The sequence below is a fragment of the Somniosus microcephalus genome, chromosome 8 (assembly GCF_052327205.1).
Source record: "Somniosus microcephalus isolate GS21.2 chromosome 8, FLI_Smic_1.0, whole genome shotgun sequence".
Taxonomy (NCBI): Eukaryota; Metazoa; Chordata; class Chondrichthyes; order Squaliformes; family Somniosidae; genus Somniosus; species Somniosus microcephalus.
The window spans coordinates 21,966,359-22,097,814 of record NC_140994.1 but is presented as its reverse complement, the minus strand read 5'-3'; the positions used below and the strand labels follow the sequence as shown (position 1 = coordinate 22,097,814).

The following is a 131,456-nucleotide window of genomic DNA, read 5'->3' as shown; positions in this document are numbered from 1 at the left end:
CAAATTGGGCATGGCAGCATTGAGGAAGAGTTCATAGAGTGTATTAGGGATGGGTTCCTTGAGCAGTATGTAACTGAACCAACCAGGGGGCAGGCAATCTTAGATCTGGTCCTGTGTAATGAGACAGGATTAATAAAAAATGTCCTAGTAAAGGATCCCCTTGGAATGAGTGACCATAATATGGTTGAATTCCAAATTCAGTTTGAGGGTGAGAGAGTTGGATCTCAAACCAGCGTACTAAGCTTAAATAAAGGAGACTATGAAGGTATGAGAGTAGAATTGACTAAAGTGGACTGGGAAAACAGATTAAAGTGTAAGACGGTACAAGAGCAGTGGTCTACATTCAAAGAGATATTTCACATCTTTCAAGATAAATATATTCCACTGAGGAAAAAGGGGAATAAAAGAAAAGACAGCCATCCGTGGCTTAGTAAAGTAATAAAGGATAGTATTCGACTGAAAACAAGGGCATATAAATTAGCCAAATCTAGTGGGAGGATAGAAGATTGGGAAGCATTTAAAAGCCAGCAAACAATAACTAAAAGATTAATTAAGAAAGGGAAGATAGATTATGAAAGTAAACTAGCAAAAAATATAAAAACAGATAGCAAGAGTTTCTACAGCTATATAAAAAGAAAAAGGGTGGCTAAAGTGAACGTTGGTCCCTTAGAGGATGGGACTGGGAAACTAGTGGTGGGGAACATGGAGATGGCAAAGATGCTGAACAAATATTTTGTATCAGTCTTTACAGTAGAGGACACTAAAAATATCCCAACACTGGACAAACAGGGGGCAATGGGGGGGGGAGGAGCTAAACACAATTAAAATCACTAAGGAGATGGTACTCAGTAAAATAATGGGACTTAAGGCGGATAAATCCCCCGGACCTGATGGCCTACATCCTAGGGTCTTGAGAGAAGTGGTGGTAGGGATTGTGGATGCATTGGTGATCATTTTCCAGAACTCCCTGGACTCAGGAAAGGTCCCGGCAGATTGGAAAACTACTAATGTAACACCCTTATTTAAGAAGGGAAGTAGACAAAAAGCTGAAACTATAGACCAGTTAGCCTAACATCTGTGGTTGGCAAAATGTTGGAGTCCATTATTAAGGATACAGTAACAGAGCATTTGGATAAACATAATTTAATAGGACAGAGTCAGCATGGTTTTATGAAGGGGAAGTCATGTTTGACAAATTTGCTCGAATTCTTTGAGGATGTAACATACAGGGTGGATAAAGGGGAACCAGTGGATGTAGTGTATTTGGACTTCCAAAAGGCATTTGACAAGGTTCCACACAAAAGATTACTGATCAAGATAAAAAAATCACGGGATTGGGGGTAATGTACTGGCATGGGTGGAAGATTGGCTATCTAACAGAAAACAAAGAGTTGGGATAAATGGTTCGTTCTCGGGCTGGCAATCAGTAACTAGTGGTGTTCCGCAGGGGTCAGTGCTGGGACCCCAACTCTTTACAATCTATATTAACGATTTGGAGGAAGGGACCGAGTGCAACATATCCAAGTTTGCCGCTGATACAAAGATGGGAGGGAAAGCAGTGAGTGAGGAGGACATAAAAAACCTGCAAAAGGACATAGACAGGCTAAGTGAGTAGGCAGAGATTTGGCAGATGCAATATAATGTTGGAAAGTGTGAGGTTATGCACTTTGGCAGAAAAAGCAAAGAGCAAGTTATTATCTAAATGGAGAGAAACTGCAAAGTGTTACAGTACAAAGGGATCTGGGGGTCCTGGTGCATGAAACACAAAACGTTAGTATGCAGGTGCAGCAGGTGATCGGGAAGGCCAATGGAATCTTGGCTTTTATTGCAAGGGGGATGGAGTATAAAAACAGGGAAGTCTTGCTGCAGTTATACAGGGTATTGGTGAGGCCACACCTGGAATACTGCGTGCAGTTTTGGTTTCCATATTTAAGAAAATATATACTTGCTCTCGAGGCGGTTCAGAGAAAGTTCACTCGGTTGATTCCAGAGATGAGGGGGTTGACGTATGAGGAAAGGTTGAGTAGGTTGGGCCTCTACTCATTGGAGTTCAGAAGAATGAGAGGCAATCTTATTGAAACATATAAGATTGTGAGGGGGCTTGATCGGGTGGATGCGGGGAGGATGTTTCCACTGATGGGTGAGACTAGAACTAGGGGGCATAATCTTAGAATAAGGGGCAGCCCTTTCAAAACTGAGATGAGGAGAAACTGCTTCACTCAGAGGGTAGTAAATCTATGGAATTTGCTACCCCAGAGAGCTGTGGAAGCTGCAACATTAAATAAATTTAAAATGGAGATAGACATTTTCCTAGCAGATAAGGGAATTAGGGATTACGGGGAGAGGGCAGGGAAGTGGACGTGAGTCTAGATTCGGATCAACCATGATCCTATTGAATGGCGGAGCAGGCCCGAAGGGCCGTATGACCTGCTCCTGCTCCTACTTCTTATGTTCTTATGTTCTTAAGAGCAACATCCCTTTCCAACACTACAATGTCTTCCTTAATCAGCACTGCCACCCACAACCCTTTTTTCCTTCCCTATCTTTTCTGAACACCTTGTACCCTTGAATATTAAGTGCCCAGTCCTCACCATTTTTAAGCCACATTTCTGTTATTGCCACTACATCATATTGCCACACGGCTAATTGTGCTTGTAGCTCACCAACCTTATTCACCACACTTTGCATTTACATACATGCATTCTAAACCCATTTTTGAATTTTTCGTAGACTTTCTTAGTCTGCTCCTATCTAATATGGTGCTACTTCCGCTTCTAGTTCTACTTTCTTCTCTAGTAATATCCAACACACTCACTCTTTTATGCACCTTATTCCTCTTTTCTACTCCTATATGCTGGTTCCCATCCCACTGCCAAGCTAGTTTAAACCCTCCCCAACAGCACTAGCAAACTTCCCCATGAGAATGTTGGTCCCGGCTCTGTTGAGCCGTAACCCGTCCGGCTTGTACAGGCCCCACCATCCCCAGATATGGTCCCAATGCCTCAGGAATCTAAAGCCCTCCCTCCTGCACCATCTCTCCAGCCACACATTCATCTGTTCCATCCTCCTATTCCTGTACTCACTAGCACGTGGCACCGGGAGTAATCCGGAGATTACTACCTTTGAGGTCCTGCTTTTTAATCTCTTTCCTAGCTCCCTATAGTCTGCCTGCAGGACCTCATCCCTCTTCCTATGTCGTTGGTACCGATATGAACAACAACCTCTGGCTGTTCACCCTCCCCCCTCAGCGTGTCCTGCAGCCGCTCAGTGACATCCTTGACCCTGGCACCAGGGAGGCAACATACCATCTTGGAGTCACGTCTGCGTCCACAGAAACGCCTATCTGTTCCCCATACCAATTAATTCCCTATCACTACTGCTCTTCCACTCTTCTTCCTCCCCCCCCTGTGCAGCTGAGCCACCCGTGGTGCCGTGGCCTTGGCTCTGGCTGCTCGCCTCGGAGGAACCATCACCCCCACCAGATTCCAGAACTGTGAACCGGTTAGCGAGCGAGATGCACTCTGGGGATTCATGCCCTACCTGCTTCTCTGTCTGGCGGTTACCCATTCCTTATCTGCCTGCACATTCTGAGGCTGCGGGGTGACCACTTCTAAAAACGTGCTTTCCAAGTATTTCTCAGCCTCGTGGATGCACTGTAGTGACTCCAGCTGCCGTTCAAGCTCTGAAACCCAGAGCTCGAGTTGCTGCAGTTGACACTTCCTGCACATGTGGTCGTCTAGGCCGCAAGAAACATCCAGGATTTCCCACATGGCACAGGATGTGCAAATCACGGGACTGGGCTGCCCTGCCATGCCTCTATTTACCAGACTATGGAGGTAATTTTGCAGAAATAAACTTAAAACTTAACAAGAAACAGTCAACAGCTACCCACCAATTAGCACTACCCTCTATTAGATAGGTGATGATCTACTTAGCAGAAATATACTCAAAACAGAATAAAAAGAACTTACCACAAATACTCACCCTATACTCACCTCTCAGCTCCTTTGTGCCAGCGACACCTTTGAATTCTGACGTCGCTCCTTCGTTGTGTCGCTTGCCGACTGTCTCCCTCGCAGGTAGTGTGCTCACTCAGACTCCCAGGCCTCTGCTCCGTGCTGCCTTTAACCCCGGTCTCCGACTCTGTACCTGCCACAGGTTCGCTCACTCAGACTCAAGGACTTGCCATCCATTCTGTCATCTGACGAAGGAGCAGCGCTCCGGAAGCTTGTGATTTCAAATAAAGCTGTTGGACTATAACCTGGTGTTGTGTGACTTCTTACATGCATTGAAAGAAATTACCTTTTTTACCAATTTTGTTAGGAGCTGCATTGCGCAATTATTTCCATGTTAAAAAGCTCTGCTCTGGGCCTTAAGTTATGGAATTCCCTCCCTAAACCTCTCCACTTCTCTACGCCTCCTCCTTTAAGACGCTCCTTAAAACCTACCTCTTTGACCAAACTTTTGGTCACCTGTCCTAATATCACTTTATGTGGCTCAGTGTCAAATTTTGTGTGTGAAGCGCCTTGGGACTTTTCACTATGTTAAAGACGCTATATAAATGCAAGTTGTTGTTGTTGCTGCTTGCTGTGACATAATTCAATATAAATATCCCCATTTGCCATCAAGTACAAAGTGCGGTATTGAGGATGAGCTTGTCTCGCAGCTTAATGCATCTTTAAAATTGGGCCTATATATGGACTAGGTTTAGAGGACGGTTAGTTACAAAGCTAAACATTGATATACGACTGCTCAATGTTAAGTGCCTATAAATGTTGTAAATATTTCAATTTCATTAAATGTTCATAAATAGATAATGTAATTCAACATGTATTGCTTTGTGTGGTAGATAATATTGTCAGAATGGCTCTTGTCTCCTATTTTGTTTCGCTTTTGCTTATATCGTGTAGCTCGTGGTCCAAATTAAAAAACAGGAATTATCATAATCAACTTTATTGTCATTGTTAGTGCACAAGTGCAGTACAACGAAATGTAGGCTTGCGGCTCCCGAGAGTGTACATTTAGATTAAGACATTTAAACATTCAACATTAATTTGGCTTGTAATACATTAACATAAACATAATAAAGTGCATTGGCAGATGTGCAGGCTTTAGAGTTTATTTGTGGAGTTCAGTAGGATGACAGCCCTGGGAAAGAAGCTGTTCCTAAATCTGGTCGTTCGGTGATGGACCTATATTATTGCTGGTGTTGACTACAGTCGTAATAGGTCTTAACAGAAGATGCCACCACCTTGGTCAAACAGGCATCATGTGCCAACATTCCACTGTTATGAAGCATAACTCTCGACTCCACAGGTTCACTTGACATAACACAGTTAACAGCAGCGCTATGAATTTAAATCAGAGTGATAAATGCCTATAGAAACCATGCATGTTGCTCTAGTTTCCAATTAATTATGTACGCTGATGCAATTTCCTGGTTAAAAAATAACATCCGTAGTGAACATCTTGAGATGTTTGAGTCTGTTTTCTTTACTTCTTTTCCAATTTTCCACCCTCTTGAAGATGCCGATTCATGCTGCAGCAAGGGTGAATGTGTGGAGGGGGGAAGGAAGAGGAACAGCATCCAGTTACCCTCCCAAGTGTCCAGTTCCCATGTGTACGATCAGTATCATTGGGCTATTCAACTATAGCGAAAAGGAGCAGGATTTTCTACGCCCTGGTCTGCAGACACGGGCCAATTTTGTAGCTGAGAGTAGCTTGCTCCTCATAGATCATACCTGGGGCTTTTGCATTGACATTTATTGACTGAATATAACGTCAATGGAAATAAAAAGGGGGAGAGATGTAAAACCGATTCTCTTGCACCCGTTTTACACTATTTTACATAATTCTGCACAAAGTCAAAATTACCCCCTGCTTGTTTAGGTTACACTTACTTTTCTTTCATATTTAATATACCTTCAAATGTTCTCTCTTTTTGCTTGACTGACTCTTTTCTTGGTGGTACACTTAATTTATTTTAGTCTGTCCACTATTCTGCTGAAGATTGTTTTCTTGAAATCATATATTTCTGCCCTGGTTCTTGCTGACACCAAATAGAACAGGAGGAGGCCATTCAGCCCCTCGAGCCTGTTCCGCCATTCAATGAGATCATGGCTGATCTGCGATCTAACTCCATATACCCGCCTTTTGTCCATATCCCTTAATATCCTTGGTTAATACAAAGCTATCAATCTCAGATTTAAAATTAACAACTGATCCAGCATCAATTGCCGTTTGCAGAAGAGAGTTCCAAACTTCTACCACCCTTTGTGTGTAAAAGTGTTTCCTATTTTCACTCCTGAAAGGCCTGGCTCTAATTTTTAGACTCTGCCCCCTAGTCCTAGAATCCCCAACCAGCGGAAATAGTTTCTCTCTACCCTATCCTGAAAACTTCGATCAGATCACCCCTTAACCGTCTAAATTCTAGGGAATACAACCCTAATTTGTGTAACTCTCCTCATAACTCAACCCTTGAAATGATCTCAAATTTGGTCATATTTTGATGAATTGTTCTCTCAGATTCCATCACTTCTAAATTGTGGATGGCATTCTGATTGCTAGGAAGAACCAAGGGTGGATGTGAGGTCCTTTGGTGGCACATGTCGGTAGAAATTACTAGTTGGTGATGTATTCATACAAATACTTTTTGTGCTCATATCAAATTTCTCTCTGGCACCATTTTAAATGTGTTTTATTTTAAACAGGTTAATGCCCCTGTTAAAATATGGACAGGAATTTAATAGAAATGTGTTTACTGTAATCAGTCGTGTGTCATGTTCCCTGGTTCAAATTCTGTCGCCACACTTCCACTTGGATGTTCCCTGTGTAATGGGACGATCTTAGTCCATATCTAATAATATTTGTAAATATGCTGCTGGACATAGTTATTTCAAAGTTTGAGACTGCACAATAGTTGTGAAAATAAAATAAAAATTGTAATTGCATAAACAGTAATAAAACAGATTTCCTTTCAAGCCTCTCTTGTAAATTTGGTGAACAGAGTATGCTTGATTGGCACCACTGCCACTGAAAGCCACCTCTTTGAACAAGATTTTTGGTTACCCCATCTAATATCTCCTCCTTAGTAGCTGAGTCCATTTTTGGCATTAATCCTCTGTGAAGCACTTTGGGACATTTTTCTATGTTAAAGTTGTTCTTCTATCCACCGCCCCCCCCCCTCCCCCCTCCCCATCATTGGTGTACTGAGCTACGGTATGTATGATCTACAGGAGGCACTGCAGCAACTCATCAAAACACCTTCCTCCCTTGCAATGTCTACCACTAAGAAGGACAAGAGTAGCAATGTTGTGGGAGCACCAACACCGCCACATTTCCCTCCAAGTTGCACACTATCCTGACTTGGATATATGTCGCTGTTCCTTCAACACCGCTGGGTCACTATCCTGCAATTCCTTAACCAACATCATTGTTAGAGCACCATCATCACAAGAACTACAGCAGTTCAAGGATAAGGTCCATCACCACCTTCCCAGGGTAACCAGGGATGGACAATAAATGCAGCTTTGCCACATCCCAAAGACAAATAAAAATAAAATGTAAAAAGTGTAATAGGGAGTATTAATAATTAAAGGAAGCAAGAGTGACATCATTTCTATGTCAATTGATTTCATAGAAACATAAAAGATAGGAGCAGGAGTAGGCCATTCGGCCCCTCGAGCCTGCTCTGCCATTTAATGAGATCATGGTTGATCATCCAAATTCAGTACCCTGTCCCTGCTTTCTCCCCATATCCCTTGATCCCTTTAGCCTTAAGAAATATATCTAACTCCTTCTTGAATATATTTAATGAATTGGCCTCAACTGCCTTCTGTGGTAGAGAATTCCACAGGTTCACCACTCTCTGGGTGAAGAAATTCCTCCTCATCTCTGTCCTAAGTGGCTTACCCCTTATCTTTAGACTGTGACCCCTGGTTCTGGACTCCCCCGCCATCGGGAACATCCTTCCTGCATCTAGTCTGTCTAGTCCTGTTAGAATTTTATAAGTTTCAATGAGATCCCCTCTCATTCTTCTAAACTCCAGCGAATATTTCAAAGGTTCCAGATAGTAGTAGGCCTTGGCTAAGAGGAATACTGGGGAGGACGGTCTCTTGTCCAAAGTAATGAATCTACCTGTTTCTAAGGGGTATTGAAGTAATAATGAAAAGCTTCTTCAGTACATGGGGTACGAAATGTCAACACTCCCTTGTTAAAGTGGGGATATTCCCTTAAAGGGGAACGTGGGCTGGATGCGTGCATCTTGCTGGTGGAGATTACTGCTAAATAGCATGCTGGTCGTGTGCACTTTTAATAGAATAACTGATGAACTGGGTGAGTCAACCTCCTTAAAAGGAGTCCTGGTGGTCTGACTGTCTATTCAAACATTTCAAATGTGCAGCGTGGTTAACCTCAGAAGGAAATAGAAGCAGAACGGCTACAAATGAAACTATTGTAAATGAACAGGAATTGAAAATAAACTTTGCTTTTTACCACCTGCATGTGAGTCTGATTTTTAAACTGGGTATTTACAGAAATGTTAGTTCTCACTCGGAGAGAGAGAGTTTCAATTAAATACAGCTTTTTTCAACCAAAGAGTCTGGGAAATTTTATCCCATTGTTCCTGGTTTAAACTTTTCGGTGAAGCTCTCCCTTCATATTTTAAACATACACAAGTTTAAAGGTACGTGGAAACACTGCGGAATGCTGCAAATCACAATCGACATGAATACTCTGGGTAAATTGTCACTACTGGTGTGAAGGCTCTACTTCAGAAATCCCTAAGTGAGCTTTGGAGGTTGATATATTCAGCTGCATCAGTGTGAAATCTTCTGCCTGGTAAATAGCTTTGCTTACTAATTTACAAAAACAATATAATTCAAAATGACCAAATTTCATTTTTAAGTATCTACTGTTTGATCCCGACGATAATTTGAGTAACAAATACAATACGATGGGCAACAATCACCTCTTGCACGTTATTTCGTCGGGTTTACTCGCTATTTAAAAATAACATTCAGTGGGGAACCTCGGAGCACCTTCAATATCACACTTCCCCAAAGCATGAACTGAACGGTTGCTGCATCCTGCTTGTTTGTTTTAACTCTTATGAGTTACGTTCCAAGAACGCATGTGATCAATTCCTACCGACAATTAAATTCCTGAAATTCTTAAGCAGTGCAAGGAATACATTTACTTAAAGGAACCCTGTCTTCGGGGGAAAATGTTTGGCCAGCCTTTTACTGCTCGGGGTAGGAGAAGGGCTGGAACAGCTGTGTGGCATACTCGTCATGGCAAGAGGATGTGCACACGAGGGCGGGGGCAATGTGTTTTTGTACAATTTGGACCGTTGTGCCACCTTTGTAAACATATTTGAATGAAGAGAGTCCCTTTAAGGTAGTGTTCCACTCCTCGTTTTAATGTTTTTGTGAGCGTTGTGCTCATTAAAGCATTCCATTGCAAGCCAGTATAAGTTGGTGAAGTGTAAAGCTTCCTCTCGCCTGCCACAAAAACTTGTCAGATAACAAAGGACCATTGCCCAGCACACGTCATTCCACACAATAGTAAGTCTGCTAATTTGGTGCTAATTAGGGTCTGTTTTGTGCTGTTATTCCAGGGTGTGTCTTGTCCTCCAAGGGGACCAACCAGAAATTTGGTCTTGTCCTCCAAGGGGGCCAACCAGAAATCTGGTGTTGCGAATAAACACGACCTACATTAGGAACAGGATTGAGGCTGCTCAATCTATTTCATGCAGGAGTTCTGCAGCCAACAGAGAGAGCATTCTCTCGTCACATCAGTCTGACCTGGATCTGAACCGAGGTCCAAAAGGTGAAAGTACAGTGAGCTAATCCTCTGTGCCAATCAGTAATCACACCCCACCCCACTCAAAGCTGAAGTGCAGACAATTCTGGAGTCAGTTGCTACCAGTCCTGGTAGAGGTGATGGTCAGATTTTTAAACCAGGATCTGCCTTTCCTGTTTAGACACTACATTTTATGCCCTTATCACAGATTTTCTTCTTCAAGCCCTGTTGAAGACTGATGAAAGTTATTCAAATGAAGTAACTGAGTTAGGGCGACATGAAGCTGGGTACTTGAACTCTTAAACTTGTGATTACAAGTCACATACTCCACTGCTTCAGGTACGAAAGCATGGTCATTTTTGGGGGGGATGGACTTATGATAACTTAACTCAAAAATAATAACAATATAGGATAAACATAATTGCAATCTGGGACAATGTTTCAAAATCAATTATTTATTCAAATAGTTAAATAAAAGCTGTAATTCTTTGATTCACTAAGATTGAAATATTTTGCACACAGGATTGCTGAATTTCTGATGCTGAAATAATTATTACGACAACTTTATTGGTTAATGTTTTGTGGTTTTTCAACATTCTTTTTTCTGAGCTGACAGAAATTGATCACATTTCCACATCGCTCCAACGCAAGAGGAACATTACACCAATTCTTCAATAACAGCAGTTAGGGACAGCTCCTATTCTATTCAGGCCTGGAAAAACAATCTCCCTCCACGTCGCACTTTAGTGTATTCATTAACATTCAATGTAGCCATGTCATTTATTATGCATGCACACCGAAGGCTCTCCAGTACTGCTCACGGTATTATCTTTACTATTAATAGCTGTGTAACTGTTGTCAAACTGTGTTCCGAACAATGATACTGACTTTTGTCATTATTTTTCTTTTGTGAAGTTTGTGCTCATCAAGGTGAGCTGTGCTGATGTTTGGGTAACGGGACACTTTCATGTCCCTGATCCCTAGCATCAAATGACTGAGTTATGGAGAAAATTGGACTCTTTAGCCCTGAAAGGCTATAAAATGTTTCCAGTGGCAGGAGGGTTGGTAACCAGAGGCAACAGATTTAAGGTAACTGGCAAAAGAACCAGAGGCAACATGAGGAAAAAAATTTCACGCAGCGAGTTGTTGTGACCTGGAATTCACTGCCTGAAAGGGCGGTGGAAGCAGATTCAATGATAACTTTCAAAAGGGAATTGGATAAATACTTGAAGTGGAAAACATTTGCAGGGCTATGGGGAAAGAGCAGGGAAGTGGGACTGTAACTGGATTGCTCTTTCAAAGAGCCGGCACAGGCACGATGGGCCGAATGGCCTCCTTCTGTGCTGTATCATTCTTTGATTTTTAACTGAGAAGAGACCTTATAGATGTATCTCAGGTAGTAAAAGGCATATTTCAACTTAAACCATGGCATTGGGACAATTTGGCACAAATTACAATTGGTGAAAGGCAAATTTAGGACTAATGTCAGGAGGTTCTTTATGTAGAACTAGCTGGGGGGGGCCCGGCGTTGCCTAGGTTTTTTTGTGGAATGGCAGTTTACAGGGCCGCGCGGTTGATGGCCGGCCGCTGCCGCTCCCCCGCTCTGTGTCTCGGGCCGAGCGGTTGTCAGGCCCGGCCCGGCCCGAGTGAGGCGAACTCACCTCCTGCTCCGGCGGGCCGGGAGCGGGATACTGTGCCGGAGCCGCAATGTGGGGGTTTGTTGTGCTGGTGCTGTCGCTGTCGGTATGAAAAAAATGTCGGCGACGTTTCGGGAGGCTGCAGGATTAGGCCCGCCACACACGGAATGAAAGGCCCCCCGTGACACACCGATTGGTCAACCATCAGGTCAAAACTGTAGGATTGGTCAACCATCACGTCACTCAAAGCTAATGAGCGGTAGGATTGGTCAACCGCTAATGAGCGGATTTTTGAACGTTTTTTGTATACTGTCCAAACAATTTTTGTCTGACCAAAAAGTAAATATGCCTATGACACTCCCCTGATCATAACCTTTCCTTTGATATAACATATGTGTAGGTACGCTCTATAACTTTTGAGTGTATAGCGGACAGACAGACAGACAGAGAGACAGACAGACTCTGTATAGATGATCAATACTTGGAATGTACTTCCAGATAGGATGACGAAGACAAAAACCCGGAATCATTTAAGAGGAAAAGGTTTAACAGAGAGAATTGGATGCTGCATTGGAGGCACTGTGGGATTTTCTATCTGGCGGTGTTGTGATTATGCCAAGTTTTGCTATTTTTTAGCCTTTTTATTTTCCTAATTTATGACAGTGGGACACCTAGTGGCCAAAAACATTTCAGCACCGACTCCACACACTTTTATGAAAGCAAAATACTGCGGATGCTGGAAATCTGAAATAAAAACAGAAAATGCTGGGAATACTCAGCAGGTCAGGCAGCATCTTAACAGAGTTAACGTTTCCTCGGCCTCCTACACTCTTCCAATGAAGCTCAATCTAAACTCAAGGAACAGCACCTCATCTTTCAATGAGGCACGTTACAGCTTTCTGGACTCAACATTGAGTTCAACAATTTCAGATTTTAGCCTCTGCCCCCATTTTTTTGGACAGCAGCTGTTGCTGCTGATTTTGCTATTTCCATTTACACCTCCTCTAGACCCCTCTTTAGTTTCTTTACTTGTCCTATTACCATCTCCTTTCGCCTTGCACCATCATCCCCATTGTCATTTAATCTCTCCTGCCTTCCACCCTATTGTAGACCTTCCCTTTTGTTCAAAAAAAGAGTTCTGACGAAGGGTCATCGACCTGAAACGTTAACTCTGTTTCTCTTTCCACAGATGCTGCCTGACCTATTGAGTATTCCCAGCATTTTCTGTTTTTACTCCAGACACTCTTGTTGGACCCCCGTGGCGTTCAACAAATCACTACTACTGCACTTATACTTCAGAGGCTTTCGGCTATGTAGATTTTAAGGTGACAATTTGTTACGGCAATGTTGCTCTAATAAACAACAGTAGGTTTCACTGCTTTTGTATGCAAGAAAATTAGAATCTGACTGAAGCATATTGGCCTAGAAATTGGGTTGGTAGCGCCGGTGCTGAGCGCCTAAAGAGACCTAGAATTGGGGCGAAGCCCTATGTTGGGGCGAGCGCTATGAAGATAGCGCCAACTCAGATATTGACTATACATTTAGCGCCTGCGCTAAGTGTTTGCGCGCGCCCGCGAGCGCAAGCAGCTCATGACGTCATTTCAGTGTGCAACGCCTTTTAGGAGCGCCTGAGCGCATATTGGGTGGCGCCAGGAGCCTTAGCGCCCAGCGCTATTAGTGACAGTTCGAGGGAGGGCTAACAGGCCCTTCTCGGAGTAGGGCGGCGCTATTTAAAGGGGACAGCTCCAGTGCAGAATCTTCTGCCACTTGGCCTGCTCATTGCGATCGCTGCTAGAGAGAGTTGGCGAGCTAATGTGGAGCGGAGTTCTGGGAATTTAGCTTTACAGTACTTGGGACCTTCAACCCTGTCCGAAGCACTTGCAGCACTACACCTAAAAGCCTTTTGACCAACTGGCATCGGAATGGGAGCTTGTTTGGAGGGCGACGGCCTCATCGCCCAACACTGTGAAGGGGCAGAGAGACGGCGGGAGAGAGGGTCGGGATTGGCCAGAATGAGGAGGGGCAATGGAGGTCGGCCAATCCGACGGGATGCTGCGAGGGTCTTTAGGCAGCAGGTGACAAACCTTGACATGTCGGAGGAGCAGTGTTTGCGAAGGCTCCGAATCTGGAGGGACATTGTTACTGATCTGTGCCACCTGCTTGGTCAGGATCTGCAGCCGCGTGAACGCTGCAGAACCTCTCTGTCCGTGATCGTTAAACTGACTGATGGCCTCCATTTTTATGCCAACGGATCCTTTCAGTCAGCCATTGGGGACAATGCGACTGTTGCTCAGGCTGCAGTCCGCTGTTGCATCCGGCAAGTGACAGATGCCCTTTATAGGCGAACGCGTCAATTCATTACCTTCCCTCGGACCCTGCACAAGCAGGCGGAGGAGGAGGAGGAGGAGGAGGAAGAGCAGGCCGAGGAGGAGGAGGAGGAGGAGGAAGATGGAAGGGCTGCTGAAAGTGGAAGGTCCATACGTCAGAGACTCCTCTGGACTCGTGTCGACACCCCTGTGGTGGAATGATGAGAGTCTTAACTCATGCGCACTTTGGATGTTTGAGGGCCTCTGAATGCCAGCATCACTGAAAGTAGTCACATGCACCATGCAACATTGAAACTTCTGTTTATTGACACAAAAGTCTTTCATTACAGCTAAACAACGTAATGTGAGCAGAAACCATAACTTTCAACATAACTGTGAACTGTTCGGCAAAGCCGCAAAACTCAACAAACCTTCTGCAAATATAACAGCAGGTGAGGGTGTCCTTGAATTTGGACAAACAAACATCTCAGCACCTCCCTCTACAACTGGCCCCTTGAGGGAGAACGACTTCTCTTCTGCGCCCAGCCCCTTCCCTCCCTGCTGTTCCTACGTAATTGGACACTAGTGGCGGGCTCAAGGCTGGGGGGCGCCTGCTGACTGTCTGGAAGCGCAGAAGCCCCTGAGGGACGGCCTGGCTGACCTCTGGGCTTGGAGGGTGCGGACGCAGGATGCTTGCTGTGACCATGGCTGGAAGCAGTGTGGCCTGCAGGTGGTGGCAGCTGCAATGCAGGCGTCCCAGCGCTGGCATGTGCAATGCTCTCCTGCCGAGAGAGGACACCTGCACCATGGTCGGACGACACACTGGCTATCTGAGGGGAGCGGCTCGGCTCATCCGCCACAATTGCATGCTCCACTGATTCCTGGCCTTGTACGGGAGTGGAAGGGCCCGGAGTGATCCTATCTGATGCAGAGAGGGTGGCTGCAGTGAGAGATCGCGTTGCGTCAATCTGGCTGTGGAGGAGCCCAGTAAGTGACTGCGTGGCAACAGTGAGGACCTGTGTGCCAGGTGCCAGTGCTTCGGAGAAGGCCTGGACAGTTCTTCCCATGGCTTCGGACAAGGCAGGTGCCGACCGCTCCACTGCCTCGGACAAGCCCTGCACAGACCTTTCCAGGGATTGTCCGAAGCCCTGGACAGTCCTTTCCATTGCTGACTCAAAGCCGTGGACAGTCCTCTCCATTGTTGGGCCGAAGCCCTGGATAGTCCTGTCCATTGTGGCCCCGAAGCCCTGGATAGACCTGTCCATTGTTTCCCCGAACACCTGGAGAGTCCTCTCCATTGTTGCCCCAAAGCCCTGCAGAGTCCTCTCCATTGTTGCCCCGAAGTCCAACATACTCCTAGCCAATGAATCTATTGACTCAGGCATCTTCTCCACTGCAGCCATCAGCTCCGTGTGTCTGACCTGGGCCTGTTTGCTCATCTCAGTCAGGCGACGGACCTCATCTGCACTCTGTGCAGCAGTCATGACGACCTGCCTTGCCCTGTGGGGAGACGGTGGCCGAACTTGCCTATCCCCTGTGCGTTGCTGCATGCCGCTTGGTCCGGCAACTGGTTCATCCTCAGAGCCACACCCCTCCCCTCCAGGGGACTACTATCCCCAGTCTGCAGATGTCTCAGCTCCCCGGATTCTGCAGCGGCTGGTCCGGATTCCTCCTGGTCCTCGCCTCCGGTGGCACTGGCACTGGCAGCTTCAGCGCGTTGAGCCCGAGTTGGTGCTGCTTCATCTGAAAGTGGGAGGTGGAAGAGTGGCTTTAGCAAAAGGACAGCTTTGCTGAAAGGCATGCCAGATTGCGGCAAGGCTCTGACATGGCTGCACACTGAGGATGCATGCTGGCGGGGGGACCAAGTGGAAGGCAACAGGTGAAAAAGGTGAGAGTCTTACCCTCGCTGTCGGTAATGGGGTCGGCAGATGCAGTGGTCACAGGACCAGACAGACGTCCTCCAAGTATCTGGTGCACTCTCTCCTCCAGATCCGTCAGAGTGACCACTTGTGCAGGTCCGCCACCGGTTCGACGCTGCTCCTTTCGAATCATCGCCAGCTTGGACTGCAGGGGAAAGAAGGGGAGGTTCTGTTACACGATGCCTTGAGACCTCACCGCATGCCCCCCATGGTGCAAGAGCCCTTACATGAGGCCTTGAGACCTCATCGCATGCTCCCCATGGTGCAAGAGCCCTTACATGAGGCCTTGAGACCTCATCGCATGCCCCCCATGGTGCAAGAGCCCTTACATGAGGCCTTGAGACCTCATCGCATGCCCCCCATGGTGCAAGAGCCCTTACATGAGGCCTTGAGACCTCATCTCATGCCCCCCATGGTGCAAGAGCCCTTACATGAGGCCGTAAGACATCTGTCCATGTGTGTGCCCAGAAAGGGCCATGGGTGCACGCTGACAGATGGCCATTAGCGCATCATTGCAGCAGGGTGCCCGAAGTCAGCTGCAGATGGAGGGAAGCACAAGTTTGGTAAACCATCACTCACCCTAACGATCCGTGTGAGGTCGTTGAATTTCTTCCTGCACTGAACAGGGGTCCTGGTCGCCATGCTGCTGGAGTTCACCCTTACAGCAACCTCCCTCCAAGATCGTCGATAAGCCTTCTGATTCGGCTTCTTTCCATTATCCGGATACAGGACCTCCCGACGGTGTTCAACTGCAGCCACCAAGTGGTCCAGAGCCTCAGTGCTGAAGCGCTCTGCTCTCTGCCTAACCTTCTCCATGATGAACAAGTTTGTACCGCCAGACAAGGGCGAGCGCCGAATCTGAGGCCTACAGGGCGTTGGGTGTTGAAGCTCAGGCTGACTGACCCACCCCTTTAAGAGCCGGCCGGCGCCTGGAGGTCTCGTGCTTTCCCGTAATTGAGTTCACCTGCGCTGCGCCCGTCCGCGTCAAAATTGAGTAGCGCCTGACCTTTTGCACCTTAAGAGCACCGTGCAACGGCTGATTTAGCGCCTCAATCCCCTTTGGGGGCGATGGAACCCAATATCGCGCCAGGCGGCGATAGGTTTCGTCTGGCTATAAACTTTGCGCATCGCCAGTTCTAACGCCTCAAGCGGGGCTATACCCAATTTCTGGGCCATTGAGTTCAAAACAAATTCTGCCCTCTTGTGGCAAACAGTAGGCCATTCAGGCAGATAATAGCTTTATGCACTTTTGATTTTTATCACTATTAGGAGCAGCAATTTTGCAAAAGCAAGATGGAAAATTGCAGGATAGCAAAATACTGCAGATGCTGGAAATCCGAAATAACAACAGAAAATGCTGGAAAAACTCTGCAGGCCAGGTAACATCCGTGGAGAGAAAATAGAGTCGACGTTTCGGGTCGAAACCCTTTTTCAAAACTGGAAAGGAAATGAAATAGATCGAAAGGCAGGGCTGGGAGAGAACAAGAGAAGTGAAGAGACATTAAGAGGTATTCAAAACCAGACGAGATGATGATAGGACTAGTGGAGACAAAAGACGGCTCAGAATAGGTGTGAAATGCGCTGGCAGAATGGGAGACTGTTGCCATGTGGGAGAGAGAAAAAAAAGGGGGGGAGGGCCAAAACAAAGATGTGGATAAAATATAAGCAAAAATGTAATGGGGGCCGAGGTAATGATCTGAAATTGTTGAACTCGATGTTGAGTCCGGAAGGCTGTAAAGGGCCTGTTGAGTTTTTCCAGCATTTTCTGTTGTTATTGTGGAAAATTACAGTTTTGGAAAAACCGATGCAGATTTTTCCTTTGCAACGGTTCTCGGACGGCCAGCAGCCCACCTGATAGTGCCAGAGGAAGGCTCAACCCTTTTATGAGGGCTGCGCCTCATTTAACATTTGGCCAGCAATATAGGAAGGAACATAGGAACAGGAGTAGGCCATTCAGCCCCTCGAGCCTGTTCCATTCTATTAGATCACGGCCGATCTGCACCTCAACTCCATTTACCCGCCTTTGCTCTGCGACCCTTGATACCCTTATCCAGCGAAAACTTGCCGATCTCAGTCTTGAAACATTTTCAATTGATCCACAGCCTGTTAAGGGGAAGAGACTTCCAGTTGAGCAGGCTTGGGAAAAGGGTAGGTCTGGGGAGGGAGAGGGGCTGGGGAGAGAGGTGGTGACGGGGGGGTGGTGGAGGGGTCCATACTCACGACCCAGTGTGGCAGCTGCCCAACTTGTTCCTGTTGAGTCCAGAAGAGAACACTGGCTCCTTCCCAGACGCTCAAATATAAATTGAAATATTCCATTCTGGGACTCCTCTTCGGCTGGACCGCAAGCTGAAGCTGGGTACACAGAGCACGTTCCACTCAGTTGACTTCAACAATTGCAATCGGAGTCCTGTGAAAGCCACAGGATCCCAATTTGCACATTAAAAAAAAGCCAACCGTTTGACTCAGGCGAGCGCTCCGGCTGCCCATGATTGGGTCCTTGGGAAGATTGTTGGCAGGAATGGGGCGGTAAGTCAGTACCTATCATCGTCAGGGCACCACCACCACCCCATTCCCGCGCAGCAAGCGGCCTGATAACCCCCCCCCCCCCCAACATGTCAAATCACTGTGGAACAGCAATAAACAATGTTAACTGAATGCTGAATGCTTAATCATATTGCTAGGTCAGTTTAGGACCAAAGATATCATGTCAAAAAAGCTAAGAGGTCCCCTGGTCAGGCTCCACCTTGAGTAGTGTTTAGCTTTGATTTTGAAGCCAAAGTGGAAATATTGAGTCCATGGAGAGGAGCCAAGAGGCTGAATCTTGGCATCAAAGCATTGAGTCACAAGGAATGATTACAGAAACTGGAGCTCTTTAGCTTTGAAAGGAGGCATCTGAGTCGGGACTTTATAATAGTGTACAAGACGTTAAACAGCATAGATAAGGCTAATCAGAGTACAACTTCAACATGTGCCAGGGTGCAAGAACTCGAGTGCTGTCTGTCACAGTCTGGCTCTGCTCTGTTCTGTCAGTCTGGCTGAGTGCTGTCACAGTCTGGCCGTGTTCTGTCTGTCACAGTTTGGCTGTTTTCTGTCTGTCACAGTCTGGCCGTGTTCTGTCTGTCACAGTCTGGCTGAGTGCTGTCTGTCACAGTCTGGCTGTGTTCTGTCTGTCACAGTCTGGTTGAGTGCTGTCTGTCACAGTCTAGCCGTGTTCTGTCTGTCACAGTTTGGCTGTTTTCTGTCTGTCACAGTCTGGCTGTGTTCTGTCTGTCACAGTTTGGCTGTTTTCTGTCTGTCACAGACTGGCCATGTTCTGTCTGTCACAGTTTGGCTGTTTTCTGTCTGTCACAGACTGGCCGTGTTCTGTCTGTCACAGTTTGTCTGTTTTCTGTCTGTTACAGTCTGGCCGTGTTCTGTCTGTCACAGTTTGGCTGAGTGCTGTCTGTCACAGTCTGGCTGTGTTCTGTCTGTCACAGTCTGGCTGAGTGCTGTCTGTCACAGTCTGGCTGTGTTCTGTTCTGTCAGTCTGGCTGAGTGCTATCACAGCTTGGTTGTGTTCTGTCTGTCACAGTTTGGCTGTTTTCTGTCTGTCACAGTCTGGCTGAATGTTGTCTGTCATAGTCTGGCTGAGTGCTGTCACAGTCTGGCCGTGTTCTTTCTGTCACAGTCTGGCTGAGTGCTGTCTGTCACAGTCTGGCTGAGTGCTGTCTGTCACAGTCTGGCTGAGTGCTGTCACAGTCTGGCTGAGTGCTGTCACAGTCTGGCTGAGTGCTGTCTGTCACAGTCTGGCTGAGTGCTGTCACAGTGCTGTTGTTGTTGAACACATGGGAGTACGATATTGTTGCTATCACGGAGACATGGTTGAGGGAGGGTCAGGACTGGCAGCTCAATATTCCGGGGTATAGAATCTTCAGGCGAGACAGAGGGGGGTGTAAAAGGGGAGGGGGTGTTGCAATATTAATTAAGGAGTCAATTACTGCTGTAAGGAGGGATGATATATTAGCGGGTTCCTCTAATGAGGCCATATGGGTAGAACTTAAAAACAAAAAGGGGGCAAGCACTTTGCTGGGAGTGTACTATAGGCCCCCAAACAGTCAGGGGGAGATAGAGGAACAGATATGTAGGCAAATCTCAGAAAAGTGCGAAAATAATAGGGTAATAATAGTGGGGGATTTCAACTTCCCCAATATAAATTGGGATAGTCAGAGTGTGAAAGGCTTAGAGGGTGCAGAATTCTTAAAGTGCATCCAGGAGAGCTTTTTGAGCCAACATGTAGAAAGTCCTACAAGAGAGGGGGCGGTACTGGACCTAATTCTGGGGAATGCAGCCGGGCAAGTGGTGGAAGTGTCAGTAGGAGAGCATTTTGGCGACAGTGACCACAATTCGGTGAGATTTAAGGTGGTCATGCAAAAAGACAAAGACGGCCCGGAAATAAGGGTTCTAAATTGGGGGAAGGCCGATTTTAATATGATAAGGCAGGATCTGGCCAAATTGGACTGGGAGCAGCTACTTATAGGAAAATCCGCATCAAAACAGTGGGAGACTTTCAGAAGGGAAATAGAGAGAGTACAACGCCAACATGTTCCTGTAAAGGTCAAGGGTGGGACCAACAAGCAAAGGGAACCTTGGATGACAAGGGATATACAAAAATGCATTAGAAATAAAAGGGGGGCTTTTGGCAGTTACAAAAGACTAAAGACGGAAGAAGCCCTAGAGGAGTATAAAAAATGCAGGGGCATACTTAAAAAAGAAATTAGGAGGGCGAGGAGGGGCCATGAAATAACACTGGCGAGCAAAATAAAGGAAAATCCTAAGATGTTTTATAAGTATATTAAGGGCAAGAGGATAACCAGGGAAAGGGTAGGGCCCATTAGGGACCAAAGTGGCAATCTGTGTGTAGAGCCAGATGATGTAGGCGGGGTTTTAAATGAATTTTTTGCATCTGTGTTCACTATGGAGAAAGACGATGCAGACATAGAAATCGGGCAAGGGGGCTGTGACATACTTGAACATATTAGCATCGAGAGGGAGGAGGTGCTAGCGGTTTTAGCAGGCCAAAAAGTGGATAAATCCCCAGGCCCAGACGAGATGTATCCCAGGCTGCTGTGGGAGGCAAAGGAGGAGATTGCAGGGGCTCTGACACAAATTTTCAGAACCTCTCTGGCCACAGGGGATGTACCAGAGGACTGGAGAACAGCTAACGTAGTACCATTATTCAAGAAGGGTAGCAGGGATAAACCAGGGAATTACAGGCCAGTGAGCCTAACATCTGTGGTAGGGAAATTATTGGAAAAAATTCTGAGGGACAAAATTAGTCTCCACTTGGAGAGGCAAGGATTAATCGGGGATAGTCAGCATGGCTTTGTCAAGGGTAAATCATGTCTGACAAATCTGATTGAATTTTTCGAGGGGGTGACTAGGGGGGTGGATGAGGGAAATGCTGTGGATGTGGTTTACATGGACTTCAGTAAAGCTTTTGACAAAGTCCCGCATAGGAGACTGGTCAAGAAGGTAAGAGCCCATGGGATCCAGGGTGCCTTGGCGCGTTGGATCATAAACTGGCTGAGTGGCAGGAGGCAGAGGGTGATGGTCGAAGGTTGCTTTTGTGACTGGAAGCCTGTGTCCAGTGGGGTACCTCAGGGATCGGTGCTGGGTCCCTTGTTGTTTGTGATCTACATAAATGATTTGGATGAGAATGTAAAAGGTATGATCAGTAAGTTCGCAGATGACACGAAAATTGGTGGGGTGGTAAATTGTGAGGAGGAAAGCCTCAGGCTACAGGACGATATAAACGGGTTGGTCAGATGGGCGGAAAAGTGGCAAATGGAATTTAACCCTGAAAAGTGCGAGGTGATGCATTTTGGACGGACAAATAAGGCAAGGGAATACACAATGAGTGGTAGGACCCTAGGAAGTACAGAGGGTCAGAGGGACCTTGGTGTACATGTACATAGATCCCTGAAGGCAGCGGAACAGGTAGATAAGGTGGTTAAAAAGGCATATGGGATACTTGCCTTCATTAGCCGAGGCATAGAATATAAGAGTAGGGAGGTTATGATGGAGCTGTACAAAACGCTGGTGAGGCCACAGCTGGAGTACTGTGTGCAGTTCTGGTCGCCTCACTATAGGAAGGATGTGATTGCTTTGGAGAGGGTGCAGAGAAGATTCACCAGGATGTTACCTGGGATGGAGCGCCTCAGCTATGAAGAGAGACTGGACAGGCTGGGGTTGTTTTCCTTGGAGCAAAGAAGGCTGAGGGGGGACCTGATTGAGGTGTACAAAATGATGAGGGGCATAGATAGGGTAGACAAAGAGGAACTTTTCCCCTTAGTAGGGGGGTCAATAACAAGGGGGCATAGATTCAGGGTAAGGGGCAGGAGATTTAGAGGGGATTTGAGGAGGAACTTTTTCACCCAGAGGGTGGTTGGAATGTGGAACTCAATGCCTGAAAGGGTGGTAGAGGCAGGAACCCTCACAACATTCAAGAAGCATTTGGATGAGCACTTGAAATGCCATTGCATACAAGGCTATGGACCAAATGCTGGAAAATGGGATTAGACTGGACAGGGATTGATGGTCGGCGCAGACACGATGTGCCGAAGGGCCTCTTTCTGTGCTGTAAAACTCTATGACTCTATGACTCTATGACAGTCTGGCTGAGTGCTGTCTGTCACAGTCTGGCTGAGTGCTGTCACAGTCTGGCTGAGTGCTGTCTGTCACAGTCTGGCTGAGTGCTGTCTGTCACAGTCTGGCTGAGTGCTGTCACAGTCTGGCTGAGTGCTGTCTGTCACAGTCTGGCTGAGTGCTGTTACAGTCTGGCTGAGTGCTGTCACAGTCTGGCTGAGTGCTGTCACAGTCTGGCTGAGTGCTGTCTGTCACAGTCTGGCTGAGTGCTGTCACAGTCTGGCTGAGTGCTGTCTGTCACAGTCTGGCTGAGTGCTATCACAGTCTGGCTGAGTGCTGTCACAGTCTGGCTGTGTTCTTTCTGTCACAGTCTTACTGAGCATAGCACAGACTCCGGGGACATACGCGGCTCCGACACCAGAACATGAGGGCGCACAATGAGGATTCCAGTGACACTCCTCGGTGTCAGATTTGGCTCAGTGGCAGCAAACTTGCCTCTGAATCATTAAGATTGTGTGTTCAAGCCCCACTCTAGAGAATTAAGCACATTATCTAGGCTAACACAAGTGCAGATCTGAGGTAGTGCTGCACCGTGGGAGATGCTGTCTTTTGGATGAGACATTAAACCAAGGCCCCCTGTGCCATCTCAGGTAGATACAAAACATTCCATGGCACGTTTCGAAGGAGTTGCCCTGGCCAACATTTATCCCTTAACCAGTAGCACTAAAAACATTATCTAATCATTTATCTCATTTCTGTCTGTGGGACTTTGCTTTTTTTAATTCGTTCATTGGATGTGGGCGTCGCAGGCAAGGCCAGCATTTATTACCCATCCCTAATTGCCCTTGAGAAGGTGGTAGTGAGCCGCCTTCTTAAAACATTGCAGTCCGTGTGGTGAAGGTGCTCCCACAGTGCTGTTAGGGAGGGAGTTCCAGGATTTTGACCCAGTGGCGATGAAGGATCGGCGATATATTTTCAAGTCAGGCGGGTGTGTGACTTAAGAACATAAGAAATAGGAGCAGGAGCAGGCCATATGGCCCCTCAAGCCTACTCCGCCATTCAATGAGATCATGGCTGATCATTGAACACAATTCCACTTTCCCGCCCGATCTCCATATCCCTTGATTCCCCTAGAGTCCAAAAATCTATCGATCTCAGCCTTGAATATACTCAAAGACTCAGCATCCACAGCCCTCTGGGGCAGAGAATTCCAAAGATTCACAACCCTCTGAGTGAAGAAATTCTTCCTCATCTCAGTCTTAAATGGCCGATCCCTTATCCTGAGACTCTGCCCCCTAGTTCTAGACTCTCCAGCCAGGGGAAACAACCTCTCAGCATCTACCCTGTCAAATCCCTTTTAATGAGATCACCTCTCATTCTTCTAAACTCCAGAGAGTATAGGCCCATTCTACACAATCTCTCATCATAGGACAGCCCTCTCATCGCAGGAATCAATCTAGTGAACCTTCGTTGCACCGCCTCCAAGGCAAGTATATGCTTCCTTAAATAAGGAAACCAAAACTGTGCACAGTACTCCAGGTGTGGTCTCACCAAGGCCCTGTATAATTGTAGCAAGACTTCCTTACTCTTATACTCCAACCCCTTGCAATAAAGGCCAACTTTCTTATTGCTTTCTTATTTGCTTTCTTATTACTTGCTGTACCTGCATGCTAGCTTTCTGTGTTTCTTGCATGAGGACACCCAAATCTCTCTGAACACCAACACTTGAAAGTTTCTCACCATTTAAAAAATATTCTGTTTTTCTATTCTTCCTACCAAAGTGAATAACCTCACATTTCCCTACATTATACTCCATTTGCCACCTTACTGCCCACTCACTTAATCTGTCTATATCCCTTTGCAGACTCATGGCCTAGAAATTCAGTGGGCTGCGCCACCCGTTAGCGCCTTAAGAGGGCGCTAAGTGGGTCGGAAGCCACTGGCCATGCCTCCCGCTAAATTTAATATAGATTGTAAATAGCTGAGGCCCCAGCACTGATCCTCGTGGCATCCAAATATACTACATCCACTGGTTCCCCTTTATCTATCCTGCTAGTTACATGCTCAAGAAATAAATTTGTCAAACACAATTTTCCTTTCATAAAACCATGTTGACTCTACCTAATCAAGTTATGATTTTCTAAATGCCCTGATACCACTTCCTTAACAATGGATTCCAGCATTTTCCTGACAACTGATGTCAGGCTAACCGGCCTGCAGTTCCCTATTTTTTCTCTCCCTCCTTTCTTGAATAGCGGTGTTACATTTGCTATCTTCTAATCCGCTGGGACCGTTATAGAGTCTAGGTAATTTTGGACGATCAAAACCAATGCATTCACTATCTCTGCAGCCACCTCTTTTAGAACCCCAGGATGTAGGCCGTCAGGTCCAGGGGATTTGTCGGCTTTTAGTCCCATTAGTTTCTCTAGTATTTTTTCTCTACTTATATTAATTACGTTAAGTTCCTCGCCCTCATTAGACCATTGGTTCCCCACCATTTTTGGTATGCTTTTTGTGTCTTCTACTGTGAAGACAGATACAAAATATTTTTTAACGTTTCTGCCATTTCCTTATTCCCCATAATAATGTCTCCTGTCTCAGCCTCTAAGGGACCAATGTTTACTTTTGCTACTCTCTTCCTTTTTACATACTTGTAGAAGCTCTTACAATCTGTGTTTATATTTCTTGCTAGTTTTCTCTCATTCTATTTTTTCCCTTTTTATCAATTTTTAATCTATTTTTCTAATCTACCTGAGCCAACTCGCCCCTCATACCTATGTAATTGTCTTTATTTAAGTTTAAGACTCTAGTTTTGGATTTAGGCAAGCCACTCTTAAACTTAATGTGAAATTCTATCATATTATGATAGTGTCAGCTGTGGCTTAGTTTGTAGCACACTCGCCTCTGAGTCAGAAGGTTGTGGGTTCAAATGCCCACTCCAGGGACTTGAGCACATAAAGCTAGGCTGACACTCCAGTGCAGTGCTGAGGGAGTGCTGCACTGTCGGAGGTGCCGTCTTTTGGATGAGACCTTAAACCGAGGCCCCGTCTGCTCTCTCAGGTGGCCGTAAAAGATCCCATGGCACTATTTCGAAGAAGAGCAGGGGAGTTATCTCCGGTGTCCTGGCCAATATTTATCCCTCAACCAACATGACAAAATATAAATTATCTGGTCATTATCACATTGCTGTTTGTGGGACCTTGCTGTGCGCAAATTGGCTGCCGCGTTTCCCACATTACAACAATGACTCCACTTCAAAAGTACTTCATCCGCTGTAAAGTGCTTTGAGACGTCCGGTGGTCGTGAAAGGCGCTATATAAATGCAAGTCTTTCTTTCTTTCTTTATGATCACTCTGCCCCAGAGGATCCTTTACTATGAGATTGCTAATTAACCCTGTCTCATTACACAATACAAGATCTAAAATAGCCTGTTCCCTGGTTGGTTCCATGACGTATTGTTTTAGGAAACTGTCCCGAATGCACTCCATGAACTTGTCGTCCAGACAACCTTTGCCAACTTGGAGGGGAACTTGGAGGTGGTGGTGTTCCCATGTGCCAGCAGCCCTTGTCCTCCTAGGTGTTAGAGGTCGCGGGTTTGGGAGGTGCTGCCGAAGAAGCCTTGGCGAGTTGCTGCAATGCAACTTGTAGATGGTACACACTGCAGTCACGGTGCGCCAGTGGTGGAGGGAGTGAATGTTTAAGGTGGTGGAAAGGGTGACAATCAAGCTGGCTGCTTTGTCCTGGATGGTGTCGAGCTTCTTGAGTGTTGTTGGAGCTGCACTCATCCAGGCAAGTGGAAAGTATTCATTAACACTCCTGACTTGTGACTTGTAGATGATGAAAGGCTTTGGGGAGTCAGGAGGTGAAACACTCGCCGCAGAATACCCAGCCTCTGACCTGCACTTGTAGCCACAGTATTTATGCGGCTGGTCAATGGTGAGCCGCAGGATGTTGATGGTGGGGGATTCGGTGATGGTAATGCTGTTGAATGTCAAGGGGTGGTGGTTAGACTCTCTCTTGTGTGGTGTGAATGTTACTTGCCACTTATCAGCTGTGCACATATTGTCCGCTGTGTTTCCCTACATTACAACAATGACAGTAAATCATTAACCATCAGGCACTTTGGGACATTCTGAGGTCTTGAAAGGTGTTATATCAATGCAAATTGTTTATTTCTCTCTCCTCAGTGTCCTTGAACTTTGTATGACCTCCCTCTCCTTAATGCTGAATCACAGTGCAATTCAAAATTCCTAGAAGGCATGCCCCGCAAGCCACAGGAAGTAAATTTTACACAGCCAATGCTCTCTATCCCCTGCAAAATTTACTCTTCTGTGCATTTCAGTCCTTTTCCCTACAAAATACAACTGACGAAAAAGTGGATACAGCTGCTGACACGACAAGTTCATTTCCCGCCACACTCCCATTATAACTGCTTCTTTTCATAGGGTTTCATAGGTTGTATAAGCTTTGACCACGTTCGATCAGCTCCGATGGATGGGTCACATTGTCCGCATGCCCGATACGAGACTCCCAAAACAAGCGCTCTACTCGGAGCTCCGGCACGGCAAGAGAGCCCCAGGTGGGCAGAGGAAACGCTTCAAGGACACCCTCAAAGCCTCCTTGAAAAAGTGTAACATCCCCACCGACACCTGGGAATCCCTGGCCCAAGACCTCACAAAGTGGAGGAGAAGCATCTGGGAAGGCGCCGAACACCTCGAGTCTCTTCGTCGGAAGCAAGCGGAAGCCAAGCGGAAGGAGCGCACGTCAACCGAAGCACCCCACCCACCCGCCCCTTCAACCACCGTCTGCTCCACCTGTGACAGAGACTGTAGGTCCCGCATTGGCCTCATCAGTCACCTGAGAACTCATTTTTAGTGTGGAAGCGAGTCATCCTCGGTTCCGAGGGACTGCCTAAGAAGAAGAGAAGAAGAAGTATAAGAACGGAAGAACTAGGCGCAGGAGTAAGCCATACGGCCCCTCGAGCCTGCTCCACCATTCAATAAGATCATGGAAGCAGCTGCTGCCAGCGAAGTTGAGGTAACTGCGCACGTGCAGTTTCAGTGTTTTTTTTTGGTTGTTCGCGTTTTGATTATAAAAAAATAATTCTGGGGAAGGGCAGCACCGAAGGTTTTTTTTTTTTTGACGGTTGTTTAAAACAGTGGTTTGGGCTTCACTCCGTAAACATCTTTCCCCTCTTGCTAGAGATTTAGCCCCTCGGAAGCAGTGAAAGATTACATTAGCAGTTATTGGGGGTGGAAAAAAAAAGTTTTTTTGGTCATCATGTATTAAAAAAAATATTTTTGTTTGCCATGGCAACATGCAAGGCCGAGCAAGTCAACATAACCTATTGGTGTGGCGAAGTCAGGCCACCGATCGTTTTGGAGCCGCTATAGGTTGTTTCCGATGACAATCGTTGGATCTTGACAGTTGATTAAGTAGTTGCGGGTTCTGCACAGCTTCCGGTTGTTGGCACCAGCTTCTGGTTCATTGGCAGCTGTCACTCTGTAAGATCATGCCATATCTTCGACCTCAACTCCACTTTCCCGCCTGATCCCCATATCCCTTGACGCCCCTAGAATCCAAAAATCTATCCATCTCAGCCTTGAATATTCTTCCTCTTCTTAGGCAGTCCCTCGGGAACCGAGGATGACTTGCTTCCACACTAAAAATGAGTTCTCAGGTGACTGATGAGTCCAATGCGGGACCTACAGTCTCTGTCACAGGTGGGGCAGACGGTGGTTGAAGGGGCGGGTGGGTGGGGTGCTTGGGTTGACTTGCGCTCCTTCCGCTGTTTGTGCTTGGCTTCCGCTTGCTCCTGGCGAAGAGACTCAAGGTGTTTGGCGCTTTCCCGGATGCTTCTCCTCCACTTTGTGCGGTCTTGGGCCAGGGATTCCCAGGTGTCGGTGGGGATGTTGCACTTTTTCAAGGAGGCTTTGAGGGAGTCCTTGAAGCATTTCCTCTGCCCACCTGGGGCTCTCTTGCCGTGTCGGAGCTCCGAGTAGAGTGCTTGTTTTGGGAGTCTCGTATTGGGCATGCAGACGATGTGGCCCGTCCATCAGAGCTGATCGAGCGTGGTCAAAGCTTCAATGCTGGGGATGTTGGCCTGAGCAAGAACACTGACTTTGGTGCGCCTATCCTGCCAATAGATTTGCAGGATCTTGCGGAGGCAGCATTGGTGGTACCTCTCCAGTGCTTTTGGTGCCTGCTGTACATGGTCCATGTCTCTGAGGCATACAGCAGGGCGGGTATCACTGCTGCTCTGTAGACCATGAGCTTAGTGCCGGGTTTGAGGTCCTGGTCTTCAAACACTCTCTTCCTCAGGCGACCGAAGGCTGCACTGGCACACCGAAGGCGGTGTTGGACTTCGTCATCAACGTCTGCCTTTGTTGACAGTAGGCTCCCGAGGTATGGAAAGTGGTCCACGTTGTCAAAGGCCTCGTCATGCATTTTGATAATCAGGGAGCAGTACTGTGTGGCGGAGGGTGTTAGAGGACCTTTGTCTTACGGATGATTAGTGTAAGACCCATGCTCTCGTATGCTTCAGTGAAGGCGTTGACGATGGTTTGGAGTTCGACCTCAGAGTGTGCGCAGACGCAAGTGTCATCTGCATACTTTAATTAGACGACAGAGGATGGGACGACCTTGGATCTGGACTAGAGGCGACGGAGGTTGAACACTTTCCCGTTTGTTCTGTAAATTAGCTCCACTCCAGCGGGGAGCTTACTGAGGGTGGGATGGAGCATTGCAGCCAGGAAGATCGAGAAGAGCGTTGGTGCGATGACACAGCCTTGCTTGACCCCGGTCCGTACATGAATTGGGTCTGTGGTGGATCTGTTGGTCAGGATCACGGCTTGCATGTCGTAGTGAATCAGGTGGAGGATGGTGACAAACTTTTGAGGGCAGCCGAATTTGAGGACACTCCATAATCCCTCACGGTTGACAATGTCGAAGGCCTTTGTGAGGTCAAAGAAGGCCATGTACAGCGGTTGGTGCTGTTCCCTGCATTTCTCTTGTAGTTGACGCGCGGTGAAGATCATGTCCATTGTGTCCCTTAGTGGGCAGAATCCGCATTGTGACTCTGGGAGGAGCTCTTCAGCCACTGGGAGAAGGCGATTGAGGAGGATTCTTGCGATGACTTTCCCTGTGGCAGACAGCAGGGAGACTCCTCTGTAATTACCGCAATCGGACTTGTCACCTTTCTTGAAGATGGTCACGATTACGGTGTCTCTGAGATCCCCTGGCATGCTCTCCTCCTTCCAGATAAGAGAAATTAGTTCATGTATTTGCGCCAGTAGTGCTTCTCCACCATGTTTTAGTGCCTCGGCGGGGATTTCATCTCAGCCTTGAATATACTCAGCGACTGAGCATCCACAGCCCTCTGGGGTAGAGAATTCCAAAGATTCACCACCCTCTGAGTGAAGAAATTTCTCATCATCTCAGTCTTAAATGGCCGACCCCTTATCCTGAGATTATGCCCCCTAGTTCTAGACTCTCCAGCCAGGGGAAACAACCTCTCAGCATCTACCCTGTCAATCCCACTCAGAATCTTAATGTGTATGTGAGGCCGTTGGGTTTCAGTTTGCACAGAAAACCAACCTGAAATATAGAACGTGATCCCAAAACCTTGATAAAAATCCCCAAAACCCAGGAATTTAACAGATTCAGTCAGCCTGAGGCAGTGGCCTTGATTCAGAGCTGCTCTTCAGTTGAATTTTGTTTATTTTGAAGCTGTTTGTTAAGTTTTTCCAAGATTTTGAGGTTGATGAGGGAGTAGGATTGGTTGAATGGCTTGCCTCGTCTATTTTTATCTTGTGATCATGTGAACTCCAAATACATGAATAATATTTTAAATAAATTGTGAGAATGTTCCAAGACTCTAACCACACAGGCAGACATTCAAAAACATCTTTCAGCGCGCATGCGCTTGCTTCGCCTCCCTCCCCAGCTGCGCCTGCGCAGATCCAGGCGCCAAGTCCCGGCAGAGTTTGGTTTAATACGCATGCGCCACCGCTCACACGCCACAAATCGGACGCATGCGCAGTGCAGGAGGCCGGCCGGTGACGTCATTTACAAATGGCGGCCCCCAGTCGGTGAATAAATCAGAGGAGGAGAAAAGGAATCGGAATCAGGCGAGTAACGGAGCAGAGTCAGAGCGGGGCAAGGGGCAGAGTGGGGGGCAAGGGGCAGAGTGGGGGTAAGAGGCAGAGCGGGGCAAGGGGCAGAGTGAAGGCAGAGCAGAGTAAGGGAAGAGTGGGGCGTGGGGCAGAGTGGCGTTGGGGGCAGAGTGGGGCGAGGGGCAGAGCGGGGCGAGGGGCAGGGGGGCGGCGAGGGGCAGAGCGGGGCGAGGGGCGAGTGAGGGCAGAGTGGGGCGAGGGGCAGAGTGGGGCGTGGGGCGAGGGGCAGAGTGGGGCAGAGTGGGGCGAGGGGCAGAGTGGGGCAGTGGGGCGCGAGGGGCAGAGTGGGGCAGTGGGGCAGAGTGGGGCAATGGGCAGAGTGGGGCAATGGGCAGAGTGGGGCGAGGGGCAGAGGGAGGTTCGAGCAGGGTAAATGATGAGGGTGGAGGGAGGGGTGTGGGGCATGGGACAGGGTCGTGCAAGCACTGGGCAAGTGACAGAGAAAGAGAGGGTTGGGAGATCGAGACCGCGCGGGGCAGGAGCAGCACCGCATCGCCTACCCAGACTGAGATGTCAGAAGCCTGACAGTGAGTGAGTCTCCCAACCGGTTGCAAGCTCAGTCATTATCCCTCTTGGTTGCCATTTCTGCTGTGTTTAAAAGGGTTTCTAATCCGTCCCAATCTGACTATTGCCTCACTCCTAACTTTCCTCTTCAGAGCGATTCTCCCAGTCAGAGGCAGATCTGTCTGGCATATGTTACTCATCAGCAGTGAAGGTCACTCATATTATCAAAGCAGATGGAGAAGACACGATTCAGTCTACCTTAGCTCACCCAGCCATGCAAAACAAAAACAGCAGTCTTAGTCATATCATACATTTTGGATGAATGAGAGGTATTTGCCTCCACTACCATAGCTGTAAGACTAATGTGAATGTTAATAACTTTTTGCCGAAATTTTTTTTTGATGCCTGCCCTCAATTAATCTCAATACAAAAAGAAAATACTGCAGATACTGGAAATCTGAAATAAAAACAGAAAATGCTGGGGATACTCAGCAGGTCAGGCAGCATCTGTGAAGAGAGAAACAGAGTTAACGTTTCAGGTCGATGACCTTTCGTCAGAACTGGAAAAAAGCAGGAAATGGAACAGATTTTTAAGCAAGTGTAGGGGCTGGGAAAGGAGGGAGGGGATGAAAGAACAAAGGGAAGGCCAGTGTCAGAGCCTACAGTTCCGCCCAAGTCCACAGTGTTACGCGAGTGTGTTAACACGGTGTAAAAAATGTTAGATTTCCAATTATATCGAATGCATCGTGGGTAAATAGGTAAAAATTAAAAACCAAGTGTGGAAAGCATTTAAAAATCACATTACGTGGGACTGGAGAAAGGAAGAGCCTGCATTTATATTGTGCCTTTTATATCCTGAGGACATACCGGGGCACGTCATACCGAAATGAATTACTTTTTGAAGCATAGTCGCCGCTATTTTGTTGGCTAGCATGGCTGTCAAAATATGCACACAGCAAGATCCCACAAGCAGAAATGAGTAGTTAATGTTTTGGATGGTGTTGGCTGAGAGAGAAATGTTAGCCAGGACACCGGGAGAACTCACTGCTGTTCTTCAAAATAAAAGAGTGCCACGGCATCTTTTGCATCCACCCGAGAGAGCAGACGCAGCCTCGCTTCAACGTCCCATCCGAACGACGGCACCCCCAACAGTGCGGCCCTCCCTCGGAACTGCACTGCAGTGTCAGCCTGGATTGTGTGCTCAAGTCTCTGGAGTGGGACTCGAACCAAAATGCTCTGACTGTTAGGCTGAGCCAACGTGAGAATACTTGGTTCCAATATTCTCACCTTGGTAATCAAAAGAAGAAAAAAAAGAATGATTTGAACGAATTTTGCAGAATATTTAGCAGGGTGTAGTAGAATAACTCAGTTGATTCAGCCGTGCTTCAGTTTTGAGAATTGTGAATCCAGTTGATCAAACTAATTTAATAATTTACTTCAAATACTGTGCAGAATGTCTGAGTTGATTATAGTCATAAGTTGTGCTGGGTTTGCTGGCCAGTTTTAGCAATGATTTTATTTGTGATAAAATTCTGGGTGGCCTCTACACTAGACTGCACAGTACCCAGCGCAGTCAACCTGGCTGAGTAAGCAAGGGACTTGCTTGGGAGTTTAAACCTGAAGTTCCGACCTGGTAGTTCCACAATAAAATTGTGCGTGTTTTAAAAAAATTACCTGACAGTGCTTCCTTTACTGGCATCCAAAGTCTACAGCTTTACAATGATATAAATTATAATCATCCCCACCCTCCCTCCCTCGCTTACTACATTAAGCTGACAGTAAAATAACATTTCACAATAATGGCCCTTGAGCAAGTTTATTGTAGCTGAGGTTTAATGTGTTGCAGGTTTAAGTGCCGTTTTATGCTCTATAAGAAAAAAAAATACTGATAACGGATTGGCACATGACCGTTGGATTATAAAGGGCAAGGGCATATCAGGTTGTTCCTAGCATTGCACTTCTGACATCTCAAGGCACTCGCAGTGTACCCACAAAACATGGATATCAGAGGTGAGGGATCTGTGTTATATGCCTTAAGATTTTTTTCATGAACAAAATTTTGAAGAGTTGTGCAGTAAATCTGTTGGCATGGTTGCCGTAAGGTGTTATCGAGGAATGTTCAGAAATAACACCTGTTGGAAGCAATATTCCGGTTAAGCTGTGCGGCCGCGCAGCGGTCTGGAGGTCCCGCGCAGCTGGCTCACAGGCTTTTAACTGGAAAAACCGCGCCAGCGCGGAAATTTGAATGGGCCGCGCAGCCAAAAAAAAATTAGAGGCAACATTGGTCGGAAGGATTGTGGCCCCGGTTGTGTCTGGGTGGTTTTAAGGTATTATGGTAACTCCTGCCTGGGTCCCAAACGACACACTTTTTGTATTGGGTTATTTATACTGCGCAGAAAGCGTCGTATAAATCGGGAGGGAAGTCACTGAGATCGAGTTCTAAAGTGGCACATTTGTGCCCTCAGAAGGCTAGTCACAGCGCTCCCCTCCACATTGGGTGCAGTACGTAGTTAGGAAAGGCAAGTTGTGCTTTAAGTTCCATCATGACAAGGAGACCTGGGTGCAAACCATTGAAAGGCAAGTGTGATTTCAGGAAGTACTTCTTCACGATAAGAGTAATCCATATCTGGAATGGTGTTTGGGTAAGGTGTTGGAGGCCAAAGCTTTGGGGGTATGTGGAATCATAGATTGCTGTGGAAGGATGAGCTCGTTGGCCTTCCTTATCTGTTCTTCTCCTTGTGATCTTTGTGAGCCTTATGGCCAAGGTCCAACTACCTGTTTGCTAACACTAAACATTAACTTTATTTGAAATCACAAGCTTTCGGAGCGCTGCTCCTTCGTCAGGTGAAGCAGCGCTCCGAAAGCTTGTGATTTCAAATAAAGCTGTTGGACTATAACCTGGTGTTGTGTGACTTCTCACATTTGTCCACCCCAGTCCACATCATGACTAAACATTAAACCAGCGTTCGGATGCCGGTGAGAGGACCTGTACACATCTAAGTATAATTGTGTAGAGACGCCCATGAGTGTTGCGGAGTTGGCAGTAGAAGTCCTTACTGTCCACCCATGCTCATTCAGCCACTGTCCTCTGAACTCCCAGCCCAGTTCCCCTTCTACTTCCTTCAGCCGTGCTTCTGACACCACATCCTAACCCTCCATTTTTCTATCTTCCCTATCTTCCCCCCTCATACTTGGCACCTGCTGTTTGTTATAGAAAAAAGAAAAAGACTTGCACTTATATCACGCTTTTCACGACCACCAGACGTCCCAAAGCACTTTACAGCCAATGGAGTATTTTTTGTAGTCCTTGTTGTAATGTAGAAAACGCAGCAGCCAATTTGCGCACAGCAAGCTCCCACAAACAGCAATGTGATAATGACCAGATAATCTGTTTTAGTGATATTGATTGAGGGATAAATATTGGCCAGGACATCTTATCATGTCTTCAGTGTGTCCTAAAGCACTTTATAGTCAAGGAGCATCTTTTCAGGTGCAGGCACTGTTATATTCGTAACTTGGGCACATCAAGTTCTTGCTTGGGGGCGGAATGTTGACCAAGATATTCAGAGAACTCCTTGCTCTTTGGGATCTTTTATGCCCACCTGAGAGGCATTTTAAATTCTCATCTGAAAGGTGGCATTTCTGATGATGCAGAATCTCTGAGTACTGTGGTGAAGTGTTAGCCTAGATTTTGTGCTCAAGTTGGAGTGGGCCTTGAACCAACAATCGCCTGTCTCAGATGTGAAAGTATTACTAACTGATCCAAGCTGACACTTGAGAGAGTACTGTGTTTTGGGCAATTCTTGATCCCATTGTGCAACATTTGTTGTTTGGTCTTAACAGCTTCAAGGAAACGGACCAGCATTCAAGCACAATTAATCACATATTGACCAGTACATCCTTGGGAGTGTTTACAAAGTTGTATTTCAACTTGTCTTTCGGATGAGACGTTAAACCGAGGCCCTGTCTACCCTCTCAGGTGGACGTAAAAGATCCCACGGCACTATTTTGGAGAAGAGCAGGGGAGTTATCCCCGGTGTCCTGGACAATATTTATCCATCAACCAACATCACTGACACCGATGATCTGGTCATTATCACATTGCTGTTTGTGGGAGCTTGCTGTGCGCTAACTGGCTGCAGCGTTTCCTACAGCTCAAGAGTGACGACACTTCGAAAGTGCTTCATTGGCTGTAAAGCGCTTTGGGACGGCCTGAGCTTTTGAAAGGCGCTATATAAATGCGAGTCTTGCTTTCCTTTAGCAGTTTCAGATGACCATAGAAATGGTGACATTGCAACTTGAGTTTGTGCGAGTCACCTGCTGGCTCAGCACATCTTACAAGACGGAGGTGGAGAGGCTTTGGGGCAAAGGTATTACCATTGCAGTTACTTTGGACCTGAGGATTACCACATGATGTAATTAATAATGCAGTATTCTGAGGTTATTTCAGGTAATAGTGTACTGGTTAATAAACTGTGCAGTCGTATATAATGTATGCCAGCTAATGAGCTTTAATTTCAAAGTAGTCTTTGGTATTGTGGTCACCTGTGTCATGTATCATAGAATCAGAGAAATTTATGGCACAGAAGGAGCCCATTTGACCCATTGTGTCTGTGCCAACCGAAAAAGAGCTCTCCAGCCTAATCCCTCTTTCCAGCTCTTGGTCCGTAGCCTTGCAGGTTACGGCACTTCAAGCTCATATTCAAGTACTTTTTAAATGTAATGAGGGTTTCTGCCTCTACCACCCTTTCAGGCAGTGAGTTCCAGACCCCCACCACCCCCTGGGTGAAAAAAGTTCTCCTCTACTCCCCTCTAATCCTTCTGCCAATTACTTTAAATCTGTGCCCCCTGGTTATTGACCTCTCTGCTAAGGGAAATAGGTCCTTCCTATCCACTCTATCTAGGCCCTTCATAATTTTATAGAATCATAGAATGGTTACAGCACAGAAGGAGGCCATTTGGCCCATTGAGCTCATGCTGGCCTTCTGCAAGAGCACTTCAACTAGTCCCACTCCCCCGCCCTTTCTCCATAGCCCTGAAAATGTTTTTCCTTCAGGTACTTATCCAATTCTCTTTTGAAAGCCACGATTGAATCCGCCTCCACCCCCCTTTCAGGCAGTGCATTCCAGATCCTAACCACTTGCTGTGTAAAAAAGCTTTTCCTCATGTCGCCTTTGGTTCTTCTGCCAATCACCGTAAATCAATGTCCTCTGTTTCTTGACCCTTCCGCCAATGGGAACAGTTTCTCTCTATCTACTCTGTCTAGTCCTCATGATTTTGAACACCTCTATCAAATCTCCTCTCAACTTTCTCTGCTTTAAGGAGAACAACCCCAGCTTCTCTAGTCTATCAATGTAACTGAAGTCCCTCATCCCTGGAACTATTCTCGTAAATCTTTTCTGCACCCTCTCTAAAGCCTTCACATCCTTCCTAGTGTGCGGTGTCCAGAATTGGGCACAATACTCCAGTTGAGGCCAAACCAGTGTTTTATAAAAATTCATCATAACTTCCTTGCTTTTGTACTCTATGGGCTGGATTTTCATTGAGGAGTCGGATAGGAGGCGGGACTACAATGTTCGGGGTTGTAGTCCCGCCTCTATCGAGTTCTAGCCAATCCACGCGATTTTCACTTGATTGACCTTGTTGAGCCCGCCCAGTGGGCTCAGCAGGCCAATTAAGGGCCACCCGGCAACAGGTGACGTCACAGATTGATATTTCATCTGTCAAGACCTTTTGAAATATCAGCGTTTCACAGCTCTTTGAAGCTGTCAAACACAGACAATCTGTACTCCAGGTTAATTCCTTCCTCTCAGGATGATTTAGAGATCTCCCCGGAACAGAAAGCTGAATGATGCAATTTTTGACAGCTCGCAGCCATTCTGCTTTCTTTGCCGGTGAGATGAGGGACTCCCGAGACCGGAAGGAAGGAAGGCTGTAAAGGTAAGTAAAGGTATGTGAAACTTTGTGCTTTGAAACTTAATATTTAACAAGTAACTTTTTTTCCCCAAATTCTTTCTGTAGAAAAATGGTCAAACATATCCTGAAATGTGATGAGGCGCATCTGGTCTTTAGCCTTTCCTGAGCCACTGCAATCCTGCTCCTGGTCCTTGCCCCCTTTTTCTCATGGTCATACAGCTCCATTGCAAATCCCTTAAAGCAGTTTGAAAGCAAAATTTTCTTCTTCCTGTCGCACAATTCTGCAAAGAACATTTTCACTCGTTTATGGGATGTGGGCGTCGCTGGCAAGGCCAGCATTTATTGCCCATCCCTAATTGCCCTCGAGAAGGTGGTGGTGAGCCACCTTCTTGAACCGCTGCAGTCCGTGTGGTGAAGGTGCTCCCACAGTGCTGTTAGGGAGGGAGTTCCAGGATTTTGACCCAGCAACGATGAAGGAACGGTGATATATTTCCAAGTCAGGATGGTGCGTGACTTGGAGGTGGTGGTGTTCCCATGCAGCTGCTGCCCTTGTCCTTCTAGGTGGTAGAGGTCACGGGTCAAGGTCTTTTGTCATCCCAAAGCTCACCATTGAAGCCTTGCACTTCTGTGTTGATTTTGACGTTGGTCTTCATCACTATATTAAATCTAACTATTGATCTGCTTTCAGATTACTAATCAATTGTTGTGGACCGTTAAATAGTCTAATCTAGTATAGTCCCTATTATCTTGATTCACGTACTGTGTTAAGCAGCACTCACTACCTCGAAGAAATTCCTTGCACGATCGCTTTCCCTTTGGTGGTTCCTCGCCTGCTCATTTTATGTCTGGCTTGTTGAAATCCCTCTTGATTTTCATATAAAGAGAGATTTTCCTTTTTTTTTTCTTTTCTCCTCTCTTCTGAAAGCAATAACTTTTTATTCATTCACGGGATGCGGGGGCATCGCCGGCAAGGCCAGCATTTATTGCCCATCCCTAGTTGCCCTCGAGAAGGTGGTGGTGAGCCGCCTTCTTGAATGGCTTGCCAGGCCATTTCAGAGGGCAGTTAAGAGTTGACCACATTGCTGGAGTCACATGTAGGCCAGACCGGGTAAGGACGGCAGATTTCCTTCCCAAAATTAGTGAACCAGATGGGTTTTTACGACAATCCGGTAGTTTCATGGTCACCATTACTGATACTATACTAGCTTTTTGATTCCAGGTTTATTTAATCGAATTTAAATTCCCCAGCTTCCGTGGTGGGGTTTGAACTTGCAACTCCGGATCATTAGTCCAGACCTCTGGATTACTAGTCCAGTAACGTAATCACTATGCTACCGTACCCCTATTTTTCTTGTTGGGGTACAGATCTACAAGCCCTGGTTGCCCTTTGCTACCTAGCCCAAGTGGCCAGTGTTCATGGCTGAGGCTGAACATTGAATGTTGCCCGCAGGTGATTCGAATCCTGTCCTATCCATGCACACTTCCAACAAGGTTTGCTGGATAGTGATCAGGAGTGGGAACTCTGGCTAATTGTCGCCTCCGTAACCCAGGGATACCGAGTCCCTACCCCCTACCTTGGCTGAAATCAGTTGATTGAACGCAGACTGGGGGTTAAATCTGCAGGGTCTTGTATTTGTTCCAAATGTCCTATCTACATATTCGCTTTGAGCTGCTGATTACATAGGATTACATAGGATATACAGCGCAGAAACAGGCCATTCATCCCAACCAGTCCATGTCAGTGTTTATGCTCCACTCGAGCCTCCTCCCGTCTTTCCTCATCTAACTCCAGCAGCATATCCTTCTATTCCCTTCTCCCTCACATGCTTGTTTAGCCGCCCCTTAAATGCATCCATACGATTTGCTTCAATCACTCCCTGTGGTGGCGAGTTCCACATTCTCACCACTCTCTGGGTAAAGAAGTTTCTTCTGAATCCCCTGTTTGATTTCTTGGTGACTATCTTATATTGTCGGCCGTGTAACCATACACGCACCCAAACAAAAAGAGAGGGAACCTTGATGAGGTTCCCTTTTGGAAGTGACTGGTGACTCTGAACCCAAGAAAATATCTAGTGTACCAACCCAAAAAATGTGACTGTGCCCTGTGCTGTTTATCCCCAAGTTTCTCGGTGCTGCTGCTAACTTTCCTCTCGTCATCGCGTTCGTGTGGGTACACGGCCGATATGAAATAGAACGCCGTTGGAGCTGAACTGAGCTTGGAGACCGGTGGGAATCCACCATCCAAGGCTATCCTCATTCGAACTCTGCTGCCTGCAAGACTCGCCGAGCGTGTTTCAAGTTCCTTACAGGTGAGCCCTCTGGCATAATGCCCAGGGTGTACAAGGTAACAGTAGCTGAGCCGGACCTGGAGGCCAATGGAAATCCACCCTCTGCTATCCTCATTTGAATTTTGCTCCTTCCAACCTTAATTAATTATGCAAAAGTTCAGAGGTAACACGATGGAAATGAGGATAAAGAGGTCACTGTGGCGTACCAACCACAGAAAGGACACAATCCGCTTTTCGGCCTGTAGACTATAAATCAGGCGTCACGCCTTTAAGAAGGATCACACCTTTAAGAAACTCGATCTGCAACATAGTTAAGCCCAGAGTGGGGGAGGAGCAGTCGAAGCTGTGGACTGATGAATGGCAGTCGGACTTGGTGTAGGCTCTGACGCCATTTTGTGTTCAACATGCAATCTCAAGAATTAAACCTTTTCTGTTGAACCTCTCCGAGTTCAGTATTTTTTGCGAGGAGTACGTAGACTCCTACATTGGTGACCCCGACGCTCAGGACGACTCCTAAGCGTAACCATGGCTGACACAAACGCAGTTTCTGTGAAGCTGCCGGAGTTCTGGGAGAACCTAGCCACCGCCTGGTTCCTTCAAGCCGAATCGCAATTCCGACTCCGCGGCATCACCGCCGACGCAACGATGTACGACTACCTCCTCGCCTCCCTGGGCAGCTCCACAATCACGAAAGTCTGGACAACACTACAAAACCCTTCGGAGGAAGGCAAGTACGCACATCTCAAGGCCGCGCTCCTTAAAAAAATTCACAGCCTCCCAATTTTTGCGCAACTGCCACCTCCTCGACCTCCCGGGCCTCGGTGACTCCACGCCGTCAGACTTGCTCTCACACATGCTTGCTCTGACCGACGAGAAACCGCCCGGCTCCCTCTTCCGCACGCTCTTTATCCGCCAACTACCTCCCAGCATCCGCCCGGCGATCATGGTGTCCAGCCTCACGGACCTCGAGGTCCTGGCCGACGAAGCCGATAAGCTCCTGTCCGCCGGCTCCAACCACGCCGTCACCCCCGACCTGGCCTCCGCAGCGTCGGCGCGCGCTCCACCCTCTATCGCGCGGCCACACAGCTCGGCCACGAGGCCCCCCAGGCCCCCACGTCCCCCAAGCCCTCCGACCCAGGGCTACTGCTACTTCCATACCCGGTTCGGCGCACGGGCACGCCGCTGCAGCCATCCCTGCACGTTTCCAACCGCCCCCACACCGGCCTACACGATGGCCGTGGGGCAAGCAGGCGCGCTGCAGTACGTTACGGACAGCGCCTCCGGATGCCGTTTCCTATGCGACACGGGCGCGCAGCGCAGCATCATCCCCGCGTCCGCCCTCGAGATCCAGCGAGGTGGCCGCGGCCCTGCGCTGGCTGCCGCCAACGGCACCGACATCCGGACGTACGGCACCTGCACCGTCACCATCGACCTCGCAGGCCGCTGCTACCACTGGGAGTTTATCACCGCCAAGGTGCTCTCCCCGCTCCTCGGTGCGGATTTCCTGTGCGCCCACGGCCTGTTGGTCGACATGCCTCGGTGCCGCCTCGTGGACATGAACACCATGTCACCTATCCCGGGCGCCATGCCCCCCCCCCCAACCCGCCGAAATGGCGTGGCAGTGCCACGCCCGCTCAACGGACGACTACTCAGCACTCCTGGCTGAATTCCCAGCCCTCACCAACCCGACCTCCTCCGCGAAAGTTGCTAAGCACGGGGTAGAACACTTCATCCTCACCACAGGCCCACCGGTGTATGCCCACGCCCGCAGGCTGGACCCGGCCAAGCTGGAGATCGCGCGGGCCGAGTTCGCCACAATGGAACAGCTCGGCATCATCCGCCACTCCAACAGCCCCTGGGCCTCCCCACTCCACATCGTCACCAAACCCGACGGGGGATGGCGCCCCTGCGGGGACTACCGGCGCCTAAACGACGCCACCACGCCGGATCGGTACCCCATACCGCACATTCAAGACTTCTTGGCTAGACTGGCTGGCCGCTCAGTCTTCTCCAAAGTCGACTTGGTGCGCGGTTACCATCAGGTGCCAGTCCACCCCACGGATGTCCCCAAGACGGCCATAATCACCCCTTTTGGGCTATTCGAGTTCCTCCGAATGCCCTTCGGCCTCAAAAACGCGGCCCAGGCCTTCCAGCGGCTCATGGACTCGGTCCTCCGGGACCTGAAGTTCCTCTTTGTCTACCTGGATGACATCCTGGTAGCTAGTTCCTCCAAGCAGGAACACATCGAGCACCTCCGCACCCTGTTCCAGCGGCTCAGTGAGCACGGGCTCATCATCAGCCCAGCCAAGTGCCAATTCGGCCTCAGCAGGATCGAATTCCTCAGCCACCACATCACGCAGGACGGAGCCATTCCCCTGCCCGCCAAGGTGCAAGCCGTCCAGCAGTTCCCCCGGCCTACCACCATCAAAGGCCTCCAGGAGTTCTTGGGGATGATCAACTTTTACAACCGCTTCATTCCCGGAGCGGCCTCTCTCATGCGGCCCCTATACGAAGCCCTCCGGGGTAAGAAAGACAGAATGGCGATCGAGTGGTCGGCGGACATGTTGACCGCTTTCGACTCGACCAAAAAGGCGCTCGCCGACGCCACCATGCTCGCTCACCCACAGCCCAACGCCAGGGTGGCCCTCACCATGGACGCCTCCGACCACGCGGTCGGCGCCATGTACGAACAGTGGGTCGACGGGGCCTGGCAACCGCTGGCCTTTTTCAGCCGCCAACTGTGCCCCCCCGGAGGCCAAATACAGCGCCTTTGACCGCGAGCTCCTCGCACTGTACCTGGCAGTCCGCCATTTTAGATTTCTTCTGGAGGGCCGCCCCTTCACCGCGTTTGTCGACCACAAACCCCTGACATTCGTGATGGCGAAATCTGCGGACCTGTGGTCAGCCAGGCAACAACGCCAGCTCGCCGCGGTGTCCGAATTCACCACGGACATCCGGCACGTCTCCGGTCGAGACAACGTGGTGGCCGACTGCCTATCCCGCCCCGCCGTCCACGGCGCCCACTTGGCAGTGGACTATGCTCAACTGGCAGCGGAGCAACGCACCGACCCCGATCTGCTCTCCGCGCCCACAACCCTCCCAGGGCTGCGACTGACCGACGTCGCCTGCGGCCCATCTGCCGTCACAGTCAAATGTGACACCTCTTTGGCGCAACCCCGCCCCGTAGTCCCGGCATCCTGGCGAAAACGGGTGTTCGACATCGTCCACGGCCTCTCACACCCCGGCACCCGCGCGTCCATTAGACTGGTGGCCAACCGATTTGTCTGGCGCGGCCTGCGCAAAGATGTGCGCGTCTGGTCCAGATCCTGCATAGCTTGCCAGCGTACCAAAATCCACCAGCACGTCAAAGCCCCACTCGAGGAGTTCACCGTGCCAGAAAGAAGGTTTGACCACGTCCGCATCGACCTCGTCGGCCCCCTGCCGCCATCACAAGGTCACACGCACCTGCTGACAATCGTGGACCGTACCACCCGCTGGCCCGAGGCCATTCCACTGACGTCCACCACCACCGCCGACATCGCGAGGGCGTTCATCGGTACCTGGGTCGCTCGGTTCGGCGTCCCCTCCGACATGACGTCGGATAGAGGCCCGCAGTTCACCTCTGATCTGTGGGCCGCCATCGCCCGAAACCTCGGGGTGGCCGTTCACCACACCATGGCTTACCACCGCCAAGCCAACGGACTGTGCGAGCGATTCCACAGGTCCATGAAGGCGTCCCTCCGCGCCAGCCTCGAGGACGAGGCTTGGATCGACCGCCTCCCGTGGGTGCTACTTGGCCTACGCTCCGCGGTCAAGGAAGACCTGCAAGCCTCGGCGGCGGAACTCGTGTACGGCCAGCCGCTGCGCGTACCCGGAGAGTTCATGCCCACCGCCACGACCCCCTGGTCGGCTGACCAGCAACGCCGCGCTTTCGCCAACCGAGCACAACAGTTCGCTCTGGTACCCACCGGCCGGCACGGCGAACCAGCAACCCGCGTACCACCTAGCCTGCACATGGCCAAATTTGTTTTCGTGCACCATGACGCCCACCGAGGACCTCTACGGCCCCCATACGACGGACCCTACAAGGTACTCCAGACGGGGAACAAGTTCTTCCTCCTCGAAGTGGGCGGCAGAACTGACAAGGTGTCGGTCGACCGGCTCAAGCTGGCGCACCTAGAGCCCGACGAACCTGTTCAAGTGGGCCAACCCCCACCGCGGGGCAGACCGCCTAAGAGCCCGACGCGTCCGACCGCCCCGCTCCCGACACCAACCGCCAAGAGCCGTTCCGGCCGTGCCATCAAGCCGCCACGCCGGTTCGTACACTCCCTACTAGCGGATTCTGGGGGGAGCTGTGTGGCGTACCGACCACAGAAAGGACACAATCCGCTTTTCGGTCCGTAGACTATAAATCAGGCGCCATGCCTTTAAGAAGGATCACACCTTTAAGAAACTCGATCTGCAACATAGTTAAGCCCAGAGCGGGGGAGGAGCAGTCGAAGCTGTGGACCGATGAAAGGCAGTCGGACTTGGTGTAGGCTCTGATGCCATTTTGTGTTCAACATGCAGTCTCAAGAATTAAACCTTTTCTGTTGAACCTCTCCGAGTTCAGTATTTTTTGCTAGGAGTACGTAGACTCCTACATCACATTACTACTGGCTTCCAGACTCAGTCCAGTTGCATCAAAGGTGTGTTTAATGTTGTGTCTCTCAGCGCACCTGGAGACCTGTATGTAGCGTGGCCTTTCACCTTTTCAACCAGTCCTACAAAAAGCCCAGCTCAGTAGGAGTTTCCCATACCAGTGCATTCAAAAGGAAAGGTTTACAGTGCAGCTCCCTTCACTAGCTGCTACCAGCGCAGGTATTGTTTTGTTTTAAACTTTACTGCTTGTTTGATCTTGTTAACTTGCATTAAAAAAAAACGCTGCAGTTCAGAAACATTTGACGATTCTGTTCTTGGTTTGTGCCGTCAGGTTGGTGTAGTTCGTAGCACTCGCCCCTTGAGTCCAAAGGCCATGGGTTCAAGGCTGACTCCAGGATTTACATAGAAACATAGAAGATAGGAGCAGGAGCAGGCCATTCGGCCCCTCGAGCCTGCTCCGCCATTCAATGAGATCATGGCTGATCATCCAAGTTCAGTACCCTGTCCCTGCCTTCTCCACATATCCCTTGATCCCTTTAGCCTTAAGAAATATACCTAACTCCTTCTTGAATATATTTAATGAATTGGCCTCAACTGCCTTCTGTGGTAGAGAATGCCACAGGTTCACCACTCTCTGGGTGAAGAAATTCCTCCTCATCTCTGTCCTAAATGGCTTACCCCTTGTCCTTAGACTGTGACCCCTGGTTCTGGACTCCCCAGCCATCGGGAACACCCTTCCTGCATCTAGTCTGTCTAGTCCTGTTAGAATTTTATAAGTTTCAATGAGGATTTGAGCGTGTCGTCGTTTGCGCTGACACACCTATGGTGTACTGAGGGAGTGCTGCGTTGCCAGAGATGCCGTGCTTCGGATGAGTTGTTAAACTGAGGCCCTCCCTCTCTGCTTGCTTAGGTGGCCCTGTTTGAAGGATAGGTCGAGAATCTATCTGGTGTCCTGGCCAATACTCCGACACGACCAAGACCGTCAAAAACAGACCTGATTATTCAGCTTGAAAGAGAAAGCATCTTGCTGCTCTTTGTGGGATCTTGCTGTGCACACAAATAGCTGTTAAGTACTTTGGGACATTTCGGAGGGATATGATAAGGTATTAATGCAAGTCTTTCTGTCTTCATTTGTTAGACAGTACAGTAAAAATACTCAAAACGAAACCTTGCCCCATATTTTTAAGGGCTTTGGCTCAGACTGCCCGGGCTAGAGGTCTAACTTTAGGGATAATAAAACGAAACAGGCAGTGTGAAACAGAAAGTGTTTGGCATACCGATTGGGTTGGGACAACTGAACGAGAAAGACTGGTTAATTTTATGGGTTCCACCCAAAAATGTTCAGGTGTTGACCAGTCTGCTTTCCTGTTTCTAATGCAACTCATTTTCTTTTCTTTTTAATATTTAATTCTGCTGGTGTTTGCTAGTCGGAGTCACCAACACATCGGAAAATACTGCGGGTGCTGGAACTCGGAAATAAAACCAGAAAATGCTGGGAACACTCAGCAGGTCAGGCAGCATCTGTGGAGAGAGAGAGAAACAGAGTTCACGTTTCAGGTGGATGGCCTTTCGTCAGAACTGGAAGATGTTAAGCAAGGGAAAAGAGGTGGGGGGGGGGGGAGGGGCGGTGTGGTGGCAGGGAAAGAACAAAAAGGAAAGTTCTGTGATCGGCTGGAGGCTCTGCTCATATATTCTAGTTACTGTATGGCAATCATTGACAAATCTGCTGCCTCTTCAATGTGAACGAGCTGACTTAGGTTTCACTGGATCAGTAAAATGTTTATTTGGTGCAAAGGTAACAAACGATTGGCTTACACGCAAAGGTAACCTGACGATGCAGTTGGCTTACAGCATACATCTGTCCTCTGTAACATTAAGGTTATCTTTTCCCTGAGAAATGGGGGGAGAAATTCAGTATCGCCCCGCTTGGGGCGCCATTATCAGCCGTGCGCAAAGTTTAGCGCCTGGCGCTAATTATCGCCTCCGACGGCAAACTTGGCTTTTATCACCCCTGGAGGTGATTGGAGCGCTAAATCAGGCGCTTCACACCTGTCTTAAGGCGCAAAGGCCGAGGAGCGAGGCGCTACCTCAGAGCGCTGGCGAAGTAAGGAAGGGCAAATCAAAATAAACCTGCAAAGTGCTGCTCAGTACTCAAAACTCCTTCACACAGCGTTGAATCTCTCCAGAAGTCTCTCTCTCGCTCTCTCAGAATGCGTGGTGCACAAATGTCACCACCAAAAAAAGGCAGGAAGCGGTCGCCTTTAAATAGCGCTCCCCCAGTCCCTTCCTGACTGCAAAATGCTCCCCTCAACCTGTCGTTGCTAGCGGCAGGTGGTAAGGCAGGGGGCGCCACTCAATATCCGGTCCGGGGCGTTGCGCACTTGACTGACGTCACGATCTGCTGGCGCAAGAGATCGTGGCGGCAGTGTTTAGCGCCACCGCAAAATGTCTAGTTAATTTCGCGAGCGGCGCAAACATCACCGCGCCCGGGCGCTAGTTGCTTTGCGCCCCATTAGTGCCCTCTTAAGGCGCAAACAACTGAATTTTTCCCCCATAGAATTCTAATCTTTGGATTACTTTTTAAAAACATTTTTTAATTCCATATGTTGTGTGAATTTCGAGCTTGGGATGTTGGGGACATTGATACCCGGTAGTGGAACACTCTGCTTTAGGCACCCAGTGCCAGCATCAAGCGCTCCCAGTCAGGCACACTATGGTTAGATGCAGAGCCAAGCTCCCTCTTTTCAGTCCCAGACTCCGATGAGCACCTCTTATGGAGCTGGTGTGATGGTTTCCAATTCCGAAACCATCTACAAGATGCACTGCAGCAACTCGCCAAGGCTTGTTCGGCAGCACCTCCCAAACCCGCGACCTCTACCACCTAGAAGGACAAGGGCAGCAGGCGTATGGGAACACCATACGTTCCCCTCCAAGTCGCACACCATCCTGACTTGGAAATATATCGCCGTTCCTTCATCGTCGCTGGGTCAAAATCCTGGAACTCGCTCCCCAACAGAAACTTCACCACACAGGCTGCAGCGGTTCAAGGTGGCTCACCGCCACCTTCTCAAGGGCAACTAGGAATGGGCAATAAATGCTGGCCTTGCCAGCGACGCCCATATCCCGTGAACGAATAAAAAAGAACAGCCTACCTTGTAACCTCTGAGATTACTGATTTTGGGATAGTTTTGTGCTGTGCTTTCTCAGCCACTAGGAACGCAATTGGGACTACTCAGGTTCATCTGGCACAGGACAGGACCTTTACAGCCAATAGAAATTGCTGTGAGTTTGGGGAACTGTTTTGATAAGAAACTACACTGCGTGATACTGTCGGAACGATTCATGCATTTGTATCAAATTCATTTTAATGAAGGCATTCATTCATTTAAAATACATGTGTTAACTCCTGGACAGAGGAATTTGAAACGGGCATATCGAACTGTTTCTCTGATATCGCAGAGTAATTTTCAGGATAATGTGCTTTAAAGAAAGAAGGTACTTGGATCTATAATGTGCCTTTCACAGCCTCGGGATATCCCGATGCACTTCATAAATGAAATAATTTTGAAATATAATTGCTTGTTTTGCAGACAAATGCAACAGCCAATTAGCACAGAGGAAGGTCCTACAAAAAGCAATGAGATGAATGAGCAGTGTATTCTGAATTTTGGTTGGGAGACCGGGTAAACTCCCCGCTCACCTTTGGAAAAAGTGCCACGTGCTTTTACATCCGCGCGATCAGGCAGAGTGGGTCGCGGTTTAACGTCTCCTCCAGAATGCAGCACTCCTTCAGTGTGGCACAGCCCAGGTTTTATGCGTTCAAGTGCTGGAGTGTGACTTGAACCCCTAACCTCCTGATTCAGTGGGTGATCGTTCTACCACCGAGCCAAGCTGACACTTCAGCTTTTTTCTGCATGCATTTCTTCCACTCATCATTTTTGTTGCGGGTAGATTGCGGGAACTAAATATCACTGGCCCCCTGCAGTTTTGGTGGGTTTTTGCCTGCGGTGTCTGACACAGGGAAATGACCAATCACTGTACCTAACCTACAGCCCATGCAAGGTGGTGGGACCTGTTTGCTTAAGGGTGTTTGCTGGTGCCAGCTTTGTGGAAAAGGGAAAAAAATCCCCAAGGGAAGAGATTTTGATTTTAAAATGACCAACCCTTTAAGTAATACTGTATTTGGTGCCACTGGTTTGATTGAGGAAAGCAAATCCTGCTTTTATTATGTGGAATTCTGGAATTTCTAGCCAGTATTGTGGGGATTACATTCTGCAGTTTCACATCTGTTTCTTCCACCGCCCCCCCCCCCCCCCCCCGAAAACCAGTGCCTTTTTTTCAACTTGCCTATTAGTAAGGAGTGATTGTTGCAGTCGCTGACACTACATTCATTGCCTGATTTCTACAGGAAAAGGGATGTCCCCGAAAGTCACAACGGAGCTGCTGAAGCAGCTGAGGCAGGCGATGAAGAACACCATGTACATGACTGAACCAATCCAAGCCCTGATTGTGCCATCGGGAGACAATCATCAGGTATCCGGACCAGCCTCTTAATCATCATCTCGCTACAATTACTCGATTACAGCTTCAATTTTGTATATATATCCTTAACGATGCTTGATTAGATTTTGGAAGCCTCGTAGAATGGGATCGCTGGTTTTCCTAGTTTAATTTATCTCGTGATAAGGTCTTATCTGTGAAAGGTTAAAGAACTCGGAACAAGACTTATGTTTTGTGTTCACCGCAGAATCTTTAGAATGTATTCCATGTTTCTCATTATATTATGCTTTCTCTCAACATTTTTCCCCTTTTCATTCTCCCCCTAACTTCCCACGTGAGTGTCGCCATTCCCTACTGTATGTGTCAGTTGGGATGGTGGTTTACGACCTTCTCGACAATTTCAAAACCGATGCAGCCCGTGTTTGCTGTTGTGTTGGGCTGTGTCCTTGCACTGTGCTGATTCTTCTCTCACTCTTCCTCTCCAACCCCAATCTCACCAACCCCAACCATGACATGGGAGACTTTGGTAAACAGTGAAACCATTCACTGATTACGTATGGGTCCGGATAATGGACAGCACCCTCGGCCTCAAAGCCGCAGGTTTTATTACAAACCATTATGATGCTATGTTGCAAATCATTCTTCAAGAAAGTGGATGCGGTATTAACACCCTTGCAGATGTTCATGTTAGAGCTTCAGTCTTTGCAACATCATGTTTGTGATGATGTTTTTGCTTCCCATACTATGGAGCCTTAAGGCCATATATAACATTTAAATCCACGTCCCTTCCTAAATTTCCAGGCCCGCAACATTCAAACAGGGCAAACCAATAACCGAGAAATTGAAGCACAAGAAAGGACCGAGTTGCCTGGGTTTTGAGCGGCCGGATTGCCAGGGACTGTGTGTGGCCGTTTTGTTACCTTTGGTCACATCTCACTAGGACAGGCTATTCTTTTCTAGTTTCTAAAACTGCTCTCCCACTATAGAATTTGTTTTTCTTATACGACAAGGTGTGTGCTTATATAAAGGCCTGTGTGCGTTGTATTGTAATGAAAAGGAATAAGCAAATGTTCTGGGCAAAGCTAGTTAACTGGTCGGCAATATTCCTTTTTAAATTGACCTTAACCAGGAACTTAGGAGGTTAAGGGGTGATCTGATCGAAGTTTTCAAGATATTAAGCGGAGCAGATAGGGTAGATAGAGAAACTATTTCCGCTGGTTAGGGATTCTAGGACCAGGGGGCAGAGTCTAAAAATTAGAGCCAGACCTTTCAGCAGTGAAATTAGGAAACCCTTCTACACACAAAGGGTGGTAGAAGTTTGGCACTCTCTTCCGCAAACGGCAATTGATGCTAGATCAGTTGTTAATTTTAAATCTGAGTTTGAGAGATTTTTGTTAACCAAAGGTATTAAAGGATATGGGGAAAAGGCGGGTATATAGAGTTAGGTCGTAGATCTCTTTAAATGGCGGGACAGGCTCAAGAGGCTAAATGGCCAGCTCCTGTTCCTATGACAGTAGATGTTATATTTGTGATTGGTGTGGTTTCCGAATAGCTCCATTCTTCCAGCTTGCTGTTAATAAATGTAATTTTTTTTTTGCACCTGCCAGCCCATTTGTTCTCGTAATCAGAATTGGCCTTTTGCGACCTTATGAGCATCATCTGACATTTACATTAACGAGACTAATAACTGTGCTTCTCTGCTCACAGAGACATCTGCTTTGCTAATTAACCTGAAGTAGTTAATCTGCGTTGTCTAATGGCGTGCCTTGGTTTCTGTGCCTAATTAAGGGGCTTTTGTGCTTTTCAGAGTGAATACATTGCTCCGTGCGACTGTAGACGAGAGTTTCTTTCGGGCTTCGATGGCTCTGCAGGTCAGTGATAATAAAGGAAAAGCATGGATATGAAAGAATACACTAAATGCTGATAAAATAGAATAGATTAATGTGGCTGCTGCATTTTTTAAATGATTAAGTAACTTGAATATTTTGTGCAAATGTACACTTCCATTTAGATCAGTACCCAGAACATTGGCGTGTAATGACATTAAACGTTAGCATGTATTTTTTTCCCCCTCCAATAGAAACCGCCACACTGTGTAATATCACCCGTCTCCGCCCCTGCCTCAGCCCACCTGCTGCTGAAACCCTCATCCATGCCCTTGTTACCTCCAGACTCGACTATTCCAACGCTCTCCCGGCCGGCCTCCCATCTCCCACCTCCCACCCTCCGTAAACTTGAGCTCATCCAAAACTCTGCTGCCCCCTGTCCTAACTCGCACCAAGTCCCGTTCACCCATCGCCCCCCTGTGCTCGCTGACCTACATTGGCTCCCGGACCAGCAATGCCTCAAGTTTTAATATCCTCATCCTTGTGTTCAAATCCCTCCGTGGCATCGCACCTCCCTGTCTCTGTGATCTCCTCCAGAAAAGCGTTCGAAAAAGTTCTTCTGTGGGTTAGTAAGAAAGAAAAAAGAAAGACTTGCATTTATATAGCGCCTTTCACGACCACCGGACGTCCCAAAGCACTTTACAGCCGATGATTACGTAATTTGAAGGGTAGTCACTGTTGTAATGTAAGAAATGCGGCAGCCTATTTGCGCACAGCAAGCTCCCACAAACAGCAATGACCAGATAATCTGCCTAAGTGCTGTTGTTTGAGGGATAAATATTGGCCAGGGCACCAGGGATAACTCTCCTGCTCTTCTTTGATATAATGCCATGGGATATTTTACGTCCACCTGAAAGGGCAGTTGGGGGCTCGGTTTAACAAATCATCTGAAAGACGGAAGGAAGGATGAGGCTCATGAAATAGATGACAAATTGCCTAGATGACAAAGAGTTTGACTCGAAACTTTCAATCTATTTCATTTCCTGTGCCTTTCCAGTCTTGACAAAGAGTTTGACTCGAAACGTTGACTATTTTCTCTCCACGGATGTTGCCTGGCCTGCTGAGTTTTTCCAGCATTTTCTGTTGTTATTTCGGATTTCCAGCATCCACAGTATTTTGCTATCGTACTAGATGAACTGAGGATTGGCTTAGCAACAGAAAACTGAGGGTGTTGATAAATTAAAAGTACTCGTGTGTGCTTACGCGAGCATGTGTGTGCACAAGCGTGTGCGTATGTGTGTTGGAGGTAGGTGGCAGCAACCAGTGGTGTTTCACAGGGATCTTTTCTGAAACAGATTATTAGAGTAATTGCAGCACAGAAACAGGCCACTCAGCCCGACACGTCCATGCTGGTGTTTATGCTCCACACGAGCCTCCTCCCACCCACCTTCATCTTACCACATCAACATATCCTTTCTCCCTCATGTACTTAGAAAGCTTCCTCTTGAATGCATCTATGCTATTTGCCTCAGCTACACCCTGTGGCAGCGAGTTCCACATTCTAACCACTCTCTGGGTAAAGAAGTTTCTCCTGAACTCCCTATTGGATTTATTAGTGACTATCTTATATTTATGGCCCCGAGTTCTGGTCTCGCCCACAAGTGGAAACGTGGATCAGAAATAAAGCAGAATAAGTTTACATTTAGCTCCGAGTTAAGCAGCGAGGTAAAGAATATTATTCCCAATGTGCCTTTCTCCCCTCGTCACATGCAGACTGAACGCCACTTGCACAGCATCAACTCCGTGGCTAGCCTGGGTTACACAAAAAACATAAAAATCCAGAGTGAGAGAAGGCCATTCAACCACTATCCACTTTAAGCTACGCGGCTGTGCAGCGCTCTGCAGCTCCCGCGCAGCCGGCTCACTGGATTTTACAATTACAATTACAATTTTATTGGTCACATAACTAAATACAAGAAGTGTAATCTAGTCAGTGAAATGCTTTTTTCTTGACGAACCGAGAGCACCAAGCAGCAAGAACACTGAGCTGCCTGGTACGCACGGAGCTCGCAAGGACGGCAGCCATCTTCATCGGCGCCATCACAAAAAAACACATACCGACATATACACGCATACATACTTTAAATATAAATAAAGCAGACATAAAATAAATAAAAGACATAAAAAGACAGCACATAAAATGATCAAGCAATAATGTAAAAAAAGTAATTTCTACAGTAATTACATTGATATTTCTACCCAGGCTTCTAGAATAATCTCTGGTTACAGGGTGGCCGCACTGGGAGAGCATCGTGAGGAACTCACAACTTATAATTAAATAAATTTAATTAATTAATTAATAAATTAATAAAATTAAATAAATAAAGTGCCCCCTCAGTTTTTCTCGATGTTTCCATCTTGGTCTCTCTCGAAGTTTCCCCTCTCTCTCGATGTTTCCTCTGTCTTTCTCGATGTTTCCTCTCAGTTTTTCTCGATGTTTCCCCTCGGTTTCTTCCACACACCTGGCCTGCACATTACCCCTGGCTGTCCAACTTGGCGACCTGGTAACCGGGTTCCGCTCCAGCTCTCATCCTTCAAACTGTCTCTCCAGCTCTCGACCTTCAAACTGTCTCTCCAGCTCTTGACCTTCAAACTGTCTCTCCAGCTCTTGACCTTCAAACTGTCTCTCCAGCTCTCGACCTTCAAACTGTCTGCTCCAGCTCTCATCCTTCAAACTGTCTCTCCAGCTCTCGACCTTCAAACTGTCTCTCCAGCTCTCATCCTTCAAACTATCTCTCCAGCTCTCGACCTTCAAACTGTCTCTCCAGCTCTCGACCTTTTAAATAGGAGAAACCGTGCATGCGCTGTATTTTGAACGGGCCGCGCACCCATTAAAGGGAACATTGCATTCAACCCGGCAAACTTGCTCCATTCAGCGCCCATGTTTATTCTGCCGTGACTTTCATCCTTTCCTCACACTACCACCTGTTGGGCTTGCATATCAAGAAATGGAGCGTGAATATCCCACAATTTTCTGTCCATTCATTTCAATGGAAGTAAAATGGTGGGCTGCGTTGAGTGATTTCCCTACACCTGCTCCCGGCGGGTGAGAGCCGCGATAGGAACATAAGAAATAGGAGCAGGAGTAGGCCATTCGGCCCTTGAGCCTGCTCCGCCATTCAATAAGATCAGGCTGATCGTCTACCTCATCTCCACTTTCCTGCACTATCCCCATATCCCTTGATTCCCTTAGTGTCCAAAAATCTATCGATCTCTGTCTTGAGTATACTCAACGACTGAGCCTCCACAGCCCTCTGGGGTGGAGAATTCCAAAGATTCACCAACCTCTGAGTGAAGGAATTTCTCCACATCTTAGTCCTAAATGGCCGACCCCTTATTCTGAGACTGTGACCCCTGGTTCTAGACTCTCCAGCCAGGGGAAACATCCTCCCTGCATCTACCCTGTCAAGCCCTGTAAGAATTGTGTATGTTTCAATGAGATCACCTCTCATTCTTCTAAACTCCAGAGAATATAGGCCTAGTCTACTCAATCTCTCCTCATAGGACAATCCCCCCATCCCAGGAATCAGTCTGGTGAACCTTAGTTGCACTCCCTCTATGGCAAGTATATCCTTCCTTAGGTAAGGAGACCAAAACTGTACACAATACTCTGGGTGTGGTCTCACCAGGGCCCTATATAATTGCAGTAAGACGTCTTTACTCTTATACTCAAATCCTCTTGTAATAAAGGCCAACATACTATTTGCTTTCCTAATTGCTTGCTGTACCTGCATGTTAACTTTCAGTGATTCGTGCACAAGGACACCCAGGTCCCTCTGAACACCAACATTTCCCAACCTTTCACCATTTAAAAAATACTCTGCTTTTCTATTTTTCCCACCAAAGTGGACAAATTCACATTTCTCCATATTATATTCCATTTGCCATGTTCTTGCCCACTCACTTAGTCTGTCTATATCCCCTTGAAGCCTCCTTGCATCCTCCTTACAACTTACATTCCCACCCAGCTTTGTATCATCAGCAAACTTGGATAGATTACATTTGGTCCCCTCATCCAAATCATTGATATAGATTGTAAATAGCTGAGGCCCAAGCACTGATCCTTGCGGTACCCCACTAGTTACAGCCTGCCAACCCGAAAATGACCCGTTTATTCCTACTCTGTTTTCTGTCCGTTAACCAATCCTCAATCCCTGCTAGTATATTACCCCCAATCCCATAAGCCCTAATTTTGTTTAATAACCTCTTGTGAGGCACCTTACCAAATGCCTTCTGAAAATCCAAATACACCACATCCACTGGTTCCCCCTCATCTATTCTGCTAGTTACAACAACAACTTGCATTTATATAGCACACCTAAAAAAACGAACAGATTCGTCAAACACGATTTTCCTTTCATAAATCTGTGCTGACTGAGTTGTAAGCAATAAGAAATGTGCTGAGAGCTTGTAGAATCATAGAAATGTACGGCACAGTAGGAGGCCATTCAGCCCATCGCGTCTGTGCCGGCCGAAAAAGAGCTATCCAGCCTAATCCCACTTTCCAGCTCTTGGTCCGTAGCCTTGTAGGTTACGACACTTCAAGTATATATCCAAGTACTTTTTAAATGCGATGAGAGTTTCTGCCTCTACCACCCTTTCAGGCAGTGAGTTCCAGACCCCCACCACCCTCTGGGTGAAAAGATTTCGACTCAACTCCCCTCTAATGCTTCTATCAATTACTTCAAATCTATGCCCCCTGGTTATTGACCCCTCTGCTAAGGGAAATAGGTCCTTCCTATCCACTCTATCTAGGCCCCATATAATTTTATACACCTCAATCAAGTCTCCCCTCAGCCTCCTCTGATGCAAAGAAAACAACCCAGCCTATCCAATCTTTCCTAGAGTCATAGAGTTATACAGCACAGAAAGAGGCCCTTCGGCCCATCGTGTCCGCGCCGTCCATCAAGCCCTGTCCAATCTAATCCCATTTTCCAGCACTTGGTCCGTAGCCTTGTATGCCATGGCATTTCAAGTGCTCATCTAAATGCTTCTTGAATGTTGTGAGGGTTCCTGCCTCTACCACCCTTTCAGGCAGTGAGTTCCAGATTCCAACCACCCTCTGGGTGAAAAAGCTTTTCCTCAAATCCCCTCTAAACCTCCTGCTCCTTACCTTGAAGCTATGCCCCCTGGTTATTGACCCTCTACTAAGGGGAAAAGTTCCTTTCTATCTACCCTATCTATGCCCCTCATAATTTTGTACACCTCAATCAGGTCCCCCCTGAGCCTTCTCTGCTCTAAGGAAAATAACCCAGCCTGTCCAGTCTCTCTTCATAGCTGAAGTGCTCTAGCCCAGGTAACATCCTGGTGAATCGCCTCTGCACCCTCTCCAATGCAATCACAGCCCTCCTATAGTGTGGTGACCAGAACTGCACACAGTATTCCAGCTGTGGCCTAACTAGTGTTTTGTACAGCTCCATCATAACCTCCCTGCTCTTGCCTTCATTAGCCAAGGCATAGAATATAAGTATTCCATATGCCTTTTTAACCACCTTATCTACCTGTCCTGCTGCCTTCAGGGATCTATGTACATGCACACCAAGGTTCCTCTGTCCTTCCTAGGGTCCTACCATTCATTGTGTATTCCCTTGCCTTGTTTGTCCTCCCAAAATGCATCACCTCACACTTTTCAGGGTTAAATTCCATTTGCCACTGTTCTGCCCATCTAACCATCCCATCTATATCGTCCTGTAGCCTGAGGTTTCCCTCCTCGCTATTTACCACTCCACCAATTTTCGTGTCATCTGCGAACTTACTGATCATACCTTCTACATTCATATCTACATCATTAATGTACACTACAAACAGCAAAGGACCCAGCACCGATCCCTGTGGTACACCACTAGACACAGGCTTCCAGTCGCAAAAACAATCTTCGACCATCACCCTCTGCCTCCTGCCACTAAGCCAATTTTGGATCCAATGTGCCAAATTGCTCTGGATTCCATGGGCTCTTACCTTCTTGACCAACCTCCCATGTGGGACTTTGTCAAATGCCTTACTGAAGTCCATGTAGACTACATCAACTGCACTACCCTCATCCACACACCTCGTCACCCCCTTGAAAAATTCAATCAAATTGGTCAGACATGATCTCCCCCTGACAAAGCCATGCTGATTATCCCTGCCTCTCCAAGTGGAGACTAATTCTGTCCCTCAGAATTTTTTCCAATAATTTCCCTACCACTGATGTTAGGCTACCTGGCCTGTAATTCCCTGGTTTATCCCTACTACCTTTCTTGAACAATGGTACTACGTTAGCTGTTCTCCAGTCCTCTGGCACATCCCCAGTGGCTAGAGAGGTTCTGAAAATTTGTGTCAGAGCCCCTGCAATCTCCTCCCTTGCCTTACACAGCAGCCTGGGATACATCCCGTCAGGGCCTGGGGATTTATCTACTCTTAAGCCCGCTAAAACCGCTAGTACCTCCTCCCTCTCAATATTAATTTGTTCAATTATATCACAATCCCCCTGCCTGATTTCTATGCCTACATCACCCTTCTCCATAGTGAACACAGATGCAAAATATTCATTTAAAACCTCACCTACATCTTCCGGCTCTGCACACAGATTGCCACTTTGGTCCCTAATGGGCCCTACTCTTTCCCTGGTTATCCTTTTGCCCTTAATATACTTATAAAACACCATGGGATTTTCCTTTATTTTGCCCACCAGTGTTTTTTCATGCCCCCTCTTCGCTCTCCTAATTTCTTTTTTAAGTACCCCCTGCACTTTCTATACTCCTCTAGGGCTTCCACTGTTTTTAGTCCTTTGTATCTGCCAAAAGTCTCCCTTTTTTTCCTAATCCATTCTTGTATATCCTCATAGCTAAAATTCTCCAGTCCTGGCAACATTCTCGTAAATCTCCTCTGTACCCTCTCTAGTGCAATCACATCTTTCCTGTAATGTGGTGACCAGAACTGCACACAGTACTCTAGCTGTGGCCTAACTAGTGTTTTATGCAGTTGAAGCATAACCCACCCTGCTCTTATAATCTATGCTTCGGCTAATAAAGGAAAATATCCGTACACCTTCTTAAAATTTGGTTTGCCTGTAGGTACTGCGATTGTAACAGAGGAACATGCCGCATTGTGGACAGATGGCCGTTACTTCCTTCAGGCTGCCCAGCAAATGGATAACAACTGGACCCTGATGAAATTGGGTGAGTGGATACCTACAGCAATGTTTAGGTGTGTGCATTTAATAATACTTGCTGTATCATTGAAGAGGGCACAGGAATTCCAGTGTAGCAAGTTCAGGATAAAATCAGATTTAAGGTGTTCCGTCCATCATTCGGAGCAGCACCAATGTAAGAAATTAGCCAAGATATTTTCTGACCCTTAATAAAAAGGTTTATGCAATGGAAGCTGATTTTTTTTGCATGCTGATTTTTTTTGCATGCTTTCTCAGGCGTCCATTATTCTGGAATATGTGCAAACCAATAGAATCATAGAATGATACAGCACAGAAGGAGGCCATTCGGCCCATCGTGCCTGTGCTGGCTCTTTGAAAGAGTTACCCACTTAGTCCCACTCCCCCTGCCCTTTCCCCTGATACTGATCAGACTTGCTTAACGGGGATGATCTGTGAAATTGAATAGTTTTACTTTTCTTGCCCTGTTCTAGATTGATGAGCTTCAATTATATAAGCATTCTCTTAAATTACTGGGAAGCTTGGACAAAGTGTTTTTATTCTGTTTATTGCAGCATGTTTGCGGCTGTACATACACCTCATTTTCACTGTGAAAAGCTTTCAATATCTCTGTTACTGGATGACATGAATCAGTCATTCATGAAAGAAAGACTTATGAAATAATACTGAGCGGCCTGCAGGTGGCGCTGTCCAGGGAGAGTATAAATACTTGGGCACGGGCCCAGCTTGCGCAGGACATTCTTAACCGGAACTAGTGAAGAACACAACTGGACCTCCATGTTGTAAAACAGTTGATTAAAGCTTTGTTTAACGCTCAGACCAAGTGCCTAGTAGTTTTCTTACGTCACTGGACACTTGCCTTCAGTTTTCTGCAGGTTCTCCTCCTTTCAGATTATGAGTTATGTTAAGTTGACAGGCCAGTGTAACGCTCTAACTGTTTCACACCTGCCTACTATTCTGAGGTGGAAAATCTGTGCCAACAATTGATGAGAGCATTTATTCCTGAATCTATTCCCTCTTGTGTTGTAGGTCTGAAGACCACACCTAGCCAGGAAGATTGGCTAATAAAGGTACTCCCTGAAGGGTCAAAGGTTGGCGTGGATCCTTTTGTCATTGCAGATGGTAAGTGCAATTTATATACTGCCGTAATATTTTAAGAAGGATCACCTCTTATTTGTATGCATTAATTTTTCCCCCCCCCATTGTGTGTTACGTTGTATAACATTTAAAATCAAAATAAGTTTAGAAACATAGAAACTAGGAGCAGGAGTAGGCCATTCGGCCCTTTGAGCCTGCTCCGCCATTCAACGCTGATCATCCAAACCCTAGCACCCGGTCCCTACACCGACAGCCATCCCACCCAAGCCCTATCCCCATAGCCCCGTAACCCCGCGTATTTAATCCCCCCTAACACTAAGGGTCAATTTTTTTATCATGGCCAATCAACCTAACCCGCACATCTTTGGACTGTGGGAGGAAACCGGAGCACCCGGAGAAAACCCACGCAAACACGAATGTGCAAACTCCACACAGACAGTCACCCGAGGCCGGATTTGAACCCGGGTCCCTGGCGCTGTGAGGCAACAGTGCTAACCACTATGCCACCATACTGCCCTTAGGAACTTGTTGACGCATTGTCTGCTTATCTTTCCGGGTAAAAGCGTCGCATCGATGTGATTTTTTTTTTCTGAGAAGCATTAAGAACTTCAAAAAAATTAATCTTTTCAGCCATTTCTCTTTTAGATGTGACGCAGCAGTAGAATTATTGGCCCCGAATTTCCGATCGGAGGCTTCCTGCGGGCAGATGCCTTCGATCGGAAAAAAATCTACGAACCTACCTGCTGGTTCCGTAGATCCCGAGGCTTGCGATCCTGGGCCTCTCCTCTTCGAAATGCGCAGAGGCCCATGTATCCCAGGGGCGCGTGCGGTTCCTGCTTTTACCAGGCGTAAGAATTTTACAGTAATTCAGCGGGCGGAAGTTGTGCAAAAAGTGCAACTCTCCACCCGCAGAGGCATTTTTCTTGTGCATGCGGATGATCTGTCATTCTAGACAGATCGCAAGCGCCGGGTTTCAGCGCATGCGCTTCGCGTCCCTGAAACCGGCACTTGCGCGGCCATCACGGGCGCGTCTGCATCTCGTAAGGATCGCAAAATCCGGCCCAATTTTTTTTCCTTTTCAGCAGTTAAGGCTTTAGGCGAGAACTAGCGTCGGAAGCACTTACTTTTATGCCCAGGATCTGCTAGCTTAGTCAAAAGTAATACATTTTTAAAAGATACTTCACGGCACCACGTAGTTGGCAAGAACTATTCGGCCCTTTAACAAGTATTTGTTTTTTCAGTGGCTCTGTTTGCCATGCTGTTGGGATGGCCAAACTAAGATTGGGAATGGAGAGATCACAACGTGTCTTTTACTTTTCTGTGTCCATTAGCTGATGTGTTGGGACATAACTGTGTTTATTTTTCAGACCAATGGAAGAACCTGTCTAAAGCACTGAGGAGTGCGGGACATTCCCTTGTGCCTGTCAAAGAAAACCTTGTCGATGTGATTTGGAAGGAGCAGCCGGGCCGACCTTGTAAACCTTTGTTGGTTATGGATCTCAGTTATACTGGTGAGTCTGTTCTCTGACAGGAACCTTTCTTCTGTCGTCTTGTACTTTGTTGCAAGCTAAAGTTCAATAAAATAAAGTTTAATCTGAGTAAATATCATTGATGGTCAGACGACATTTGGTATAATTCAGAAGTTTTGTTTTTAGTATTTAAGGCATTCCATGCCGCTGTTTTGAATACAATGTAATATTTTTAAATGTTTTTGATTTTTATCAGACTCTATAAGTATTGTGTGAAATTTGTGATTGGCATTTTCATTTATGATTTTACTCTTTGTAAACTCCCAGAGATCACCTTCTGCGTCAGGGCAACTTGGGTACTTTCATTCCTCGATATTGTCCATTATGTTAATCAACCACTTCAAAAGTGAAAAAGAAAGACTTGTGTTTCTTACTATTTCTTTCAGTCCCAAATAGATCAATTTTAAAAGATAAAGGCCTAGAAATTGGGTTGGGGCGCAGAAGTCGCCTGAGCGCAGGATTTAGCGCAGCGTTCGAGGGTTTAGCGATTGTCAGATATTCAGTTTCATTGCTCCTCGAGGGACACGGGGCGAGGCTCGAGGTGCTCCGCGTCCCTCTTAGGGCGCTGAAACTGAATATCGCAGCGCAACGTGCCGCAGCGCCACACGCTGCGGCACGGCACGCTGCGGTACTGCAGGCCTTCCTCCCACTGTTAAGGGGGAGGTGCCTGCAACAGCGCGAGCCCCGATCGCGAGTGCCGGCAAATGAGCCCGGCACCAAGGAGAAGTGCCGGGCTCTCGGGAAACAGCCGGCAATGCCACGGGGGGGTGGTTAGGAGGTCGGGGACGGAGGTGCTGGCAGGCGGCTGCCGAAAAGGCGACTGCCCCGCACCTCCACCTTAACTTTCACCGCTGCCGGCACAGTAAGGCCCCGTGAACCGGGCACAGGCAGTGAGCGGCGCAAATGCGGCGATCGCTACCAAATATCGCGAACGGGGCGCGAATGGGGCGCTGCGCACACCAATGACGTCATCGGTGGCGGCGCAGCGCAAATGCCTAACGCCACCATTAGCGCCCCTACTGAATATCGCGGAAGGCGCAGCCAGTGGTACTACAGCCACTGACTGCCTCTTTAGGCGCTAACAGGTGGCGTTACTCACCCAATTTCTCCCCCAAACATTCAAGTAAATTAATTACGTGACTATTTCTAACGCAGCTTTCAAAAAAATGTTTGCAGCAACATGAGATTAAAAAAAAATGTTGAACAAATTTCTTGTCATGAATATTGAAAATCAGATTTAAAAGTATTACACACTAGAACATAAGAAATTGGAGCAGTAGGCCTTTCGGCCCCTTGAGCCAACTCCATCTTCCCACCCTATCCCCATATCCCTTGATTTCCTTAGTGTCTAAAAATCTATGATCTCTCTCTTGAATATTGAATCACAGAATGGTTGCAGCATGGAAGAAGGCCATTCGGACCGTCGAGCCCGTGCCGGCTCTGCTAGAGCACTTCAGCTAGTCCCACTCCCCCGCCCTTTCCCCGTAGCCCTGCAAATTTCTTTCCTTCAGCTACTTGTCCAACTCCCTTTTGAAAGCCGTGATTGAATCTGCCCCCACCATCCTTTCAGTCAGTGCATTCCTGATCTTAACCACTTGCTGCGTAAAATTTTTTTTTCTTGCGTCGCCTTTGGTTCTTTTGCCAATCACCTTAAATCTGTGTCCTCTGGTTCTCGACCCTTCTGCCAATGGGAACAGTTTCCCCCAATCTACTCTGTCCAGACCCCTCATGATTTTGAACACCTCTATCAAATATCAAATCTCCTCTCAACCTTCTCTGCTCTAAGGAGAACAACCCCAGCTTCTCCAGTCTATCCACATAACTGAAGTCCCTCATTCCTGGAATCATTCTCGTAAATCTTTTCTGCACCCCTCTCCAAGGCCTTCATATCCTTCCTAAAGTGCGGTGCCCAGAATTGGACACAATACTCCAGTTGGGGCCGAACCAGTGTTTTATACAGGTTCATCATAGTTTCCACACTTTTGTACTCTATACTTTTATTCATGAAGCCCAGGATCCCGTAAGCCTTTTTAACTGCTTTCTCAACCTGCCCTGCCATCTTCAACATACCCCAGGTTTCTCTGTTCGTGCATCCCCTTCAGAATTGTACCCTTTAGTTTACATGTAATCTCCTCATTCTTTCTACCAAAATGTAGCACTTCACACTTTTCTGCGTTAACTTTCATCTGCCTCGTGTCCGCCCATTTCACCAGCCTGTCTATGTTTTCCTGAAGTCTATCACTATCCTCCTCACTGTTCACTATACTTACAAGTTTTGTCTCATCTGCAAATTTTGAAATTGTGCCCTGTACACCCATGTCCAAGTCATTAATATATAAGAAAAGCAGTGGTCCTAGAACTGACCCCTGGGGAACACCTTCCTCCAGTCTGAAAAACAACAGTTCACCACTACTATCTGTTTCTTATCACTTAGCCAATTCTGTATCCATGCTGTCATTGTCCCTTTTATTCCATGGGCTTCAACTTTGCTGGCACTTTGTTGAACGCCTTTTGGAAATCCATGTACACTACGTCAATTGCACTACACTCATCAACCCTCTTTGTTACCTCATCAACGAACTCAATCAAGATAGTTAAACACGATTTGCCTTTAACAAATCCATGCTGGCTTTCCTTAATGAGTCCACACTTGTCCATGTGACTGTTAATTTTGTCCCTGATTACTGTTTCTAAAAGCTCCCCACTACTGAGGTCAAACTGACTGGCCTGTAGTTGCTGGGTTTATCTTTACACCCTTTTTTGAACAATGATGTAACATTTGCAATTCTCCAGTCCTCTGGCACCACCCCCCGTATCTATGGCGGATTGGCCAGTACCTCCGCGATTTCCTCCCTCAATTCCCTCAGCATCCTAGGATGCATCCCATCTGCTCCTGGTGATTTATCTACTTTAAGTACAGACTGAGCCTTTAAGTACAGACCGAGCATCTACAGGAAACTTTCGATTAACCGGATGTCCGGAAAGCTCTATCTACCGGCAAAATTCAGGAGCCGTTTCCGATAAGTTTTTTTTACTTCTCGTTGCTTTTTTTTTCCAGTCAGGCTCTGCAAGGTCTAGCTGAAGCTGTAGCTTAGCTACAGAGACGCTTTTAAGCTGCGGCCGACTGTTTTGAAGCTGCAGGGTTTGTTGATTCACACGGAGCTCAAAAGCTCCGTATGTTTTAACGTTAGCGCTGGTTTCTACGGCAGTTTTGATGGTACGGCACCAGCTCGGTCCCGTCAGTGCCGGATACCAGAAAGTTTCCTGTACTGGGGTAGAGAATTCCAAAGATTCACAACCCACTGAGTGAAGAAATTTCACCTCATCTCAGACCTAAATGGCCGACCCCTTATCCTGAGACTGTGACCCCTGGTTCTAGACACTCCAGCCAGGGGAAACAACCTCTCAGCATCTACCCTGTCAAGCCCTCTAAGAATTTTATACGTTTCAATGAGATCACCTCTCAATCTTCTAAACTCCAGACCGTATAGGTCCATTCTACTTGATCGATCGTCATAGGACAGCGCTCTCATCCCAGAAATCAATCTTGTGAACCTTTGTTGCACTCCCTCTATGGCAAGTATATCCTTCCTTAGGTAAGGAGACCAAAACTGTGCACAGTACTCCAGGTGTGGTCTCACCAAAACCCTGTATAATTGCAGCAAGACTTACCAATATTTTCTAGTCTCTCACCTTTTTAAAAAGTATTCTACTTTTCTATTCTTCTTACCAAAGAGTATAATTTCACATTTCCCCACATTATACTTTATCTGCCATCTTCTTGCCCACTCACTTAACCTGTCTATATATCTTTTTGCAGCCTCTTTGTGTCCTCCTCACTGCTTACTTTCCCACCTAGCAGAACCATGAAACATTCTATTGTTTGTCGTATTCTCTTAGGGAACCAAAATTGTTACTTTGTTTCATACTACTCCATGTAAAGGAACCATTGTAGTCGTCTTTCGATAGTGGTGTCGTTTTGAAGAATATACAGGAAACTCTTTTTTATCCGGTACCAACAGGACTGGCGTGGTGCCGGTTTATCAAAAAGTCCGGATTACAGAGAGGTATAGTAAAAGGCACGAGAGCTTCATACACAGCAACAAATCCAAGCGTCCCCGTTGCTTAGCAACAGGTGCAGGAACCGGTCACAAGATCCAAGCGTCCCTGTTGCTTAGCAACAGGTGCAGGAACCCGGCCACAAGATCCAGGAACGGCCACTAATATGAATTAAAACTTACCTGAACCTACTCCTGAATTTTGCCGGTTAACAGAGATTTCCGGTTATTTGAGACTAGCTTTATGGAGTTAGATAATTGCATAATTTCAGACATAATCACCACTGAACATAGGAGATATTTCTTGGGGGGTGTCTCAGGCAGCTGTTTGTTTATTGAACCTGTGTAATGCTGCTTTGTTACTGCCTGGGCACCCAAAATGGGAATCTACTCTCTGCGATCAGGCAGGTATTCCTCATTGCCCACCGTGAAAGGGGAACCGACCCGTGCAGCTAGGGTGGTGGAAGACAGGAGTTGCCGCTCTCCCAAAATTCCACCAGGGAGGGGAGAGAAAAGGTGACCCACCCAAGGATGCTCCAATACCAGCCTGCCTGCCCTCCCTGCAAAGCCACCAACAACAATCCATTCCAATCTCCTCGGGTACAGTGGTGGTCAAACACTTCCAGCCTGGCCAACACGCTAGGTGCACGCCTGTAAGATACCAATGTCTGTGCACACATGGTGTAAATGGACAGATACGGCAATAGATGTTAAAAGTAAAAAAAAAAAAAATAATGGGAGAGACTGATGTTAGTGGTAGATTTGAGGGAAACTCCAGGTCTTAACTAAAGTAATTTTTTCCAGCATTTATTTCTGTTAAAATATATCCGCTAATGATCTAATATCCAATTTCCCACTCTCTTTTTCTGTTCCAGAACTTGCTCATGATGGGTAGATATTTTAATACAACATTTGAATCATATTTTTGCCAACGTCATAAGGCAGTGTTTTTGCAGGGCATCAGTTTTCACTGTCACTGTTCAACCGCGGCGCATTGATCTGACCTGGGAAGCTATTACAATGTATTAAATTTAGCAAAGCTAAGAGCTGTAGAATAATTTGTTGTGTGTGACAGAAATCAGGACAGTGATCTGAAAATGATCAACGTGAAGGCGTTACGCTGTAATTTAATCATCCATACGTCAATTGAAGCGATGTGTCTTAGTAATGGAAACACGAAATAAATATAAAGCTATGCAACACGGTTCAAAAACCTTTCCAAGTGTGAAATGCTGATCTGGTTTTTTTTATAATGCTATTTAAGAGATGTATTTTTCTTCTGTTCTTGGGTCCCTTGTGCCGTTCCTTGCCTGGGAGTGCAGACTTGGTTCTCTTCACTCAGTTACAAAAACATATGTTGGATCACTTGTAGATTGATGAGTTTATCCAGCTCAGCCTTACAGACTAAGAAAGTCCCAGACTAGGGGCAGGGTTTTCATTGGGCCGTGGAGGCGGGATTGGAGGCATGTGGGGGGTTAAAATCCCGAAATCGGGGGGCACGAACTCATCCCCGCCCCCAACCCGCCTCCATGCCAGTTTCAAAGGAGGCGGGTACCCGACCCGCACTGAGACCCGCCTCCCCGGGACGGGAAGGGGATTAGTGCCAATTAACTGCCTGTTAACAGGTAGTTAACAGGCAGTTTTTAGCCTAATCCCTATTTTTATTGCTGAACTGTGGGATTCCCGACGGCTCCAACCCACGCCAAGTTAGCGAGGCGGACCGTCGGGATGATCGGCTTGGAGGGGTCGAGATGTCCGGTGTTCAGGTGAGTGATGGGTGCATGAGTGCAGAGGTAAGTGTGTTTGGTGTGTTTAAAGTGTTTAAATAAGTTTTACTTACATTTACATACTTTACAGCCTTCCTTCCCTCAGGTCTCGGGAGTCCCTCATCTCACCGGCACAGAAAGCAGAATGGCCGCGATCTGTCAAAAATCACAGCATTCAGCTTTCTGTTCCGGGGAGATCTCTAAATCATCCTGACAGGAAGGAATTAACTTGGAGTACAGATTGTCAGTGTTTGACAGCTTCAAACAGCTGTGAAACGCTGATATTTCATCTGTCAAAAGGTCTTGACAGATGAAATATCAATCTGTGACGCCACCTGTTGCCGGGTGGCCCTTAATTGGCCTGCTAAGGCCGCCTGGCGGGCTCAACAAGGTCAATCAAGTCAAAATCGCGTGCGTTGGCTAGAACTCGATGGAGGCGGGACTACAACCCCGAAAGTTGTAGTCCCGCCTCCAACCCGACTCCTCAATGAAAATCCAGCCCATGGTCTCTGATCTGTGTTGAGATAGCTCACCTAAGCTAGTGTGTGGTAGTAGGGAGGCTACAATTGGTCTCCGCTACCCTCAGCTCGAGTGGCCTGAATTCCTACCCTTGATCAGTATAAGAACAGAAGAATTAGGAGCAGGAGTAGGCCATACAGCCCCGCTCCGTCATTCAGTAAGGTCATGGCTGATCTTCGACCTCAGCTCCACTTTCCCGCCCGATCCCCATATCCAGTGACCCCTATTGAAATCATAGGAATGGACTTTGGGCAAGGACAGGTTCAGGTTGTGAGATACGAGGATCCATGGTGCTCTTGGAACTCTACTCTTGCAAGGGTTGAGTGCCTTCAGGAGGGGGGAGAAGATTGGTGTGGGAAGGAAAAGAAAGTTGACCCAGGCATGATCTCCCTTAAAGTCTTTTATTCCCTTCATCCAAAACTTTTCATCCCAACTTCTCTTTGGTGGCACCTCTCTTGGATGGGAGAATTGTAGAAGAATCACAAAGGCATAGCCAACCCCATGGTCGATGGCATTGGGCAGAAACATAGAAGATAGGAGCAGGAGTCGGCCATTCGGCCCTTCGAGCTTGCTCCGCCATTCAATGCGATCATGGCTGATCATCCAAATTCAGTACCCTGTCCCTGCCTTCTCCCCATATCCCTTGATCCCTTTAGCCTTAAGAAATATATCCAACTCCTTCTTGAATATATTTAATGAATTGGCCTCTACTGCCTTCTGTGGTAGAGAATTCCACAGGTTCACCACACTCTGGGTGAAGAAATTCCTCCTTATTTCTGTCCTAAATGGCTTACCCCTTATCCTTAGACTGTGACCCCTGGTTCTGGACTCCCCGACCATCAGGAACATCCTTCCTGCATCTAGTCTGTCCAGTCCTGTCAGAATTTTATAAAAGAAAGAAAGACTTGCATTTGTATGGAGCCCTATCACGCCACGGCACTCAAAAACAGCTCAAAGCACTTCACGTGCAATAAATTACTTTGAAGTTCAGTAACCGTTATATAAGTAAATGCACCAATGACCTAGCAAGGTGCCCACAATTGGGCAGAAATGAATAACCAGCTAATCTTTTTTGGGTGGCGCTGGTTGAGGGAATAATATTGGCCAGAACACCAGGAAAATTTCCCGCTCTTCTTGGAATAGTACCAGGTGATCGTTAACGTCCACCTGAACCACAGGAATGTGTAGACAGAACATTGCTTTAGCATCTCACCTGAAGGATTGCACCTCCGACAAAACCACTCTTCAGTTCTGCTCCGGAGTCTGGGTTATGGGGTCAAGAGGCTGCTTTTTGTGTTTCCTACATTAGGGTCTCCAATAAATAGGGAGTGGAATGTAAGCCTTTATAGCTAGAAGGCTAGAATATAAAAGGGAGGAAGTTTTGCTACAGCTATACAAAGCCCTGGTTAGACCATTAAGGACAGAGATGAGGAGGCATTTCTTCACCCAGAGAGTGGTGAACCTGTGGAATTCTCTACCACAGAAGGCAGTTGAGGCCAATTCATCTATATATATAAAGCGGCTCTTCTGTCTGTCTGTCTGTCTGTCCGCCTGGTCTCTATATGTTTGGAAGTTACAGAGCGTACCGACGCGCGCGTCGCCTCAAAAGAAAGCTTGCGATTCCGGACCGGTCATAGGCGTATTTACGTTTCGGCCGGACAAAAATCCCGCCCGCGGTATCCCAAAAACGTTCAGCGTTCCGCTCATTAGCATCTCATTAGCGACCGTGTGACGTCGAGGTCTTCCTACAGTTGAGTGTCGAGTGACTCGACGATTGACCAATCCTACGCTTCGGTGACCTGACCGGTCGACCAATCGGTGTGTGGGCGGGCCTTATCCTCCTGAACCGAGGTGAGTGGCCGCCATCTTGATTTTCCACGATTTTTTCCCCCACACTTTCTGTGTGTTAGGGAACTAAGGTAAATATTTCAATTGTGTTAGGCAATTAATTAACAATTTATTTGAGTTTTATATTGTGTTTAGCAACCCCCCCCCCCCCCCCTCCTCCTCCTCACCCTCGCGCAGGGGAGACTCGGGGCCTGAAGCTGAAAAAATTTCTCTCTCTCTCTCTCTTCCCTCTCTCTCCTTCTCCTCTTCCCTCTCTCCTCTTCCCTCTCTCTCCTCCTCTTCCCTCTCTGTCTCTCTCTACTTCCCCCTCTCGGGTGTCGCGGACGGAGCGCGGGCGCGCCGCCCGAAGTTTCCCGCTCGCTAACGGCCTTGCCGGCTCCCGCGGGCCGCCCGCACTCACCGCGCATGCGCCGCCCGCACTCACCGCGCATGCGCCGCCCGCACTCACCGCGCATGCGCCGCCCGCACTCACCGCGCATGCGCCGCCCGCCCGCAGCAGCCGTCCATCAGCCGCGCGATACGCGGGGGACCTCAGCAACGGCACCGGACCTCAGGCGCTAGGCAGGGGGAGGGGCCAGAGAGAGGGACAGAGGGGAGGGGAGGGAGGGAGAGAGGGGAGGGAGGGATAGGACAGGGAGAGGACATGACAGGGAGAGGGGGGACACACAGGGGCAGGGAGACCAAACGCCCCAAAATTGCCCTCGCAACGCGGGGCTCCCCAGCTAGTTAAATATATTCAAGAAGGAGTTATATATATTTCTTAAGGCTAAAGGGATCAAGGGATATGGGGAGAAAGCAGGGACAGGGTACTGAATTTGGATGATCAGCCATGATCTCATTAAATGGCAGAACAGGCTTGAGGGGCCGAATGGCCCACTCCTGCTCCTATCTTTTATGTTTCTATGACCACTTCTGGAGCACTGTGGACAGTTCTGGGCACCGCACTTTAGAAAGGATTTATTGGCCTTGGAAGGAGTGCAGCGCAGATTCACCAGAATGTTACCAGGGCTCCGAGGGATAGATTATGAGGAGAGGTGACATAAACTAGGCTTGCATTCCCTGGAATATAGAAGATTTGATTGAGGTTTATAGGATTTTGAAAAGAATCGATAGGGTAGCTAGAGAGAAACTTTGTCCGCTGGTGGGGATGTCTAGGATAAGGGGAAATAACCTTAAAATCAGAGCCAGGCCATTCCGGAGAGACGTTAGGAAACACCTCTTCACGCAAAGGGTGGTAGAAGTGCGGAACTCGCTCCCACAAAAAGCAGTAGATGCGCGCTCAATTAATAATTTTAAATCTGAGATTGATAGATTTTTGCTATTAAAGGACATGGAGCCAAGGCGGGCGGATGGAATTAGGATATAGATCAGCTGTGATCTCATTGAATGCGGGAACAGGCTCGAGGGGCTGAATGGCCTCCCCCAGTTCCTCTGTTCCTGAATACTAATGTAAATCCTTGCTTCGTCTTGTAGAAGTAATGCTTATAGTTTCCAGTAATTGTGTTTTAACTCCCTTTCAGGTATGTCATGGCAAGACAAGATTGTACAACAGCGTGCGAAGATGGCAGAGAAGAATGCCAGTTGGCTGGTGATCACAGCCCTTGATGAAGTTGCATGTGGGTACATTTTTTTTTTCTTTTAACAATTTAACAATTGAAAAACCAATGCTATTTAAAAACAAAGTTTTATGGACGAGGAAAAAATTTACATTTATATAGCACCTATTCATGTCTCAGAAATATCCCGAAGTACCATACAGATATTTACATAGAATTTACACCACAGAAACAGGCCATTCGGCCCAACTGGCCTATGCCGGTGTTTATGCTCCACACGAGCCTCCTCCCACCTGACTTCATCTAACCCTATCAACATAACCTTCGATTCCTTTCTCTCTTATGTACTTATTTAGCTTCGATGCATCTAAGCTGTTTGCCTCGACTACTCCCATGTGGTAGCAAGTTCCACATTCTAACTACACTCTGGTTATAGAAGTTTCTCCTGAATTCCTTATTGGATTTAATGGTGACTATCTTATATTTATGACCCCTAGTTTTAGACTCCCCAATAAGTGGAAACATCATTGTGCGCACAGCAAGATCCTACAAACAGCAATGGGATGAATGTCGAGTGAATCTGTCTTATCTTGGTGTTGGTTGAGGGAGGAATGTTGGGCCAGGATAGCACCAGAACTCCCTGCTCTCTCTTGAAAGAGTGCTGTGGGATCTTTAACACCCACTTGAGCAGCCTCTTTGCGACTCGGGAACCCGCCTCCCGGGAAGATAGCATGGAGGCGGGTTGGGAGCGGGATCGGTACCCTCTCCCAGTTTCTGCTATTTTCCTGGCAGTCCCGCCTCCTCAGGGCTGGGAAAATTTCCCCCTTAATGACAACAGGCTTTTTGATTGTAGGAGCATCACAGCTGAGGGCAATCTTGCTCTCCCCTATGTGCACTTCCAGCTCCTGTCACTAGAGAGCAATCAGGAGTGGAAGGCCTGTCTGGTTTTCCACCCCCCCCCCCCCCCATTCCTTAACCCAGGCATGCTGAGGTAAATTGCACCGATCCAGCTGCCATCTGGCCTGAGATCAGCCAACTTGCACAGATTGGGGATAGACAGACTAGATGCAGGAAGAATGTTCCTGATGGCGGGGAAGTCCAGAACCAGGGGTCACAGTCTAAAGATAAGGGGTAAGCCATTTAGGACTGAGATGAGGAGGAATTTCTTCACCCAGAGAGTGGTGAACCTGTGGAATTCTCTACCACAGAAGGCAGTTGAGGCCAATTCATTAAATATATTCAAAAAGGAGTTAGATATATTTCTTAAGGCTAAAGGGATCAAGGGATATGGGGAGAAGGCAGGGACAGGGTACTGAATTTGGATGATCAGCCATGATCTCACTGAATGGCGGCGCAGGCTCGAGGGGCCGAATGGCCTACTCCTGCTCCTATCTTCTACGTTTCTATGTTTCTAGAACCTGGGGCACCTCCTTGTGTATATGACTCAGTTCCACATTGAGCTGTGCACTCGCCAGCATGAGCTGGGAATATTATCAATCCCCCCCGCCCCCCCCCCCCTTGAATTCTTACACCTAAATTACAGTATCTGGCAAATGATCTGTTTGACAAGTAAGACATATGCGATCTGTTGTACATCTGTTCTGCAGCATATAGCGTAACTTTGCAGGCAATGTTCCCTCTAATTTTTTTGTGGGGGGCCGTGTGGCCCCTTTAACGGGCTGCGCTGCACATTCAAAATTCCGTGCATCTGGCATTTCCATTTAAAAGCCGGCGAGCTGGCTGCGCGGAACCTCGAGTGCTGCACGGCCGCGCAGCTTAATGGGCACATTGTTTGCAGGGTAATTATGGCACCACCGTTTAGTACTGGCCTGCACTTCTCTTGAAATTGTGTGCCTTTACGGCATGTTTTTTCTTCAATGTTTGTGAAATGTTGTTAAGTAATGATTGCATCTTCTTCTGTCCGATTATTGCAATACTTGTACTCTGCCACTAGAAGATGCTGCAAGTCATGTAATGCTTGCTTCCAGTGGTAGATATGTATGAAGTTATAAAGTTATATTTGAAGCGGAAGTTATTTTCAATCAACTTTATATCTGACAGTGATTTTAGAGCTGTACTTCTTTAAACTCTAGCAGCATCTACATCATTTATTTACATATATACAGGAAACTCTCACTTAAATGGCACCTAAATATCCGGAATTCTCTATTAACCGGCAAAATTCATACTCCGAAAACAACACCTCAATAACTGGCAATGTTGCCGAGTCCGAGTCTCCTGTGGTGGCCGAGTTAGTCAGTGGGGGTAGTTCTCCAAACTGCCACTACTCGGTTTCTTGGCACTGTCGGAAGTCCGAACACCTCAATAACAGGAGTCTGACTCTCCCGCGCTGCCGGTAGTCTCTTCCGATCCGCCATTTTTCTGTTTACTGTATAAGTTTTGTTTTACTGTTAAGTAATTAAAGAGTTATGGATTACCCTCAACTGGCAGTACTGTACTTAATCAAGCATCTTCCACCATCCATTTAACACAACATTCTGTAGGTGAGTACCCAATTACTGTATACTGCACATTTCTTGATTTTTTAAATTTTTGTGTTAAAAATAGCCTCGGTAGATAACCCTCTCCGTCATCCGGAATTTTTAATCAACCGGCACCATCCCGGTCCCGTCGGTTCCAAATATCAAAGAGTTTCCTGTATTACATTCGGATAAATGCATTAAACCAGAACTCATTCCGTAACTTACAGTATTCACTGAACACGTGTGTTTAAAAGAAATCCTACCATAGACCTCAGAAGCATGATGCAAGATCTTGGTTTAACGTTTGGACTGCGGAGTAGTATGTTGATGTTATGGAGAGGGATGTAGGCAGCATTTGTGATGGAGGAGAAATGGGGTCGCGAGCTCAGGGTCAATAAGCATGTCGAGATTTCTAGCAGTCTGCTTGAAGCTGAGGCAGTGGCCGAGGGTGGGGCTGGAATTGGTGGCAAGGGTATGGAGCTTGTGGTAGGTATAACTAAAATCCTAACAAAAGCGAAATACCGCACCTACTGGGTGGGAGGGTAAGCTGTGAGGAGGATGTCGTGAAACTCCAGTACAATTTGGACAGGTTGGGTGATTGGGCAGAAACATGGCAAATGCACTATAATGTGGATAAATGTGAGGTTATCCACTTTGGTGGCAAAAACAGGAAGGCAGATTATTATTTGAATGGCAATAGATTGAGAGAAGGGGAAGTGCAAAGAGACCTGGGTGTTATTGTGCACCAGTCGCTGAAGGTAAGCATGCAGGTGCAACAGGCGGTTAAGAAGGCAAATGGCATGTTGGCCTTCGTAGCAAGAGTGTTCGAGTACAGGAACAAGGATGTCTTGCTACAGTTGTACAGGGCCTTGGTGAGACCGCACCTTGAGTATTGTGTGCAGTTTTGGTCGCCTTACCTGAGGAAGGACGTTCTTGCCATGGAGGGAGTGCAGCGAAGATTCACCAGGCTGATACCTGGGATGGCAGGAATGACATATGAGGAGAGATTGTGTCGATTGGGCTTATACTCACTGGAGTTTAGAAGATTGAGAGGGGATCTCATCGAAACCTATAAAATTCTGTCAGGTCTGGACAGACGAGATGCAGGAAGGATGTTTCTGATGGCCGGGGAGTCCAGAACCAGGGGTCATAGTCTAAGGATAAGGGGTAAGCCATTTAGGACTGAAATGAGGAGGAATTTCTTCACCCAGAGAGTGGTGAACCTGTGGAATTCTCTGCCACAGAGGGCGGTGGAGGCCAGTTCATTAAATATATTCAAGAAAGAGTTGGATATATTTCTTGAGGCTAAAGGGATCAAGGGATATGGGGAAAAGGCAGGGACAGGGTACTGAAATTGGATGATCAGCCATGATCTCATTGAATGGCGGAGCAGGCTCGAGGGGCCGAATGGCCTACTCCTGCTCCTATCTTCTATGTTTCTATAAATCCGAACTAAAAACAAAATGCTGGAAATACTCAGCAGGCCAGGCAGCATCAGTGGAGAGAGAAACAGAGTTAACGTTTCAGGTCGATGACCTTTCGTCAGAACTGGTAAAGGTTAGAGATGTAATGGGTTTTAAGCAAGTACAGAGGCAGTGAAAGGGAGGGTGGGGGGAAGATTAGGAAAGAACAAAAGGGAAGGTCTGTGATCGGGTAGAAGGCAGGAGTGATTAAATGACAAAGGGGATGATGGTGCAAGGCAAAAGGGGGCGGTAATGGGACAAGTGAAGAAACAAAAGATGGTCTAGAGGAGCTGTAAATGGCAACAGCAAAATCATTACTAGCACCTGCAGTCCAAAAAAAATGAGAGCGGTGGTTATGATCTGAAATTGTTGAACTCCATGTTGAGTCCAGAAGGCTGTAATGTGCCTAATCGAAAGAGGTGCTGTTCCTCGAGCTTCATTGGAACAATGTTAGGTGACTGAGGTCAGAGTGGGAGTGGGATGGAGAATTAAAATGGCAGGCGACCGGAAGCTTTGGGGCACACTTGCGGACTGAATGGAGGTGTTCAGCAAAGCGATGGCCCAGTCTGTATTTGGTCTCCAGCCTTGACAAGATTAAGTTTCATTGTAATGTTTTCTTAAGTTAACACCTTGGCTGTACTATTTTTATTTTTTCCCCCCCCCCACAGGGCTATTCAACCTTCGTGGCTCTGAAATAGAATACAATCCGGTGTTCTTCGCCTTCGCTATCATTGGCCTAAACTCCATTAGGTAATTTGGGCGCAAAAAGCACCCTCCATTTTATGTTACCTAAAACATTGCTGCATAGCTTAAACATTTAAATTTAAGGGTTTTTTAATGTCATTTTAACATTGCCTGACATCAGAAGTTTCAAAACTGTAAATTCAGAGGGATGAAGGAATTCAGTTATGTGGAGAAGCTGGGATTGTTCTCCTTAGAGCAGAGAAGGTTAAGGGGAGATTTAATAGAGGTGTTTAAAATTATGAGGGGTTTTGGTAGAGTAAATAAGGAGAAACTGTTTCCATTGGCAGGAAGGTTGGTAACCAGAGGACACAGATTTAAGATAATTGGCAAAAAAAGCCAAGGGGGAGATGAGGATAATTTTTTTTTCTCAGCATGTTGTTGTGATCTGGAATGCACTGCCTGAACGGGTGATGGAAGCAGATTGAATAGTAACTTTCAAAAGGGGAGTTGATATATACGTAAAAAGGAAAAATTTGCAGGGCTACGAGGAAAGAGCAGGGGAGTGGGACTAATTGGACAGCTCTTTCAAAGAGCCGGCACAGGCACGATGGGCTGAATGGCCTCCTTCTGGCATAGTGGTTAGCACTGTTGCCTCACAGCGCCAGGGACCCGGGTTCGAATCCGGCCTCGGGCGACTGTCTGTGTGGAGTTTGCACATTCTCCCCGTGTTTGCGTGGGTTTTCTCCGGGTGCTCCGGTTTCCTCCCACAGTCCAAAGATGTGCGGGTTAGGTTGATTGGCTATGATAAATTGACCCTTAGTGTTAGGGGGATTAAATACATGGGGTTACAGGGATAGGGTGGGATATGTGTTGGTGTAGGGGTTATGGGGATCGGGTGGGATATGTGTCGGTGCAGGCTCGATGGGCCGAAATGGCCTCTATCTGCACTGTGGGGCTTCTGTGATTTCTGTGATTCTGTGAACATGATTCTATGACATGCATTTAGAGCTAGGCAGGAAGACTGACTGAAAGAGGGACCTTCAAGGCCAAGGAAACATGCACTGGAGTTAGTATATTTTTGCTTCCCTTGTGTATGAGTGGGCCTATTCACTAAAATGTCATAGGACTGTGGTGGAATTGGGAAAATGAAAAGCACTTTATGTTGCTTCTCATCTATGTTACAATAACTTCAGACATTTACATTGTGATGCTGTCAATCAAAAGCCCTTTAATGCGAAGTATTTCAAACCAACCACCACCCAAATGAAATACTTAATCGAGGGAGCAGAAATAGATTTTTTTCAAGTGTTATTTTTAAATATAAGTTAGACTACCTACATGTCAATTTTTATAGGCATGTACTAATACAGGAGCATAAATCCTATTTCACCATATTTTTACCCTGTATGTTATAGCTGTAGCATTAAAAATCTTAGATCTGTGCACACTTCCTGTCTGCACAACTTGACTTTCTGTTGTCACTTTTTGGTGCACTTTTATGTCAACTTGTTCCTATTATAAGTTCCTGTGTCCACATTTAAAATGGGTTTTGCCTATCACGCTGGTTGCACTATCTGACAACTGGATTCCCACAAAATCACTTAATACTTTCTGAAAACGTTTATGATCCGCCATTTGTTTTCTCACTAACTGAAATTTCTTATGTCCAAAATAAGAGTTTAAACAATTTCACATAGAAACATAGGAGATAGGAGCAGGAGTAGGCCATTCGGCCCCTCGAGCCTGCTCTGCCATTTAATGAGATCCTGGCTGATCATCCAAACTCAGTACCTTGTCCCTGCCTTCTCCCCATATCCCTTGATCCCTTTAGCCTTAAGAAATATATCTAACTCCTTGAATATATTTAATGAATTGGCCTCAACTGCCTTGTGTGGTAGAGAATTCCACAGGTTCACCACTCTCTGGGTGAAGAAATTCCTCCTCATCTCTGTCCTAAATGGCTTACCCCTTATCCTCAGACTGTGACCCCTGGCTCTGGACTCCCCCACCATCGGGAACATCCTTCCTGCATCTAGTCTGTCTAGTCCTGTTAGAATTTTATAAGTTTCAATGAGATCCCCTTTCATTCTTCTAAACTCTAGCGAACATAAGCCTAATCAACTCAATCTCTCTTCATACGTCATTCCTGCCATTCCTGGTATCAGTCTGGTGAATCTTCAGTGCATTCCCTCCATGGCAAGAACATCCTTCCTCAGATAAGGTGACCAAAACTGCACACAATACTCAAGGTGTGGTCTCACCAAGGCCCTGCAGAACTGCAGCAAGACATCCTTGCTCCTGTACTTGAATCCTCTCGCTATGAAGGCCAACATACCAGTTGCCTTCTTAACTGCCTGCTGCACCTGCATGCTTACCTTCAGCAACTGGTGCACAAGGACACCCAGGTCTCGTTGCACTTCCCCTTTTCCCAATCTATTGCCGTTCAGATAATAATCTGCCTTCCTGTTTTTGCCACCAAAGTGGATAACCTCACATTTATCCACATTATACTGCATCTGCCCAATCACCCAACCTGTCCAAATCATACCGGAGTTTCTCTGCATCCTCCTCACAGCACACACGCCCACCCAGCCTTGTGTCGTCTGCAAACTTGGAGATATTACATCTAGTTCCCTCGTCTAGATCATTAATATATATTGTGAGTGGCTGGGGTCCTAGCACTGATCCCTGCGGTACTCCACTAGTCACTGCCTGCCACTCGGAAAAAGACCCGTTTATTCCAACTCTTTGCTTCCTGTCTGCCAACCAGTTCTCTATCCAAGTCAGTACCTTACCCCCAATCCCATGTGCTTTAACTTTGCACACTAACCTCTTAATCACATATTTCACAACCTGTTTAACTTTATCTATTTAGTCGGCTTTTAAGTTTTTTAATGCCTTAAAGATTTTACTTGAAGACATTAGCCTTTCCTAAAAGTTTATGCTTGGTCCTTTTATCCAGAGCTGTGACCCTGAGCTGGATTCTGATTGTGCAAGTACAGTTTGCCTAATTTCTCAGGATCCATCAGTACCAATGAGACAGCTACACTGATGTATTATTGTAGCAGTTTCTGGTCAAACGTTTTTCATTATTAGAATAGCTAGGGGACAGTTTTCAAAATCTTTATTCAAGTAAAATTGATAGTTTTTTTTGTATATAGACTTTTTTAAACGGAGGCTGTATGTGTGAGAGTGTGAGGGACAAAAGACTCCTGATTGCACACCTGTTGTAGCTTTTGTTTCCAATTCTATAAACTGAATAACGTGTTTTTCTCGTTGTAATTAAGTTCCAAAGTTCACAAAAGTGAGTTGAAATTTGCAGCAAACAGCCTGTAATTATCTCACGTGATTAGAACTGGTTATGTTGACAGTTAGAAAATACAAACATTCTTAATTAAAGTAGCTATCAGACACTGAGGCAGAGAGACACACCAGCTTTCTGCATTTAACACGTTTTTAAAAAAAAACAAAGTTGCATTTTGAAAGCAACAAGCCTATGCAAACTTGTCACACTGTAATTACACCCTCCCACTAGTGTAGCGCTGCAGTGCCTCCACTGAGGGAGAGTGTAATCATACCATGACCAGTTTACATAGACGTGTTTCTATTATAAATGTGGACACAGGAGTTTATCGTGGGAAAAGTTGTCAGGAGGTGTGTACAGATGTTAGGATTTTGTCCTTTTGCTCAAAATAAGTAGCTAACTGGCTATTGATATTTTAATATTTAGTAGCCCCATCAAGATCTGGAAAGGGAGCAGAGATGGCTTGATGTTTTGGCTGTCAGAACCATGAGTATCTGAAACGTTAATCTATGCCTTCTCTTTTCAGATGCTGTGCATTGCCAGCATTTTTGTAGTTTCAGATTTCCAGCATTTGTCATATTTGCTTGTTATCTCTCTTTTTATATTTATTATTCCAACCCGTGGTTTGAAGTGTAGGACTACTGTGAATTTAGATCTCTGATTAAATGTGTTTTTCAAGTAGGATTTATATTTTGTACCTGCATTAATGCCACTTACCTGATGCTAGCTCATTAGCTATTCAGGTTTATGTTAAAGCAAGCAGTCACCTGTTCAAATGTTCTCCTTGTTTGTGTGTTCACTTGATTGCAGCTCCCTGATCGACTGAAACCCCATTATTAACATTGTTTTGTATGAATCCACTCTTTTTTTAATATACCTTCCTATTAATTTTTACACAATCTTGTTTTCTGTCATTACAAAGCCAGTTCACTGTCACTAATTTTCTAGGTTCATTTTGTTTCCAAATTGTAATCGCATTTATTGCTGCTCTCTTGTCATTCTTCCACAGCAGTGTACATTGCTGTGTATGTGATGTGTAAATAGCTCTGACAATACATAACTAGTGTCTTTAAGATAATTGCTTTAAACTGTCCTTCCTGTTCTTCAGTGTTTCTACAGCTCTCTTGCTTCTCATTTCACTTTGTCTGCTCCATCCACCTCTCCTCAATTCATTTGCCAACTGCATTCTACTTTAAGCCACTTTCGCACTATTGTAGTATTTACAGCACAGAAACAGGCCATTCGACCCAACAGGTCCATGCCAGTGTTTATGCTGCACATGAGCCTCCTCACACCCCTCATCAAAATATCCTTCTATTTCTTTCTCCCTCATGTGCTTATCTAGCTTCCCCATGAATGCATCTTTGCTATTCACTTCAACCACTCCCTGTGGCAGCAAGTTCCACTCTCTGGGTAAATAAGTTTCTTCTGAATTCCCTATTGGATTTATTACTGACAGTCTTATATTTATGGCCCCTAGTTTTGGTCTCGGCCGCAAGTGGAAACATCTTCTCTACGCCTGCTCTATAAAACCCTTTCATAATCTTTAAAGACCTCTATCAGGTCACCCCTCAGTCTTCTCTTTTCTCGCGAAAAGAGCCCCAGCCTGTTCAATCTTTCCTGATGGGCATAACATCTCAGTTCTGCTATCATTCTAGGAAATCTTTTTTGCACCTTCTCCAGTGCCTCTGTATCCTTTTTATAATATGGAGACCAGAACTGTTCACAGTACTCCAATTGTGGTCTAACCAAGGTTCTGTACAAGTTTAACATAACTTTTCAATTCTATCCCTCTATAAATGAACATGTGCTGTGTTTGCTTTTTTTATGGCCTTATTAACCAGTACTGCTGAGTTTAGATTGCGGGAGACTGAAATCGGGAAGCTGGCTCAAGTATTTGCAACACTAAATCCAGCTGGCTTATCTGAGTGGCAGGTTTGCTAACCCAGTTTTTTTTGTGCAGATCTACAGGTGTGCCGCTGGGGCAGGAGAGCTGAATTTAGTTGTGTGAATGCTCGGGGCTTACTCTCTGACAGCAGCTTAGCCTCATTTTGTTTCTCTCCTTAATTCTTTTAAGTCTGAGCACTTTAAATGTTTTGAACAAATTGGGCGCGCTAATAGGAGGTCACTGTAATTCATTGCTTGCCATCCATATAGACACAGTTTTACATTTTATTTTCAATGCCTTGTCACAGCAGCAAAACATTTCACCTCAGAGGGAGGCTGGATGTGAATTTTAGCCTTTGACAAGTGAAGGTCCAGGTGGTGGACTTGGAGCTACACGGCAACAAATGTGTGAAGCAGTCTGAGCCTTCTGCCTCTGATTTCTGAAGTGTCGTGTGTTGCACGCACAGTTATGTAAAAACATAAGAGGAAAATATGGTGACTTTTTTTCTTCCTGCATTGTTCCGTCCTCTACTGAAGGCATTGACTCCTTGCTGAGGTACTGTTCCAGATACCTTCTGGTACCTCACCCAATTCACAACCGTCCATTTGTGAGCCTTGCCAGTGAGTGTTGGCAGGATATTCAACTGCACGGAGCTCGATTTCCCCATGCCCCAGTGTTCATCTGTGCACTTCTAGCAGCAGCTGCTGGATAGCAATTTGGAGTGAATATTGATGATTTTTTTTTAATAGATGACTTGCGCCCAATTAATGCCCCAAAAAAGTCAGGCGTTTTGTATGACAATCACATTTTGGGGCTTTTTTTTCCTCCAGTTCAATGCGATATCTCTATGATTGTGTCCGCTGTGGCTCAGTGGTAGCACACTCGCCTCTGAGTCAGAAGGTTGTGGGTTCAAGTCCCACTCCAGGGACTTGAGCACATAAAGCTAGGCTGACACTCCCAGTGCAGTACTGAGGGAATCCTGCACTGTCGGAGGTGCCGTCTTTCGGATGAGACATTAAACTGAGGCCCCGTCTGCTCACTGAGGTGGATGTAAAAGATCCCAAGGCACTATTTCGAAGAGGAGCAGGGGAGTTATCCCCGGTGTCCTGGCCAATATTTATCCCTCAACCAACATTACTAATAAACAGATTATCTGGTCATTGTCGCATTGCTGTTTGTGGGAGCTTGCTGTGCGCAAATTGGCTGCTGCGTTTCCTACATTACAACAGCAACTACACTTCAGTTGTTTTTCATTGGCTGTAAAGTACCTTGGGACGTCTTGAGGTTGTGAAAGGCGCTATATAAATGCAAGTCTTTTTTTGTGACTTTTACATGAAACATTGAAGACTGCGTGTCAAATTATTTTCCCTGTTTTGTTTACTTTCATTTCTCTTGTTTGCTTCAGAAACAAGGTCATACAGGCTGCAAAAATGCAATGCAGGCAAAGAGTAACTGCATCAGTGCATAAGAACATAAGAAATAGGAGCAGGAGTAAGCCATTCGGCCCTTCGAGCCTGCTCCACCATTCAGTAAGATCATGGCTGATCTCCTACCTCAACCTCCGCTTTCCCACCCGATCCCCATATCCATTGATTCCCCATGTATCCAAAAGTCTTATTGATCTCTGTCTCGAATATACTCAATGACTGAGCCTCCACAGCCCTCTGGGGTAGAGAATTCCAAAGATTCACCACCCTCTGAGTGAAGAAATTTCTCCTCATCTCAGTCCTGAATGGCCGACCCTTTATCCTGAGACTGTGACCCCTGGTTCTAGACTCCCCAGCCAGGGGAAACACCCTCCCTGCATCTACCCTGTCAAGCCCTCTAAGAATTTTACATGTTTCAATGAGGTCACCTCTCATTCTTCTATAGAGGCCTAGTTTGTTCAATCTCTCCTCATAGGACAGTCCCCCATCCCAGGAATCAGTCTGGTGAACCTTCGTTGCACTCCCTCTATGGCAAGTATATCCTTCCTTAGGCAAAGAGACCAAAACTGTACACAATACTCCAGGTGTGGTCTCACCCAGGCCCTATATAATTGCATTAAGACTTCTTGGCCTAGAAATTGGGTTGGGGCGCCAAAGTTGCGCAAAGTCGCCTGAGCGCAGGATTTAGCGCAGCGTTCGAGGCTTTAGCGATCGTCAGATATTCAGTTCCATTGCCCCTAGAGGGACACGGGGCGAGGCTCGAGGCGCTCCGCGTCTCTCTTAGGGCGCTGAAACTGAATATCGCAGCGCAACATGCTGCAGCGCCACATGCTGCGGCACGGCACACTGCGGTACTGCAGGCCTTCCTCCCATTGTTAAGGGGGAGGGGCCTGCAACAGCGCGATCCCCGCTCGCGAGTGCCGGCAAACAAGCCCGACACCAAGGAGAAGTGCCGGGCTCTCGGGAAACAGCCGGCAATGCCGCGGGGGGTGGGGGGGGGGGGGTCGTCAGGAGGCCGGGGACGGAGGTGCTGGCAGGCGGCCGCCCCGCACCTCCACCTTAACTTGCGCCGCTGCCGACACAGTAAGGCCCCGTGAACCGGGTGCGGGTAGCGAATGGCGCAACTGCAGCGTTCGCTACCAAATATCGCGAATGGGGCGCCGCGCACACCGATGACGTCATCGGTGGCGGCGCAGCGCAAATGGCTAACGCCACCATTAGCGCCCCTGCTGAATATCGCGGGAGGCGCAGCCAGTGGCGCTACAGCCACTGACTGCCTCTTTAGGCGCTAACAGGTGGCGCTACTCACCCAATTTTTCCCCCCTTTACTCCAATCCTCTTGTAATAAAGGCTAACATACCATTTGCTTTCCTAATTGCTTGCTGTACCTGCGTGCGAAAGAGTTTTATTTATTTCAAACAAGAGTACATTTGGGAAAAAGAAAGCCAGCGCCGCAATAATTCTCAGGAGCTGGTTACTAACAACACTTGTTTTGTTTCTCTTTTCACTGCAGACTGTTCATCAATGAGATGCATATGGAAGACCCTGTTGTGAGAGGGCATTTACAGCTTGATTGCGATACAGCACCCAGCTTCAAAGTACACATACTCCCGTATGAATCCATTCTGACTGAAGTGCAGACTATTTGCTCCAATTTGACTTCTAAGGAGAAAGTCTGGATCGGCAGCAAGGCCAGCCATGCTCTGTCTGAAGTGATCCCAAAGGTCTGTTGACAGGCAGTACAATCCAATATTAATTTGTTGAAACAAAAAAAAAAAATCTTTTCAACTACAGTAGTAACCTTTGTGAGTAGAACAGGTACCCGAAGGATTCTGCTGGCATGTGGCTATAGAATAAAAATTGGGGGGGAAAAGCGGCAATTGTAAGAAAAAGATTCAATCGTGGCTTTCAAAAGGGAATTGGATAAGTACCTGAAGGAAAAAAAATTGCAGGGCTGTGGGGAAAGGGCGGGGGGAGCGGGACGTTCTAGACATTGTAGACCTGTGCCTGTACCACACCTCAATATACCATCACCACTCCTGCTTTGTGCCACCGATCCACGCCAACCATTTTGTTTAAAGTGCATCCAAACCCTTTCTGCATTACACACGTCTCCTTATAGTAAATGGGTTCCTTATTGAAGCACTCTCAACGTGGAGAGTTGGACTCAAATATTGGTGAGCGGACTCTCCCCCCAGGGAAAAGCAACCACTTGGGGGCGGGGGCGGGGGGCTCAGATTCACGAGTCTGCGAAGAACAAGGGGAAGCTAGATAAGTACATGAGGGAGAAAGGAACAGAAGGATATGCTGAGAGGATGAGATGAACTAGGGTGGGAGGAGGCTCGTGTGGAGCATAAACACTGGCACGGACCAGTTGGGCCGAATGGCCTGTTTCTGTGCTGTAAATTCTATAGAATTCTATGGACAAGCTCTTGCAGAGAGCCAGGACGGGCCAAATGGCCTCCTGTGCTGCAACCGTTCTATGATTGTACTGAGAATGAGAAGAGACAGCATATAAATCTCAAGGAGTGCTGTGTTGATTCCCAGTGGCTCATGGTTTAAATTCCAGCCTCCACAGGCATTGGAAATTAATTGGAGCAAGCTTTGCTCATTCTTGGCAATGGTTACCAAGTGCTACTAAGAATGGCTTCACCTCAGGGAGCTGGGAAAAATTTGACCAGACAGTTGACGTGTCTGTTGGCAACCACAGAGTAGTGTGTGCACCATACTGTTCCAACTGGAGCAGAAATGGGGCAGTGGTGATAGGCAACAGTAGGGGGTTAAACTGGAAAAAATCTCATACAAGTGCTGGCAGACTGTTGATGGTTGTAACAGTGAACCTATGATCCAAGGGTGACTGCGGGTGCATTTCCATTGTAGACTGGCAGCTGCAGTTTGGGCTCCAGCCAGGCAGAATGTTGCTCACTGCGTTTTGGCTCCTGCCTGGAACTCTAACCATTCTGACCAGAAGAGAGGCCTGCACATGGCCTTGATACTCTCCTGCGCGGGGCCCCACCACACACCTGCGCGGGGCCCCTATCCCAACTAATAAGAAATTTAAATGCTTAAGACAGCCAGTAGGGCAAAATCCCTGAGGTCAGGTTAGTTTTTATTTAAAAAGTCCAAGAATTTACAGTCTATGTGGTGATGAATGTGAAGGGTGTTCAATGACTGCTTCTGGGGCGTATCACTGCTTCACTCTCGAGTCAGGCCAGGCCGTGACTCTCAATTTACACTAAGTTAGGAGTTGGTGAGAAGTGGCATTCACCTTGCAGCAGTAAGGTTGTAATGTCAGTGCTCTCTACATTTTGGCCTCGTGCAATATGTCATACTCTATCAGCTCAGGGAAATGCATTTTGCTAAATGGGAACTTTTCAGGGGCTGCAGTTTGTGATGCCAGCAGACTGTCGTTTGTTCTAAACAAACAGAAACCACTGGAAATGTAAGTTATCAGCCCCCGAAAGCTAACCCATCATAAGTGCTTGAAGGCTCAACCCCTAATGGTTGGCCTTTCCATTTTTTGATATCAGTTGATCGGGACATTTCCAACGTTTTTCTGTTTTTATTTCAAGTCTCCAGCATCTACGATTTTTTTTTTCTGTGATATTCTCTGTTCTGTGTCTTGATGGCAGTTGTGTTCAGGGTAATACTTTCAATTCTGTTCATTTCAGTCGAAGGCTGTAATCAGAGTATCATTTTTATATAAAAAAAAGTATTAACTGCAAAACACCTTTGTGCTCACTTAAAATGCGTGTAAATTTAGATGTTTAAAGATAGCCGTGTATTTATAGACACCGAGTAGTCAAACTCTAGGGGTTGGATGGAGGCCTGCTCAGTGTCACCTATGTCAGTGCAGAGCCGATGTGACATCATGCTGCCGTCATTGCTAAATGTTGGCAATTTCGACAGATGATTGTCAGGCTGTGCAGAGGCTGTTTTACCTTTGACCGTCCATGACATCACTTGTCCAGAACGGACCAGATTTCTACAATAGAAAAAAAAGAGTATGATGACAGGAATGCGCAACAGGTTAGTCAGTAATTGAAGGAGATTCTGTCCAATCTGCTGCACATTTCCAGTTTTATCTGTTTTTAGTTCCATTTTCTAGCTTTTGCTGTTTGTTTTTAAATCTCTTATTAACGTCACATACTGGGCTGACCCCTGCACTTAAGAATTGTGGAATTTCCTCCCGAGTGTGAGAATTTCTGATTTGTTTATTTTTTCCAGTTTTATTCACCTTGTGTCCCCCCCCTCCCCACCCCCTACAATTATCATGATTTTCTCCTCTGACTTCAGGCTATCTATGACTCTTGTCATTTTCCCTTCTGTCAAAGCATGGCCAAAGTCAGGAACTCGCCATGTTTATATACCTCTCCAACATTCCCCCTAAACTGCATGGCCTCCTGCGCGACTTGCTTCCCCCCCCCCCAAAAATGTGTGGTCCATTCAAAATTTTGCGCATGCGCGGTATTGACAGTGGGAAAGCCGGTGAGCGGCCTGTGCGGGACCGCGCATCCTAGCGGGAACATTGCACCTCTTCCCAATTTTAGTTTCTATTGACTTGGAAAGGAAAGTGGGCAGAGTTGGCGGCGGACCCGATATCGCCCGTTATACACTATTGGCAAAAGTTAGAATGACCCCCATTGTTCCTAAATACCTTCTGGTCCCTGATTCACAGTGTCACTGCGTGTTAGTTGGAATTATGGTACAAAAATGGCAGTGAGCAAAAATAAGCTGTTTGTTTTGATCTTAACAGATGCATAGAATGCCGACCATTTATACCCCCATCTGCATTGCGAAAGCTGTGAAGAATACGACAGAAATTGAGGGCATGAGGCGAGCTCACGTGAGTAATAAGTAATAATTAAACTCCCAAAGCTTAAATTTAGTGTATTTACGCTTGCTGTCATCTCTCTCATCTTTTAGCCAGTTTGAACAATTGGAGATGACGCTTAAATGCTTTGTACGTAATCTGCCCTCGTTATTGCTAGTTATTATAACCGAATTATCTGGCCATTATCGCGTCGCTGTTTGTGGGATCTTGCTGTGTGCAAATTGGCTGCCGTGTTTCCTACATTAAAACACACTTTAAAAGAAAACTTTATTGGGTCTAAAGCGCTTTGGGACGTCCTGAGGTCCTGAAAGGCATTATATAAAAATGCAAAGTCTTTCCTTTCTTTCTCATTACCAGTTGAAATTGATTTTAAGGACATAACACAAGAAATAGGAGCAGGAGTAAGGCCGCTCAGCTCTTCGAGCCTGCTCCGCCATTCAACAAGATCGTGGCCGATCTTAGAATCATAGAAAGTTACAGCACGGAAGGAGGCCATTTCGGCCCATCGTGTCCGCGCCGACCAACAAAGAGCTCTCCAGCCTAATCCCACTTCCCAGCTCTTGGTCCGTAGCCCTGCAGGTTAGAGCATCCCAAGTGCACATCCAAGTACTTTTTAAAATGTGGTTAGGGCTCCTGCCTCTGCCACCCTTTCAGGCAGTGAGTTCCAGACCCCCACAACCCTCTGGGTGAAGAAATTTCCCCCCAAATCCCCTCTAAACCTTCCACCAATTACTTTAAATCTGTGCCCCCTGGTTTTTGACCCCTCTGCTAAGGGAAATAGGTCCTTTCTATCCACTTTATCTAGGCCCCTCATAATTTTATACACCTCAATAAGGTCTCCCCTCAGCATCCTCTGTTCCAAGGAAAACAGACCCAGCCTATCCAGTCTTTCCTCAGAGCTAAGATTCTCTACTCCCGGCAACATCCTTGTAAATCTCCTCTGTACCCTCTCTAGTGCAATCACATCTTTCCTGTAATGTGGTGACCAGAACTGCACGCAGTATTCTAGCTGAGGCCTAACTAGTGTTTTATACAGTTGAAGCATAACCCCCCTGCTCTTATATTCTATGCCACAGCTAATAAAGGCAAGCATTCCGTATGCCTTCTTAACCACCTTATCTACCTGGCCTGCTACCTTCAGGGATCTGTGGACATGCACTCCAAGGTCCCTTTGTTCCTCCACACTACTCAGTGTCCTGCCATTTAATGTGTATTCCCTTTCCTTGTTAGCTCTCCCCAACTGCATACCTCGCACTTCTCTGGATTGAATTCCATTTGCCACTGTTCTGCCCACCTGACCAATTTATTGATATCTTCCTGCAGTCTACAGCTTCCTTCTTCAGTATCAACCACACAGCCGATTTTAGTATCATCTGCAAACTGCTTAATCATACCCCCTATATTCAAGTCTAGATCACTGATATATACCACAAAAAGCAAGGGACCTAGTACTGAGCCCTGCGGAACCCCACTGGAAACAGCCTTCCAGTCACAAAAACACCCATCAACCATTACCCTCTACTTCCTGTCTCCGAACCAGTTTTGAATCCAACTTGACACTTTGCCCTGGATCCCATGGGCTTTTAATTTTGTGACCAGTCTGCCATGTGGAACCTTATCAAAAGCCTTGCTAAAGTCCATATACACTACATCAATCGCACTACCCTCATCTACTCTCCTTGTTACCTCCTCAAAAAATTCAATCAAGTTTGTCAGACACGACCTTCCCTTAACAAATCCGTGCTGACTATCCTTGATTAACCCGTGTCTTTCTAAATGAAGATTTATTCTGTCCTTCAGAATTCTTTCCAATAATTTTCCCACCACCGAGGTTAGGCTGACTGGCCTGTAATTACTCGGCCTATCCTTTTCTCCCTTTTTAAACAAGGGTACCACATTAGCAGTCCTCCTGTCCTCCGGCACCACACCTGAAGCCAGAGAGATTTGAAAAATGATGGTCAGGGCCTCTGCTATTTTCCTCTTTTGCTTCGCTTAACAGCCTGGGATACATTTCATCCGGGCCTGGGGATTTATCCACTTTTAAAACTGCTAAACCGCTTAATACTTCCTCTCTCACTGTTTATTTCATCTAATATTTCACACTCCTCCCCCCTGATAGCAATGTCTGCTTCACCCCTCTCCTCTTCTACCTTAACTCCACCTTCCCGCACTATCCCCATATCCCTTGATTCCCAATCAGTTCCTGGAATTTCCTCCCTTACAGCACTGTGGGAGCACCTTCACCTCACGGACTGCAGCGGCAGCTCACCACCACATGCTCGCGGGCAATTGGGGGTGGGCAATAAATGCTGGTTTTGCCAGCGACGCCCACATCCCGTGAATGAATTTTTAAAAAAGTTGTGACGCTTTCAGATGTTTCTTAAAAACCCTTCTATTTGTGGAGCTTTTAGCTTTTTCTCTGCACTGTAAAACACTTTAAGACATTTTTCTTACATGAGAATTTCTATAGTTGTTACCTGTTTCAGGGTCAGGTTGTGGCCACGGGAGACGACGTGTTGGGTTTCACTCAGACAGGGATCTACAGGTGTTGCCCTACCTTGTCTAGTTAAATAAATCTTTTTTAAAAGAAGTAATGAGAAGCAAGCTAGCACAGAAGAAATTGTTGGGAATAAACTTTTTTTTTGTTTCTAAATGCTAGATTAAAGATGCTGTGGCTCTCTGCGAGCTGTTTGCCTGGCTTGAGAAGGAGGTAAGAACTTTCTCATTGTACATATCGGCACCAGTGTTACTTGTGGAATCAGTCCCCGGGGTCTTCCACATTCTTGGTGCAGGGGCTCTGCTGAGTGACCATCACAAGGCACTATGGCCTAGAAATTCATTATAGCCACTTTTGGGGCGGTAAAGTTGGGCGGCCGCTAAAGTTTGTGCCTGGTGCAAATTCGAGGCCACATCGCCGATATTCATTAGCTTCGCCCTAAGAGTTTGCTCGAGCGCTAAAACTGGCGATGCACGGCTCTCTTTAGGCGCTAAGCCGGTGGCCCGGGCGCTAACACCGGAAGGTGGGCGCAGGGCAGGTGCGGCGAGCTGCTGATTGACGGCAGACACTCTGGCTCCGGTGAGCTCTTAAAGGGGGAGGGTGGATTTGTTTTTTTGAAAGGCCGAGACTGCTGTATTTGTGTTGTTGGGGAGGGCTTCTCTCCATCAGTTTGTTATGTGGTACCGGACCGCCACCACCACCACCACCACCACGTGTTGCACAACGGCTGCCGTGTCTGCTGCAGGAGTGCCCTTTAATTTGCGCGATCTGTGCGCGCAGCTGAGCGCGCACAAAGACTTTGCGCCGGCGCTAAATGTCTACTGAAGTTGGGGCGAGGCGCAGATCGCGCTGCGCCCGGTCGCTCGAGATCTGCTCCTCCTAAGGCGTTAACGGCTGGCGCAGCCAACTGAATTTCTAGGCCTATGGCTACTGTAATAAAAACAGAAAATGCTGGAAATATTCAGCGGGTCAGGCAGCATCTGTGGAGAGACAAACAGAGTTAGCATTTCAGGTCAGTGACCTTTCGTCAGAACTCTGACATCATAGACCTGAAACCCGGCGCAGACACGATGGGCCGAGCGGCCTCTTTCTGTGCCGTAAACTTCTACGTTTCTATGAACCGTTAACTCTGTTTCTCTCTCCACGGATGCTGCCTGTTCTACTGGGTATTTCCAGCATTTTCTGTTTTTATTTCAGACTTCCAGCAGCCGCAGTGTTTTGCTTCTGACTATGTATACTGTACCATGTATACTAAACCGTGTATAGCATATACAGGAAACTCTCGATTTACCGTAACCTAAATAACCGGAAATTTCTGTTAACCGGCAAAATTCAGGAGTAGGTTCAGGTAAGTTTTACTTCATATTAGTGGCCGTTCCTGGATTTGTGGCTGTGTAACTGGGGTTCCTGCACCTGTGCAACAGGGACGCCTGGGTCTGTGGCCGTGTATGGGGCTCTCGTACCTTAGTAAGTATACCTCTCTGTAATCCGGACTTTTTGATAAACTGGCACCACGCCGGTCCCGTTGGTGCCGGATAAAAAAGAGTTTCCTGTACTATGAATGTAATTTATATCAACGTGCTGTAACTACTGAATAATTGTAGTAAAATCATCACTTAGACTGAGATTCACTCATTTGCAATTTAATTTTTTGTAGCACTTCTACTGCTTTCTGATGTATCCACTAAAATTGTAATGTTGCAGGTTCCAAAAGGCAACGTAACTGAACTAGATGCTTCAGACAAAGCAGCTGAATTCCGCAGGTAAGGCCTAATGCTGCAACCTGTGTGACGTAAGTTGATCTCTGTGAGTGAATTATTTTGCGGAAGCCCAAATTCCATCTGTTCCTGTTTCACTCGTTTAAGAACATTCGTGAAAGGTTTTCTTAAGGTTGTGATTTCGTAGTCTGTACCCCGATTGCTAATTTTAAGTGTTTGGATTAAATAATGGAATGTGATCTCGAAACTCCAGTGAGAATGTTGGAATAAAACAAAAATTTGATTTATGTTGAAATAAAAACCAAAACAAAATTTCAAGTCACCAAAAAAAAAACAGGTTTTCTAATTGTTAACAGAACGTGATTCTCAAGATGCCAGTAAATAATCTTGCAATCTCCGGTAATTAAAATTTAATTTGACTTAATCGGTCATCGTTAATCAGTGGCCCTGGTTAATTAACCAGTGTATATATCAAAGATCTCTAAACTATATGGCTCTTCACCCCTGCAACTTCAGGCAACTCAGATCTATTTGCTGATTTGTCATGTTTGCATTTTGTGAGCCTGGAGGTTTGGAAAGGGTTGTTCTCCGTGCTTTTGTCATGTTAAATCAGAATACCAAGCTGTGATTGCGTCAGCAACTTGAGATATATGCAAACCAATGAGGTTAAACTCTATAAGTGAGGATCCATGGTATGCACCTTCGTGGCCAATGAAGACCAGAAAATTGGGCCCTCTGTTATTAAAGAATAAAGACTTGCATTTATATAGCGCCTTTCATGCCCTCAGGACGTCCCAAAGCGCTTTACAGACAATGAAGTACATTTGAAGTATAGTCACTGTTGTAATGTAGGAAATGTGCCGCCAATCTGCGCACAGCAAGCTCCCACAAACAGCAATGTGATGATGACCAGATAATCTGTTTTTTTAGTGATGTTGGTTGAGGGATAAATATTATACAGGACACCGGGGATAACTGCTCTTCTTCAAAATAGTGCAATGGGATATTTTACATCCTCCTATTATTATCCTGCTGTAAGCTCTTCCCTTCCCCCAGTTCCCTCTCCTCTCCCCTCATGCTGAGATCCGATTTCACCGATGCCCAGCTACCCACTGGTACTGTGCCCATGTGCCCATTTTCCATATGTTGGCCTACCTGGGGAGTATCAGCACCTGAGCCGCCTTAAGCTCATTGGTGCTAAATATCCTACTCGTTAATATGAATATAGGGAGCTAGTTGGCAGTAAGATTCATAGTGTATATTTCAGTGGTTCTGGTGATATCATAGGAACAGGAGTAAGCAATTTAGCCCCTCGAGCCTGTTCTGCCATTCAATGAGCTCATGGCTGATCTGTGACCTAACTCCATGTACCCGCCTTTGGCCCATATCCCTTAAGATCTTTGGTTAACAAAAATCTATCAATCTCAAATTTAAATGGAACAATTGACCCAGCATCGATTGGTGTTTGTGGAAGAGCGTTCCAAACTTCTACCACCCTTGGCGTGTAGAAGTGTTTCCTAACTTCACTCCTGAAAGGTCTGGCTCTAATTTTTAGACCATGCTCCCCCTAGTCCTCGATTCCCCAACCAGCGGAAATAGTTTCTCTCTATCTACCCCAGTAGTTCCCCATAATATCTTGAAAACTTCGATCAAGTCAGCCCGTAACCTTGTAAACTCTAGGGAATACAACCCTAGTTTGTGTAAATCCCTAACCTGCAGTGTGAAATCAGTGAGCTTTATGAAGCTTCTGCAAGAATGAGATTGAATTTTGGCCATTTGTCGTTTACAATCTCTATACAGGAAACTCTCGTTTAAATGGCACATAAATATCCGGAATTCTCTATTAACCGGCAAAATTCTCACTCTGAAAACAACACCTCAATAACCGGCAATGTTGCCGAGTCCGAGTCTCCCGCGGTGGCCAAGTTAGTCAATGGGGGTAGTTCTCCAAACTGCCACTACTCGGCTTCTTGGCGCTGTCGGAAGTCGGAACACCTCAATACTCCTGTAACAGGAGTCTGACTCTCCCGCGCTGCCGGTAGTCTCTTCTGATCTGCCATTTTACAGGGGTACTGTGTGTCTCCCACGCTGCTGGTAGTCATTGCATTGCCCTCAACTGGCAGTACTGTACTTAATCAAGCATCTTCCACCATCCATTTAACACAACATACTGTATACTGCACATTTCTTGATTTATTTATTTTTCTTTGTTAAAAATAGCCTCGGCAGATAGCCCCCTCCGTCATCCGGAATTTTTGATCAACTGGCAACACGCCGGTCCCGTCGGTGCCGGACACCAAAGAGTTTCCTGTATTACCTGATGGCGCTGCAATGCAAAGTGCTGAGGAACGATAGGACATAGGTTTCCAAATCCCACCCCCCCCCCCCACCCCCCATTCCCCACATGGGAGTAGGATTGTCTCTGGGCACTTGAGTATCGCAAAATCGTAATCTTGTTCTTCGCGATGTTGTTACACACAAAGGAACGCTTACCCCATTGGGAGTTAAGGATATTAGTTGAGTAGGGGGTTAAGTGCAGCAAAGAAGGGAATATTGAAGAGAGAGTTGCATGGGGCGATCTTGAGCTCCTTCATGCGCTGAATTATAAAGCTACATGGGTGGAAGTCTGGTGGCAGGCCAGCTGTCTGCTGCCTTTCAAGATAAGTGTATAGTCCAGCAAGATTAGCATGAAATATATCCTGCATGAAACGTCGGATCACACTTTCCATCTATAATCTACTAATTTGAAGCTGGGTTTTTTTTTGCACCAAAAAAATGTAATTATTCAATAATTTGAACTAAGCAATGGAAATAACATAGCAAAGTTTTTTATTAGTGCTAACATGTTGAATTGATCAGATGCTTTGAATTAAGTGGAATTGACGGTATTCCTGTTTTAATCAGCGTATATTTTCTTCATGAATAAAGCACACCCATCTGGGTTTGGAGCAGCTATTGGAATTGTGAAATTGGATAGTTGAATAAAATACAAGATCGATATTAAAAGGTGGTAAATTATACAGAGAACATTTTGCAATGTATTTGGTATTGAGTTCTGTAGTTAAAGAATGGATTTCAACATATAAACAGTTTTTTTAACCTCTTTATTAATGTTTTACAGTCAGCAAGAGAAATTTGTCGACTTGAGTTTTTCCACCATCTCCAGCACAGGTCCAAACAGTGCAATAATTCACTACAGGTAACAAATGCATCGATTGAGCTGTTGCGATGTTGCATTAATGCTGAAAGGTAAAAATGTTTAAAACCGGAGGGTTCTGTTTTAGGGTCTATTGAAACATTCTTTCTAAAGGCAGATGCTTAACAGAGTCCTAAGGGTATGTATGAATGATGAATAAAATAGTTCATATTTCTTTGTTTAAGAAAAAGACCGGCAACGAATGTTGATAGCAAAAATAATGGAATAAAATAATATTGAAAGGGCGATGATAGATATGGATCTGTGCTTTAGCACATTTTCAGATTGGCTTGCTGTTTTAGCCCTATGGTTGTTGCCATGGAAACCTTGAACAATTGATCAGATAGTGAGCAAGCGTGGTTTTTACCTCCCCTCACCGTACGTATGGTAATATAATTTATCAATACAGAAACTGTCTTGCTTTAAAAATGAAAATGTTGCTGTAGTTGTATAACAAAATAGATGGCTCATTCCTTCAGTGATTTAAACCAGAAATTAAAAGGTGCTCTGTCGACTCTTATCGATAGGCGCTTTGTCACAGATGTGATGCTTTCTCCGAATATAGGATAACAGGATCGCATTCAGCTGAGGGTTCAGTTGATACTCGACAATAAGTTGTTCTCTGTTTTATGACCTTTCTTAGAGTCCGTCTGGGTCCTTTATTGGTGTACAATGCTATGAATTGGAAGGTTTTGGGTTAGGTTGTCGGTGTCAGTTAGGGCTGATGTTATGTAGGCAAGTACAACAGCCAATTTTCACACAGCAAATTACCGCCAACAATAAATAAGATGAAAGACCAGATCATCTGTATTTTTTTTGCTGGTAAGTGTTTGGGAGTGGAATATTAGCCTGGGCACTGGGAGAACTCCCTGTTCTTCTCAATAGTGCAGTGGGATCTTTTATGTCCACCTGAACTGCTGGAGGGGTTCGACGTCTCAATCTAAAAGTTGACAACTTGGTAGTGTTTTGCTGTCACTCCGAGCAGATTGTTCTGGACTTTAGAGAAAGAAGTCTTTCCCCTTTGGTTCCCTGCTCTCCTGAAGACGAACTCTTCCAAGGATGCAGTTCATGGGTGTTGGCATTCTGCCGGTGGCTCACGTGGCCATTGTTCATGTGTGAATGTCAGCAGGCAATTTGACAATGTAGTGCATCACATCTGGTCCTTATCCCATGCCCCCCATAATATCTACACACGAATAGCAATCAAGATTGGGAACTGCGACTCATTTTTATTTTTGCCCCCTCGAGCACAGAGGTGTTGCTGCTAATTATAACACTCCGATTGAGATCAGTAAATTCAACACAGAGTTGGGATCAAAGGTGCGGCTTTCTGGGTCTGTGGGGCTCAGTATCACACAACGTGCTGTGCTTACCAACTCAGCCATGTGCTGCACTTCCTACTGCATCATTATCACATTTCTAAACAAACAATTTTCAGTAGCTGAGAGTTAGGTAAGGGCATTAAGGGATATGGAATAAAGGCGGGTAAATGGAATTAAGATACGGATCAGCCATGATCTAATTGAATGGCAGAACAGGCTCGAGGGTTTGACTGGACGACTCCTGTTCCTATGGCAGGGAAATTCTGTATGCAGCGTACATAACAACATACAAGATTATTTAAATTTCAAACTTGTTTTGTTACTTTCAGGCCCACCCCGAATACAAACAGAACTTTATCAATGAGTGAAATCTACCTTTTGGATTCTGGTGCCCAGTACAGGTAAGACATCGTATTAAATTAACTTGCATAAAGGCTGCCTTTTTTTTTTTAAAAAGCAAAAATTATTTGGGGGTGTGATCTATATGCAAGTTAATAGTTATTTCCACGGGGAAAAGCGAGAAAGACTTGCATTTCTATCGCACCTTATCATGTCATTAAGAAACATCTCCAAGTGCTTCACACAAATAACTTTTGAAATGCACGGTTCGGCAGACAAGTCCAATTGTGCACAGCAAGATCCCACAAATATCAAAGCGACGACTGACCAGTTAATCTGTTTCGGTTGAGGGAGGAATATTGGCCAGGACACCAAGAGAACTCCCTGCTTGTCTTCAAATGGTGTCATGGGATATTTAACACCCACCTGTACAGGCAGATGATGCCTTGATTGGAAGACTCATCTGAAAGATGACGTCTACGATCATGGATCACCCCCTTCTTACTGTACGGACGTAATATCTTGGGTTTTTGGCTAAAGTCCTTGAGTGAGATTTGAACCCGTGGATTTCGATTCAGAGGTGAGAGTGCTTCCAATTGACGGTGTAGAATTGGAGCTGGAAACTGAAGAAATCCGGTAGGGCGGATGCCCATATTTACCATGAGGTGGGTTGTCGTCTCATGCCGCCTTTAGGTGGGCCTCCTTTGGTTGACTATAGTCCATAATGTCAACGTGTCTGGATCCTTTTGATCGGTGGAATTGTAGACCCATGGAAATATGGATCTACAATCCTGCCATTGGGGTGAGGGAGGTAATTTTAACACTGTACATTTAGGCGAAGGCTCCTCGTTGTTTAGTGATTGTGGGGCTCCATATAACGGGTGCATTCAGTGAAAACAACTTAACCACTTTGAATGTGAAAGCAGGAGAATTGCACACGGATGATGTCAGCTTCACTACTTGGGTGTACTCTATTGACATGCAAAAGTTCAACACAAGAGAATTACCAACCTTAAATGCAGTCTCCTTCACTCTTTGAAAGAGGTTTCAGCCTCTGCATACAAGCATTCTTGCCGATCCCTCACTTCTCTTCTGATCGGACATGCTGGGGGGAGCCATTTTATTCTTTTTTGATATTTAGCACTCTTGATGTTGTCTGGGGCTTTCCCGTTGTTGCCTCCTATGAAAGAAATAAAGACAGGATCCAGAATGTGGTTTTCATGAACAGTGATAATGCCCCGAGGTGTTTCAGTCCCGTGGCATGATGACGATCCGTGTATGCAGTCTGAACGTTTGGTAGCGCTCTCGCCTCTGAGTCAGAAGGTCGTGGGTTTAAGCCCCACTCCAGAGACTTGAGCGCATAATCTAGTCCTGAGGGAGTGCTGCACTGTCAGAGGTGCTGTCTTTTGGATGAGATGTTAAACCGAGTCCCCATCTGCCCTCTAAGATGGACGTAAAAGATCCCATGGCATTATTTCGAAGAAGAGCAGGGGAGTTATCCCCGGTGTTCTAGTCAACATTTATCCTTCAACCAACATCATTAAAACAGATTATCTGGTCATTTTCACATTGCCGTTTGTGGGAGCTTGCTGTGCGCAAATTGGCTGCCACGTTTCCTACATTACAACAGTGACTGCACTTCAAAAGTACTCCATTGGCTGTAAAGCACTTTGGGGGAAAAATTCAGTTGGTTTGCGCCTCCTGTTAGCGTCTTAAGAGGGCACGAATGGGGCGCAAAGCAACTAGCGCCCAGGCGCGGCGATGTTTGCGCCGCTCACGAAATTAACTAGACATTTTGCGGCGGCGCTAAACACTACTGCCACGATCTCCAGCGCCGGCAGATTGTGACGTCAGTCGAGTGCGCAACGCCCCGTTAGTGCCCCAGACCGGATATTGAGCGGTGCCCCCTGCCTTACTGCCTGCCGCTAGCAACGACAGGTTGAGGGGAGCGTTATGCTGTCAGAAAGGGACGAGGGGAGCGCTATTTAAAGGCGACCGCTTCCTGCCTTTTTTTGTCGGTGACATTTTTACACCACGCATTCTGAGAGAGAGACTCCTGGAGAGATTCAATGCTGTGTGAAGGGGTTTTGGGTACTGAGCAGCACTTTGCAGGTTCATTTTGATTTGCCCTTCCTTGCTTCGCCAGCGCTCTAAGGTAGCGCCTCGCTCCTCGGCCTTTGTGCCTTAAGACAGGTGTGAAGCGCCTGATTTGGCGCCCCAATCGCCTCCAGGGGCGATAAAAGCCAAGTTTGCTGTCGGAGGCGATAATTAGCGCCAGGTGCTAAACTTTGCGCACGGCCGATAATGGCGCCCCAAATGGGGCGATACTGAATTTTTCCCCCTTTGTGTCTTCCTGAGGTTGTGAAATATTTATAAATGATATAAGTGCCAGCTTGTTCGTTCATTCTTTAAAAGAATTTGGAGATCAGTTATCTAATACTGTGGGATCTTGCAGCTTTAATGCAGCCACCTTTAATTGTAAATCCAAGTGAAGCATTTGGTTCTCTGTTTCATGATGTGTAGATGGCCAGTTCTGCATAAAAGTAAAAGCCTGCTGTTTGTGCTTCAACTAGGGATGGAACGACAGATGTCACACGCACAGTACATTTTGGTACTCCCACTGAGTATGAGAAGGTATGTTGTCCTCTTTGTGAGCACCAATCTAGCATTGACCAGTTAATTGTGCAAAAAGTTGCTAAAGATACCAGAACTGCGAGGTTATACTTATCAGGAAAGGATGAACAGGCTGTGGGTCTCTTTTCTCTTGAAAAGAGAAGGCTGAGGGGTGACCGAATAGAGAACTTTAAAATTATGAAAGGTTTTGATAGAGTGGACACAGGCCGGAATTTTCTGGTGGAAGGCGGGTGGGCTCCAATGCGGTCGGGAGGCCGGGTTTCCCGCAGGCACTGCCGACTTTAACGGCAGGGCCTGATTTGCATGTGAGGCCTCGATTTCCCGCCCGCAGAAAGCCAGATTGAGAGGCTGGCTGGCTGCGGGCAGGTAAGCCTGCGGCCGGACGGAGCGTGGGGGGAGAGTTTGCGTGAGGGCCGGGCAAAGCATCGAGGGGGTGTGGGGGGGTTGCGGAGAGACAACCGGGGATCGGGGCCGGGGAAGCATCGGGGTGGGTGGGGGGAGAGACAACCGGGGATTGGAGCCGGGAGAGGGAACCGGAAATGGGGCAAGGGGAAGCATCTGGGGGTGGGGGTTGCCTAGGGAGGTGATCGGAGGCCTCGTGAGGGGGTCTCCGATTGCAGGGGGGTAGGTTTGGTAGGAACCCTGGATCCAGGAGGTAGGTATGAAGCCATTTACCTCCTGGATCCAGCAGTTCCCGCCTCGCTTTAACTGCAACTTTTCACAAATTGTGTGAAACCCGTCCACATGCAGTTAAAAACAAAATGGAGGTTAAAAAAGAGGCTTCTAGCCTCATTATAGTATTTAAATTGATGTACTGCCCCCTGAGAGCAGGTTGGTCGCCTGCCACCCCCCCCCCCGTCCCTCCTCCGTTAAAACCGGAAGTGGGCGGGTTGGAGGCGGGATCAGGTCGAGAATCCCATTTTTAACAATTTAACTGCCCCCACACTCCAAACCCACCTTTTTTTTTAGCTTAAAATTCCAGCCACAGAGAGTGTGTTTCCACTTGTGGGGTAGAGCATAACTAGAGGCCATCAATAGAAGATAGTCACCAAGAAATCCAATAGGGAATTCAGAAGAGACTTCTTTACCCAGAGAGTGGTGAGAATGTGGAACTCGCTGCCACAGGGAGTGGTTGAGGCGAATAATGCAGACGCGTTTAAGGGGAGGCCAGATAAGCATATGAGGGAGAAGGGAATAGAGGGTTATGCTGATAGAGTTAGATGAAGAAGGATGGGAGAAGGCGTGAGGGGAGCATAAACTGGTTGGGCCGAATGTCCTGTTTCTGTGCTGTATACTCTTTGTAATTCTGTGTAAAGTTATTTTTAACCTCAATTAAGTGATATTGCGTCTGTCCTCTGCAAGACATTCCCCATGCCTTGACATTAAGGATAGTTCCGAATTAGTTTTATCCTTTTTTTGGGCACTGTGAGTAAGTAGCCTTTTCTTTGGAGAGCATCAGGGTCGAAGGTTTCTTTACTAACAGCAGCGACCTGGTTAACAAGCGACTCATTCGCATGCGTGGATCTCTACTAGTGAGTCAGCTGGTTTTTGCAAAGGTTTATCAGAGCTTGCACAGGTTTACATCCGTGATTAGGTGACTGAAGTGAGGGGATTGTGACAGATTGCCACAAGTACGTGTCCTCAATGGCAAGAGTGAAGATTGCTTAGTTTATCACTGTCTAGGTTAGACATCGCTTTGAAATCACTCCTTGGTCTCTGGTGTTTATAAATACCTCCTGGAGGTCCGCACGGTTTAGTTTTTGACCAGTTTTTGTGACCATCAGTGTCAACCCTGGTGATGCTTGGAAAGCCGAATGGAGTTCACAGGAAGTCACAAACAAACACCTCGTGAAAGGCCCGACGCGGAAGATCTCTGGCTTCGAACTGCCACGAAGCTTATGAGAAACCTTAAACTGCATCTTTTTGTTCTATTCATTTATGGGATGTGGGCGTCACTGGCAAGGCCAGCATTTATTGCCCATTCCTAATTGCCCTCGAGAAGCTGGTGATGAGCTGCCTTCTTGAACCGCTGCAGTCCGTGTGGTGAAGGTACTCCCACAGTGCTGTTAGTGAGGGAGTTCCAGGATTTTGATCCAGCGATGATGGAGGATCGGCGATATACTTCCAAGTCAGGATGGCGTGTGACTTGGAGGGGAACTTGGAGGTGGTGGTGTTCCAATGTGCATGCTGCCCTTGTCCTTCTAGGTGGAAGAGGTCACGGGTTTGGGAGGTGCTGCCGAAGAAGCCTTGGCAAGTTGCTGCAGTGCATCTTGTAGATGGTACACACTGCAGCCACGGTACGCCGGGGGTGGAGGGAGTGAATGTTTAAGGTGGTGGATGGGGTGCCAATCAAGCGGGCTGCTTTGTCCTGCATGATGTCGAGCTTCTTGAGTGTTGTTGGAGCTGCACTCACCCAGGCAACTGCACAAACCATGGCAGATGCAGATACTTGATGCACAAATGGTGAATAAAAAACTCTCCAGTCTGTGACTGGTCACCTAGAACAGACCACGGAACATATAACGACTCAGTGCCTGATTCCCAAATACGAAGGAGGCATCACAGCGACACACTCCGCTACTCCTGGCGTAATTATCTGGCTTAACTGAGATGAGGAATTTCTTCACCCAGAGAGTGGTGAACCTGTGGAATTCTTTACCACAAAAGGCAGTTGAGGCCAATTCATTAAATATATTCAAGAAGGAATTAGATATGTTTCTTAAGGCTAAAGGGATATGGAGAGAAGGCAGGGACAGGGTGCTGAATTTGGATGATCAGCCATGATCTCATTAAATGGCGGAGCAGGCTCGAGGGGCCGAATGGCCTACTCCTGCTCCTATCTTCTATGTTTCTATGTAACCACTGAAATGTAAAATTATAGCTGTTGCTCTACATCTACATCAGCCGTATGAAATATATATAGTGTCCTGAGAGGATCAATAATTATCATTGCAACAGTTTTGTGGATACATAACGCATGGCTGATTAAGGTTTATTCTGTATCCAGTATGTTATATGGTCAAATTCATGTGATTATTTCTTAAAAAGTAAAACTTTCAGAACTTCACGCCAACAATGAAATACATTTGCGGTGAGATATATTTTATCTGCTCTTATACGTGCCCTCTGTTGTCCTCAGGAGTGCTTCACTTATGTGTTGAAGGGACATATCTGTCTGGGTTCGGCAGTTTTCCCAAGTGGTACCAAAGGTAAGATAGTTTGGTGATAGTTTTTCAATAAGGTCATGGCTGATCTTAGACTTCAACTCAGTGTCAGCCAGAGGCTCAGTGGGTAGCACCCTCACTTCTGAGTCAGAAGGTTGTGGGTTCAAGTCCCACTCCAGAGACTTGAGCACAAAAATCTAGGCTGACACTCCAGTGCAGTGCTGAGGGGGCGCTGCACTGTCGGAGGTGCCGTCTTTCAGATGAGACGTTAAACCGAGGCCCGTCTGCTCTCTCAGGAGGTTGTAAAAGATCCAGGTGTCCAATATTTATCCCTCATAGTGGTTAGCACTGTTGCCTCACAGCGCCAGGGACCCGGGTTCGAATCTGGCCTCGGGTGACTGTCTGTGTGGAGTTTGCACATTCTCCCTGTGTTTGCGTGGGTTTTCTCCGGGTGCTCCGGTTTCCTCCCACAGTCCAAAGATGTGCGGGTTAGGTTGATTGGCTATGATAAATTGACCCTTAGTGTTAGGGGGATTAAATACGTGGGGTTACGGGGATAGCGTGGGATATGTGTTGGTGTAGGGGTTACGGGGATCGGGTGGGATATGTGTCGGTGCAGGCTCGATGGGCCGAAATGGCCTCTATCTGCACTGTGGGGTTTCTGTGATAACAAAAACAGATTATCTAGTCATTATCACGTTGCTGTTTGTGGGAGCTTGCTGAGCGCAAATTGGCTGCCGCGTTTCCTACATTCCAACAGTGACTACACTTCAAAAAGTACTTCATTGGTTGTAAAGCGCTTTGGGACATCCGGTGGTTGTGAAAGGCGCTATATAAATGCAAGTCTTTTTTTAAAATTCTACTTTCCCGCCCAATCCCATATCCCTTGATTACCTTAGAATCCAAAAATCTGTCTATCTCAGCCTTGAATATACTCAACGGCTCAGCATCCACAGCCCTCTGGGGTAGAGAATTCCAAAGATTGACAACCCTCTGAGTGAAGAAATTCCTCCTCATCTCAGTCTTAAATGGCTGATCCCTTATCCTGAGACTCTGCCCCTTGGTTCTAGACTCTCCAGCCAGGGGAAACAATCTCTCAGCAACTACCCTGTCAATCCCCCTCAGAATGTTATATGTTTCAATGAGATCACCTTTCATTGAGCCTATACTCCAGAGAGTATAGGCCCAATCTACTCAATCGCTCCTCATAGGACAACCCTCTCATCCTAGGAATCAATCTAGTGAACTTTCATTGCACCACATCTAAGGCAAATATGTCCATTCTTAGATAAGGAGAACAAACGATACACAGTTCTCCAGGTGTGGTCTCATCAAAGCCCTGCATATTGTAGCAAGACTTCCTGACTCTTATACTCCAACCCCCTTGTAATGAAGGCCAACATGCCATTTGCCTTCCTAATTGCTTGCTGTACCTACATGCTAACTCTCTGGGGTAGATTTTCCCAAACCTGTCGGGAAGAAGGCGGGACTTCCCCTTTCGGGTTTTTGACCCGCCTACTTCGACGTCCGGCCAATCCGCGCGATTTTCCCTTGATTGACCTTGTTGAGCCTGCCCAGCGGGCTCAGCAGGCCAATTAAGGGCCACCCAGCAGCAGGTGATGTCCAGACTGATATTTCATCTGTCAAGAGTCAGCGTTTCACAGCTGTTTGAAGCTGTGAAACACTGACACTCTGAGTTCTAACATGAGTCCTTCTGCACAGACCCAGTTAGAACTCTTACCGGCACTCAAAGCTGAAGGCTGTCACTTTTGACAGATTGCAGCCGTTCAGCTTTAAGTGCCGGCTGAGTGATGCGCTCCCGACGGCTACAGGAAGAAAGGCTGCTAAGGTAAGTACAGGTAAGTAAAAGTTCTTTACACACTTTAGACACACCAAACACACTTACCTTTGCACTCATGCACCCATCACTCACCTGAGCACCGACATCACGACCCCTCCAACTCCTTCAACCCGACGGCCCGCCTGCTCTAACCTGGCGTGGTTTGGAACCGTCGGGAAACCCACACGAAACCCCTCAAAATAGGGATTAGGCTAAAAACTGCCTGGTTTTGGGCGGGATGGTGTCGGGACCCCCAAATTCGTGATTTTTCCACCCCCCCCCCCCACACGCCTGAAACCCCGCCTGACGGTTCCACAAAAATCTAGCCCTCTGTGTTTCCTGTACTAGGACACCTAAATCTCTCTGAACACCAACATTTAATAGTTTCTCACCATTTAAAAAATATTCTGTTTTCCTATTCTTCCTACCAAAGTGAATAACCTCACATTTCTCCATATTATACTCCATCTGCCATCTTATTGCCCACTCACTTAACCTGTCTATATCCCTTTGCAGGCTCTTTGTGCCCTTCTCACAGCTTACTTTCCTACCTAGCATTGTATCGTCAGCAAACTTAGATACATTACACTCGGTCCTTTCTGATCCTTGCGGCACCCCACTAGTTACAGCTTGCCAACCTGAAAATGACCTGTTTATCCCTACTCTCTGTTTTCTGTCCGTTAACCAATCCTCTATCCATGCTAGTATATTACCCCCAACCCCATGAGCCCTTATGTTGCTTAACAACCTTTTATGTGACACCTTATTGAATGCCTTATGGAAATCCAAATATACGACATCCACTGGTTCCCCTTTAACTTCCGTTTGCTACCTTCCAATCCTCTGGGACCGTTCCAGAATTGAGGTAAATTTGGAAGATCACAACCAATGCATCTATTATCTCTGCAGCCACCTCTTTTAGAACCCTAGGATGTAGGCCATCAGGTCCAGGGATTTGCCGGCTTTTATTCCCATTAGTTTCTCAAGTACATTTTCTCCACTTATATTAATTACTTTAAGTTCTTCACTCTCATTAGCCCCTTGGTTCCGCACTATTTTTGATATGCTTTTTATGTCTTCTACTGTGAAGACAGATACAAAATATTTGTTTAAAGTCTCTGCCATTTCCTTGTTTCCTAATATAATTTCTCCTGTCTCGGCCTCTAAGGGACCAACGCTTACTTTTGCTACTCTCTTCCTTTTTACATACTTGTAGAAGCTCTTACAATCTGTTTTTATATTTCTTGCTAGTTTACTCTCATTCTATTTTCTCCCTTTTTATCAATTTTTTGGTCATCCTTTGCTGGTTTCTAAAGCTCTCCCAATCCTCAGGCTTACTACTATTCTTTGCAACGTTATAAGCCTCTACTTTTAATCTAATCCTACCCTTAACTTCTTTAGTTAGCCACGGACGGATCACTTTTCCCGCGGAGTTTTTATTTCTATTTTATTAGGGTAGTGGATGATGACAGGGTTTGTGTAGAGACTCATTCAAATGCGTTCACTAGTACTGGAATTCTATTTTAAAAGTTATTCACCACCTGATGAGTAGGAGTGTTTTTTTTTAAACGAAACCAAGAAATTGGTGAACCTTTAAAAATCTATCGACATAACTGAGCAAGCAGTGGGATTTTAACTTGAATTTGCTTGAACTAAGCTTTTGCTCATCAAACACTGTTGTTCAGATTTAAACGCTGGAAATAGATATTCTTAAAAAAAAAATTTAACGCCTGAACTGAGGATTAACGCAATGGGGTAGTGAAGTCGATAGATTATAAAAATTCAGGTGCAGCTGGGAGGCAATATACTATTATTACTGGCACTAGAGGAGTTGCAAAACATTTTTACAAGGATGATAACAGAACTAAAAGGTTATAGCTATCAGGAAAGACTGAGCAGGCTGGGGCTCTTTAGAAAAGCGAAGGCTGAGTGGTGACCTAATAAAGGTCTTCAAAATTACAAATGGAATGAATCGATTAGACGAAGAGAAGATGTTTCCACTTGTGGGGGGAGTCCAAGACTAGGGGTCATAAATATAAGATTGTCATTAATACATCCAATAAGGAATTCAGGAGAACTTTCTTTACCCAGAGTGGTTAGAATGTGGAACTCGCTACCACAGGGAGTAGCTGAGGCGAATAGCATAAATGCATTTAAGGGAAAGCTAGATAAACACACGAGGGAGCAAGGAATAGAAGGATATGCTGATAGGGTGAGATGAAGTAAGGTGGGAGAAGGCTCGTGTGGAGTTTCAACACCGGCATAGGCCCGTTGGGCCAAATGGCCTGTTTCTGTGCTGTAAATTCTATGTAATCCTGTGTACTTTACGATGGGGAGATTTTTTTTCATCTTGGCTGAGGGTGGAAAGTGCAACAGCAACTTAGATTTATAAAGCACCTTTAACGTAGAAAAATGTTCCAGGTAGCTTCACGGGGAGAAAAAGAGCCAATACCCAGTCTTTGTGAGAGATTTAGAAGGGGTGATCCAAAGCTTGGTCTAAGAGATATGTTTTGAGAAAGAGCTTTTACCTTGTGAGTGGCTAGTTTGTAAGTGGAACATTTCCACCTGTGATTTTAACCAGTTCCTCCTCCCATTGTCCATAAGAACGTTTTATTAATCAATCTTAAAATGAATTTTAGCTGTAGTTCTTTGCCTGTGGAGCTGAGTGTATATTGCTGTAGTGCATTGGAGCACTGGACTGGAGGTGTTACACCAGCAGTGTCATAAATCATGCCATTCATGTAGAAATGACTTATGAAATATACTGGGCGGCCTGCTGGTGGCGCTGTCCAGGGAGAGTGTAAATACTCGGGCACGGGCCCAGCTTGCTCAGGGACATTTTGTAAACAGGAACTAGTGAAGGATAACTAGACTTCCATGTTGTGAAACACTTGATTAAAGCCTTGTTTAATACTCTGACCAAGTGCCTAGTAGTTTTCTTACGTCACACAGTGCATTTCACCCTAGCTCCAAATCTAGCTTGGATCAGATGCAAATTGTCTCACTCTGCCTATGTTCATGCCATCTCCAGTCCGTGCAGGTGCAGAGCTTAAAAACTGCCTCAGTCTTCTCCACACTAGGGCTTCAGCACATGAACTGGGACGACATAGTGGGGAGACTAGAGAAGGTGGGATTGTTCTCCGAAGGTTAAAGGGAGATTTCGCCTCTTCCTCTTAGGCAGTCCCTCGGAACCGAGGATGACTTGCTTCCACACTAAAAATGAGTTCTCAGGTGACTGATGAGTCCAATGCGGGACCTACAGTCTCTGTCACAGGTGGGGCAGACGGTGGTTGAAGGGGCGGGTGGGTGGGGTGCTTGGGTTGACGTGCGCTCCTTGCGCTGCCTGCGCTTGGCTTCCGCTTGCTCCCAGCGAAGAGACTCGAGGCGTTCGGCGCCTTCCCGGATGCTTCTCCTCCACTTTGTGCGGTCTTGGGCCAGGGATTCCCAGGTGTCGGTGGGGATGTTGCATTTTTTCAAGGAGGCTTTGAGGGTGTCCTTGAAGCGTTTTCTCTGCCCACCTGGGGCTCTCTTGCCGTGTCGGAGCTCCAAGTAGAGCACTTGTTTTGGGAGTCTCGTATCAGGCATGCGGACGATGTGGCCCGTCCATCGGAGCTGATTGAGCGTGGTCAAAGCTTCAATGCTGGGGATGTTGGCCTGAACGAGAACACTGATGTTGGTGCGCCTATCCTGCCAATGGATTTGCAGGATCTTGCGAAAGGGGGATTTAATAGACGTTCAAAATCATGAAGGATTTTGATAGAGTAAAATGTCCCATTTACTTAATAGAGCTCCACAGTTGTATATTCGCCTGGTTCGAATCCTGCGGCATCTCAGCGGTGCTTTGTGATGAAGCCCTGAAAAAAGCCAGCACCCCACAGATTTCCTTGCTTGGGGGGGTGGGCATGGGCGGCGGGGTCTTTTGACAGATTTGGGGGTATATATGACACCGCAGTATGTTCACTTCTGCTATGCTCCTTCCTGCCAGGGCACCTCCTCGACTCTTTTGCAAGAGCCACCCTTTGGGATCATGGTTTGGATTACCTCCACGGCACGGGACATGGGGTTGGGTCTTTCCTGAACGTCCACGAAGGGCCTTGCAGTATTAGTTACAAAACGTTCGCCGATGAGCCTCTTGAAGCTGGAATGATTCTGAGTGACGGTGAGTAAAGGTGACATACGAGTTGAATAGTGGTGCAGCTGGTCAACGGGCGAGAACTCGGTGGGTGGGGAACGGACGGCTGTGTTCCAGATTGAGACAAGTCCACAGGGCCCGACAGTGGGGATATGTAACCTGTTCGGCAATGTCCTTGAAAACTGCTTCCTTTTGCAAGTAAACACAAAGCTGCTCGGGTTGTCCAGAAGCCACCATCAACCATGTGCTATTTGTCATACGTGCCACGGGCAGTGGATATGCCATCTGCGTGTACAGTATGTGTTGTACTGCGACACTGAATTATATTTACAAATAAAATCTTCTCCTTCTTAGGCAGTCCCTCGGAACCGAGGATGACTTGCTTCCACATTAAAAATGAGTTTGCAGGTGACTGATTAGTCCAATGCGGGAATAAATAAAAGAAAGCAGCAAAAGCCTGCGAACAATTGCAGTACCGTTTTCCTGTCACCAGATGTCAATATTATCACACTCTTTGAATTGTCTATTACAGATTATTCATGAAGTATGATGACATCTAGGGTGTGAAATTCCTCCTGTCAATAGCTTTACTGAAAAAAGCCTCCATGAGTTTTTAAAAAATGGGAATTCCCAGCAGAAGGAATTTTGTTTCCTCTCCTTTCCCCCTCCCTTCTTCCATGAATAAACAAGAAGGAAACTTTTTCATCAGCAAAATGGTAAAACATTTTGAGACGCAGCTCTGGCTGACTCTTCAACCAGTTCAGTATTTGACCGAACTGTCAGCAGTGGAGGGGTGAAAGGGAGGTCTTCTGCCTCAATCAGGAGTTGAGTGATCCAGCACATTGGCATGAATTATTTCATAGTAGCATTAGTGCTGCAGAGGAGTCAGTGACATTACACGTTACTACAGATTTATGTTGGGGACCATATACAGCAGGATTTAATCTTACTGTAAACAACTGTTCATTTAAATAATGAGCTCCTATTTTTGCAAAGCTTGTTTTCTACCACTAAAGGACACTAGAGATTTAAGCATCGCATTAACTTGAAGAGCTGAAATGCTTCTAATTAGTTTAATGTAAACATGCACTTCTGGTGGCTATTTTTAATATTAGTCACATTCTTAACGTTACTGTTGTTTGATCCAGCTGGATTCCAGGATATTTCTGAGTGTGTCCTTTCCAACAATCTCCCTCGCCCAACGCCACTCGGATTAATCTGTTCATTTATCTCGTCGTCAGCCGTGGCTCAGTGGGTAGCACTCTCTCCTCTGACCCAGAAGGTTGTGGGTTCAAGTCCCACTCCAGAGACTTGCAGCACAAAAATCTAGGCTGACACTCCAGTGCAGTGCTGAGGGAGTGCTGCACTGTCGGAGGTGCCGTCTTTCGGATGGGACATTAAACCGAGGGCCCCGTCTTAAGATGGATGTAAAAGATCCCATGGGCACTATTTCGAAGAAGAGCAGGGAGTTAACCCCCGGTGCCCTGGACAATATTCACCCCTCAATCAACATCACTTAAAAAAAACAGATTATCTGGTCATTATCACATTGCTGTTTGTGGGAGCTTGCTGTGTGCAAATTGGCTGCCACGTTTCCTACATTACCACAGTGACTGCACTTCAGAAGTACTTAATTGGCTGTAAAGTGCTTTGGGACATTGTGAAAGGCGCTATATAAATGCAAGTCTTTCTTTCGCTGCTGTTTTGTGGGGCTTTGGTGCGGTCAAAATGCCTGCCACATTTTCCTACATAACAGCAGTCCATTGCACTTTTGAAGTAATTGTTACACGTTTAGCGCTTCGCGCTGCCACTGAGAGAAGTGGTTAATGTAAGTCTTTGTGACTTTTCCTGTTTTAGCTCTGGCACATTGCCAGATAATAGCAAAACAGTCACGTCTGCCACTGCACAAGGTGTGCGACAAATTCACCTACAGATTAAATAAGCAATATAGACAGCAGCACAATAACCAAATTGGCAACTCTCGACAAGCTTCAAAACTTATCCGCATTAATGATCCTTAAAAGGAATAGATACTTTCATATCTCGTTAGAAGGAACAGTGAAGTTAATACATATGAGGAGACATTAAATGAAATATATTGCTTTGCACACAAGATGAAGTGTCACATTTTCCATTGACTTGCTTTGTCATTTGTATCTTTGATGCTTTCCCCCCATCACTTCCTTGCTCTCTGTCGGTCACGTGGAGACTGTTGGGATCTGCACCCAAGCGCCGTTCTGAAATAGTCACTAGAGGCGCACTAGAGCAGCCCTGGGGTTAATCTTCTAATTCATTTATATTCTCTCCCGTTCCCTCTGTTTATTCTTAGCTTTGGCTTTCTACCTCTTCCTTCAGCCAGGTTATCCAGGACATTCTAGCCTGCAGCTTCTATCAGAGGGACCCTGACTTGCCCTTGGTGAGGGGGGGGGTGTGGGGGTAGCACGAGCCTTGCTAGCCGTTCCTGCTCTCGGAGATGCGGTACAATCTCTCCTCTGCTAGACTGGCTGAGAGTTAGTGAAATTGAAATTGTTGCCGGGGGGGGGGGGGGGGGCTGCGGAATCACGTTCAACTGTATTTGAGTCCAAGACCAGCTCAAGCTCTTGGAGACTCAGTCACGGATTTCTGGTATTCAGCGTCAATAAGATATTCTACTCTACGACATTACACAATTTTACAAATTAATAGTACTTTGCAAAGTGATGTATTAAAGTACCAAAGACTTCAGAGAAAATTGAAAACAAATGGAGGTGAACTGTTAATGCAGTAGTCATCAAAACATCCCTTCCAAGTTTGTTGCATTTCATTCCGTTTCCCAGCTAGACACCACTGATTGCTTAATTATACAAGCAATAATGATTAAAATGCATGTTACGGAAAGGAATCCTATTATGGGAAGGAATGCTTCGAAAAGACCATAATGTATAACTCAGTATGACCTAAAAGAAACTGATTTGTTTCATTGTTATCGAAGCTAATAGTGAGAAAATGAGACACCGCATTAAAACTGAATTAACAAGACTCCTTTTGCTCTTCATGCAATAATGGCCATCTGACATAACTAATGGATACAGTGTTTTGATATCTGTAGGACATTAACTCTCTCTCATTTTTCTAGAGCCTGGCTTTTATGAGGATGGTAGTTTTGGAATACGGATTGAAAGTATTATGCTTGTAGTTCCTGCACAAACCAAGGTAAATTATCAGCATCGGGTGTTTCCTTCTCATTTTGAACGATTCACCTTTTTAAATGTGGACTCTGATTGGACTCTGCTGGGTGTTGCCCAAGTCCGTTTAATCTGCTTCGTGGCACCTGTCTTGTAAAAAAAAAAGCTTGGAATTTGGTCACATCACCGTCCGGTATGAAGATGTTGGGGAAATGGAACTTCTTGCTCTGTCGGACGCAGGGCTCACATCAGGCAATGCTTGTTCAGCTGTAGCGTGCGTCACATGCAGGTCACCTCGCATTGTTTACAAATTCCCATTTTCCGCGGCTGCCCATCTACAGGAAACTCTCTTTTAACTGACATCTAAATAACTGGAAACTTCTGTTAACCGTCAAAATTCAGGAGTAGGTTCAGATAAGTTTTACTTCATATTAGTGGCAGTTCTTGGATCTGTGGCTGTGTAACTGGGGTTCATTCACTTGTTGCTAAGCAACAGGGACGCTTGGTCTGTGGCCGGAGTTCCTGCACATGTTGCTAAGCAACAGCGAAGCCTGGATTTGTTGCTGTGTACGGAGCTCTCGTACCTTTTAAACTATATCTCTCTGTAATCCGGACTTTTTGATAAACCGGCACCACACCGGTCCCGTTGGTGCCGGATAAAGAGTTTCCTGTATATGGCCTCTTTTGAAATAGATGGCTTAATTAATGCAAGAATGATGACTGGTTTAGTGCCATGGATTTCATTGTGCAGGAAATAGGCCTAAAGGCTGCCCAACCTTTCTCTTGGGAGTGTTAAGAGAGCCTTTCGTCCATTGGTGCGGACTGAATTCAAACTCCGATCCGAGCAGTGCAAAAACAGTGTTCTAGGGCAGGGGTTCTCGACCTTTTTGCTTCTGAGACCCGTGTTACAAAAATTCCACAGACGCCCCTGTAACACAACACAAGAATTTTTTTCTGTATAAAAATTAGTTATACAATTAAACCTATATATTTTAGTTTTACTTGATGTGAAACTGGTTGCTGGTGCTTAAGTTGAGACTGACTCTGAGGTTGGTAGAGTTCTGCTTAAGTTGCTAGCCTGTCACCGAGGTTAGTAGAGTTCTGCTTAAGTTGCTAGCCTGTCGCCGAGGTTAGTCGACTATCACTAAGCTTGGTAAAGTGTCACTGGAGCTGATAGAGTGCTGATCAGACCGACGGTATTGTGGGCCGTACCAGCTCTTGCCTCTCCTCTTGTCCGTTACTAACGAGCCGAGCGGAGCGCGCCCGCCGAGACTGGACGCCGTCTCCTTGACACAACGGCAGATCGATGACCATGAGCCTCTGGGGCCAAACGGCGGTTTCCGGTTCCTCGCGTCCTGTGCGGGAACCGGGGACTAAAGTGATTCTTGCTTTGGCTACTTACTGGGGAGGCCAGTGGGCCGCTGAAAACATGTCCTATAGGCCAGGGGTTCTCAACCAGGGGTCTGCGGCCTCTTTGAAACCTTCTCGCAGACCCCCCCCTGCGGTTGAGAACCCCTGTCTAGGGCACTGAATCTCCCAGCCTCTTCAAACAAAACTATGGATGCACTGCACTTGACAAGAATGACAGAAAGCTCCTTCTTCAGTCTGTCTCTTACAAACAAATTACATTGCGATCTTTTGTTACTAGGTTCTACAATATCCTAATTAAATATTTCTACCTGCCTAATTAGACCTATTATAGCTGTTGCTAAACCAGATGTTATCATCTCGCTGAAGGTCTATGATAAATTACCTGGACAGCCACATATGCCTGAGTATAGAAGCTGACACACTGTGCCGTACCGAATACTGTTAACTCTGATAAGATATTGCCGCTTCCATAATCTAGCTTTGCTGCCACAGACCAGTATTTTACGTTTGAACAAAAATCCCTAAGGATGGCATGAACCTATATTAAACAATGGCCCGGATTTTGCGGTAGAAATAACGGTGAGGCTCTCCGCACTCACCATTATTAAAGAGTAAATCGGACAGCAACCTCCGGCGACTGCACACGCGCAGCTAAATGCGGAAATCTGGAAGTTTCTGTCCGAGTTGCCCTGCTGCTCCAGAAGCTTCACTGTACCGCTGTCTCACCGAAAGACTCGGCGTTGAAGTGCTGAGTCTCATTCCTTCAGCTTTTAATTATTGTTGGAGATTTTTTTTTTACTTAAATTTTGTTTTACTTTTTCTTCCTGTCTCTTTTTTATCTCTCGCTTAATCCCAACTTTCTTTCCCTCTCATTATTTCGCTTTCTGTACATGGTTTGGCATTGAATTAAGTATTCTTAACTGACACTTCCTGGTTCAAGCTTTGCGTGCCTCTGAAAGGATTCTTCAATCTGATTGGTTAAGGAGGTGCGCAGTTGCTTGCCCTGTTTGCACAGGTCCCCAGATCCCCTGTAGAGAGTGCTGCGCCAGAACGATTATCTAATCACAGCAAGCTCCAGTGCAAAATCCCATAGGAAGTCTGTGGGCAAGAGTAAGCGTAATGAACATCTGGTGCCGTTCAATCGCCACTGACTGTAAAATCCGGCCCAATAACTTTTCACAACTGTGCAGCATTCTCTGAAGGAATCGGAGATGCAGCGAAGTGCAAACCAACATGAATTCTGGTGAAAATATTAAATATCTGTGGTTATGAACAAGAAGAACCTATAGAGAAATTCAGAGTGTCAGTGTTGTATTGAGTGTTTGTGAGGTCTGAGATGAAAAGGGTTAAGGTGGCCTGGTCTCATTAGCTGGTATAGTCTCATGAATTACTTGAGGTTGTCTATCTTTCAGTAATTTGACTCCTTTGATTGTATCCACTTTATTTTTCCAACCACTTATCATTGTATTTTACGTAGCAGTGTAAGTACTGCCACACAATGCCCTTTATATTTTCTGTACTGGGTGTAGGGCAAGCAATTCATTCAAGTCTCTGTATTTTGAAAATACTTTATAAGGGTCACAAGGTATGCTTCTGGAGACACTGATAAGGCAGGATGGTGGGATTGAGGTCTATCAGAAAAAGGATGGCTTTGGTGGGCGAAGTGACCTTTTTCTGTTCTTAAGAAAAAAACCTTATTTTTAAAGTATATGTTTCAAGGCTTTTTAGCAAATATTAGCCAGGCATGTGCCTGTGGTCGATTGTAAAATGCAACCAAATGTGAGACGTAGTGTGCCTGGATTTAACCTTTGATTAAATGGTAAAAGAGACACAGTGGCCTCCATTATATTGTTTGGCTGTTGATTTTAAAATAATTTGAAAAGGAATTATCCCAAATAAATACGCAATAAAACGTGAAATTATTTTTAAAAAATAGATTTAATTGCGGCCTAGTGCAAAACTGGACCAGGTCTGACTTTCAAGAATTTGAATGAAAAAACAAAATCACTAGTTCTGTGTTAATTAATTTGTTTTCATGTAAGCCATTGTGATCCACTTTTCTTCTGTTGTTGTTGCATGCGCTCTTTATCTGGAGGCAGTGACATAGTACTCGAGCAAACTCCAGGGGTTCTGGCAGCCTTCCACTATCTTGCACAAGATGCTGCTCAGTAGGGTTGCAAAATTCTGGGAATTTTTAAAAGAGGAAACTTTCCATGGGAATTTTCGGGAATTTATGGGAATTTTGGGAATTTTGAGTTTTTTGCACACTGATGGTTTTTGTCTCTGACCCTTATATTATCTTTGTCATCAAAATAGACATACTGTTCCATACAAATAAAAACAGGCTTTCAAAACTTTATTTAGGTTATAATTTTGAACTTTATTGAACCCCCGCAAAAAAGACCCATCTAAAATAAAATAAAAAGAGCGTCAGCTTATTTAGCCCGTAATTTGTCCTTATTTTGTCCCTTTGAGTCTTCTGAGTCTTCTACTCATCATTGCTCCTCCTGATTCTCTGACTCTGGCTCTGACGTGTCCATTTCCTCCTCTGTGTCACTGTCTAGCTGTGTGGTGGACACTTCTGTATCTGGCTCAATAAGTTGTAGGTTTGCCCGGATAGCCACCAGTTTCTCCACTCTCGTTAGTCAGCCTGTTGCGCACCTTTGAATGCGTATTCCCAAAAAGTGACCAGTTTTGTTCAGAGGCCGCTAGTGAAGGTGGGATTTGGAGTATCACCGATGCAATGGGTGACAGGGCCTCAGATGCACAATGTCCCTTCCACCAGGTATGTGCACTGATATGCTTGCATGATTCCCATATCCCGTCCCCATTCCAAAGACCTTGCTTGGTAGAGAACTTTTGCCAGACTTCCCAGAACTTTGCCCACGTCCAGATTGAGGTGGCGTGAGAGGGTAGAAATCACACTGTAAGCGCTGTTGATCTGTTCTCCAGAAAGTATTGGTCTCCCAACATGCTTTGGGTCCAGCATGTATGCTGCAGCATGAATCGGCTTGACACAAAATTCTTGATGCGTCTGTATGAATTGAACAATTGCCTTCTCCTCTGCTTTGAGCAGCAGGGATGTGGGTAGGGCAATGCTGATTTGTTCTTTTAAATCAGCAAAAAGCCTGAGAACATTTGACAAGGCAGCGTCATCTCCTTCAGTCTGAGCAATTGCAGATGCTACTGGTGAGAGTAGTTTAAGGCTGCTAACCACTCTCTCCCAAAACACATCATCCAGCAGTATTTCCTTGATGGTGGTTTCCATATCCCCAGACTGGGATATTGCCATTTCTTGCAGCGACTCCTTACCCTCCAGAAGGCTGTTGTACATTATGACAACGCCACCCCATCTAGTGTTGCTGGGCAGCTTCAGTGTGGTGTTCTTGTTCTTTGTTGTTTGCTTGGAGTTGTAGGTTGCTGCAACTACCTGTTTTCCCCTGACATGCTAAACAACTTGCTTGGCTCTCTTGTACAGTGTTTCCATGGTTCTCAAACCCATGATGTCATTGAGGAGCAGGTTGAGCCCATGAGCTGCGCACCCAATAGACGTAATATGAGGGTAGGCCTCCTCCACTTGAGCCCAAGCAGCCTTCATATTCGCATCATTGTCAGTAACTGCTGCAAAGACCTTTTGTGATCCAAGATCGTTGATGACCGCTTTCAGCTCATCAGCAGTGTATGTGCCTGTGTGTCTGTGCTCTTGAAGAACACTGGGAGAGGAGTGGAGACGATGTAGTTTATGATGCCCTCCCCTCGTACATTTGACCAACCATCTGAGATAACTGCAACACAGTCTGCCATCGCTATCGTTTCTTTGAGCTTTCCTTGGACCCTGTTATACTCAGCCTCCAGCAAATAAGTGGACAAAGCATGTCTGGTGGGAGGACAGTATGCAGAGCGAATAACATTGAAAAATCTCTTCCAGTACACATTGGCTGTGAGCATGAGAGGTGAGCCTGTCACATATACAGCTCGAGCAAGGCACTCATCTGCATTCTTCTGGCTATGGTCATCCATTGTATCAAAGAACCTTCCAAGTGGGCCAGGAGTTGCTGATGATAAGGAGCCTGATGCTGAATGTGAACCATCATCTTCTTGAATGGAAGCAGAGGAACTCTGGGCTGACTGCTGTGAGCTTTGAGTGAAGTTGTTGCACTTGGATAAATGCTGCATCTTTGTGGCATTCTTTACATATGGCTTTGTACAGTGTTTGCACATGTACACAGTCTTTCCATCTTTAATGCCTGGGGTAAAATGCTTCCACACATCCAACGGTAAACGTGGCATTGTTCTATGCAGAGAAATAAAAGGCATTCGTCTCTGTGTCGAACTGCGGTCGATCAGCACGATTGCAACAGGGTGAGTAAATTTTTCCTGATGCTCCTTGTGATGGAAGCATGACCTGTGCACGCATGACGCTACATCACCAATAGAGGGAGCTAATCGCTCATCCACTCATCCAACCAATCAGGACACATTTGTTCACAGTCACACACAAAACTTGTAATTATTAAAACAAGCCAAGTAAGAAGATAAACATATATTGATTAAGAAATTCCTTAATAATTAAGATTCCATCTCTTAGTAATTTTAAGAGGGGACCTGTGGGGGAAAAAAGTGAAAGAAATACAAAAAAAACATTATTATGCTAGCATGTGCTTTTTTGGGCAAAATTCCCAAGCTAAACTTCCCGTGGAAAATTTCCCGGAAACTTTCCACCACTTCGCAACCCTACTGCTCAGTCAATGTTTGGTGGACTGAGGAGGGTGAAACCTCTCGCACGCCTCCCGCACTCTCACACTCACTCACTCTCACATTCTCACGCTCACTCACTCACTCTCTCTCACTCACACTCTCACATTCTCACTCTCTCTCACTCTTACACTCTCACTCTCTCACACTCTCACACTCACTCACTCGCTCAATCATTCTCATTCTCACTCTCTCATTCTCACACTTACTCTCACACTTGCACTCTCATACACTCACTCACACTCTCACTCACTCTATCACTCACACTCTCTCTCACTCCCTCTCACTCTCTCACTCACTCTCATTCTCACTCACTCACTCTCACACACGCACTCTCATACACTCTCTCTCTCACTCACTGTCTCACTCTCTCTCTCACTCTCTCTCACTCTCTCTCACTCTCTCTCACTCTCTCTCACTCTCTCTCACTCTCTCTCACTCTCTCTCACACTCACTCACACTCACTCACTCTCATACACTCACACACTCACACTCACACTCACTCACTCACACTCTCTCTCTCTCTCTCACACTCACTCACTCTCACACTCTCATACACTCACACTCACACATTCTCTCTCTCACTCTCTCACTCACACCCACTCACACACACACTCTCACTCTCACACATTCTCACTCTCACTCTCTCTCACACTCTCTCACACTCTCTCACACTCTCACACTCTCTCACACTCTCTCACACTCTCTCTCACTCTCTCTCACTCTCTCTCACTCTCTCTCACTCTCTCTCTCTCTCACTCTCTCTCACTCTCTCTCACTCTCTCTCACTCACTCTCACTCTCACTCTCACTCTCTCTCACTCTCTCTCACTCTCTTTCACTCTCTTTCACTCTCTTTCACTCTCACTCACTCTCACACGCGCACTCCCAGCAAGCGCAGTGAGGCCTGTTATAGCGCATGCTTCCAATCAGTGCTCAGCATAAAGAACCAACACCTCATCACTGAGCCAACAGCAGAGGTCCCTGGCTTCGTGGTCAGTGCTCAACCGAATCTGCACAGGGCGTGGATGCTGCGGCCACCTGCTCCACAAGTGGACGTGGACAATGAGAAATGACCCACGGTGTGACTGTGGCCATGAGTCCCAGACCATGGAACACATCACATCAACCTGCCCACTGAGATCTGTTGCGGGAGGCACCTCACTCTTCACTCGGCATCTCAGGAGGCCATCGAATGGAGAGCCAAAGCAGACATCCCATTATAAGCTCTCCCAGTCACACGAAACAACAGCAACAGTGCTCAGCAGATAAGGGCAAGCAGTGCAGACCGAGGATGGAAACGGAGACTTTCCTGCACAGCGTGGCTGAATGCCACACAAGTGCAATTACCCACTGAGCAATCAGTTCGCTCATTTTGATTTGAAACTTTGTTTTTTTTACTGTGATTTTATTATCGCATGCAGCACGGCAGTGCAGATTTTTTCAATCTGCCTTGGGTATTCTGGACAGCCACCTCAGGGATACGTTTTTGCATCAACACAGGCAAACCGCATCCGAGTGCAGATGTCCTGATATTGAATTCTTTCTAATGGAAGATTATTAGCATGTCGTTATAGACTCTTCTGGGACACTGGTGTCTGAAAGCCTGGACTTCAATCATACATTTCAACCCCCACAACTTGCAGTCTACTTTCCTTATAGTCAACCACCAACTAAACAATTTATTTGTTATGAGCCCTTTCAGCCAGCCTTGGACTTCTAATTCATTTGTATCAAAGTCATTCATTTTGCCTTAGTTATCACTGTTTGGAGAGGACAGGTTGCTCGTGTCTTCCTTCGTGAATACTTGAAGGAAGTAATCGTTCATAATATTAACTATCTTGTGCTCACCTCCCCCCCCCCCCCCCCCCCCCTATTTCTAGTCCATTTGCGTTCTTTTATAATATTTGCTTCTGGCTATCCTCTTATCATTGAAGTTGTTTTTTTGACTGTAATGTTTTGCCTCTGCAGCTATGTGGGGTTTTTTACCTGCCAATAAGATAAAAAGAAAACCTGGGACTATTGGAAATCCCAAATTAAAAAAAAAAAAGCAGATTAATCAGCAGTGGAAAGTGGAAAATAGATCGACATTCCAGGTGCAATGGTTCATCAGATCCATTCTGACCAAGTGTTGACGTATCTTTCTTCCCTTAGCTTCTGACTAACCTGGTGTGCATTTCCGACAGTTACTATTCTTACTTTGAGTAAAGATCAGATTGGTGGTGCTGAAAACAATTAATGGCCGTTTCAATGGAATAAGTTGCTTACAATGGCTCAAATGCTCAGAAGACTTTCATCCCTCCTCATTAAAGAACCAGTGAACTTGTCATCGAAAGGCTTGCTATCAGACTGTAATTATTCAACCACCTGTTTCCTCACCCCTCTCCGGTGTGTATTTGAAAAGTAACTAGTTAGAACAGAAGGGTTAATGCAGGTTGTCGAATAATTTGTTGGTTGCTTGTCAATCTGTTTCGTGAGGGGAAGGATCTGATGGAAACGTTCCCAGGCCGGCCAAGGGAAAAACCAGCAAATGGTTCTTGTTCCTAATTGGAATCCAGTGACTCTTGTTGGAAGTGTACTCGTGTGAATACTGAATGAATGGGTTTGGCTTTCATGCTTCCCACGGTCAAATAACCCAATTTTCCCATTTCCGCCCCACGACACCCACTGCCAAGTTCACACATGAAGGATGGCTGCTCATGAGTGCCTCAGCCTGAGCTGCCATCATCAGGAAAGGTGGAACAGGGGAACAACTAGACGATAAAGACTATAGTCCATTTATTTCACCTTCTACCATTGTGTGATACAATGATAATGGAGTTGTTCACTGATCATAGCAATCACTCTCTATCAATTAGTTTACAATAGATCTTGCACAAGGAAAGGCCCAGTGGTGGAGAGCTTTGGGAAACATATGTCCAAAATCATCTATTCCTCCCAAGCATGCTACACTTACCACATGTCATGTCTCAAATTACTCAGACAGTGTATGCCAAAATCTTATTTTCCTGACAGAAATCTATCTAATTTTCATTTGAGTGAATCAATACTAACTGCTTCCACCGTCTCCCTAGGGAGCCTGTTCCATAGATTGACCACTCGCTGACTGAAATATTGTTTCCGCAGATTAGTTTAGAATTCACCTCCCTTCAAGCAGCAAGAGGAAAATTTGAGGAGAATAAAATTGAGAAAATCTGTCTTTGTTCAACATTAACCTGACCTCATCACAGTCTGCACTTTCTATCATGGGGCTACAGTCACTTCAGCAATGATTTGTGACTTAAAACTGGTCAGAAAACCCATAGACTCTTAATGCTGAGCGTGAGATGTTCGTAGCCAATGAGTTTAACCTGATTGACTTGTGCAACTACAGGAAACTTTTTTTTATCCGGCACCGACGGGACCGACGTGGTGCCGGTTCATCAAAAATTCCGGATAACCGAAAGCTATAGTAAAAGATACGGAGATGAGAGCTCCGTATAAAGCAACAAAACCTGTTGCTTAGCAACAGGTTCAGAACAATGGCCAAAAGTTCCAAGCATCTCTGTAGCTTAGCAACAGCGGCAGCCACACCCTTGCACAGCAACAGATGGAGGAAGGCAAGTATTAAAACTTACCTGAACCTACTCCTGAATTTTGCCGGTTAACCGAGATTTCCGGTTATTTAGGTGCCGGTAGATCGAAAGTTTCCTGTAATACCAAAGGTAAATCAGTCACTTGAATGATTGTGAGTAAATGCAACAAAAATGGGTACTATTCAAGTGTCATAATCCCTGGAATCCTGTTAGTCAGATAGAATCCTGGTCTCCCATGGAGTTGGGCTAAATAGAAATGTATTAAGCTTGTATTCAAAGATTTAACAAAGGATGGTAGAGATTTGTATTGCCGAGTGTGCGGATCCAACAACATTACCAACTGACGAAGGGTCATCGACCTGAAATGTTAACTCTGTTTCTCTCTGCAGATGCTGCCTGACCTGCTGAGTATTTCCAGCATTTTCTGTTTTTATTTAACATTACCAACTTGTTGCTTTCTATTATTGCTAGTTAAGGTGTGTTACCTGTCTTAGAGTATGCCTTGTGTCTCATAGGTTATGTACTAACAGTAACCTTTCATTGCAAAAGCGAGCAGGTTCTGTGTGTGATAACGGACTATCTGCATTGTATTAAGTCTAACCTTTATTTTTGTTTAGTACCGATTTCTGAACAGAGAGAGCCTGACATTTGAAGCATTGACTCTAGTTCCAATTCAAACCAAAATGATCAACTTCGAGTTACTCACACAAAAAGAGGTGAGAATCCATTATAAGTGTTAGAAATGAACAAAATAAAGGATCTAACTCATATCTATGCACACCGTTGTGAAGCAACTGCCCATCAAGTGGCAGTGGTTGGATGCTTGTAATGAGTGATCATCGCAGCGGCTGTGGAGTCTTGTTAATATAATTATAGTGTCATTAAAGCAGAACATGATTTCTGTCTGGAGTGCTGACTTGAGAACTAAACCCTGCGAAGTAGAGCTTTTTTCCGATAATTACTTTTGTTTTAGTTTTAATTAATAACGACAACTTGCATTTATACAGCCCCTTTAATGTAGCAAAACGTCCCACGGCGCTTCACAAGAGCGTTATCAATCAAAATTTGACACTGAGCCACAGAAGGAGATATCAGGACAGATGGGGGAAAAAAAGCTTAGTCAAAGAGGTAGGTTTTAAGGAGCGTCTTGAAGGAGGAGTGAGAGATGGAGGGGTTTAGGCAGGGAATTCGAGAGCTTAGGGACTAAGCAGCTGAAAGTGTGGCTGTCTATGGTGGAGCAATCATCGGAGATGCGCAAGATTCTGAAGGGGCTTGACAGGGTAGATGCAGAGAGGATGTTTCCCCTCGTGGGGGAATCTAGAACTAGGGGGCATAGTTTCAGAATAAGTCGGAAATGAGGAGGAATTTCTTCTCTCAGAGGGTCGTGAATTTTGGAATTTTCTTCCCCAGAGAGCTGTGGAGGCTGGGTCATTGAATATATTTAAGGTGGAGATAGACAGATTTTTAATGGAGTCAAGGGTTATGGGGAGCGGGCAGGGAAGTGGAGTTGAGGCCAAGATCAGATCAGCCATGATCTTATTGAATGGCGGAGCAGGCTCGAGGGGCCAAATGACCGACTCCTGCTCCTACGTCTTACGTTCTTATGCCAGAATTGGAAGAGCGCAGAGAACTCGAAGGCTTGTCGGGCTGGAGGAGGTTACAGAGATAGGGCGCGGCGGGGCTACGGAGGGATTTGAAAACATGGATGAGAATTAAAAAAATCGAGGCGTTGCCGGACTGGGAGCCGATGTCTGTCAGCGAGCACAGGGGTGATGGGTGAACGGGACTTGGTACGGGTTAGGACACAGGCAGCAGAGTTTTGGATGAGCTCAATTTTATGTAGGGGGGAAGATGGGTGGCCGACCAGAAGAGTATTGGAATAGTCGAGTCTGGAGGTGACAAAGGCATGGATAAGGATTTCAACAGCAGATTAGCTGCGGCAGGGGCGGAGTCAGGCAATGTTACGGAGGTGGAAGTAGGCGGTCTTGGTGATGGCGTAGATATATGGTCGGAAGCTCATCTCGGCGCGTCAAACACAACGGCAAGATTGCGAACGGCCTGGTTCAGCCTCAGACAGTTGCCACGGAGAGGGATGGAATCGACGGCCAGGGAACGGAGTTTGTTGAAATGTCCTGAGCTGAAATAATCATTAAAGCGCTGTGGACTGGTTGGGTTGTCTGGGTGATCAGGGATTGCCAGCAAGTTCACAGAGTCAGTAGGTCCGTGTCAACTGCTGCATTCGGAGGTTTTAATTCGCCTTCAACTAGTTTTCAGTCTATGAAAATCCATTTTTTTAAAGAGTGGATCCCACCTCCAAAATGAATGGTGAGAGGTAAGAGGAATAAGAAAGAATGAACAAATGGTTTTAAAATTCATTCTTTATGGAATTGAGGTATTGGACAGACAGATTAGTTTAGACTAGCTTAAAAAAAAGGATAGAGAATAGGAGGATGACAGGGCAAGTACAATTGATGAGTTTAACTTGTAGTTTTATATTTTACTAAAATAACATTCTGGATTTTGAGAGAAAAATAATTGGATTAAAAAAACAACTTAATATCACAAATATCGCCTCCTGCAATGTATTTGAGCAGGAGGTGAGCGAGTTTGCAGTCTTGCACTCATCCCCATAATGTGCACAATTATTTGACATGAAAGCGTACATACTGTGGATGCATATGTGATTAGAGCAATTATACATTCATCAGGCACCCATTAGAGTGTGGGAAACCCATCTGGCTTTATGTTCACAACCATTGAAATTTCATGTCCCAGGCACTAAAGTGCGAATTTTCATTTTTCAGTTGTCTCAGAAATCAGCCCCTGTTGGTGCTCCCAACGGATGTCCAGCGATGCAATCACTCAACAGCTTTGTTTATTATGGTTTAATTTTATGATGAATAACGCCACTTTTTTCAATGTCCTTCAGCGTGATTGGATCAACCTCTACCATCAGTCATGCAGAGAAGTGATTGGAGCGGAGCTGAAGAAGCAGGAAAGACCGGAGGCGCTGCAGTGGCTTATCAAGGAAACGCAACCAGTCGGCTGTTTAACAAAATGAAGTTTACTAAAGGGAAACAGATCTATTTATCATGCACAATAATGCCGTTATGATGTACCATTAATGTACTTCGCAGAGAACACAGCAGCCACAATATACTCACCGAAACTGTAATGATGTCCCCTTCAGATTTAGTATGTAATTTTTACAAATAAAATATTTCATGCTTCTAACATTTTAGTAGTTCTTTATTACTTTTTGTGTTGATGTTACATACGATTATAATTTATACTAGTTATTTCTGTGAGCTTTAAAAAAAAAATCAGTGATTTTTTTTAACGGTACTTTTGTGTATTTTTAGTCAACTATTTTGACCATTTTCCACTACAAAGGAGAATTATTTTTTAGATAGTTTCTTAAAACATGAAGGAAGGTTGCCAAGCAATATGAGCTGTGATGATGAGGATATCTTTCAAGTCCGAGATTACTGTTTGTAAGTAGCTTTATTATTATTTGAGCGGAATCTTGAGCTCGTCCAAAGCTCCACTGCCCGTATCCTAACTCTCAGCAAGTCCTGTTCGCTTATCAGCCCTGTGCTCGCTGACCTACATTGGCTCCTGGTTGAGCAACGCCTCGATTTTAAAATTCTCATCCTTGTTTTCAAATCCCTCCGTGGCCTCGCCCCTCCCCATCTCTGTAACCTCCTCCAGCCCTACAAGCCTCCGAGATCTCTGCACTTCTCCAATTCTGGACTCTTGAGCATCCCCAATTTCCATCGCTCCGCCATTCGCAGCAGTGCCTTCAGATGCCTAGGCCCGAAGCTCTGAAATTCCCTCCCTTAACCCCTCTGTCTCTCCACACCTCTCCTCCTTTTAAGATGCTCCTTAAAACCTACCTCTTTGACCAAGCTTTTGGCCACCTGTCCTAATATCTCTTTGTGTGGTTCAGTGTCAAATTTTGTCTCATTAACACTCCTGTGAAGCACCTTGGGATGCTTTGCTATGTTAAAGGCGCTATATAAATGCAAGTTATTGCTGTTGTTGAGGTGGGTGAGCTTAAAAACTGTCTGCATTCATACAATGGGTCGCTTTAAAAGACAGCTTGGTTGAAGCATGGGAACGGTAGCGTCATGGTAATGTCACTGGGCTAGTAATCCAGAGACGTGAGTTCAAATCCCATCACGGCAGCTGGGAAATTTAAATGCAGTTAATTAAATAAATCTGGAATAAAAAGCTAGTATCAGTAATCATAACCATGAAACTATCGGATTGTCATAAAAACCCATCCGGTTCACTAATATCCTTTAGGGAAGGAAATCTGCCGTCCTTACCCGGTCTGGCCTATATGTGACTCCAGACCCAACCCACAGACCCTTAACTGCCCTCTGAAATGGCCTACCGAGCCACTCAGTTGTAACTAACCGCTACGAAACAAAATGGAATGAAACCGGACGGACCACCCGGCATTGACCTCGGCACCGGCTACAAACATGGCAACGGCACACCCAGCCCAGTCAACCCTGCAAAGTCCTCCTCACCAACATCTGGGGACTTGTGCCAAAATTGGGAGAACTGTCCCACAGACTAGTCAAGCAACAGCCTCACAGAATCATACCTTTCAGCCAATGTCCTGAACTCCTCTATCACCATCACTGGGTATGTCCTGTCCCACCGGCAGGACAGACCTACCAGGGGTGGCGGCACAGTGGTATACAGTTGGGAAGGAGTGGCCCTGGGAGTCCTCAACATTGACTTTGGACCCCAAGAAGTCTGATGGCAAGGAAACCTCCTGCTGATTACCACCTATTCCCTCAGCTGATGAATCAGTACTTCATGTTGAACTTGGAAGAAGCACTGAGAGTAGCAAGGGCACAGAATGTACTCTGGGTGGGGAACTTCAATGTCCATCACCAAGGCCCCGATTTTCGGCTTGTGTGGGAAATGGTCGGGTTTCCCCGAATGTGGGGTTTCTGACACACATAAAAAAGTGTCAGCCAGCTGCACGCAATTTTCCCTCAAGTGGCCAATTAATTCCCAGCATGTGGGAAGCCTTGCTCGGAGGGGAGCGGGCGGGTCGGAGGACCTCCTCGTGGGCCTGCTCCTGGGCCTGGCCAAGAAAGCCATCAATTGGTCCTGGCAGCGGGCGAGCGAGGGGGTCGTCCGACCGGATTGCCTCCCCCTCTTCCGTGGCCATGTTCGCGCCCGGGTGGCCCTAGAGATGGAGCACGCGGTGTCCGCCGGCACGCTCGAGCTCTTTCGTGACCGGTGGGCGCCGCGGGGACTGGAGTGCATTGTTAATCGGGACAACCAAATTTTAATTTGATTGGTGGAGGGTTATTTAAAAGGGTAATTGGGTTGTTGTCACCTTATTTGTGAAATTGTTTCTTTTTTATTTGGGTCCAATGAAAAGAGAGGGAAGCCTTGCTCGGAGGGGAGCGGGCGGGTCGGAGGACCTCCTCGTGGGCCTGCTCCTGGGCCTGGCCAAGAAAGCCATCAATTGGTCCTGGCAGCGGGCGAGCGAGGGGGTCGTCCGACCGGATTGCCTCCCCCTCTTCCGTGGCCATGTTCGCGCCCGGGTGGCCCTAGAGATGGAGCACGCGGTGTCCGCCGGCACGCTCGAGCTCTTTCGTGACCGGTGGGCGCCGCGGGGACTGGAGTGCATTGTTAATCGGGACAACCAAATTTTAATTTGATTGGTGGAGGGCTATTTAAAAGGGTAATTGGGTTTTTGTCACCTTATTTGTGAAATTGTTTCTTTTTTTGGGTCGAATTAAAAGAGAGGGAAGCCTTGCTAATTGTCCAATTCGAGTCAGAAATCCCCACAGTATGATCTCATCATTCGTGGTGCTTTCAAGGTCCATAGCAAGCACTGCATCCTCTGAAGGCTTCCAAACGAACCATACAGGATGGCAGAGGAGCCTGCAGCAGCTGTGGCCAGTGCCAGACCCCGAGCTGCCTCCAAATTTGACGAGGCATTATTGGATGGGGTTAGGGCCCACAGGGAGGTCCTCTTCCCTAGGTCAGGGAGGAAGATGCCTCCCACTGAGACCAATGCTGCATGGATGCAGGTGTCAGCAGATGCCAACTCGCTGGGAGTCACCAGAAGAACCTTGGCATTACATCTCTAACTCCTTTACTCCCCCACAGTACCATCCAGAGCTCCCATCCTCACTGTGGAGGAGGAAGAGGCTGTGCAGCCAGACTCCTCAGAGGAAGCTCCAACCTCTGAGGGCGCAGCGTCAGCAGAAGTAAGCGCACCCAGCACCAGCGCAGACACTCACACCTCAGGGGGACCTTCGGGACATAGAGTAGTGTTGTCACCTGGTGTTTCACAGCTCACAAGTGAGCCTCAGCAGATTCTGGAGACAGGGACAGCAGTGGAGAGTCCTCGTCGGAGGGCGCAGGACTCTGCCAGCTCAGCTCAGCTGCGCTGCATGTTGACCCTCTGCCTCTGGGTCCATCCGCAAGAGAAGAGGTGATGGATCTCCATGCACAGATGCAGGAGTCTCTGGCAGGTTTTGTCTCCAGGGTCGCTGCGAGTGTGGAGCGAATGGAGGAGCCCATAGCGACCATGAGCAGAGCCTTTGTGGAGTCATTGGCGCATGAACGCATCATCATGGAAAGGTTGGCAACCTCCATGGAGGAGATAACTCGCCAGGGTACGGAAAACATGGTGAGTGCTCTTAAGAGAATGACATCCCTTGAGGAGCGTTGGCCATCTGTTGAACAGAGAAACCAGATCTTCATGGAAGTCGTTCTGAGTAGGACTGCCGGTGCAGAAATGGGTCCCCATGGCCCCCTAAAGTGCAGCAAGGTGCTCTCAAGCCACTTCCAAGCGCTGGCCCCCTCTGGCTTGTGCAGCTTCAGGTGAGTGAGCAGCAGCCTGGTGCTCCTGCTGCTGATCCTGCTGTTCCTGGTTCTGCGGCTGCCGCCTCTGCTGCTGGAGATCCTCTAATGGCAAGAAGGGAAGGAAAAAAAGGCGTCCCATGCTTCTCGTAGATGCCTCTGCTGAGTGAGGGTGGGGAGAGAGGCTTCCCAGGAGATCACATTGGAGAAGTGTGTGAGGCTCCAACCTTCCACAGCTGTGCCTAAGCCTTGAAGAAGTAGCCCCAAACCTGCAACAACAAGGTCCTTCAACATACAAGTGCTGGCCCTTTAAATCGCAGCTTCTCTGATTGACCTGCAGCTGCAAGCAAGCAAGCCAGCTGTTTTCATGCCAGGTCTCATCAGCGTGGTTCCCCGCAGGCGTGTTTGATGTGGGGAAAGCCCCAAATTCGCAACGGCCCCGGAAAATCTACTTCAACAAGGTAATAATTGGTCATTAGTGTTCCAATGACCAGTCCCGCCAGCGGCGGCCGGGACTGAAGCGGGTCGCGGAGAAACGGCGGTCCGAAAGTCAGGCGGGGGGGGGTCGCGACCCGCTTTTTCGGCAATTTTTGGCCCCCGGCCGCCTGGAAAGCCGCCCGACGGCTGGCAGAAAATCGGCCCCCAAGAGTGGCTCGGTGGCACCACTACTGGCCGAGTCCTGAAGAACATACCTGCAACAGGTGGTGAGTGAAACAACACAAGGGAAAAACCTACTTGACCTCGTCCTCACCAATCTACCTGTCGGATATGCATCTGTCCATGACAACATTGGCAGCAGTGACCACCGCACAGTCATTGTGGAGACAAAGTCCTGTCTTCACACTGAACACCCTCCATTGTGTTGTGTGGCACTACCACCGTGCTAAATGGGATAGATTCAGAACAGATCTAGCAGCTCAAAATTGGGCCCAGTGGGCCATCAACAGCAGCAGAATTGTATTCCACCGCAATCTGTAACCTCATGGCCCGGCATATCCCTCACTCTACCATTACCACCAAGCCAGGGGACCAACCCTGGTTCAACAGCGAGTGCAGAAGAACATGGCAGGAGCAGCACCAGGCGTACCAAAAAAATGAGGTGCCACCCTGGGGAAGCTGCAACACAGGACTACATGCATGCTAAAAAGCGGAAGCAGCATGTTATAGACAGATCTAGGCGATCCCACAATCAACGGATCAGATCAAAGCTCTGCAGTCCTGCCACATCCAGTCATGAATGGTGATGGACCATTAAACAACTAACGGGAGGAGGAGGCTCCAAGAATATCCCCATCCTCAATGATGGTGGAGCCCAGCACGTGAGTGCAAAAGACAAGGCTGAAGCGTTTGCAACCAACTTCAGCCAGAAGTGCCGAGTGGATGATCCATATCGGCCTACTCCCGAGGTCCCCACCATCACAGAAGCCAGTCTTCAGCCAATTCGATTCACTCCACGTGATATCAAGAAACGGCTGAGCACACTGGATACAGCAAAGGCTATGGAGAGAGTGCAGCGAAGATTCACCAGACTGATATCTGGGATGGCAGGAATGACGTATGAGGAGAGATTGGGTCAATTAGGCTTATGTTCGCTAGAGTTTAGAAGAATGAGAGGTGATCTCATTGAAACTTATAAAATTTTAACAGGACTAGACAGACTAGATGCAGGAAGGATGTTCCTGATGGTGGGGGAGTCCCAGAACCAGGGGTCACAGTCTAAGGATAAGGGGTAAGCCATTTAGGACTAAGATGAGGAGGAATTTCTTCACCCAGAGAGTGGTGAACCTGTGGAATTCTCTACCACAAAAGGCAGTTGAGGCCAATTCATTAAATATATTCAAGAAGGAGTTAGATATATTTCTTAAGGTTAAATGGATCAAGGGATATGGGGAGAAAGTAGGGACAGGGTACTGAATTTGGATGATCAGCCATGATCTCATTAAATGACGGAACAGGCTCGAGGGGCCGAATGGCCTACTCCTGCTCCTATCTTCTATGTTTCTATGTATGGGCCTCGACAACATCCCGGCTGTTGTGCTGAAGACTTGTGCTCCAGAACTAGCCGCCCCTCTAACCAAGCTGTTCCAGTACAGCTAAAACACTGGCATCTATCTGACAATGTGGAAAACAGCCCAGGTATGTCCTGTCCACAAAAAGCAGGACAAATCCAACCCGGCCAATTACTGCCCCATCAGTCTATTCTCAATCATCAGCAAAGTGATGGAAGGTGTCATCGACAGTGCTATCAAGTGGCACTTACCAATAACCTGCTCACTGATGCCCAGTTTGGGTTCTGCCAAGACCACTTGGCTCCCGACCTCATTACAGCCTTGGTCCAAACATGGACAAAGGAGCTGAATTCCAGAGGTGAGGTGAGAGTGACTGCCCTTGACATCAAGGCAGCATTTGACCGAGTCTGGCATCAAGGAGCCCTAGAAAAACTGAACTCAATGGGAATCGGGGAAAACGCTCCACTGGCTGGAGTCATACCTAGCACAAAGGAAGATGGTTGTGGTGGTTGAAGGTCAATCATCACAGCCCCAGGACAGCGCTGCAGGATTTCCTCAGGGCAGTGTCCTAGGCCCCACCATCTTCAGCTGCTTCATCAATGACCTTCCCTCCAACATAAGGTCAGAAATGGGGATGTTCGTTGATGACTGCACAGTGTTCAGCGCCATTTGCAACTCCACAGATAATGAAGCAGTCCATGCCCGCATGCAACAAGACCTGGACGACGTTCAGGCTTGGGCTGATAAGTGGCAGGTAACATTGGCACCACACAAGTGCCAGGCAATGACTATCTCCAACAAGCGAGAGTCTAACCACCTCCCCTTGACATTCAATGGCATTACCATCGCCGAATTCCCCATTATCAACATCCTGGGGGGTCACCATTAACCAGAAACTTAACTGGACCAGCCACATAAATACTGTGGCAACAAGAGCAGGTCAGAGGCTAGGTATTCTGTGGCAAGTGTCTCACCTCCTGACTCCCCAAAGCCTTTCCACCATCTACAAGGCACAAGTAAGGAGTGTGATGGAATACTCTCCACTTGCCTGGATGAGTGCAGCTCCAACAACACTCAAGAAGCTCGACACCATCTAGGACAAAGCAGCCGGCTTGATTGGCACCCCATCCACCACCTTAAACATTCACTCCCTCCATCACCAGCGTACCGTGGCTGCAGTGTGTACCATCTACAAGATGCATTGCAGCAACTCACCAAGGCTTCTTCGGCAGCACCTCCCAAACCTGCGACCTCATCCACCTAGAAGGACAAGGGCAGCAGGCGCATGGGAACACCACCACCTCCAAGTTCCCCTCCAAGTCACACACCATAGAAGTATATCGCTGATCCTTCATCGTCGCCGTGTCAAAATCCTGGAACTCCCTACCTAACAGCACTGTGGGAGTACCTTCACCACACGGACTGCAGCGGTTCAAGAAGGTGGCTCACCACCACCTTCTCGAGGGCAACTAGGGATGGACAATAAATGCTGACCTTGCCAGTGATGCCCAGATCACATAAACGAATGTAATTTTTTTTTAAAAAGCAGTAATCTTGATGGATGAGCTGAGCTGAAATATGGTTGTTCTGCAAACGTTTTGATTTGAAACCACAGGCATCTTACCTGGAGATTTTTGAAGAGCAGAGGTGATAATACAGGTGCAGTTACTTGGAGGTGTTCCTGCATCACTTTGTCAATTTGCAATACTTGCACAAAAATCCCCCTTGCACCTGCAGGCCTAAGGAGCTTTTGTGTTATAGAAGTGCAGTTGACTGGACATAGACTGTTCTACTGCCCTGGGTATCCTCGTGGGAGCTATCTGGCCTCAAGCTAGTTCTTATTCATTATCTTGCCCTTTATGAATTTCATGGGCCGGGTCATTTGGAATGGGCTGTCCTTGGTCCTTTGATGGGTAAGGTGTTTGGCTTGGTTCAGTGGTAGAAATCTCGCCTCTGAGACAGAAGGTTATGGGTTTAAACCCCACTCCAGAGGCTTGAGTGCATAATCTAGGCTGACTCTTCAGCGCAGGACTCAAGGAGTGATGCACTGTCGCAGGTGCCATCTTTTGGATGAGACGTGAGACCAAGGTCCCACCTGTCCTCTGAAGTGGATGTAAAAGATCTCATGGCAGTACTTGAAGAAGAGCAAGGGAGTTCTCCTGTCCTGGCCAACATTTATCCCTCAATTAACACCACCAAAAAAAACCAGATTATCTGGCCAGTTATCTCAATGCTGTTCGTGAGATCTTGCTGTGCAAAATGTCTGCTGGGTCTTGCTATGTTATAACAGTGTCTGCACTTAAAAATACTTCATTGGTTCCAAAGTGCTTTGGGGCATCTTTCTTACTCGGTGGCGAGAGTGGTACCACTGAGCGAAGGCTGACACTTGACAAAGTAAGAGATAGAAGCGGAACTGCTATTAGAGTTGCTGACTTGTATCATTGTAACAGGTTATTAATAAATGAACTGTGTTCTATATGCATGACTGCATTTGGAGCTTTGGAAGAGGTGGAAGGCACTGGGTTATTTGGTGTTTATGTGGGTCTTCGCTCTGCTTCTGGTAGCAGTGGAGACCCACTTGCACTTTTTGTGAACTGCAACTGGATGTGTTAGCTTTGCTTCTGGCTGGTGTCTGGCGATGAAGAGCGGGTGCGAGTGTAAGCGGGGGGAGGAGCAGTGCCGGGAGGGCCAGTTTTGGTTTATAGGCCTCAAAAGCTTTCATGTGAGTCAGGCGCAACTCTAGAATCCTACCGCTGCATTCCAGGAAAAATATCCTAAATCGGTCACGAGTATTTTTTTCTCTTTTCCCAGAAAATGACATGACTTGGGTCGGCTAATGGAGTCCTTGGCTGCAGCACGTGTGGACAGGGCAGGCTTGTTTGACAAAATGGCCTTTTCCCATCCTGCCTTCCATTGTATTCATCATTGTAGGATCAGAAGTTGTTGTTGCTTCTCTTTATTTAAAAAAATAAATGTTTTGGAGCCATTGACACCACCCATTCTCTTCTTTGGGAAGGTGCTGGGCGACTACTGAAAGGGTGTACTATGACGTTTATAGCAAAAGTAGAAAAGCAGCGTTAGACATTGAAATA

General features: G+C 46.5%; 1 protein-coding gene across 7 annotated transcripts; it reads left to right on the top strand.

The window, feature by feature from the left end:
* Positions 1-9,979: 9,979 nt before the first annotated feature.
* Positions 9,980-122,745, top strand: xpnpep1 (X-prolyl aminopeptidase (aminopeptidase P) 1, soluble). 7 transcript variants are annotated; one of them, XM_085994327.1, is made up of 20 exons: positions 9,980-10,140; positions 48,219-48,343; positions 50,118-50,181; positions 57,252-57,356; positions 58,376-58,468; positions 59,812-59,955; positions 69,685-69,780; positions 74,335-74,416; positions 82,483-82,693; positions 85,726-85,815; positions 88,463-88,513; positions 90,005-90,063; positions 93,140-93,217; positions 94,866-94,937; positions 97,449-97,509; positions 100,649-100,718; positions 106,499-106,672; positions 109,761-109,837; positions 120,127-120,225; positions 122,439-122,745. In XM_085994327.1, exons 2-20 carry the CDS (start codon positions 48,227-48,229, stop codon positions 122,568-122,570), a joined length of 1,875 nt encoding a protein of 624 aa, XP_085850453.1. In that variant the 5' UTR covers positions 9,980-10,140; positions 48,219-48,226; the 3' UTR covers positions 122,571-122,745. The 7 variants fall into 7 exon arrangements, 5 of the variants coding, with proteins under 5 accessions (XP_085850453.1, XP_085850451.1, XP_085850449.1 ...); XM_085994325.1 differs by lacking the exon at positions 9,980-10,140 and adding an exon at positions 30,318-30,416; XM_085994323.1 differs by lacking the exon at positions 9,980-10,140 and adding an exon at positions 30,906-30,988.
* Positions 122,746-131,456: the final 8,711 nt, after the last annotated feature.

Bases quoted from the DNA above. Each gene is read 5' to 3' on its own strand.
- xpnpep1 (XM_085994324.1), top strand. The intron at 69,781-74,334 runs GTGGGTACATTT...CCCCCCCCACAG, and splicing joins AGCCCTTGATGAAGTTGCAT to GGCTATTCAACCTTCGTGGC. The intron at 82,694-85,725 runs GTCTGTTGACAG...TGATCTTAACAG, and splicing joins TGTCTGAAGTGATCCCAAAG to ATGCATAGAATGCCGACCAT.